This window comes from Brassica napus, chromosome C4 (assembly GCF_020379485.1).
Source record: "Brassica napus cultivar Da-Ae chromosome C4, Da-Ae, whole genome shotgun sequence".
In the NCBI taxonomy this organism is placed as follows: domain Eukaryota; kingdom Viridiplantae; phylum Streptophyta; class Magnoliopsida; order Brassicales; family Brassicaceae; genus Brassica; species Brassica napus.
Window position 1 is genome coordinate 10,159,851 of NC_063447.1, and position 115,553 is coordinate 10,275,403.

At 35.7% G+C, this 115,553-nt stretch overlaps 19 protein-coding genes and 2 non-coding genes across 33 annotated transcripts; 13 read left to right on the forward strand and 8 right to left on the reverse strand.

The window, feature by feature from the left end:
• Positions 1-7,408: 7,408 nt before the first annotated feature.
• On the forward strand, positions 7,409-11,404 carry LOC125586405 (potassium transporter 11). 2 transcript variants are annotated; one of them, XM_048756507.1, is made up of 9 exons: positions 7,409-7,664; positions 7,903-8,265; positions 8,347-8,572; positions 8,648-8,893; positions 9,129-9,179; positions 9,269-9,529; positions 9,612-9,779; positions 9,865-10,642; positions 10,805-11,404. In XM_048756507.1, exons 2-9 carry the CDS (start codon positions 8,113-8,115, stop codon positions 11,286-11,288), a joined length of 2,367 nt encoding a protein of 788 aa, XP_048612464.1. In that variant the 5' UTR covers positions 7,409-7,664; positions 7,903-8,112; the 3' UTR covers positions 11,289-11,404. The 2 variants fall into 2 exon arrangements, with proteins under 2 accessions (XP_048612464.1, XP_048612462.1); XM_048756505.1 differs by having other exon boundaries at positions 7,491-7,792.
• A 1,260-nt stretch (positions 11,405-12,664) lies between these two features.
• On the forward strand, positions 12,665-15,809 carry LOC125574958 (bifunctional purine biosynthesis protein PurH-like). 3 transcript variants are annotated; one of them, XM_048753655.1, is made up of 12 exons: positions 12,665-12,873; positions 12,975-13,083; positions 13,180-13,255; positions 13,329-13,425; positions 13,581-13,683; positions 13,770-13,903; positions 13,994-14,171; positions 14,286-14,443; positions 14,520-14,729; positions 14,802-15,149; positions 15,224-15,350; positions 15,448-15,809. In XM_048753655.1, the coding sequence occupies exons 1-12, from the start codon at positions 12,754-12,756 to the stop codon at positions 15,597-15,599; spliced, it is 1,812 nt and encodes a 603-aa protein (XP_048609612.1). In that variant the 5' UTR covers positions 12,665-12,753; the 3' UTR covers positions 15,600-15,809. The 3 variants fall into 3 exon arrangements, with proteins under 3 accessions (XP_048609612.1, XP_013738468.2, XP_022566483.2); XM_013883014.3 differs by having other exon boundaries at positions 12,666-12,873; positions 12,981-13,083; XM_022710762.2 differs by having other exon boundaries at positions 12,671-12,873; positions 12,984-13,083.
• Positions 15,810-15,815: 6 nt separating this feature from the next.
• Positions 15,816-17,727, forward strand: LOC106389721 (urease accessory protein D). The gene is made up of 8 exons (XM_013830056.3): positions 15,816-16,003; positions 16,117-16,182; positions 16,263-16,337; positions 16,437-16,481; positions 16,609-16,842; positions 16,934-17,016; positions 17,126-17,294; positions 17,470-17,727. The coding sequence occupies exons 1-8, from the start codon at positions 15,905-15,907 to the stop codon at positions 17,581-17,583; spliced, it is 885 nt and encodes a 294-aa protein (XP_013685510.1). The 5' UTR covers positions 15,816-15,904; the 3' UTR covers positions 17,584-17,727.
• An 8,108-nt stretch (positions 17,728-25,835) lies between these two features.
• LOC125585559 (pentatricopeptide repeat-containing protein At2g35030, mitochondrial-like) lies at positions 25,836-28,019 on the forward strand. Its single transcript, XM_048754853.1, has one exon. The coding sequence runs from the start codon at positions 26,012-26,014 to the stop codon at positions 27,893-27,895; it is 1,884 nt and encodes a 627-aa protein (XP_048610810.1). The 5' UTR covers positions 25,836-26,011; the 3' UTR covers positions 27,896-28,019.
• A 1,519-nt stretch (positions 28,020-29,538) lies between these two features.
• Positions 29,539-34,746, reverse strand: LOC125585423 (UDP-N-acetylglucosamine diphosphorylase 2-like). Of its 5 annotated transcripts, none has more exons than XM_048754448.1 (16): positions 34,489-34,746; positions 34,335-34,389; positions 34,073-34,224; positions 33,399-33,438; positions 33,134-33,226; positions 32,934-33,046; positions 32,767-32,841; positions 32,623-32,662; positions 32,446-32,528; positions 32,276-32,353; positions 32,011-32,154; positions 31,758-31,825; positions 31,557-31,671; positions 31,317-31,473; positions 31,153-31,233; positions 29,539-30,186 (listed from the first exon to the last, which is right to left on the reverse strand). In XM_048754448.1, the coding sequence occupies exons 1-16, from the start codon at positions 34,678-34,680 to the stop codon at positions 30,128-30,130; spliced, it is 1,545 nt and encodes a 514-aa protein (XP_048610405.1). In that variant the 5' UTR covers positions 34,681-34,746; the 3' UTR covers positions 29,539-30,127. The 5 variants fall into 5 exon arrangements, with proteins under 5 accessions (XP_048610405.1, XP_048610406.1, XP_048610404.1 ...); XM_048754449.1 differs by having other exon boundaries at positions 29,539-30,183; positions 32,934-33,049; XM_048754447.1 differs by having other exon boundaries at positions 32,934-33,049.
• Positions 34,747-36,940: 2,194 nt separating this feature from the next.
• Positions 36,941-38,700, forward strand: LOC125585102 (E3 ubiquitin-protein ligase ATL9-like). The gene has a single exon (XM_048753531.1). It carries the CDS (start codon positions 37,281-37,283, stop codon positions 38,385-38,387), a length of 1,107 nt encoding a protein of 368 aa, XP_048609488.1. The 5' UTR covers positions 36,941-37,280; the 3' UTR covers positions 38,388-38,700.
• Positions 38,701-41,727: 3,027 nt separating this feature from the next.
• On the forward strand, positions 41,728-43,158 carry LOC125585103 (RING-H2 finger protein ATL38-like). Its single transcript, XM_048753532.1, has one exon. The coding sequence runs from the start codon at positions 42,047-42,049 to the stop codon at positions 42,986-42,988; it is 942 nt and encodes a 313-aa protein (XP_048609489.1). The 5' UTR covers positions 41,728-42,046; the 3' UTR covers positions 42,989-43,158.
• On the reverse strand, positions 43,097-43,180 carry TRNAL-CAA. The gene has a single exon. It is a non-coding gene; the product is annotated as a tRNA-Leu (tRNA).
• Positions 43,181-43,717: 537 nt separating this feature from the next.
• LOC106386068 (phosphatidylinositol N-acetylglucosaminyltransferase subunit C) lies at positions 43,718-45,071 on the reverse strand. The gene has a single exon (XM_013825961.3). It carries the CDS (start codon positions 44,734-44,736, stop codon positions 43,813-43,815), a length of 924 nt encoding a protein of 307 aa, XP_013681415.1. The 5' UTR covers positions 44,737-45,071; the 3' UTR covers positions 43,718-43,812.
• Positions 45,072-45,278: 207 nt separating this feature from the next.
• On the reverse strand, positions 45,279-47,837 carry LOC125585105 (translation initiation factor eIF-2B subunit epsilon-like). Its single transcript, XM_048753534.1, has one exon. It carries the CDS (start codon positions 47,685-47,687, stop codon positions 45,510-45,512), a length of 2,178 nt encoding a protein of 725 aa, XP_048609491.1. The 5' UTR covers positions 47,688-47,837; the 3' UTR covers positions 45,279-45,509.
• Positions 47,838-47,944: 107 nt separating this feature from the next.
• On the forward strand, positions 47,945-48,018 carry TRNAT-AGU. The gene has a single exon. It is a non-coding gene; the product is annotated as a tRNA-Thr (tRNA).
• A 1,001-nt stretch (positions 48,019-49,019) lies between these two features.
• Positions 49,020-52,015, forward strand: LOC125585104 (receptor-like protein EIX1). Its single transcript, XM_048753533.1, has one exon. The coding sequence runs from the start codon at positions 49,181-49,183 to the stop codon at positions 51,905-51,907; it is 2,727 nt and encodes a 908-aa protein (XP_048609490.1). The 5' UTR covers positions 49,020-49,180; the 3' UTR covers positions 51,908-52,015.
• Positions 52,016-56,312: 4,297 nt separating this feature from the next.
• Positions 56,313-56,812, reverse strand: LOC111210402 (CLAVATA3/ESR (CLE)-related protein 42). Its single transcript, XM_022710769.2, has one exon. It carries the CDS (start codon positions 56,652-56,654, stop codon positions 56,388-56,390), a length of 267 nt encoding a protein of 88 aa, XP_022566490.1. The 5' UTR covers positions 56,655-56,812; the 3' UTR covers positions 56,313-56,387.
• Positions 56,813-67,012: 10,200 nt separating this feature from the next.
• LOC106389730 lies at positions 67,013-70,502 on the forward strand. Its single transcript, XM_048753535.1, has 6 exons — positions 67,013-68,397; positions 68,528-68,646; positions 68,714-69,286; positions 69,384-69,672; positions 69,767-69,957; positions 70,109-70,502. The coding sequence occupies exons 1-6, from the start codon at positions 67,660-67,662 to the stop codon at positions 70,230-70,232; spliced, it is 2,034 nt and encodes a 677-aa protein (XP_048609492.1). The 5' UTR covers positions 67,013-67,659; the 3' UTR covers positions 70,233-70,502.
• Positions 70,503-70,699: 197 nt separating this feature from the next.
• LOC125585106 lies at positions 70,700-71,911 on the reverse strand. The gene has a single exon (XM_048753536.1). The coding sequence runs from the start codon at positions 71,598-71,600 to the stop codon at positions 70,713-70,715; it is 888 nt and encodes a 295-aa protein (XP_048609493.1). The 5' UTR covers positions 71,601-71,911; the 3' UTR covers positions 70,700-70,712.
• Positions 71,912-72,700: 789 nt separating this feature from the next.
• LOC106441207 (transcription factor GTE1) lies at positions 72,701-75,057 on the forward strand. 3 transcript variants are annotated; one of them, XM_013883028.3, is made up of 10 exons: positions 72,800-72,895; positions 73,036-73,097; positions 73,194-73,325; positions 73,395-73,601; positions 73,696-73,773; positions 73,858-74,073; positions 74,144-74,242; positions 74,326-74,384; positions 74,471-74,621; positions 74,709-75,057. In XM_013883028.3, exons 2-10 carry the CDS (start codon positions 73,095-73,097, stop codon positions 74,901-74,903), a joined length of 1,140 nt encoding a protein of 379 aa, XP_013738482.1. In that variant the 5' UTR covers positions 72,800-72,895; positions 73,036-73,094; the 3' UTR covers positions 74,904-75,057. The 3 variants fall into 3 exon arrangements, with proteins under 3 accessions (XP_013738479.2, XP_013738482.1, XP_048609494.1); XM_048753537.1 differs by having other exon boundaries at positions 72,822-72,895; positions 73,021-73,097; XM_013883025.3 differs by lacking the exon at positions 73,036-73,097 and having other exon boundaries at positions 72,701-72,895.
• Positions 75,058-87,448: 12,391 nt separating this feature from the next.
• LOC106441209 (CTP synthase 1) lies at positions 87,449-91,230 on the forward strand. Of its 3 annotated transcripts, none has more exons than XM_022700416.2 (20): positions 87,449-87,564; positions 87,701-87,832; positions 87,917-87,996; positions 88,089-88,175; positions 88,253-88,303; positions 88,392-88,509; positions 88,583-88,639; positions 88,733-88,797; positions 88,879-88,962; positions 89,047-89,097; positions 89,188-89,250; positions 89,335-89,451; positions 89,532-89,594; positions 89,719-89,823; positions 89,894-89,932; positions 90,014-90,327; positions 90,405-90,453; positions 90,522-90,602; positions 90,690-90,783; positions 90,874-91,230. In XM_022700416.2, the coding sequence occupies exons 2-20, from the start codon at positions 87,715-87,717 to the stop codon at positions 91,101-91,103; spliced, it is 1,866 nt and encodes a 621-aa protein (XP_022556137.1). In that variant the 5' UTR covers positions 87,449-87,564; positions 87,701-87,714; the 3' UTR covers positions 91,104-91,230. The 3 variants fall into 3 exon arrangements, with proteins under 3 accessions (XP_022556137.1, XP_013738483.1, XP_022556138.1); XM_013883029.3 differs by having other exon boundaries at positions 89,719-89,808; XM_022700417.2 differs by having other exon boundaries at positions 89,341-89,451.
• Positions 91,231-91,684: 454 nt separating this feature from the next.
• On the reverse strand, positions 91,685-92,574 carry LOC106442906 (follicular dendritic cell secreted peptide). The gene has a single exon (XM_013884529.3). It carries the CDS (start codon positions 92,188-92,190, stop codon positions 91,879-91,881), a length of 312 nt encoding a protein of 103 aa, XP_013739983.1. The 5' UTR covers positions 92,191-92,574; the 3' UTR covers positions 91,685-91,878.
• A 1,477-nt stretch (positions 92,575-94,051) lies between these two features.
• Positions 94,052-95,488, reverse strand: BNACNNG22560D (protein PHOTOSYSTEM I ASSEMBLY 2, chloroplastic). Of its 2 annotated transcripts, XM_048753539.1 has the most exons (6): positions 95,342-95,488; positions 95,151-95,251; positions 94,742-94,907; positions 94,524-94,616; positions 94,276-94,410; positions 94,052-94,170 (listed from the first exon to the last, which is right to left on the reverse strand). In XM_048753539.1, exons 1-5 carry the CDS (start codon positions 95,412-95,414, stop codon positions 94,280-94,282), a joined length of 564 nt encoding a protein of 187 aa, XP_048609496.1. In that variant the 5' UTR covers positions 95,415-95,488; the 3' UTR covers positions 94,052-94,170; positions 94,276-94,279. The 2 variants fall into 2 exon arrangements, with proteins under 2 accessions (XP_048609496.1, XP_048609495.1); XM_048753538.1 differs by having other exon boundaries at positions 94,052-94,410.
• A 2,504-nt stretch (positions 95,489-97,992) lies between these two features.
• Positions 97,993-100,970, forward strand: LOC111210404 (putative UDP-arabinose 4-epimerase 2). The gene is made up of 9 exons (XM_022710779.2): positions 97,993-98,303; positions 98,496-98,590; positions 98,767-98,891; positions 98,987-99,100; positions 99,183-99,290; positions 99,578-99,669; positions 99,756-100,122; positions 100,201-100,345; positions 100,431-100,970. The coding sequence occupies exons 2-9, from the start codon at positions 98,530-98,532 to the stop codon at positions 100,688-100,690; spliced, it is 1,272 nt and encodes a 423-aa protein (XP_022566500.1). The 5' UTR covers positions 97,993-98,303; positions 98,496-98,529; the 3' UTR covers positions 100,691-100,970.
• Positions 100,971-102,760: 1,790 nt separating this feature from the next.
• LOC111210403 lies at positions 102,761-103,666 on the forward strand. Its single transcript, XM_048755448.1, has 2 exons — positions 102,761-103,497; positions 103,612-103,666. The coding sequence occupies exons 1-2, from the start codon at positions 102,761-102,763 to the stop codon at positions 103,664-103,666; spliced, it is 792 nt and encodes a 263-aa protein (XP_048611405.1).
• The last annotated feature ends 11,887 nt before the right edge of the window (positions 103,667-115,553 follow it).

Consider the following 115,553-nt stretch of genomic DNA (forward strand, 5'->3'; position numbering starts at 1 on the left):
ATATGAGTATGGTAGACAGCGGACGACCAGTAACTATGGAATATGTGTGAAAGGGGAAACAGATTTCTACGGGATCTTGACGGAGATTATTGAAGTCGAATTCCCAGGGATATTGAAGCTGAAATGCGTCCTCTTCAAATGTGAATGGTTCGATCCCGTCGTCAACAGAGGTGTTCGGTTTAAAAAATTCGGTGTAGTTGCTGTCAACGGTGGACGATGGTACAACAAATTCGAGCATTTCATCTTAGCTTCACAAGCAGACCAAGTTAGCTTCCTTCCATACCCTCAGATGAGAGATTCGGGTATAAATTGGTTAGCCGTGATCAAAGTTACACCTCGAGGACGAATCATCAGTGGAGAAGAACTACCTTTGCAAGAAGAACATATAAATGAAGTCGAGGAACCTGAACAAGAAATTGATGACAACCTTCTCATTGATCCGCATAATCACGAGTACGAATATCTTACCGACGATGCCACAGAGGAAGCTGTTGAATACGAGTTTAATGAAAATGATGATGTTTCTAGTGATGACGAGAATGCAGATGTATCAGATTGATGTATTTGATTTTGTGTAAGGTAATGTGGGAGTTTGTTTTATAAATAAGATATTATGATAATAAGTTAAGGAATGAGGTTTGGAATGGAAAGAATAGATTGAGGTGAAAGAATATATTGAGTTTAAAGGGTAGATGGGTTTGGGGTTTGGAATATATGAAGTAGAAGATAAGGAAGATGGGGTTTGGGGTTTCGGATTTTAGGGATTTAAACATAACACTTGTTAATTCCTCGTAAATAAACGTGGAAATTACGACGAAATATAAAAATAAAGAACGCGGGGCTCGTTAATTCCACGTAAGAAGAAATCGTCGTAAAGCACTCGTAAGCCAACGAGGAAATAACGACGAAAAAAAAAGATAGCGGGGCTCGTTAATTCCACGTAAGCGCAAATCGTCGTAAATACCTCGTAACCAAAAAAAAAAGGTGGTCTTGCTAATTCCTCGTAGAATAAAAACTAGAAAAAAAAGAAGAGAAGAGAAGAAAGGTACTGGAATCACATGTGGTGATACTTACGTAAGTCTAGCCCACATGTGTTCCAATATCTTTCTTCTCTTCTTTTTTTTTCAAATCTTTCTAATTTGAAAAGCATTTTGCTCAGTTGTGTGATTTGTGAGTTTGTGCATGATTTGTGAGTTTGTGTGTGGTTTGAGAAGGAAAGTTGCGGGTATTTATAGAAAAGCGGGGCTCGCTAATTCCTCGTAAAATGTTGACTCGTAAATTCTACGTAAGCTTAATCGTCGTAAAAAACTCGTAAACCTAAACGCGGGCCTTTGTAATTCTTCGCTACTTCCTCGTACAATAAAACACGGGCCTTTGTAATTCTTCGTAAAGCTAAACACGGGCCTTTGTAATTCCTCGTAACTTTACGAGGAAATAACGAGGATAAGTAATCTTATATATACTCCCGAGCGCTCACTCTTTCTTTCCTCTCTACTTCCTCTCTACTTCCTTTCTATTTCGTAGTAATGGTAAGTCTCTCTAATTCCTCTCTAATTTGATTAGTTTAGGATAGATTAGGTGGTTAGTATAGGGAATTTAGATAGGTTTACGGGTTTTATGTTAATTAGTGTTGATTAGGTGGATAATTGAGGGAATTATACTGTTGATGTTAATTTTAAAAATTAATTTTTTTTCCAGACGATTCGAAAGAACGGACTTACTCCCCATTACAGACAGATGTTCTGTGAGCCTGATAGTCGTTTAGACCCGTTGTCTTCTTCAGCTCCCGGTTCTTTTTCAGCTCCCGGTTCTTCGGGTCCGGAGACTGTCCCCGAGACTCAGCCTTCTCAGAGAGTCTCTCGGTCGCCTTCTTCTAGTGCACCATCGGTTCCTCCTGTGCCTCCTCTGATGGCTCCTCCGACGATGCCTCCTCCGACGATGCCTCCTCCTGTGCCTCCTCCGATGCCCGCCGATGTTCATCCCGATTTGATGGTGCCTCCGAGTGCTCCTTACTCGCAGTACACTGTCGAGGACATTCTCCGTCTGCCAGGCAGAGAAGGTTTACCAGTCATCGACCCCAACCGACCGGACGGAACTTTGTGTTCTGTTACATTATTTTTTTTATAATTCGTTTAAAATTCTTTTATAACATTAAAAATAATTTATATTTTAAATTTGTTTTTTTTCCAGGTTTAGGGTTGACGGATGTCCTGCATCAGACATAACCGACACGATGAAAGGTTACTTCTCGATGCCACATCCGAACTGGAGTAAGACGCCTCACTACGTCAGAAAGACGTGGTTCAAATTTTACGCTGTAAGTTTATATTAATTAATTATATATACTTTAATTTTTTCATGATTTATATATATTTCTTTTAAAAAAACTAATTATTTATTTAATTTTTTCCACAGCAAAAATATTATTGGGCCTTGGGGGTCACTGAGAGGGTGAAGAAAGCGTTTAACGCGAAAGCGAAAGTTCTCTTGTTGGACATGGTCTCCAACTGGAAGGGTGACTGGATCGTGAAGGGGTATGAGCGTGGCAAACCCGCTGAGCTCACCACGGATGTGTGGGATGACCTCATCCGTTATTGGCGTCTTCCTGATTCCATTAGAATTGCCCAGTCTTGCTCTAACTCCCGTAACACGGTCGATGAGCACGGAAACCGGCCGATGCTTCACACTACGGGCCAAAAACCCCACGCCGGTGTCCGTATGGAAATGGTAATTAAATATTTTATTAAATAAAATTTTTAATATATATATTTTAATTCTAACTTTCTTAAATGTTTTTTAGGTCAAAGAGACGGGACATCTCCCGTCTCTTATGGAACTTTACGAGAGGACCCACAAGAACAAGGCGGGCGTATTTGTAGATGGCAAGTCCGAGCAAATCTACAACGACGTGGTTGCTCGGGTTGAAGACCGCCAGACCCATCCGACCTAGCAATCTACCGACGGATTACCCGTCACCTTATCCACACTTGAAGTGGATAAGATTTACGAGGAGGTAAATTTTCTAAAATGTTAATTTTTTTATTATTCATTAAATTTAACTTTAAATTTTTACTAACAATATTTATTTTTTGTTTTTAAGGTTGTCCCTAAAAAAAGGGGACGGACGTTGGGGATTGGTTCCGTCAACGATGTTCCGAGAGCGACATCGTCTTATGGTCAGCGACGGGATGATGAAGTCACTCAGCTGCGTAACGAGTTGGCCTCGACAAAAGCTTGTATGGGTGGAATCGAGGGCTTCTTGGACGTTATTGCGGCCACAAATCTGGAATGGGAGTCCATGTTGAGGAACATGCGACAACAACATCCCATTCCAGACGAGTCATCCGACACACACAACGAGGCAGATGGTGCGAGGAGGAGTGAGGAATTCTACCAGGCGATGAACGACCCTTAGTTCTTTTTTTCTGGTTGTTGTATTATAAATTCAAAACTTATTTATATATAAAATATTTTCGTATTGATTTTTATTTTAAATTATAATTTTATTAATAAATTAAATAATTTTAATTATTTTTTTAATTATACTTTTAATTTCTGTAAAATAAAAAAACCGAAGTAAATTCGTAGCTAAATTACGACTTATTTACGTGGAAAGTTTACGAGGAAATGACGAGGAAGGTTAAACGAGTATTTTACGAGAAAATACTTTCGAGGTATTTACGTGAATTTTACGAGGAAATACTTTCGAAATATTTACGTGTAATTTATGAGGAACTCCTTTCGAGGTATTTACGAGGAAATATAACGACCTCCTTACGTGGAATGTTTACGTGGTCTTTACGACGAAATGATATACTTCGTATTTACGACGAAATGTTTTCCTCGCTAAGTTACAACGAATTGGCGAGGAAATATGCGTTACGACGAACGAGTATCGACGAAACGTGTTTCCTCGTTAATTCTTCGTAAAGCTTCTTTTACGACGAACTAACGTGGAATACCGCCGTCGTTAAGCTCATGCTTTCTTGTAGTGTTATTTTCATATGTAATGTCGTTGATAGACTTTCGTTCATGATTTGATTAATGTGGATTCATTATAGATTATGATAATGCAGACGCCAGGCCATTATGTTACTTTGGAATCCAAGTGTGTAAGCTGGATACTCACATGTGTGCATGCAACATAGTGGAATATATACGTGTGAGGTGATAGATGTATAACTAACTATAAACAAAATATTAAAACTCCCGGATCTGAAAAATGTACTCAAATATAATAATTGGCAGAAAGAAAGAAAATACATCACTATTCACTAGTGATGATTCTAAGGTTAACTACAATGATCTTTTATTGTTTATAACTTTCCATCGTGATTCTCTTTCGTTAAATTAATGTAACGCTTTTTTCAGAGAATATTATATAATGTGTAGTATTGTGGTAAGCATATCCAAATTTATTCGATTTTTCAGTGATATTATAAAGTATTTGTTATGGTAGGTATTATGTAAGGTGTTTGATTTTGATTCAATGTACTTCAGTTCTTTTCATTGTTTAATTATGATTCAATGTACTTCAGTTATTTTCATTGTTTTATTATAAACCATTATCGTGGTGAAGTTAGCAGATCTAGTTGTTATTCGATATCATTTTTCTACTGCAAGTGCCAAGATATCAAAATTAGGGTGTGTGATATATAATACATAGGACTTATTAACTAAATTACGGTTGCTAAAAATGGCAAGTGCGATGAGATCAGATAACGTTAACGTTCCCGAAATGGACAAATTACTCTCACTTACCAGGTCAATGTTTTTCATGGGTAAGACGTCCACAAAGCTCAAACCAATTGTTTTGAAAACAATAGGATAATTCAAAACAAATTTCAACCTTCAGTGTTTTCAAATTTTCAACATAAATGCGCCACAAAATAATATTTACATGGACTGGAAAAGAAATTGAAAAAAAAAACAATGAGTTATCAGAGTTTTTAGAAAGAAAAAATCGAGATTTGTCCAAAAAAAAATCGAGCTAAACGTGAGTCATGTGTGCTAAACTAGGGTCGCCGGAGGTCACAAAGGCGTGGGGATTTTGTGTTACCAGATGCTGAGTTTGGTCTGAACAAGCTTTATCTATTAGACTAGGTAATAATCATCGTCTTGCGCGGAATGTGAGTTATTAGTTTCGTTATTTTTTAATAAAGAGACATTAATCTGTTTAATCTGGATATCATTTCGGTTTTAGGTTGTTTTTTGGTTTTTAATCTCCTAAAATATAACTATCATTTTAAATAAATATTTATTTGGTTTGTTCGGTTAAAATGTTTGATGTTTTGAGTTTTTTTTTCCTGTGATAATAAAAAATTACTATTATTTGTTTGTTTTCATGTTATAAATCTTAGATAGTCGTGATGTCGAACCAATGGTTTCATATTATAGTTTCTAAACGAATAATAGTTAAAAAAGAAAAAAAAATTATTAAGACAAATCATTTTACTGCAATTTGGTCGATAGTGAAAAAATCATTAAGAAAAAAAATATTTTAACTTCCAAAAAAAATTAGATATTTCAGTTGTAGTAAATACTTAGTTATAAGGTGCTCACGTAAATATGCACATGTATGTGTATGTAAAAGTATATAAAGATGGTTGATAAATATATAAAGATATTGTTAATTAATATTAAATGACATTTTTTCAGAATAATAAATGAAAAATAAAATTCTTAAAATGAAATTATTTAAAAACAAATATATTGTAAAATTTATATAAACTATAATATATAACTTATATATAATTCTTTAAGTATATGTATATATATATGCATATAACGGATCAAATTGGATATCCGTTCTTATCAATATTGATATTTGTGATTTGCTTTTTTTTTTAATGGATATTGCATTCTAGTATTTGATTTGCTTCGTAGAGTAACAGATATCCGGATTTTTCGGTTCGAATCAAAACGGATAACGAACCAAATCAAAATTTATGAATAATTTGTCCAGCTCTATTCGTAAACAGTAAAAATAACGTAACGAAGAACCATGCATGTGAGTTTTATATTAAAAAACGTAAAGTACATAGTGTGAACATATTTATGTAGAGTTTGACTGAAAAGCTATCTACATGTGACATATGTCTATTTTAGTGTGAACGCATTTATTACAATGTTTGTACACGTGACATGTGTCCAGTTTAGTGTGAGCACATTTATTACAATGCTTCTCATTTAATTTACTCTCTCTGTTTCTAAATAGATGATGTTTTAGGGAGTTTTTGATGTTTCAAAAAGATGATGTTTTCATATATCAATGCATTTTTTAACTTTATCAAAAACTGTGTGATCAATGATATTTTGCAATATCTTTTGTGATTGGTTGAATAACTTTTAATTTATATTTAATGATATTTTTAAGATAAAAAATAAATTTCTTAATAGCTGTGCACGATCCTAAAACTTAACGTATTTTGAAACAGAGGAAGTATAAGGGATGGTAACTCTTATCAGTTCCCTCTTTCCAGATATAGTATATAATTAACATATGAGAAACAGTACCGCATGCAAACCAAGTAATGAAATAACGAAGAATGCCGAGAGAATCATAGAGACATTGGCTGTTAAGAAAACCTCCTTGTTAAAAAGCATGTGAAGCAAGTCACCTTTTTCAAGGGTTTTTAAAAGTAACTAATGAGGGTTTAAAATTTTAGTTTAATTGTTCTAGAAAAAAATCTTCTCAATATTATTTTATGGCTGGTCCAACTAATTTTCTTTTGTTGATAATATGCAATTATATTGGAATGTAAATCAGAGATATACAGTCAGCAGCTTGGTCTTAAACATGAGATGTTGATTGACGACACAAAAGAAATAAATAAAGAATGCCTCTTTCTTACTGCAATTTAATATGAAAATCCTTTTAAAAAAAATGAAGAAAAATTGCAAACATGTCGGGTAACTAGATCGAGATGTGCTAAAAGGAAAATCAGAACGGATCCAATATTTGATTATTGAGTAGTACCTTGATTGAATTGTCCTTTTAAATTATTTAATTACACGATAAAAATTGATTCTCTGACGGACTAATCAAGAATCACGTTTGACAAAAGGAAATAATCTTCGTCCTATTTAGCGTAGATAAAAGTTCTATGACCGTTACATTAGAATATACTTTATATATTATTTATCAACTGTTCCTGAAAACATTATTAATTTCATGATTAGAAAATTTTAATTTTGATCTTAAAATAATTAATAAATAAACAATTAATTATCTATAAAACAAACGAATATCTGGTTTAGCACTGTTTTTTTAAAAGTAATGTACTTTTCCCTTAATACATGATGAAGAGTCCTTTTTGTACGTGTGTGCGTGCGTAAAGAACTGTACTTTTCAATCTGAGTACACAGAATACAACTAATTAAATAGTTGTTCGATAATTCCAATACATTTAAATAAATGGACTATGATTATTTACGCTAAATATTTTTATTTAATTCTCTCCATGTTCATTTCTGTCAGAGATCATAATCATATATGTATACCCTCTCTCTCTCTCTCTCTCTAGAAACATAACTTCGCCTTCTTTTAGTCTCTATTGTGCGGAGAAAGAGAGAGAAGGCAAAGTCTTCTCTCATTTCTGAGTGAAAGCTGAGACCTTTCTTCTGGTAACTTCAATGGTCCTGAATCAAACACCCTCCATGCCGTGAGAATCTATTTCTTTTGAAAAGACAACTTCTTCTTCTTCTTCTGTTGTCTCCGTTGAGTTTATCCTCCACATAATATAATACTTTAGCTAATCTCTGTTTTAAAAAAGGAAGAAAAGTTTTAATTGTGAGTGGTTCCTGTTTGAAAAATTGATTTTCGAATATTCTTTGTTTGATACCTTTTTTTTTTGATTGTTACATCTTCCTGATCTTATTTGTCTCTTTGTCAATTTACAGGATCTTCTCCTTTAACTGTTCACTCCCATCTCTTTTTCTCAATCTGGCAAGAAGTAGCAGCTCTTACGACATTCCCACTTTAAGCACTTTCCTGTCTTCTTGAAAAATCTGTTTGTATTTGTGAAAAGTTTCACACTTTTATTGTTTTGCTTGTAAAGATCTGAGCTTTTTGGAAAGGATTTTACTGGGGTTTTTTTATGAGTTAAAAAAATGGCCGCAAGAGTAGAATCAGCAACAATGGGTGGTGGTGGTGAGATTGATGAAGAGAGTGATGAGAGAGGTAGCATGTGGGATTTAGACCAGAAGCTTGATCAATCTATGGATGAAGAAGCTGGTCGGCTTAGGAACATGTACAAAGAAAAGGTTTATTTACTAATTTTTATCTTTTATTATTATTACAGCAAACTCCAAATCTTGTCTCTAAATTCAATTTGGTTGTTGCAGAAATTCTCAGCTCTTCTGCTTCTGCAGCTTTCGTTTCAGAGCCTTGGTGTTGTCTATGGAGATTTAGGGACTTCTCCTCTCTATGTTTTCTACAATACATTCCCTCATGGGATCAAAGATCCTGAAGACATCATTGGAGCTTTATCCCTCATTATCTATTCGCTCACACTCATCCCTCTTCTCAAATACGTGTTTGTTGTATGTAAAGCAAATGATAATGGTCAAGGTAAATACCAAATCACAAATCTTTATGCATTTTCACTTTGCTAGTTACTGACTTAGTTGTTTTTTTAATTGAAAGGTGGAACCTTTGCTCTCTATTCATTACTATGTAGACACGCCAAGGTGAAAACGATAAGGAACCAGCACCGTACTGATGAAGAGCTTACTACTTACAGCAGGTCTACCTTTCATGAGCATTCCTTTGCTGCCAAAACCAAAAGGTGGTTAGAAGAAAGGACATCTAGGAAAACAGCTCTTCTTGTTTTGGTTCTTGTTGGTACTTGTATGGTCATTGGCGATGGTATCCTTACTCCAGCCATTTCTGGTATGCCTTTTCACTTTCCCTTTTTAAGTAAGTTGTGTTCTCGAGCCTCAAGGCCGGTCCTGTGCATAGCCAAGTGAAACATTTTGAAGAAAATTACATATATATATATAAGCTCCCAAATTTGTAAAAAAAAAGTTTATTAGAATTTTTGCTAAATCACCTACAGCCCTCAAAATCTCGGGACCGGCTCGGCTTGAAAAACGATTATTGATAATAACATTACACTCTTTTGCAGTTCTGTCAGCTGCAGGTGGGCTAAGAGTAAACCTTCCTCATATAAGCAATGGTATTACCACTTAATACATTCAACTCCATTGGAAACATTTGATGTCTCATTAGTAATCATAAGTTTGTTGGTTATTGTTACTACTACAGGTGTTGTTGTTCTTGTTGCTGTTGTGATACTAGTCAGCTTGTTTAGTGTACAGCATTACGGAACAGACCGTGTTGGTTGGCTTTTCGCTCCCATTGTCTTCCTCTGGTTTCTCTCCATCGCAAGTATCGGTATGTACAACATCTGGAAACACGATACCACCGTCTTGAAAGCTTTCTCTCCTGTTTATATCTACCGGTATTTCAAAAGAGGAGGTATAGATCGCTGGACATCTCTTGGAGGCATCATGCTTAGTATAACAGGTAATAAAAAAAAAGAAGAAGCTGCTGACTCTGCTCTTGAATCTTCAACTATTCTAAATCTTGATTTTCTTGAAAATGGCAGGGATTGAAGCACTCTTTGCTGACCTATCTCACTTTCCTGTTTCCGCTGTCCAAATCGCTTTCACTGCCATTGTGTTTCCTTGCCTTCTTTTGGCTTATAGTGGACAAGCTGCCTACATTAGAAACCACCCTCATCACGTGGCTGATGCGTTTTACCGTTCCATTCCAGGTTTCTTGTTTGATAAGTTACCTACTTTTTGTTTGTTAGAAGGAAGGTTGGAGTTAAAGTTAACTTTTTTTTGTATTCTTTGTAGGAAGTGTGTATTGGCCAATGTTCATTATTGCAACTGCTGCAGCCATTGTTGCAAGCCAGGCCACGATCTCAGCCACATTCTCTTTGATCAAGCAAGCTCTAGCACACGGTTGTTTCCCTAGGGTTAAAGTAGTACACACTTCTAGGAAGTTTCTTGGTCAGATCTACGTTCCGGACATCAACTGGATCTTGATGATTCTCTGCATTGCTGTAACCGCTGGATTCAAGAACCAGAGTCAGATAGGTAACGCTTATGGAACTGCGGTTGTGATCGTCATGCTTGTCACAACGCTGCTTATGACGCTGATCATGATCCTCGTGTGGCGTTGCCACTGGGTTCTTGTTCTTGTGTTCACCGTCCTCTCGCTTGTGGTTGAATGCACTTACTTCTCGGCTATGCTTTTCAAAGTGGACCAAGGAGGTTGGGTGCCGCTGGTTATCGCTGCAGCGTTTCTCCTCATCATGTCGGTGTGGCATTACGGAACTTTGAAGAGGTACGAGTTTGAGATGCATAGTAGAGTCTCAATGGCTTGGATTCTTGGACTTGGGCCTAGCCTTGGGCTTGTTCGTGTTCCTGGTGTTGGGCTTGTCTACACTGAGCTAGCTAGTGGAGTCCCTCACATCTTCTCTCACTTCATCACAAACCTACCGGCTATACACTCTGTTGTGGTGTTTGTATGCGTCAAGAACCTTCCGGTTTACACTGTTCCCGAGGAAGAACGGTTCCTTGTTAAAAGGATTGGTCCTAAAAACTTCCACATGTTCCGTTGCGTTGCAAGGTAACACATGAAAGTTTAACATCGATAGTTAAAGAATTAATAAAATAATATATAAAAGGTTAGGACCGATCCATTTATCACTATTAGTTTTAGGTTTGAAGTTGTGTAAACTGTTTTGTCCTTAGCCATATCATTCTTAACCTTGAAGCCATTTGTTAACAGGTATGGATACGGAGACTTGCACAAGAAAGACGACGACTTTGAGAAACGTCTCTTCGAGAGCCTCTTCTTGTTCATACGACTTGAGTCCATGATGGAAGGAGGCTGTTCTGATTCAGATGACTACAGCATATGTGGAAGCCAGAATCATTTCAAAGAAAAGAACGAGAATGTTGCAACCTTTGATACGTTTGACTCCATAGAGTCCATAACGCCGGTGAAACGGGTGAGCCACACGGTGACGGCGTCGAGCCAGATGAGCGGCGGAGTGGATGAGCTGGAGTTTATTAATAGGTGTAGAGATGCGGGAGTGGTGCATATAATGGGGAACACGGTGGTTAGAGCGAGGAGGCAGGCGAGGTTCTACAAGAAGATAGCTATTGATTATTTGTATGCGTTTTTGAGGAAGATTTGTAGAGAACATAGTGTTATCTTCAATGTTCCTCAGGAGAGCCTTCTGAATGTTGGTCAGATCTTCTATGTATAAGAGAATGAGATATGTATATGCACTAATGCACGGATGATATTGCATGTGTTGTATGTATATCCCTTTTCGAATGTAATGTTGTCTATCATGTTGTATATGGATAGTACGTAAGATTATACAACTGCTCAAAAAGAAAAAGATGGCTCTTACTACAGAAGAGTCCAAGTCCTTTGTACACACAAAAAGAAGATGAAAAACAGCAGCGAATGAGACTGAGAAAGAAAGAAAGAGCAGAAAAGTGTTTGGGGGGTCCTTCGTTTGACGATTAATGAGTTGGTTGGAGGAGAAGACAGCTAGTCCTTAATCTCTCTCTCTTTTCTTTCTAATTTTCTCCTCAGAAAATATCTGCCAAATAGTATCTGTAGTTCGTTATAAATTTTTACGCTAATCTAGTTTTAATCCTATTTTGCCCAAAAAAAAAAACTATTTTGATTTATTCATAGTAAAGGCCAGTCATCTCCATAGATAACTACTAGTTAATTTGCCACTTCAAATCCAGTAAAATTTAATTTTTTTAGAGCATGATTAACCCGGAGTTCTTAGAATGAGTTCTTAGCAGAAGTTAAGAAACTATTTCTTAACTTCTGATAAGAACTCCACTCTAAGAACTTCAAATTAATCATGGTCTTATTACTAACTGGTGTAACAGTGACACATTAGAATTTTGGTTTCTACTTAACTATAAGGGCATGATTAACCCCGGTATATATATATATATATATATATATATATATATATATTTTACATTTTACGTTGACGATTCTTATATATTTTATTTAATAGAAGGTTCTTAATTTTTCTTAGTTAAAATCTAAAAAAAGTTAAGAACCGTCTCTTAACAGAAGGTAAAAAAACGTGAGTTAAGAGAATGGTCTGAGCTTCTTTTAAAATATTCCGGGGGAGATTACAGGCGTTATCTAACTGTCAACATCCTTAATAATAATTAAATAAATAATTACTTATAATATTATGTTATTAAATAGAAAAAAAGATAAAAATAGCACTAAATCAAGTTTTTGTTATCAAACTAGCACTCAAGGTCAAAAGTCACAAAAATAGCACTTAATGTTTTATCAAAAGTCACAAACTTAGGGTTTAGAGTTAAAGGGTGAGGTTTAGGATTTAGGATTTAGGGTTTAGGGTTTAGGGTTTAGGGTTTAGAGTTTAGGGTTTAGGGTTTAGAGTTGAGAATGAGGTTTTGGGGATAAGATTTCAAATTTTGAAAAATAAAAAAATTAAATTTTTCAAAGGATAAACTTAGAAAAGTGTTATTTTGGTCATTTTAGTTTTTGAGTGCTGTTTTTGTGATATAAACTTAAAAATGTGCTATTTGGAGATTTGTCCTATTAAATATTTCCCTATTAATTCTTATTTTTAATTTGTTTTTCCAATTAGCCGCAAAATCGCAAAAACCCTAAGAACATTACCCACACTACTCCTCACAACTGTTGCGGAACAGATAGATATGCTCAGCTCCGCCGCCACCGCTACCGCTACCGCCACCTCCGTGAGTGCTCGCTCTGGCGATATCCTCTGCGGCTATTTGCGTAGGAAAACCGTCGCGCCTTTTCGCTTTGCTCAGACTGTAAGCTCTCCTCTCCTCTCCTATGTTCGAACGTGCTCTTCTTCTTCTCCTCATGTCTTTGTTTCACGTTCTGCTAAATACTTAAATTAATTTTTTTTTAGAAGCAGCAGGTATACTGTAAGTCTCTGCGTCCGAGTTTCGTTGCGGTCCGAGCCATGTCAGAGTCTCAGACAGCTCTAAAGAATAAGCCACAGTCCTCGACCTCCTCTGGTTTGTTTTTTTTTTTGTTAACCTGCAATTTCATATCCAGAGATTGATTTCAATTATATTCTGTTTACAATAAGGTTTTTTTAATGTATACAACAGGAAAGAAGCAAGCTTTGATATCTTTATCTGACAAGAAGGATTTAGCTACTCTTGGCAACGGTCTTCAAGAGTTGGGGTATGTCTTATTTCATAAATTTTTAGTTATGTTTATGGACTTAAAAATGATTCCTTTTTTTTTTCATCTCTAGATACACTATTGTTTCTACTGGAGGAACTGCATCTACCTTGGAGAATGCTGGAGTCTCTGTCACCAAAGTTGAGACGCTTACTCATTTCCCTGAAATGGCAAGTTTCAATCTTTAAGCTCGCATCTCTTTTGTTATCGTTTCTTATTCTTCAATAGGATTCACCTTTCAATTAAAAAAAAATGATTAAGCAGTTTAGTTTGGTATATTAAACTTAGCTCTCGTTTTTTTTTTTTTTTTGTTTCTTCTCGAAAGCTTGATGGCCGTGTGAAGACTTTGCACCCAAACATTCACGGTGGTATCCTCGCTAGAAGAGATGTGGAGCATCACATGGAAGCTCTTAACGAGCATGGCATTGGTGAGTTCTTACATTTGATTTAAGCTGTCTATAGTGTCTCCTTCCTTTATGCTAAATTGCATCATTTTTGATGTATTCTATTACAGGTACGTTTGATGTGGTGGTTGTCAATTTGTATCCGTTCTACAACAAAGTTACTGCTCCAGGTGGGATCAGTTTTGAGGATGGGATTGAGAACATCGACATTGGTGGTCCTGCTATGATTAGAGCTGCTGCTAAGGTAGCACATACATATATATATATATATATATATATACTATGCATATGAAATTTATTACGTGTATTTATTTCTTTCTATGTTATTGGACAGAACCACAAGGATGTCCTCATTGTTGTCGATTCAGAGGATTATCAAGCTGTTTTGGAGTATCTCAAAGGAGGGCAGAACGACCAACAATTCCGCAGAAAACTTGCGTGGAAGGCCTTTCAGCACGTTGCTGCGTATGATTCCGCCGTCTCAGAATGGCTATGGAAGCAGACCGAAGGACGTAAGTACATATTTTTTTATGTGATCCTCTCCTTACACTAGTTATTTCAATTAGACTATGCCTCAACATGAATATACTAAAAAATCAATTTTCTTGTCTTGCAACCTTTCTCAGAAGAGAAGTTCCCTCCCAGCTTTACAGTTCCGCTTTCACTTAAAAGCTCCCTCCGTTACGGTGAAAACCCTCATCAAAAGGCGGCGTTTTATGTTGATAAGAGCCTTGCTGAAGTCAACGCTGGTGGTATTGCCACAGCCATTCAGCACCATGGCAAGGTAAATCTTTTACCCATATCATAGTTGTAAAAAGTTTCTTGATGCTGACGGTCATAATTTTGTATAATGTGAGCAGGAAATGTCATACAACAACTACCTTGATGCTGACGCTGCGTGGAACTGTGTGTCAGAATTCGAAAACCCGACATGTGTGGTCGTGAAGCACACAAACCCTTGTGGTGTAGCCTCTCGCGATGATATCCTCGAGGCTTACCGTCTAGCTGTGAAAGCTGACCCAGTTAGCGCCTTTGGTGGTATTGTAGCCTTCAATGTCGAAGTGGACGAGGTAAATTTAACTAGTACTGTGCAGTAAGTGTATTCAATTTTGTCTAATAATCTGTTGTTAATCTGTCTGTAGGTTCTTGCTAGAGAGCTCCGAGAGTTCAGGAGCCCAACGGATGGAGAAACTAGAATGTTCTATGAAATCGTGGTTGCTCCAAAGTACACTGCTAAAGGTCTTGAAGTACTCAAAGGGAAGTCGAAAACTCTGAGGATCCTCGAGGCTAAAAAGAATGATCAAGGGAAGCTGTCTCTTAGACAAGTTGGTGGAGGATGGTTAGCTCAAGACTCGGATGACATAACTCCAGAAGACATCAGTTTTAAAGCCGTCTCGGATAAGACTCCCACTGAAAGCGAGCTTGCGGATGCCAAATTTGCTTGGCTTTGCGTTAAGCATGTCAAGAGCAACGCCATTGTGATAGCAAAGGTTTGTCTCTTTTTCTCTTTCTTATATGTCTTTGCTAGTTCATGATTCTGATTCTTGGGTTGTTTATGGTGAAGAACAACTGTATGCTGGGGATGGGAAGCGGACAGCCAAACCGAGTAGAGAGTTTGAGATTAGCTTTTAAGAAAGCTGGTGAGGAAGCCAAAGGAGCTGCCTTGGCCAGTGACGCCTTCTTCCCATTCGGTATATTTATTCTCCTGGACCATTCTTCTGTTTGTAATAGCGTAATGCTTCTATGAAGAGAGAGTTTTAATACTTGTTGTTGTTGTGTGAATGGCAGCTTGGAAAGATGCGGTAGAAGAGGCGTGCGAGAAAGGAATAGGAGCGATAGCAGAGCCTGGAGGTAGTATTAGAGACCAAGACGCCATTGATTGCTGCAACAAGTATGGTGTCTCTCTTCTCTTCACCAACGTTAGACATTTCCGCCATTGATGATGAATCCCAAGAGATTTTGAAAGACATGCTTGTTCCAAAGAAGTTTGTTTCTGGCTCTAGGCAAGAACACCCCACCAAACAAAAGCAAGAGTTGAGAAATGTTGTAACTTTAATATGAAAGAGTTTGACTTTATGTGTGATTAGCACCTGAGAGTTGTTTCTTCGAATAAAGTTGACATTTTTAATAAAAGATCATATTTTTCTCAACACCCAGAAGAAACACGATGAGATGTGTATATTTTAAATCAACTTAAACTAAAACGAGAGAGTCAACGACAGTGGTGATAGGAAAGAGAAGAGAGATGGCGACGGGGAAAGTGGTGGTGGAGAAGATTAGAGGGAGATCTACGGCTACGAGTTGCTTCTCTAAGTATCCTCTCAAGTTCATACTTCCCACCAAGGTTCTCTATCTATAACTGAAGCATCTATTCAGAGTTTCAATAGTTCAAAGCATCTATTCAGAGTTTCAATAGTTTAAAAAAAAAAAAAAAAAAACCCGACATCGAACTTTCAGGTAGCTCCTGTCGGAACTGACGTTGTCTGGATTTACAGCATCACCTATGGCGGCGGCATTGTCTCTGTACTTCCCTCTCTCTCTCTCTCACTTCCTTTTGTCTCTCAGTAAATTTGTCAATTAATTGAACAAGTTCTTGTTCATAGGGAGATTCGATTTCATGTGAGTTCACCATTGGTGATGGCTGCACTGCAGTGCTTACAACCCAGTCTTCTACTAAGGTTAAACCAACACATTCTGTCTCTTTCTTTCGATTGGTGACATTAACTTCATCCTACTTGGTTTGATTCTCTGGTTTGGATCTTGTAATTTCATTACAGGTATACAAGGCAATAGGATCAAAGTGCTCTGAACAGACTTTAGAAGTAATGTTTCTTTCGCATCTACAAATCATTTGAGTTATGTTGTGTCAGATAGAGAAACAGTTTGCTATTGCAATAGAATAAGACCCTTTTATTTGCTTCCTGTTTATCATATTGTTGTGTGCAGTAGGCGAGAATAGGGAGTGAGTCTCTTTTGGTTGTGATTCCAGATCCAGTGACTTGCTTCTCCACTGCTCGGTACTATCAGAAACAAAACTTCAGATTGGTTTCAGACTCTAACCTTGTCCTTGTGGATTGGATCACAAGCGGGCGTCACGCTAATGGTGAAAAATGGGACTTCGAGTTTTATAAAAGCATCAACAATGTCTACCTGGAAGATGATAAACCTTTATTCCTTGACACAGTAAATTACTAATCTCATTCACACTATCTGATAAGAACATTCATGACCAAGATTATTAGACCTTACTGTGGTAATGGTTTGTTTACTCCAGGTGCTGCTAGAGAAGAGGAACATACAAAGCATAGCGGAGCGGATGCAAGACTATCACGCCATAGCAATGGTCATACTCTTCGGGTTGGTTTCTCTCTGTCTTCTTGTAGTAGTTCTAGAGAAGGCACTAGAGCACATCTTTATAGTGAGAATTTGGTTTATTTGCTAAATCTGTTTGGCAAATGGGATCAAGGCCAAAGCTGAGGGAACTCCAGAAGCAAGTTCAAGAAAACGTGAAGAATATGATGGCGGAACAGTTGCAGATCTCTTATGGTTCTCGGAGACACAATCCTGATTCAAGGGCACGTAATGGCTTCATGAAACCAGAGTTCATAGCTTCCTGCAGCACTTTTGGCCCTGAGGTTAGTAGTAATCATGCTTTCTTTCTCAGTTTCCAAATCCTTCAATCTTGTTTCTCCTATCCATCAAGAAACCATATAGGATTAGACAATATTGACCGGTAGGATTAGAGACAACGCATGAATGGCTATTGCGGCTAGGCTTTAGTGATTGAAACATGGTGTGAATATATTGCAGGGAAAAGGAGTTGTGATTCGAATTGCTTCGGATTCCACAGAGCCAGTCTATAACTTCTTGAGGCAACAACTGGGTGGTTTGGAACCACTTCTTGGTCAATCTCCTTATGCTTGAGTCTTTTTTCATTTTCATTTTTCTTTCTCTTTACTCTACCAAAAGCATCAACAAGTCCATCCAACATCATATTGTTGTTTAGGTGAAAACAATAAGAACTCATTCAAAATTAATCTATCTATTAATAAGAGCAATTTCAATTAATGTTAGAAAGGTTGCGTTGATTTATCGTAAAAGTTGCATTTGTTGAAAAAAACTTAAATTATGTTGTGTTGTGTTGTTTTGTTGAAAGTTGCATTGGTTGAAAAAAAAAACTCAAAAGTTGTGTTGTTTTATATTAAAAGTTGCATTGGTTGAAAAGAAGTTAAATTATATTTGCGTCTTTCCAACATCATTTCTAAAACTATTAATAATAGCAAATACCAATTAATGTTGAAAGTTGTGTTGTTTCATCCTAAAAATTTGTATTCGTTGTTTCATCCTAAAAGTTGCATTTGTTAAAAGTTAAATTATATTTGTGTTTTTTTCAACATCAAATTAAATTATATCCTAAAAGTTGTATTTGTTGAAAAGAAGTTAAATAATATTTGTATCAATAAAAATTATTGTTATCCTAATTGTTAAAAAAATTATCAAAATATCTAAAAGTGTATATTTTCTCCAAATAAATGTCAAAGGTTGTAATTTTTCATCTTAAAATGACACTTTAAAAAAAATTCCAATTAATATTGAAAGATTGTGTTGTTTAATCGTAAAAATTATATTTGTTGAAAAGAACTTAAATTATAAATATGCCTTAAAGGTTGTGTTGTTTTATCTTAAAAGTTGCATTGGTTGAAAAGAAGTTAAATTACATTTATGACTTTTCAACATCATCTCTAAAACTATTAATAATAGCAATACCAATTAATGTCAAAAGTTTGGTTGTTTCATCATAAAGATTGTATTTGTTGTTTCATCATAAAAGTTGCATTTGTTGAAAAGAAGTTAGATAATATTTGATTTTTTCAACATCAAATTAAATTATATCCAAAAAGTTGCATTTGTTGAAAAGAAGTTAAATTATATTTGCATCAATAAAAACTATTGTTATCCTAATTGTTAAAAAAATTATCAAAATGTCTAAAAGTGTATATTTTCTCCAAATAAATGTCAAAGGTTGTAATTTTTCATCTTAAAATAACATTTTTTAAAAATGTTGTCTTTCCATCTTATATAAAATGTGGCATAATTTTTTTACAAATGAATTCCCGTGAGATACCGCACGGGTACCTTACCTAGTAATTATCCATAATAAAGTATAAAAAACATCCAAACAACTTTGATAAAAAAAAATTAGATAAATAAAACGAAACAAAAAGTAAAATAAAAGCAAACCAAAAGAAAAAAATAGTACTTTTATAAGAAAAAAATATGGATTTGAAGGCTATGAAAGTTTCACTTATTAATTGATTATCAAAATTAGATTATGACAACGATTTATTATCTAGAAACCATTTTAGATTACAACAAAAAACTCCTAATTTTTAGATTTTCTACAAAAAATCACTATTTTGCATTTTGAAGAAGATAATCAAGTATGGACCTTTACTGAAGAGAATAACATGTCTTATTTACTATGTGGTGATTAGAAAGATGAGTTTTGATATGCAGACAAAACCGATTGAACTACAAATTAAGAAATCTAGATAGTGATAGCTCTTGACGACAATGCAATTCCGTTTCATATACTCAGGGAAGCTATTATTGACTTCAGTAATAGTAACGTCACTGGTAAAGGTGGATTTGCAGTTGTGTATAGGGAGGGGCACATTGTCTGATAGAACATAGATTGCAATCAAGAGAATGGAGTAAAACTGATGATTTGATTGGTATCAATACCTTCAAATGTGAAGTCATTGTGCTAACTAAGGTCCATCATCGCAATCTAGTGGTTCTCCTAGGGTATTGTATCGAAGGAGAAGAGAGATTACTGTTTATCAGTCTATGCAACATGGATTGGATCTCATACAGTGGACTAGGCAGCTTACGATTTCCCTTGATGTGGCTAGAGGGCTCGAGTATCTACAGACCTAATCTCGTCGGAACAGAAGTTACGTACACCAAGATTTAAAACCTTCAAATATTCTTCTGGGATATGACTTGCGAGCAAGGGTGTCCGATTTCGGTTTAGTCCGGTCAGCAGTTGAAGGAAAAGATTCATTCATCAGCTTAAGCTTATGACTTTGGTTTATGCCATCAAAATTCAAATCCGATAAACAAGTAAAGGTTTTCTATGAAACGGCTAATCTCATGCATCGATTGCGTGAAAATGAAAACATTCGATTTACCTTTTACAAAATAAAAAATTTTGGTGTTCTTATATCCAATCTTTCTATTTTAGATATTTTTGGTGGATAATATTCCCTGTACATGGGTCAATAACTATATATAAATTTATATTTTTTGGCTTAATAAGTACTATATAGAGAATTAGTAGTAACTCATGAAAGGAATCATTAATTAGTATTCTATGATCTTTTTGAGACATATTTATCCAACCTCAACAATATATTTTAAAATATTGGAACATTTTTGATGACCTAAAAATGAAAACACTTATATACGAAAAAATTGAGATTGCTAAAGAGATTGGAAGAGGAAGTCAACTTACACATAAAAGCCACGGCGAGACTAATTTCTAAATGGTAGCTTTACAATTTTCTTTGATTCATGTCCTTTTCTCTCTAATTTCATTTACATTTATCTTAAGCTTGGTCCATATTCTTTGTTTTCTCTTACTTTGTTCTAAAAATTCCTCATTTTGAAATCTCTACACCCTCATTTAGTGTAAGGTAAGGCAAGCCATATATATATGGTAAATCCAATTCATTAACAAAACATTGATTTACTTTGCTCATACCTATTCATTAGGACCATTTGCATCTTTTTGGTCACAACCTATTTGCATTTTTTTGGTCACGTTTACGACACTTTCACACCCTTTCAGTTATGATTCATTTGCATTCTTTCGGTCACAAGCCGTTCGTAGCTTTTCGGTCACGACCTGTTTGCACATTATCGGTCATGACATATTCACACCTTTTGGATCATAACATGTTCGTACCTCTCAGATCACATCATGTTCGTATCTCTTATATTACGACACATTCATACCCTCTTAGATCAAAACAAATTTATTCTTCTTCATTGATGACATCATATTAATATTTATAATTGTTAATCAATGTTAATATGAAAATTTCCATCTCTTAAGTTTTTAATATGAAAAGTTGTATTTATTAGCATTGAGATGAAAACTTATGTCTTTTTGTTTTTACTTTGCTCATATCTATTCATTAATACTTCATAAATATTTGCAATTTTCTATATCTAAAAGTCAGTGTATTAATATGAAAATTTGAATCTCTTAATTTTTATACATGAAAGTTGCATCTCTTAAAATTGTTTTACATGAAATTGTACTTATTAGTTTTTTAGATTAAAAGTTGTATATTTCACTTTTATTTTAATTATATCTTATAATTATTTTACATAAACATTTACAATCATTTTATATCTAAAAATCAGTGTATTAGTATAAATATTGAATCTCTTTTATATGAAAAGTTAGATTTATTAATTTTTAAGATGAAATATTGCATATATTGCTAATGAAAAGACACAACTTTTAAAACTAATACATTTTTTAAAAAAAGAATGAAAACATGCAACTTTTGACATTATAATGAAAAGATACAAAACTATAGAAAAACACAAGAGTTTATAATTTGACAACTTTTCAAAACTCGTTTCAGTTTTTAATGAAAAGACACAACTTTTCAACATTAATTAGGTTGCTAAGTTTTTGAGATGAAAAGTTGTGTCTTTCACTTTTCTTTTGCTCATATCTACTTATTATTCCTTTTCATAATATTTACAATTCTTTTATATCTAAAAATCAGTGTATTAATATGAACTAGGTTAACACCCGCACCTTGCGCATGATGATCATTATATATAAAAATTATTTTATATATTATATGTTTCTAACATATTATGAAATAATAAATATATATTGAATAATTAAAAAGTCAGTAACTATTACTTATATAATTAAATTGGAGCGAACATGTAAATAAATTTTATTAATCCAAAAATAATTTTTTATTTGATATGGTATATAATTAAATTTAAATAATAGTAACATATATATAGTAGATTTTAATATTAATATTTATTAAATGATGATTTTTGCTCATATGTTTTTTTTATCATTTGTATTTGTTATAGCAAAAAAATTATATTACGGATAACAAAATTTTCATTGTATGACTAATAGGTTAGATAATTTATAATATTTTTAAAAATTAAGTTGTCAATTTTCTTTCAAATTTCTTATCAAAAAAAATTGTTCAAATTAAATTTCAAAATTAAGATATTTATGTGTTTTTTATACGGCATATAATTTAATTTAGAATGACATATATATATATATATCTTTTATTTTTAATACTTATTAAATGAGACTTTCAACTTATATGATTTTTTAATCATTTGTATCATGTCATAACAAAAATTTTAAACCATGGATCTCAAAATTTGAATGTGAGACTTTTAATAGTTTTAGTAATTTATTCTCGTTTTTAAAAATTCAAAATATAACATATAAAGAAAAATTTTAATTTTTTATTATATGGTTACTATGGTTATTTAATTTATTTTAATAGTTTAAAATTAGACAAATATAATATAAGATTATATTTATTTTTATCAAATCTTTATTATTCAAAATCATTTATTGCCATATATACTTTAGGCACATTAGGAAATTCCGTAATTTTATTTAAGGAAATAATGAAGCACATTAATAATGTATTTATGGTTAGTTTAATAAAAAAATATTATACATTTAGATGAACCAATCTATTTCTCTAAGGATTCTAAGAATTATTCTAGTGATGACACGTGGCTACGAAAAGTGTTGTAATGCTTCTCAAATAATATATAGGGGATACTCATCTATGAACAAAAATTCCTGTTATCATAATTTCTAAATCAGAATCTCAAATCTACTATAGTTCTCTAAAAAACGATAAATTTCCAAAATAGCAGTTTAAAAAAAAAAAATTAAAAATACAACTTATTGATAATTATTTATGAAAGAATACTCATATTTGAACAAAAAATATTGTTTTCCTAATTTCTAAATCAGAATCTCAAATCTACAATAGTTCTCTAAAAATGATAACTTTCCAAAGTAGCAAATTTAAAATTTAATATAAAATTGATCAACAGTTCTAAAAGAATACTCATATATCAACAAAAATTATTGTTATCCTAATTTCAAAATCGTAATCCTAAATCTACAAATAGTTCTCTTAAAAATGACAACTTTCCAAAGTAACAGTTATAAGATATTTAATTAAAATATACAACATAATGATCAAAAATTCTAAAATAATTTTCATCCATCAAAAAAATTATTGTTATCCTAATTTCTAAATCAGAATCTCAAATCTACAAATAGTTCTCTAAAAATGATAAGTTTCCAAAAATAGCCGTTCAAAAAAATATATTTAAAAATTCAACATATTGATCAAAAATCTTAAAATAATACTCATATATCAACAAACCTTCTTGTTATCCTAATTTCTAAATGAAAATCTCGAATCTACGATAGTTATCTAAAAATGATAACTTTCCAAAAATAGTAGTTTAAAAAAATAATAATTAAAAAATACAACTTATTGATCAAAAATTCTTGTTATCTTAATTTCTAAATCAGAATCCCAAATCTACAAACAGTTCTCTAAAAATGGTAGATTTCCAAAATTACCAGCTTAAATTTTTTTTTTAAAGACAACTTATTGATCAGAAATTCTAAAAGAATACTCTTTTTATCAACAAAAATTCTTGTTATCCAAATTTATAAATAAGAAACTCAAATCTATAATACTTCTCTATAAAAATGATAACTTTCGAAAATAACTGTTTTAAAAAAAAATTATTTTAAAAATACAACCTATTGATCAACATTCTAAGGTAATACTCAATTATCAACAAAAAATCTTGTTATCATAGTTTTTAAATCAAAATCTCAAATCTACAATTGTTTTCTACAAAATGATAATTATCCCAAAATAGCATATTTTAAAAAAATTAACTAAAAATACGATTTATTGATCAAAAATTCTAAAAGAATACTCATCTATCAACAAAATCTTTTGTTATCCTAATTTTTAAATTAGAATAAGAACTCTACAATAGTTCTCTCAAAATATGATAAATTTCCCAAATTAGTAGTTTTTAAAAATTTAAATAAAAAATACAACTTATTGATCAAAAATTATTAAAAATACTCATCTATCAACAAAAATATTGTTATCCTAATTTCAAAATCAGAATCTCAAATCTACAAATAGTTCTCTAAAAATGATAACATTCCAAAATAGATGTTTTAAAAGATTTAATTAAATAATACAACCTATTGATCAAAAATACTAAATAATACCATCCTATCAACACAAATTATTGTTATACTAAGTTCTAAATTAGAATCTCAATCACTTTCACGGATTCCGTCGAATCCAAACATCTTTCTCCTTCAATCACTTTTTTGCAAATATGAATCATTTATTTTTGTGGGTTTCTCCGGCAATGGAAAATCACCAATTTGCATGGATCTTATGGTATATATGGAAAGGAAGAAACAATAAGGTTTTCAGCAACATATTGTTCACAGTTGGTGAAAATGGTTTCTGAACCCGAAGAATGACCTGTTTTTGCAAGTTATCTGGAAGATATCAAGATCCTGAAAAGAAGTTTCCACAGCTCAGAGCTCATCCATATACTAAGGACGCATAATTCAAGGGTGGATAGTCTAGCACGCAGTACAAGAAAGCAACCTTAGTTTGTTGTCCATAAAAAAAAATCTCAAATCTACAGTAGTTCTCTCAAAATATGTTAACCTATTGATCAAAAAATCTAATAGAATACCCATCTATCAACAAATATTATTGTTATCCTAATTTCTAAATTAAAATCTCAAATCAATAAATAGTTCTCTTAAAATGATAACTTTCCAAAAATACTCATACATAAAAAAAATTATTATTATCCTAATTTTTAAATCAGAATCTCAAATCTACAATAGTTTTCTAAAAAATGATAACTTTCTAAAAATAGCCATTTAAAAATACAACCCATTGACCAAAAATTTAAAAGAATACTTTTATATCAACAAATATTCTTGTTATCCTACTTTCTAAATCACAACCCCAAATTTACAATTATAAAAATGATAACTTTCCAAAAATAGCAGTTTTGAAAAATTTATTTAAATAATACAACCTATTGATCAAAAATTATACAAGAATACTTATCTATCAAGAAAAATTAGTACTATCCAGATTTCTAATTCAGAATCTCAAATCTACCAATAGTTCGCTAAAAATGATAAATTTCCAAACATAGTAGTTTTTATAAAAATTAATTAAGAAATACAACTTATTGATCATAACTTATGAAAGAATACTCATCTATCAACAAAAATTATTGTTATCCTAATTTCTAAATCAAAATCTCAAATCTACAATAGTTCTCTAAAAATTATAACTTTCCAAAACTAGCCGTTTTAAAAATATTACTAAAAAACAACATATTGATCAAAAACTCTAAAAAAATACTCATATATCAACAAAAATTCTTGTTATCTTAATTTCTATATCAGAATCTCAATTCTACCAATAGTTCGCTAAAAATGACTACTTTCCAAAAATAGCAGTTTTTATAAAAATTAATTAAAAAATACAACCTATTGATCATAACTTATGAAAGAATATTCGTCTATCAACAAAAATTCTTGTTATCCTAATTTCTAAATCAAAATCTCAAATCTGCAATAGTTCTCTACAAAAATTATAACTTTCCAAAACTAGTCGTTTAAAAAATATTATTAAAAAACAACATATTAATCAAACACTCTGAAAGAATACTCATATATCAACAAAAATTCTTGTTATCCTAATTTGTATATCAGGATCCCAAAACTACAATAATTCTTTATAAAAAATAACTTCCAAAAATAGCCGTTTTAAAAAAAAAATATTTTTAAAAAGTTGTTCGTTTGTCCATTTGTAATTAAAATTAAGTATTTTATCTAGTTATTACGAGTAAGATAAATAGACCAATTTGTATTCAAAAATAAAATTTGTATTAGAAGTAAAATTAAACATAACTTTGTTTTAAATTAAAAAAAAATAGAATATTTTTATAAAACATAGTTTTAAGTTTATGAAACATAGTTTTTTTTTTTTTTTTTTTTTTTTTTTTTTTGCAACTGATGGAACATAGTTTTAAGAATATGTATCAAGAGAATTGCCCGCCTAGGATGAGTCGTTTCTAGTATCTGTGTCAAAGAGCTCCCTCTTGGCCTCATCACTTTTCATTCTCTTCTATCTAACAAAAAGAACAGTAGGCAGCTCATTTTTTTCCAATCTTCTAGCTGATGCAGTCTCGCGCATGGTCGCGGCTAAATAGTTACTACAGAAGAGCAACACTGCCCATATCAGACCATGTTAGTTCCAACCAACTATCAAATCCGCTACGTTCGATTTCCTCTTCCAGCTATACCAAATCGAACGTAACACGACCCGAATGGCTGATCTCGACTCTATGCAAAGAAGGTAGAATCACAGAAGCACGCAAGCTGTTCGACGAATTACCCGAGAGAGATGTGATCACATGGACGGATGTGATCAACGGGTATATCAAGTCAGGGAACATGAGAGAAGCTAGAGAGCTCTTCGACAGGGGCGATTCCAGGAAAAACGTGGTGACGTGGACCGCCATGGTTCGTGGGTACTTGCAATCCAAGCAATTCTCTGCAGCTGAGATGCTTTTCCAGGCGATGCCGGAGAGAAATATAGTATCTTGGAACACTATGATTGATGGGTACGCCCAAAGCGGGAGAATTGACAAGGCCCTGGAACTGTTCGATGAAATGCCTGAGAGAAACATTGTTTCTTGGAACACGATGATTAAAGGGCTTGTGATGCGTGGGAGGATGGAAGAGGCTATGAGTTTGTTCGAGAGGATGCCTGTAAGGGATGTCAAGTCATGGACTGCTGTTGTGGATGGATTAGCGAAGAACGGTAAGGTGGATGAAGCGAGACGGGTTTTTGATTGTATGCCTGAGAGAAACATCGTTTCGTGGAACGCGATGATCACTGGTTACGCACATAACAATAGGATAGAGGAAGCTGACCAACTCTTTCAAGTGATGCCGGAGAGAGACTTTGCGTCTTGGAATACGATGATCACAGGGTTTATACGGAATGGCGAAGTAAACAGGGCGTGTTCTTTGTTTGAACGGATGCCTGAAAAGAATGTTATATCCTGGACCACAATGATTACAGGATACGTTCAGGTTAAAGAAAACGAAGATGCGTTGAAAGTTTTCTCAAACATGTTGAGGGATGGTTGTGTTAAGCCTAACGTGGGAACTTACGTGAGCGTTCTAAGTGCATGTAGTGACATGGCTGGTCTTGTGGAAGGACGGCAGATTCACCAGTTGATATCTAAGTCTGTCCACCAGAAGAACGAGATCGTGACTTCAGCGCTTATTAACATGTACTCAAAATGCGGTGAGCTGGTAGCTGCGAGGAAGATTTACGATTCTGGGATGGTAAGCCAGAGGGATTTGATATCATGGAACAGTATGATTGCTGTTTACGCACACCACGGGCGTGGGAAAGAAGCGATTGAAATGTATGATCAGATGCGGAAGCACGGGTTCAAACCAAGTGAGGTGACCTATCTTAACTTGCTATCTGCTTGTAGCCATGCCGGTTTGGTGGATAAAGGAATGGAGTTCTTTGAGGAGCTCGTGAGAGACGAGTCACTTTCTGTGCGAGAAGATCACTATACGTGTCTAGTGGATCTCTTTGGTCGGGCTGGTAGATTGAAAGATGTGTTTAAGTTCATCAACAGTGTCGACGCTAAGCCATCAGGTTCCGTCTATGGAGCGCTCTTGTCGGCTTGTAATGTTCACGGTGAAGTGAGTATTGCTTCCGAGGTGGTGAAGAAGGTTCTGGAAACAGGGGCGGATGATGCTGGGACGTATGTAATGATGTCTAATATATATAAACGGAGTGGGAAAAGGGAGGAAGCTGCAGAGATGAGGATGAGGATGAAGGAGAGAGGGTTGAAGAAACCGCCTGGTTGTAGTTGGGTTAAGGTCGGGTTTCGGTGGCATGCTTTTGTAGTTGGACACTTGTCTCATCCTCAGTTTGAAGCTCTTGATTGGGTAGTAACAGGTCTTAGCAACAAAATGAGGAAGAGCAAGAACATGACTCCAGATGTTGAAGAAGATGAGTTCTTATCTATTTGAGTTACGCCTGGTCTTATAAATTTATCATTATTATTTTTGTCTGATTCCATCTTTTACCATTTTATACTGAATAATACAGTTATTCATTCTTCTCTGTTATATAAAAAATGATGTTTCCGAGAAAATTGTTTTTTTAAAGCAAAAAAATGATAACTATGTCGCTTTAGTCTAATCTCATATACTTTATGTCTCGTTAGTTTAATTATTTTCAAAAGGGCAATAATGCCCTTAAAATTGTAATTTTTAAATATAATAAATAATGGGTTCGATCAAGCGGGATCGATCGATCCGAAATTATAAGGTCGAACGGATCGATCGATCATTATGCAGAACAAAAGAAACTCGGAGCATATACTGACTGACCTGGTCCATTTCACTCGATCGCCAAAGGACGATTTCATACAGGTCGACCGATCTCGAATTATAGACCGATTGATCTCGTGCCCAGGTAAGTATTCCAAATCGATTTCCTGGTTTTCTTCGGTTATATCTGGTTTGATTCCCACATGATTTGAACCAACCAAACACGATTTCAACTCTTTAAATTCGATTTCTTTGGGACGAAACCCATAATTTTTCATCTCCTTCACGAACAAAGAGGGAGAAAATCAAAGTCTCAAGTTCATAAACCCTAACTCACTCAATTTCACACTGATTTGGTAGAAATAATGTGAAATTTTTGTGAACATTTTGTGAACAATCAATAGAATATAGAAGACGGCGTGAGAAAAAAGTTACCACGTTTTTTCCGTTTTTTTTTTAATTAAAAAAATCGATTTTTTCAAAATATGAAAGTGAGTATTCTCAAATATTTTGTTTCCATATTTTTAGGAACTGATTTCTTATCCGTAGAATACAGCTAATCTGTAGAGGTTTTTAGAATTATAGTAATGTGTAGATTTTGATTTCTACATGTTTTAGATTTACAGTAAATCTGTAGAAGTCGGTTTCTACGTGTTTTAGATTTATATTAAGACTTATTCTTGGGTTCACCCCCTAGGGTGAACCTGTAGGTTCATCAACCAATATGATTGTGTTATTTCATATTCGATATCTTTTAAAAAAGGAAACAAAATATTGTCAAATTATATTATTTTTTAAAAATTAAAAGGTAAAAATAAATAAATAAAAAATAGTAGTAATTACAAAAGAAAATATTTTTAACGTCATCAGCAAAACATTAAACCTTAAATCCTAATCCCTAAACCCTAAATCCTAAACCCTAAACCCATGGGTAAATCCTAAACTCTAGGATAAATCTTAAACTCTAGGATAAATCTTAAACTCTAAATCAAAATCACTAAACACTAAAACACTCAAGGGTTTAGGGTTTAGGATTTAGGGTTTAGAGTTTTAGGGTTTGTTTTTATTTAGAGTTTAGGATTTATCCAAGCGTTTAGGGTTTAACCAAGGGTTTAGAGTTTACCCAAGGGTTTAGGGTTTCCCTAAGAGTTTAGGTTTACCCAAGGGTTTAAGATTTAAGGTTTAAGGATTAGGATTTAGGGTTTAGTGTTTTGCCGACGACGTTAAAAAGATTTTTTTAATTTTTTTTTCTGTAACTGCTATTTGTTTTTTTACTTTTAATTTTTACCAATATGGATCATTTATTTTGGAGAGTGTCCCCCGAAATGGAGGATCATTACTTTGCTTGGATTCTCTGGTATATATGGAAAGGTAGAAACAATAAAGTTTTTAGCAATTTGGATATGGATCCCATAGATACTCTCAAATTGGCAGAAACGGAATCGTTACTTTGGGCGGAAGCACAAAACTCTCAGACTCAGAGTACGGACCGCACCCAAGTTCCAGTACCTTTGGCAATACCGAGTATACCAGGTAGATGGTGTTTTACGGACGGATCTTGGAAAACAGAGGATAAATATTCAGGGCAAGGATGGTACAGTACCCTGGAAGGTTACGATGGACTAATGGGAGCAAGAATACGAGAGCGAGTCAGTCGCCACTACACACAGAGATAGAGGCTCTCATATGGGCAATGGAATGCATGAGGAATCTTCGACAGTCTTGTGTTACTTTTGCAACGGATTGTGCTCAATTGGTGAAGATGGTTTCAGAACCAGAAGAGTGGCCAGCCTTTGCAAGTTATTTGGAAGACATAAAGTTCTTGAAGAGAAGTTTCAACAGCTCAGAGATCATTCATATACCACGGACACATAACTCAAAGGCGGATAGTCTAGCACGCAGTGCAAGGAAACAACCGTCGTTTGTCGTTCATATGGATGCAGAGTTACCGGGATGGTTCGCAGAGTCTATATGAATCTGTTTTGCTGCTGACAAAAAAAAAAAAAAAAATTAAAAACATAATATAATTTGAAAATATTTTGTTTCCTTTTTTAAAAGATATCGATTTGAAATAATAAAATTCTATTGGCCGGTGAATATAGAGGTTCACCCTAGGGGGTGAAGCCAAGAATAACTCTTTTATTAATGCGTAGATTTTGATTTCTAAAGATTTTAGATCGGTAGGTTAAGCGCGGAATGTGTATTCTAAATATTTTTAGAATACTCTTATTTACGTAGATTATGTATTCTAAACATTGTAGATTCAATGAAAAAAAAATGGATTTCGTTTTCTACTTTGTAGAATGTTATTTCTACTTTATTTAGAACATAATCTGAAAATTATGATTTAAATATTTTTAGAATTGAAAAAAATATCACTAAATTCATATAGGTATTTTATCAATAGTTACTATTTTCTAATTTTTTTTGTTTGTAAAACTATTTATTAAATTTATTTTCAAAAATATTAAATGGTATTATAGGCAAAAATGAGACAAAATATATATTAGTCTAAAAGTACATAATTATCATTATTTTGCTCTAAAAAAAAAACAATTTTCCCAAAATGTTTTTGAGTGTTTCCCGAAAAATTTGGGACTTGGTGTTGAGTTACTCATCACAAATTTTTGAAGACGTTCAACTTCAAGATGTCTGATAACACGAAACTAGTTAGTAAGCAAACTCGAGCTATCGACCGGTTAAAACTGACCGAGTGAACACTAATCCTAAATTGAATGTATGGAGTCTCAGTCAAAAAGGCTAACCAATGCTAGTGTTATAATAAAATAGGAGTATAACAAATTCCGCAGAAACTACCATCTCCTGGCCAGTTACAACAGTTCATACATGGACCAAACTCAACAAGAAAAAGAAAAAAGAGAAACAAACAAACAAAAAGTAAAGAAGATGGCCAAATTTTAAGGAAGAGAAAGAAGATTAGAGGGAGATCTCACATGGTGCGTGAAACGTTCTTCCGCGGCAAATCGCTTCCAGGTTTTCTCCAGCGTACGAGCACAGTGGTGACACTTCCACACCTATTTAAGCCATGATCATTAATTAATACCAGCTGCTTTATAGTGATGAAAAATAAGCGTTGGATAGATGATAGATTTTTTACCAGTCGCATATAAAGGTACGGAGTGTGTTAGAAATCCACCAGCTGCTATGACCCAACGTGTGTGCAGCCGTAGAACCAGCAGTTTCGCGCTTTCTGGCGTGTCGAAGCTCGACCCGTTTGCATTCTTTACAGGCGCAAATTCTTCCTCCCTCAACACCTATAAAGACGAGAATTAATCTTTCACAATTGAACGTATTTATCGGTTTGATGGTTTTCATTAAGAATAACAGAACACAATACCTCGAAGAGTGCAGTTGAAGGAGCATAGGGAAAGCAATCAAATATGAACTGTTCTAGTTTCACTCCCTCTATAGAACCATTTATAGACGGTATCTTCTTCTCTGCCACATGGTAACTGCAAGAGTTTTTGATATCAGATATTATGAATATGTCAAATGTTTTCATACTGCAGGATTGAATTAGAGTGAAAGCATCTCTCACATGCTGTCTTTTTCCAGCCCGTTTGCAACTTGGTTAAGGAAATCCAGAGTGAACATGTGTAAGCACACCTGAAACATACTTGCATCAGGAGAGTAAACACATGCCACTTCCATAACAACACTCACTGTCCTTCCTTGCAGATTTTTAACATAACCAATGCATAAGTTGCATAAAATGGAGCAATCACTAGCAATTATGTCTTAAAATTAACTTATAAGAACTTCAAAACAATGTATAAGAGAGAGGAGTTTACGTTACTCCAGCAAAATTTAAGACGTCCTGTTTGTTGATTAGTTTCAGAAGCCATGGACTCATCAAGCTCTGTGTACTCAACCACGGTCAGAGGCCCGTCTTTTCCCCTCCTTACAAATACTCCAACCTTTTCTTGTGGATATGCCTGTTCTCATACAACAAACTTCTCGATTAAGACTTGACTTTGATTTGTCTTCCGATAAACTAGATGCAAGAAGGTGAAAATTTAATGTAGGATATTGAACATTAGAAAGGTATATGAATACCTTACGGACTACTTTTGCAGCAGAAGCTGCACCTTTGTCGATGAAGTATCCTAGAAAAGTAGGGTCAGCTACTCGAACCTGTTTCCCAAGATTGCCGTTTATTACTCAAATAGCCGAGAAGAATTGACAAAGTACTCCGAATAAAGACTAGAAATCACTGAAAGAGCTACCAGAACATTGTCAACACCATAGCAATCCACATACTTTATCCCCCTGGAAGCCATATCTTCTAATAACCCTGAATATTTTAGAGCTGGACAAACATATATAATGTTTCGGATCAGAATCGGAAAATGTTGAAAATACTATTTCCGATAACTAGAGCAGGAGGACTAGAGGATACTTACCTGCATAAACTCCCCCGTTCCCATCTGGAGCCTTGGCTAGCTAGTCACAAAGAATTGAAATTCATAAGACCAGTGTTTTAAGAATAGAAAGTAACTGACTATAAACACCAATAGCCGGCGTGTAAGTAGCTTGTTTACACATACACTGAAAGGTGTCTCCATGATAAACTTTCCATCCTTTGTAATGCAAGGTAGGGTTCCTTGTTGGAAAAATGTGACCTGCAGAGAGTGGGATCGATATTAGTGTCCTCACAAAAAGAGGAAACAGTAGACATGAACGAAAACGATACGACTAAGAAGAACCCTCTTACTTGATCTGGCTCAAGGCCAAAATACTTGTGACTCTCGAAGAATTTTTGTGTTGGTTCGTGAGTAAATGGACTGGTCATTATATACCACTGTATTGCAACTGGGCGAGTTGGACCTGCTGCAGGCAACATGTCATGTGAAACAAGGTTCAGAAATGGTATAGTTGTGCGGATAAATAGTATGGTGGAGTTATGAACTTTACCCTCACTCATTGCCTGAGCAGCAAGCCTTTGGACACATAAGATCCTCTCAGCTTGAATCTGGAAAAGTGACTTCCCAGATGGCAGTCCGATATCTAAGATGATAAAACTACTATGATAAGGTAATAACAGAAACCAGAAACAGTAAAACAAGTCATGTTATATAATATCGCTCAAACAGGAGAAGCTGAACTTGCAAAGCCAATTTTCAACAGTATATAGAAGATGGACAGCAAAACACAGAACTAAAAAATGAGAAATACTCACTATAACACCCTTTGGGATCTGAACTTCCAAGTCTTGTTCCCTGCAATTATTATTTTTATAACTAGATCATTTCATGAGAACGTTATTCACATGGACGTACTGACAAACACTACATTGAAAACAAGCAACTAATATCTACTCAAACGTAGCTTTTACCCCCTACATCTCGTTCAACTGGTCAACTCACAATATGGATGACAGACACTCCCATACGGATATTCCGAAGGTACATTAAATGTTAAAGCAAATGGGAAAAGAAGATTACAGGATCGTATAAAGTATCCTTGAGGTCACGTGATAACCATTCTTTTTCGTTATTAGGTGCTTAGATATCTAGAAGAAGGCACCGACGGGTAAGCTTTTTTTTTTAAAGCACTCGTGATTACTTTCAAATAAAGCCTTTATGGCCTCAACCCACAATTATAAAAAAAAAAACATGTCAGACCCCAGCTTAAGCAATTATTGAGTAGGTAGCAAGCATCATTCCAACATCATTTCAGCCATAATGCGACCCATTCCAACCATAATCCGAATATCATTAAAATCTACTCAACCAATCTTTAGTGATTAGTACTTACTTAGAACTAATCCAAGACAAATCAGATCAATGTTTTATTTCTAAAGCAACATAAGACTCAAGAAAATAATAAGATGCAAGTAATGATTAAAGTAACCTGTCCACCAGATAAAAGCACCACACCCAATTTGCCTTCATAGATAGCCTTCAACCCCATCTTCCACCATTTTTCTTTGTCTTCCTTTCTTCTTTCCTCCACCGTCGACACACAACTCTCCGGCGGCGCCTCGATCGCCGCCGCTGGCAACCCTAACGAGGTCAAAAACAGAGCTCAAATTCAAATCTCCATATAATGCGTGTGAAAGAGGCTGAAACAATTTGATTAAATTAAGATAAAAACAGAAGTTGATAAGTAAAACCTTGAGAGTTAAGTGAGCATCTGATGATCCGATCTATTCTTGGAAGATCCAAATTCTACAAGGACGGAAACGGATCACGCTTAAAACAATCCAACCAAAATGCGAAATCGAGCCAAATGTTCATTCACACCAAGCAATATATAATCCGATTCACCTCGATTTCAGTGACGAGGAGGTGACGCTCTTTCGGTGAGAGCTCTTCCCAGAGAGCGAAAACATCTTCCTGTCCGTAGTCCTTGAGCCTCTCCACTAGCTCCTGATGAGGTGACGCCATCGGCGGAGGAGGTGTCAGCGTCGTCGTCACGTCCGCGGTTTTAATCTCTGTCTCCGTCGTTGGCTCCTCCATCGTCGTCGTCTATCGAACGTAAATCTCAAGTCTAGAGGATTTTATAGTACCGAAGAGAAGAGAGACGATGAATCAAAAATTAATCAACGTGTTAATAGTATTTGTAAATGACCATAATACCCTCCTTCAGTCCGTCGACATGATCTCCTTCAAAGTCAAAGTCCTCCGACAATTTGTTGGCCTAACCCTCCATTTGGCTCCGCAGGTTCCGGCCCATTAGAATTAACTTGCATATATCCTTTTGATAAATATCAAGCTTCATGTATTTGTCCAAATTTGATGAATTTTTAACGCATATTTTTTGAGATCCTCATTTCAATTCCAGTGGTATTTACTCACGCATTTGGAGAAGGCCACATGGGAGGTTCAGCTAAACCATATCAGCTCCAACAAGTCAGCTAACTCTGATTTAATATCACTGGGCAGATTGTGAAACAAGGAAGAAACAGATGCTTGTTGGCACTTGTTTTATCGAACTGGGATTGTCTTAAACTTAACTGCCTGCTTGCAAGTTACAACTATTTCAACATTTGTGTTCACTGTAGCTATTCCATGAGATTCTTCAGCTTCCTGACATTTGTGCCCACAATCTCAGCCTTTTTTTGAAGAACTGCAGTATTGGCTGCACCATAAATGTTCATGAGATTGGTATCCGAATGCTTGTATATTTAAACATGAAAACATTTTTTTTAAGAAAAATATCAAAACATTTGTTCCTACTAATATTGTAGGTTATGTTTTGAAAGGAAGGTTAATGAAGCGCTCACCACAGATGTGATACCCAACTTGCTGACAGTCTTTGGAAGTCCACCCAACAGATATGCAATGGATAATGTCTATTGTTCCTTGTGTTATGGGCTTCAATAAAATTCGGCTCAGCATGGTTACGTTGCTTATAGTGACTCTTGAAAGTAGTGAGTTGAATCTTGTGTATTGCTCCTAAAGCCTCTATGTTTCATTAATGTTTCTATATAGTCCGGATAACACCCGAATTTTAATTAAAAATTGACAGATTAAATAAGTTATTAAAAAAAAATCTAAGTCAACGATGATGATGGCGATTTACATAGACTGATCAGATTTGAAATGGTATATTGTTCTTCTTTTCTATAAGTTTCAACAGCTATAAAAGATAGTTATGGTTGTCACGTCGTACCTCATACTAAATTGACTATTTTCTTTTTGTTGGAACCGAAAATTATTAGATTCCCTACGGCCTACTACCATCATATGTCTGAAATCTATATACCAAAATTACTAGAGACACCTGAAATTTTTGACTGAATTGTAACCCGTTTCTTAGCAAGCTATGTTGGTGATTCCCACGTTCTAAAGGGAGGATTCTACCAAAATTAAACATCATCATCTCGAATCGAGTTACAATCCAATTCAAGACCAGTTCACTGAAAATAGATAAATTAAAATTAGTTAACTAAACATAGGAGATAACATGTTTAATATTGCATGTTGATTTGTTTAACCTTATTTTCATGTCATGAATATAATATAGATATTAGATAGAAGACTCGCCCGTCTGGATCCATGTATTTAAAAAGTTGTTAAATTGAAAAAGTAACTTTCTTCTAAGATATTATATTGTAATTTTATAAGATTTTCTAATTCTTTTTTAGAATATGCGGTCACCAGTAATAATTGTGTAATGAAGTTGATGTTCTTTCCTAGCTATAAAAATACAAAAAATGGATGGATACACTAGGCTTTTCCAAAGTCAAAGTTGTGAACAGATCAAATCAAATAGAATTCCCTTTTAAAAATTTACTCCAAGTGGTATAATCCACTTGGGGGTGAGCATTTTATCCATTAAATTTGATTCGTTTTATTATTCGTTTCGATTCGATCCAAAAATTCCAGATATCCGTAAACTTTTGAAGTAAAGCAAATACTAAAAATCAATATCCGTTAAAATCGAAGCAAATCACAAATATTAAAATTTTGAGAAGCGGATATCCGATCCGATCCGGCAATATATAAATACATGTATATCTTGATTATATTTAAAGTTTTTAATGTATAAAATTATATAATTATTATTCTAACGTATGATTTAATAAATTCTATTCACATTATTACTTATATAAAAGTATTACATAAAAGGAAGATAAAACATTCTGACAATTATAATTTTTTCTTAAGTTTTGTGTTATTATAATTGTTAACTAAGTTCAAAAAATTTACAAAAGATGTAGATTCACTACTTCTTTTAATTTTTATCATATATATCATGCAAAAGAATATTTTACAAAACAAATTTGTATCAACATTTTAAAATTATTTGTATTAATCAAAACATATTCGTAAATATCCGCAAATATCTATTTATTTTCCGGATATCAATTTTTCGAACATCCGTATTTTTCCGAAACAAAACAAATCGAAAAATTAGATATCTATAACATACGAAGCAAATCATAAATACTTTTAAAAACCTGGATATCCTGTCCATGCCAGGCCTATAATCCACAGTGACGTAGCCACTCTTTACACTCTTCCGTGGATTTCACAACCAGACGTTGACTCTTCCACCATATAATCTTCACACCAAAAACATTTCTCCTCCACTTGCATACGATGATAATTATATGGCGATCATTTACAACCGTTGGATCCCACGGAGCGCTTCATTACTTCTCGTCTTTCTCTTGCTCCACTCCGTACCGTATGGATCAGGTCAGCCCACACCGCCTGTTCCCCAAACGAGAGCCAGCGACCCGGTTGTTATAGTGATAACGGTCTTGTTCTTCGTTATCTTCAGCATGGTCTTCGGCTCCATCTTCTGCCGCCGAAGCTCCGTGTACTCGAGGCCTTCGGTTTTTGGACTCACCGACGCAGATGCTGCAGTCGGCGTTGTCAGGATCAGGAGGTCGGCGGCGCGTGGACTCGAACCGGAGGTGATAGAGTCGTTCCCGACGTTTATCTACTCGGACGTGAAGGCGGTGAGGATCGGAAAAGGCGGTGTCGAGTGTGCGGTTTGTCTCTGCGAGTTTGAGGATGAGGAAACGCTACGTTTGATGCCGCCTTGTTGCCACGTGTTCCACGCTGATTGCGTAGACGTCTGGCTCTCGGAACGTTCCACGTGTCCTCTCTGTAGAGCTGATCTTGTCCAGAAACAGGGTGACGGTGGGAGCGACTTGAGTTCGGATCCGGGTACGGTTTCGTCGGGTTCGGATCCTGAGAGAGGGGGTTTGGAAGCTTCCGACAGGCATTTGCTGGACGGCGTGACGTGGACCAATAGTAACAACATAACGCCTCGGTCAAAGTCAACGGGTTTAGCCAGCTGGAGTATAACCGGTCTTTTGTTCCCGAGGTCTCACTCGACCGGACATTCGCTGGTTCAACCGGTTGGAGATCTCGACCGGTTTACACTGAGGTTACCGGATGATGTACATAGGCAGCTGATGAAGACGAGGACGATAAGAAACGTGACGTTACCTCAGGCGAGGAGTTCACGGAGCGGTTACAGAAGCGGTAGTGTCGGGAGCGGGACAGGCGGCGTGTTCTCGTACGGTCGGAAGAATCATAATCACAACCGACGGCTGCATTCTCTTTCTTTCTCCTTCTCCTTCCGGAGTGGTTCCGTACGGTCTACTTTCGGTGGAGATACGGTGGCTCCGCCGAAGAATTTTCCGGCGGCTAATGAATCTGGTGAACGGTCTTTCGAACGGCTCCGACCTGATGAGCGGGTGTAAATAAGATTCTTGAATGTTCTGCCTTTTTATTGCTTCTTACCATGACCAAAAAACATGACAAATATATTTTTTGTTGAAAAAGTTTCCTTTGATAATCATCATGTTTCTTCTTTTTTTTTTTTTCTCTTTTTTGTAACTGGCATTCATAATAATCATCAGGTTTCTAAAACAAAAACATTGTATGTGTGTGAGATTGTTAATATTTGAAGTGTATGTATTATACAATGAGCGAGAGCTTTCCTCAAGCTTAGTTCACCAATACATAATGAAAAAAGCATTTCAAGAAATATGATGAGATATTCAGTTCGTTTCATTACAAACATGTTGAAGTTCAGATAACTGCAACCAGAACCAAGCCAAAGTAACTACGATTCTATGGCAAGAGCTTCTATTTTCTAGCTATAGCCTATATGATGATCACATTGTGACCTGATACCAATTTGAATTTTCAAAGGTTCTTTTTTGGAAAGTTAACACTAACTTTCTTGTTTACCATTTATAACATTTACTAGGTAGTAATACGCCATGTGCGCTGAATGAAATAATTTATTGGATTATTTATTGTACGTTATACTAACATATTTGTTGTCTATCTTTTTATGGGAGTGAACATTCATATATCTGTTTGAATTCAGTTAATAAATTCGGATTTTTTATTTTTAGAGTTAGAAATTTAAATCGTATTCACATATTTACAAATTTTGGTTTGAATTTGGTTCGAATCATTGGTTTGATTCGGATTCGAGTTCGGATTCGAGTTCAGTACCCATTTTAATGATGTATTTAAAAAAATCAAGTATACTTAAATCCTCAAAATCCAAAAATAAAATAATATAAAACATAAAAAAATTAATAATGTAAGACAAACAATTTAAACTTACATAATAATAAGTTCAATTTATATATTTGGATGGAGAATAAATATTTTCAGTATTTTAAGCATTTTATGTTATTTTTATACACTATGTTGATAATTTTTAGATATTTTCATATTTTTAAATATCTAATAGATATCAAAATTTTAAATAATTACCATATTTAAGTATATAATTGTGATTTAGATATTTTTGGTATTCCAAGCATTTTAGTTTGGATCAGATTTGGGTTTGATTATCTGAATATTAAACTTTTAGATCCATATGAGTAATTAATCAGTTTTATTTTGTGTTTAGTATTACTTTCAAATCTAGTTCGGTTTGGTTCTTCGAATCCATATATATATTTTTTTTTTTGATAACCCTGGTATCCGAAGACCTCGTAAGGCTCCGACTATCAACCAAAGACCGTCCACCGGAGCTAAGCCGGGGAGCCCGCCGAGGTCTCCAGGAGGGCTGGTGATCACCCCATTTAAATCCCACCAGTGGCCAGCGTAATTGGAAGTGTCCGTATTGGGCCCGAAGGCCCTCAAGAGCAACATCCGCCAGCGGGACTCGAACCCATGACTTCCCAGGTCGAGGATCGCCACTGGACCACTAACGCGTGGTTGAATCCATATATTTTATCCAAACTTACTTTCTTCTACGAATATAAAGCAAAATAAAATAAATGTAAAAAAAATATTATAGGCTTATTTAAAAAATATAATTATTGGACCATAATTTAAGAATACTAATAAAAATGTATGGACGTCGTGTCAATATTATTGGGCATGTTTCAAAATTGACGTAGTCTATAACCAATATTGTTTATTTTCTTATAAAACTTTTTTGGTACATATAATAAAAACACGATAAAATCAAGTGAAAAATGATATAATTGCGTGGAAAATAATGTGATCTCTTCACTAAACATTTTAATTATATTTTTCAATTGATTCACGAATTTTCTTTTATTTTAAAACTTTTTTGATTTCTTATTATTTTTAACAATATGATTATGTTTCTAATTCTTTGTCTGATATGAAAACTTCGTAAAAAAATAATATTTGGCTAAACTACAAATTTGACTTTGTGTGTGGTGTTTTTCACCTCAGTTTCCTTAATTTATAACCAATCATAATTATTTATTTCCTTCGTGTGCATAAACCTCAACCATGGCTAAGTTCGGTAAGATACGAAACTTTCAATCTATAAAACATTTCCATTACAGCATTTTAATTGATGCAAATTGTAATGATTTTTTAATTTCTTTCTTTGAAAATGATATTATTCATTAGTTGTGCGAATAGAATTTCAGTTCACTAATACAAAGGTTAAAAATGCAGGAACTAAAAATGACATGATTTTGAAAAAATTAGTGCGAACGCATTAAATTATATGCGGTAGAGTTAAAAAAAGTTAGTATGTGAACGCATTAATTGTTAAATGACTGTGAAACCGACACGTAAGCATACTCAAATTGAAATCCATGTGAAGCTGCCACGTGGCAAATATAGTGTGAACACATAAATGATAAATGCTTTTCTTTTAATATATATAGGGGATGTCAAATTTCGAAATGTATTTTGGGAAAATTATAGTACAATATTTATTCAGGAATTGATGATTAAGAAAAAAGAGTAAAACATATATTGGCTAGTATTCAATACGAAGAAATATGTGTAACTCAATATAACCCACAATATAACTCAATATAAACTTATAAATCCAAATTCTTATACCAATATCAAAAGTTTAAATGAAAATAAAACAAAATTATCAAAATTTTAATCTATTTCAGCACAAAAATATTATACTTAATTTAAGAGAAGTAAACACAATCTAATACTCCTTCCGTTCCTTAAAGATACATATTCTAGAGAAAAAAATTATTTTTAAAAGATTTATTTTTTACATTTTCAATGCATGTTTTATTAAGTAATTGCAAACTTCAAAAATCTTAATTGCACTAATTGATTTTTTATTGACTTAAAATTGTGGAAAGAATATAAACACAAAAAATTATGTAAAATTAATGTGTTTTATTGAAATGTGTGAAAAAACTAGAATATGGATTTTTTAGGAACAAATAGAGTATATCTAACTGATGACCAAATCGACATGATATTATATATTTAAATTACAAATATAATTAAAATAACATAATATTATTTAAAATAAATTATACATATAGATTACAAAATAAAGTTAATTATTAATAATTTTTATTATATGACTATTTTGTAATATATCGTGCATGATTACGAAAAGATCATGTTTACGAATACGTTACTATGTTATCCATATCAATCATTACCGTATGTAATAAGTGTCACGTGTCACTAGAGGAGTGGTTGATACCTAATTAAATTAAATTTACCCCAGGAAATTTCATGTTTGAGAAAATTCAATTTTTTTTCTTGAATCTTTATTGACAGTTGGCATTTCCTAAGATATTCAATGGTTTGAGGAATTACTCGAAGATTTATACAGAAACCAACAAATTGGTCAAACAGATACTATATAAACTGTAAGAAGATTTTGCATTCTTTTACAACACAGTAGGTAATAAATATCTCATTAGTCATCATTATACATCAATTTAAGAAGATTTTGTATTCTTTTACAATTTGGTTTATGCCAAACTAATTTTGTTTTTGCATATCAACTTATTCACTATATGCAATGTTTGATATAAAAATCGAGTAGCCACAAGTTTTGAGCCCTCGTAATTTTGTTTATCTATAAATCTAGAAAAAGAAAATAAAAAATGAATTGTTAAACTATCTCGAAGCAGTAGATATGCCGGCGGACGATATGCCACAGCCAGGATTCGAGACAAATGAAAGCGACCTAGCCATCATGGTGGTAACGGCTCTAACCTTCTCCATCTTCATCGTGGGTTTGGCTTCGGTTTGCTATCGCTGGACCGCTCGCAGGTTTTACACGGACGAGCAATCCGTAAACCTGTCTACACACCCCGAACATGAACTCCGGACCGTGAGGAGGGGTACGACGAGGCGTGGGATCGACGCAGCGATCGTGGAATCGTTTCAGACGTTTCTATACTCTGAGGTGAAGGAGCAGAGGATTGGTAAAGGCGGGGTCGAGTGTGTGGTGTGTCTTTGTGAGTTCCAAGACGATGATAGGCTGAGTTTGATGCCTAATTGTTGTCACGTGTATCATGCTGATTGCGTAAGTGTCTGGCTCTCTGATCACTCCACGTGTCCGCTCTGCCGTGTGGATCTTGTCTTCCAACAGGGTCAGGGAAGCGACCCGGATCCTGAACTAGGAGTTGTAGATACTACAGAAGCGCGTTTGTCTGAAAGTATGATGTGGACTAATAGAAGCAGACCACTTCGGTCTAGGTCGATGAGATTGCCCCATTGCCGAGTCTCTGATATATCATTATCGAGATCTCATTCGACCGGACATTGTGTGGCTGAACCGGTGGAGAATTTGGACCGGTTTACACTCCGGTTACCAGATGGTGTACGGAGGAGACTGATAAAGAAGACGCTGGTGAGAAGCTCGTGTGGTTTGTACAGAAGCAGAAGTGTCGGAAGCAGAAGCAAGAGGAGTGTGTTCTCAGAACAATGGTGTAACTATAAGAACCATCGGCGGATACATTCGATGACTCTCTCCTTCACTGATCATCTTCGTGTATGGTTGGCAGGAGATGTGGTGGCTCCGCCGAACAGTGAGCAGTCATCTAGAGAACTCCGACCAGATGATCTAGTGTAAGAATGCCAACTTTTAAGTGTGTTTTTGTTGCAACATTTTGTTTGCTGCCATTTGTATTTGAACATGACAATTTTAGAGAAAAAAAGGAAAACAAATGGAAATATTAAATGTCAGAAGTGGGATTTGAACCCACGCCCTCTTTCGAAGACCAGAACTTGAGTCTGGCGCCTTAGACCACTCGGCCATCCTGACATTTGTGAGTGTTGATGATGATATGTTAATTGTAATGTACGTTCTTAACCTTCAACTGATGCAAAATGTCAAGCGCATACAATTCTCATGAAAACTAATCAATCTATCAGTATGGGAACTGTAGAATAGTGTAACAACATCTTATGATCTATCTTTGGTGTGTGGAACATGCTGAGTGAAGGAGAGGGTTTAAACTTGTGTTAAGTGCCGACTCGAAACACCTAAGAGTGTATATGTAAATGGCTGAGATATAAAAAGCCATATCCTCCTGGTCGTTTTTTAAACTGAGATTTGATATGAGACTGTAACATTATCAGCTAGTCAAGAGAGAAATAAAGAGAAAACTCAATTGTCAAGATCAGAGCTCAAGTTCTTGAGCGGTTCTAGTGGATTGCGACCAGACCCAGTGAGAATAGTACTCCCTCACATTTGAGGAAGTCCGAGTAAACAAGCTTTCGTGTCTAGTTGTTTTATTTTCGTACTTTGTTCTTCAATCAATTTGCAAATCTGACTAGATTCAATCTAAAGAATCTTAACAGGAACAAACCAAGGCACCAAGTCTATTAAATATCACTCATACAAACTACAAAAGAATAATATCAAAACAATGTTTAGCTACTAAAAAAAATTAATCAATCAGTAATGTCGAAACAAAGCTTAGCCTCATCCCAAGGACCATTAATCTCAAACTTATACTCCTGCATCCTTATCAACCAATAAGGGCACACAACATTAACAACAACCACAAGCACAAGAAACAGAACAAAGAAGAGCCTATGCAGCGCATAAACAGAGTAGAGCGTCAAACCCATCAACGCAAACGAGAAGCCCAAATGCAACCCAAACGAGAACTTCTTGATGCAGTAAGCAACAAGAGGAGCAAACAGAAACACTTGGAGCGAGAAGAGCATCACAGCGAACACATGTCCCCTCGAAGGAAGCCTCGAAGCAACAAACACCGACGCAACAACCGAAGCGTTAACCGATATACAGCTCGTCAAACTCGGACTCTTCAACGCTCCGGGGGCTCTGATCGTGGACCCGGAGTAATCGTGCAAGAAGAGATGGAGCAAGAGGAGGGACACAGTCACGGCCCAGATCGAATCAGAGCTTATCGATCTCGTCAGCGTCTGGTAGACGGGAGCTAACACGTAGAGTCCTGTAGTGAAGAACGTGATGTTGATTACGTAGCGCAGGAGGAGGCGCAGAGAGAGCATTTTCTCTTCGGTTAGGAGGAGGACCAAGAAGCCTAGCGCTAGGAGGGAGAGATCGAGGAGGAGGAGGGAGCTTTCGTCGAGAGATGATTGGAGAGTGTGGAACCAGACGAGGACGACGAGGGCGACGATGCAGAGGTATTGGGAGATTGAGACTGAGTCTTTCATCACTTTGAGTAAGTCGCGGCGGACGACGTTGGCGTTCATTACCATTTCCTCGAGGAAGGTTTCGTCGGTGTAGTTGTCGTCGTATCCGATCTGCATCCCTCCGTAGGCTACTTTGCGCCATTTGGGTCTGGGAGGAGGAGGAGGAGGAGAGTTTCCGGCGAGGTAATTGTCCATTTGGGGGATTCTCCAGTGAGCGTGTGTCGAAGAAGCGATTAATGGAGAGGAAGAAAAGAAGATCTTGCGAATTTGTGTCGCGTTTTGTAATAAGAGAAAGTATAGGGGAGTTATTTGAAATAAAGCTTTAACATCTGTTCGTGTTCTGTCTTAGCTTAGACTAATTCAGATTCTTATGCATTTGTGGGTCCAAACACAACGGGCCTTTACAAGCTAAACCCATTAGGTAGGCTTTATTTTCAGATAATACTGTTTAAAGGTTATGTGAATTTCAGTCTGGTAACCGTAAAAGGTACCTAGACAACTACTACCTTCCTAAGGTCTTGTTGTTCTAATAGGAGATACTCATAAAAGTTGAGATGTTTCATTGATTATATGCTTTTTGTGTGGATTCTGATACTTGGGTTGGTATGTCAATAGCATTAAGTACAGCTTAGAGTATAAATACAAGTAAGCTTTGGGTGTTTTCCCTGTTACATTAGTATACAGAAAAGGTGTTACTAACTGAGAATTATCGGTTAACTCATGTTGCTTCGATCAAGTTTTAAGAATAAGCATTGATTATTTTAGTCGAGAAAAGATAGCTAAACATGAGATCTAGTCAAAATACATGTCAAGCAGATCTGTAAACTCGATGGCTGAGACAGTATCTCACTAAACAGAAGAAACATATAAAATAAGGTTGTTGATTAAAGCAGAGCATCTCTCAAAACTCAAAACGCAAGTGATCAATCAAAATATGAGGCTTTCAAACGGAATAATCAATTATCGGTTCAGTCTTCTTCTTCATCATCGTCTTCATCTTCCTCCTCAGATGCTTCCTTCAGCCACTGTATGAACGTCTCACACTGCTGCAGGTAAACTTTGTCAGCTTCGTCAGCGCCCGCTTTCTCTTCAGCCCATCTCATTATCGCATCTTCCTGCACCACATCTTTCTCATACAGAACATGCAGAATCTGAGCAAACAAAGGGCCCAACTCCTTGGCAGTTTCCTGACACATCTCTTCAAACTTCATTATCACTTCTATTTGTTCATCGGTTTGCTTTACATAGAACCCAAGAAGTCCCTTCCACTTCGCAATGATACTCGAGGCGGTTTTGTATAGCTCACTAGCAGAGCTATGTGGAGTATCAACAGCCAGTTTCATCATAGAGTAGAATATTGCTCCAGCACAATCCGCTGATTCCATGTTGTATGACAACCTGAGTGAGTTAATCTCCAAAACTCCAAGTTCCACTTTGATACCCTCCTCAACGGCCCTTAAGAAGGTACCTTCAACTTCTTTCTCAAAGTAACCATAGTCATCACACGGATCATTCACATCAGTGTTGATACTATCAGCATCAGATTTCAACTCTCCAGAAGTCGGGACAACACTTTCGTCCTCCATGTCATCATAATCATCCATGGCCTGAGTGATCTCAGCGAGTTTATCCTCAGGGATTGGTGCAACAGAATGCTTCCACTCCTCATCGTGAGCCCCTTCACATACTTCCCATATGTAACCTGCTCCATCAGGACCAAGCTCAGATCCTTTGGACTCCATTTCCAAACTTAAACCAGACAAACGATCTGCAGTCCCGCTGCTACTGTCAGCATATTCCAGCTCCTCATCGCTGTCTTCCTTCATCGGCTGTTGAAGCAACGAAACCTTTGAATACGCAGGTACAACAAAGTCCCTCCCAACCACAACCTTGAAAGACAGAACAACACCAGGTTCCAAAACCGCCCCTGCTCTGATTCTCACCCCATCACAGACAATAGCGTTCCTTATCTCACACCCATCTTCAATCGTAACATTGTTCCAAATGTAAGACCCTTCAATCACCACGTTCGACCCAATAGAACATCCATTCCCAATAACCGAGTTCAAGATCCTATCCCCATTCCCAATCTTTGTCCCATAACCAACAACAGTGGAAGCCCCAACAACAGCAGAACGTGACTGAACCACATCACAAGCCCTGTATATCCCTTGTCTCCCAAGCTTTACAGGACGGTTCCCACCAAAATTGATATCCGGCACATAAGGATACGTCCACCTCTGGATTATATCCTTACTAACAGTATCATAGCTTCTAAAATTATCAACCCTAGCAGCATAACTCGAGCCAATCTCATGAGTGAAGATCTTATACCCCATAATATCATCAACAAGCACACCTTTCACAAAATGACGCCGCAAATGCTGGTAATCAAAGTTATCCTCAAAGAGACTAAGCACCTCAGGAGAACATATATCAATGTAGCAATCCTGCATATCGTTATACAGCAAAACAGATGGATTACTCTCCATCAACGACTTATCCAAGCAAACACTCCCTCTCGCGTGATCAACCTTATCCTCCTCGTAATGAAGAAGCTGCTTCGTTAACGGATCAACGGCGATGAAGAGCTGATCAGTCCCTAGCCTCGACTGATGCGTGATCAAGGAAGGTTTCGACTTCTTGATAACCATCGTCATGATGGCTTTCTCGTCTCTCTTCTTCCTCTCCCTATGTTCTTGAATCAAATCCGCGAGCGGCATGTTGCTCACGGTGTCCCCGCTGACGAGGACGAAGTCGCCTTGGATCTGAGACGTCTCCGTCTGCTGCTCGTAGATGTAACGCAAGGCGTCTCCGGCGCTGATCGATTTGTGAGATTCGATCGTCCTCACTACCAAGTTCGGGTGCGTGCGCCACTCGGAGGTTTCGAGGTAATCGATGATTTGCGTCGAGTGAGCGCAGCAGAAGACGAAAACCTCCTCGATTCCGGCGGATTCGAGCCAGGCCAAGGTGTAATCGATCATCGGGACGTTTACGAGGGGTAAGAGTACCTTGGGGCGTTCTAGGGTTACGGGACGGAACTTGGTGGTGAAGCTGTCGGCGAGGAGGATGGCTTGGAGACGTTGACGGCTCTGCTCCTCGGAGTCGTCGGAAACTCTAGCGCCGCCTTTCTTCTGAGCACCCATCTCTTGAATCCGATATCGCCTCTCTCACTGTTCGATTCGATTGGAGATTCTCGCGATGATTCGATGAAAACCTAAAACCCTCCCCGAGTCTAGTGATAAAAACTGAAGCTCGAATAGAGAGATGAGGGTTAAATGGGCTCTTTTTGAGAAATGTCAAGGTCCTATTTGCAAATTTATCATTTTATGTATTTTCACGGCTAAAGTATTTTAAGAAATAGTAATCAACCTTATACGGTCTAATGATTCCACAACCAAATGCTTTCATAGCTCAGTTGGTTAGAGCACCCGTTTAGTAAGCGGGAGGTCTTGAGTTCAACTCTCAATGAAAGCATATATGTTTATTTTTTGGATTTTTTTTGCATTGCATACAACTTTCCCGAAACTATATTAACGCTTCAAAGTTTTGATTATTGACAAAAAGGAGGACCGAGATTCAACAGTCTTTATTACAGACAGCTAGAGTTCTTCATTACAGAGATTCCGTTAATGTTTTTGGCTATTGAGTGGTACGTGCTGAGACATAATAGACACTGGGGATGATTGGTTGGGGCTGTAGATGCTCTGGACAGCCAAAATTTAGTCTACAGCTATATATATGTCAACCAATCGAGCTTTGCTTTCCTTAAAAAACTCACAGCAAAAAAATCTCTGTAAAATTAAAATATGGCTGTAGAGAGCTTTATTTCTAGAACAAAAAATTAGTGCTTTAGAAATTTACAACAAGGAAAGCTACAGCAAATATATCTACAGATTAAATTCTACAGCAAAAAATATAAAGTTACGGCACTTACCAATCATCCCCCTATGTTCCAATCCACGCTGGACTGGATTATAGTTTTGATAGAAAAGGATAATTACAGGTTCATGAATAATGCGTAAATGGATGTCATAAGTAGAAGATGGTACTTGAAGAATATATAAGCAGCTAAATGACATGCGTGCAATGGCGGTTGAAACCACAATTGTGAAAACCCATCCGCTTCTTCTGTCTGCACAAGCCGGTGTCAATGTAATTAACGAGTAACATATCATCGCGAGGGTAACACTTGGATGCCTTTAAAAGTCCATAGAGAGACACCCAAAAATGTTACAAATATTTTTATGGGCTTAAGAAGCCCATTTGGGGGAATTGCTTCGGTTAAGCATGAGTATAGTAGACAAGATCCCAAAAAATATCTAAAAGCTCTAGTATGAATCCACAAGAGTGGTCGTCCCACAAAACACCACCACGAGCCATGTAATGATCAAATATCTAATTGCACTAAGCTCGATGCACGCCAGCCATTTTTCACGTGTCCATATTCATATTTAAATAATACTACATTACAATATAAACCGCGTTCGTATCTGATACAGATATAGGCGTAGAAAAATACGCACATGAATCGGTTTGTGTATTATACAAAATGCTGGTCTAATACGTCTGCGGTTCAACGTCTATATAAACGTTTTGACAAAAGAAACCAAACAAACAAACAAAACATAGCTCAAGTATGGACCTCAAACTCAAGCCAAGCTTCTTCTTCTCCTCTTTTATTCTCATCTTTCTTCTCAATAGTTTTGATTCCGGATCAGCATCTACTCCCAAATGCATATCCACCGAGAGACAAGCTCTTCTCACCTTCAAACAATCACTTACCGATCTTTCCGGTCGGCTCTCTTCTTGGTCCGGACAAGACTGCTGCAACTGGACTGGTGTTCTCTGCGACGCCCGGACCGGCCACGTCGTCAATATTGATCTCAGAAACCCGAGTCAAGCAGTGAACTCCGATGAGTATAAAAGAGGTTGCTTGCGGGGTAAGATCCATCAGTCTCTGACCCGTCTCAAGTTCTTGAGCTACCTTGACTTGAGTTCAAACGACTTCAACGGCCTGGTGATCCCTGAGTTCATCGGACACATCGTTACTCTGAGGTATTTGAATCTTTCTTCCTCATCGTTTTCCGGTGAAGTTCCTGCGAGTCTTGGGAGCTTGTCGAAGCTGGAGTTTCTTGACCTGTACGCTGAGTCGTTTAGTGACTCTGGTCCGTTTGCTTTGCGCGCAAGCGACCTCAAGTGGCTGCCTTCTTCACTGACTTACCTCAACATGGGGTATGTGAATCTAAGCGGCGCCGGTGAAACCTGGTTACAGGACTTCATTAGACTCACGAAGCTGAAGGAGTTGCATTTGTTCAACTGTGAGATCAAGAACTTACCTCTCTCCTTGCCTTCATCTGCGAATCTGAAACTCCTTGAAGTTCTTGACTTGTCTGAAAACTCTCTGAGCTCGCCCATACCCAACTGGCTCTTTGATCTCACCAGCCTCAGAAAGCTGTTCCTCAGATGGGATTTTCTCCAGGGATCAATACCTTCCGGATTCAAGAACCTCAAGCTTCTAGAGACACTAGATCTGTCTAATAATCTGGGACTCACGGGAGAAGTTCCATCGGTTCTTGGAGAGCTTCCTCAACTGAAGTATCTAGACCTCTCTGCAAACGAACTCAACGGTCAAGTCAACGGCTTTCTAGACGCCTCTTCCAAAACCAAATACAACAGCTTGGTCTTTCTCGATCTCAGCTCCAACAAGATAGCTGGGACATTGCCTGAGTCTCTCGGAGCGTTGAGGAATCTACAGATTCTTGATCTTTCATCCAACTCCTTCACGGGTTCGATCCCTTCTTCGATAGGAAACATGTTGTCACTCAAGAAACTTGATCTTTCTTTCAACGCCATGAACGGGAACATCCCGGAAACCTTGGGGAAGCTTGCGGAGCTTGTGGATCTAGACTTGATGGCCAACACATGGGAAGGTGTTCTCCTGAAGTCTCATTTCGCCAATCTCAGAAGCCTGAAAAGCCTCCGTCTAACAACTGAACCAAACAGATCTCTCGTCTTTAAGGTGCCGTCCACATGGGTTCCTCCTTTCAGACTGGAGCTGATCAACATCGAGAACTGCCAGATCGGCCCTAAGTTCCCAATGTGGCTTCAAGTACAAACCAAACTCAACTCTGTCACACTCAGGAACACTGGTATTGCAGACACAATACCACACAGCTGGTTCTCCGGTATAGCTTCCAATGTAACGTACCTGATTCTAGCAGACAACAGAATCAAAGGCACATTACCTCAAAACCTTGCGTTCCCTAATTTAAACACCATCGACTTAAGCTCCAACAGCTTCCAAGGCCCTTTCCCTCTCTGGAAAACAAAAGCAACAGAGCTTCGTCTTTACGAGAACAACTTCTCAGGTCCTCTTCCACTCAACATTAACGTCTTGATGCCGAGAATGGAAAAGCTATACCTCTTTCACAACAGCTTCACCGGATCAATCCCGTCGTCTCTATGCGAAGTCTCCGGACTCCAGATCCTCTCACTAAGAAACAACCGTTTCTCCGGTAGCTTCCCGAACTGCTGGCACCGTTCCTTCATGCTTTACGGAATCGACGTCTCTGAGAACAGCTTATCAGGCGAGATACCAGCCTCTCTCGGCGCGTTACCTTCTCTCAGCGTCTTGCTTCTGAACCAGAACGCATTGCGAGGTGAAATCCCAGACACGCTTCAGAACTGCTCTGGTCTTACAAACATTGATCTCGGAGGAAACAAGCTGACTGGTAAAGTGCCGTCGTGGCTGAGTAAGCTGTCTTCTCTCTTCATGCTTCGCCTCCAAAGTAACTCCTTAGACGGTCAAATCCCAGATGGTCTCTGCAGGGCTCCCAATCTACACATTCTTGATCTCTCGGGAAACAAAGTCTCAGGCCCGGTTCCAAAATGCATCAGCAACCTCACAGCCATTGCTCGCGGAACAACAAACTTCGAGGTGTTTCAGAACCTTGTCTTCGTCGTCACAAGAGCTCGTAAATACCAAGAGACTGTCAACAGCATAAATCTTTCTGGAAACAACTTGAGCGGAGAGATCCCAGCGGAGATCTTGGACCTCTCTTACCTCCGGATCTTGAATTTATCAAGAAACTCCATGGCGGGAAGGATTCCCGGGGGGATTTCGAAACTTGGTCGGTTGGAGACGCTTGATCTATCGAGGAACAGGTTGTCTGGTGCCATTCCTGAGAGCTTGGCAGCGATATCTTCTCTGCAGAAGCTGAATCTATCGTACAATAAGCTGGAAGGGAGGATACCGATGCTTCTGAAGTTTGAAGATCCGTCCGTTTACATTGGAAATGAGTTACTCTGTGGGAAACCACTTCCTAAAAAATGTCCGCAAGACGTTAATAGGAGAATGTTGTAGTAACAACATACGGTAGTGGTACTAAGAAGTGGCTTACGAAGATAATGTACCTGATGATTCCCAAATAATAATAAAATTATCAGCTCTAAGCTGATCAAGTTGTATCCACTTACAGGAACTTGGCCACTGAAGACAAATCAATCGGATAAACAATGACATTTTCAGAATTTTTTTTGTAGATTTGCCAACTTGGTCTAGAGCATGAAAAGTGAAGATCTTGAAGAAATCTGAAGACTTACTTTCCATTAAGTCCCAGTGGGAAGCCAGCAAGCACAGCAGAGGAGCCAAACGCTATGAGAGAGAGTCTACCCCCAACTGGCTCCGAGATCCTGGTCCAATGTCCCTAAGGTTGAAGCAAAAACTCACACTAGTTAATTACTCCCTACAATTAGATAGACAAGGGCAGAAGAAGTGAAGAACACACAATATAAAGAAACCAACTTACCTACCCTATGTAAAGATGGAAATAACACAATCATCAATCAATACGTTTCTCACATATGTGACAGTGACCATTCGCTTGAAAATAGTATACAGGATCAGACAAGTAACGGCATATCAACCCATATTCAAAAGAGTTAAAGAAGTTCAAACCAATAACATTAAACTCGAGGTGGAAAAGGAATCAATCACAGCAAGAAGAACCACTTACACGCTGCTCAGCAAATACTCTGAGCTAGATGATCCCAAAATTTTCTCACCGTAAGCACTCAATCCACACCATGGATGTGTACAACAGAGCTACTAGCTCCAAGGCCCAACGTTAATATTGTAAAAAAGAGAGGATTTTTCTCCTATTTCTAAGGCCGTAAAGCTCTCTTTAATCCAAAGTTTATGTTTTTGAAATTGTTCTTCCACATAACGTTCGTAAGTCTAGGATCGTTATTCACCAATCGACAATCATAATTCACTTCCGTCTCCATCTAGGAGAATCGAAATCAATTAAAGGTCAATCCATGGCAGAAGGAAGATTCAATCCCAACGCAAAGAAGAAAAAAAAATGGTACCTTGGAGAGAGAGAGAGAGAGGCTCGAATGGGAATCACCCAAAGTAACGACGAGAGTCGGATTTGAACGAGAAACCCATTTCTCTTGTGCTTTTACTAAATTCCAATTCTACCCCCTTACGGTAGGAAATTGAGAAATATTTCAAAGTAGACCTCCATATTTTACTTGTTGACAAAGTAGACCTCCACATTTTAGTTGTTGACAAACTCACATTCATAATTTTATTATGCAAATATGTTATTGACTTATTCCAATTAAGAAAGCTTTTCTTCTCTTTTGACATTGATCGCAGCATGAGATAGCTTTTGCTATTATTCTTACCTTTTCTTCTCTCTCGTCTGAAGAGATAATAAAGGTGCCTTGTTCATATTTTTAAAATTTTAATTTCTGCAATATATAATCAGCTAATTATTTGATTCTCCTTTTTTTCCTTTAACTTCGTTCACTGTTTGATCACAAAATATTTCACACGTATCAAGCTAAACTAAAATGTTGAAAACTAGGAAACCTATTGAAACTAAGAAGTGTTGGTGCTATATGAGTCGGTTGATTAAGTATAATATAATCAACCGGGTGTTAGAGCATCTCCAACCCCTAGCTATTTTCACCTCTATATGCTATAATAGAGGTAAAAGTGTTCTATCTCATCTCTATTTCCACCTCTAAAATAGAGATTGCTATTTTTTTCTTCTATTTATAGAGGAAAAAATAGCATTCCTCTATTAGAGAGTCATACTTTTTTATTTTCAAAATAGTCCTTTAACTTTCAAATTTTTATAGTTTATAGCTAAAATAATTATATTTATAGAGAAATACAGTTTTTGTATGAGTATAATAACATTTTTTATTTACATAATAGACTTTTAACAAAAATTTAGTTTTAAAAAATTCATAAGTTTATGAAAATATTTTAAAAGTTAAAAATAAATAGGGTTAGTTATCAACTTTTATAAACAAAATGTATCTTTTGTAAAATTAAAATAGAATCTTTTGAGAATATTCTTTTATAGAGGCAAAAATAAAAAAATACATTGGAGAAATGCTCTATTTTAGAGGTAAAAATAAGGGAATACATTGGATATGGTCTTACAAACCATAGCCCATACGATATTCTTTTCCGAGGCAATAATTTATACTAACGTTTTAACTATTTTAACAAACTGATTTAAGAAGTTTTGGCACCATCGCTTTTACTTTTTTACTTATTGGAACTTGAGAAAATTAAGGTCAATGTAAGTTTTTAGTATCATTTTGAAATAGCTTCAAAAGCTGAGACTTGGGGCTTTGTTTTATAAGTACGGGGGAAGCTTTTTGTAAAGCTACACTATTTACTGGTAAGTTTTTTTTGTCTTGTCCATGTTTTGCAAATAGTGCCTCACCAAAATAGTTATGAATTATATCAAGAACTCCGCGGTTCTTTTTTCTTAACATGACCCATTCAAATTAAATCAAGTTTGGCCGTCACTATGGATTTGGGGAGAATCCGATAGTACCAACTGGTTATGTCTTATATGAGATGATAAAGAATTTTGGACTTGTCCTCTCTTAACAAGAGAATCAGGACATATATTAAAGTGCAAGGAATATATACAGGTTATAAATCTAAAAAATCACTCGACTGTGTGAATTCCCTCCAAATCTGCTTTGAACTTGTGTCAATCTACGGATTCTTTAGTCATTTTGAATAAATATTCGCACAATCTATTTCAGAAACGGCTGAATAATTGTTTTTTTTCTCAGGTACGACGTAGCCAAAACATAGACTCTCCATTTTAACATGTAATGATGATATTTTTTCCTGGCATCCTTTACAACCAAACATATTTCCGTCCATGTTAGAAATATATAAACCGATAAGGGAAAGTAAGAAAATGATGGTTCAACGCAGCTTTGGATGCCAGGTCTGTCTTCTCCTCCTTTACACGCAAAAACTATACCGTTTTTAGATTTCATTTTTATTTCATTTTGCCACTTTCATCTTTTTCTTTTCCAGTTTTATTTTGCCTTTTTAGCATGCAGTACATAGTTTTGAAGAATATAATGACAAACTCATGTGCAGTAACTACTGTTTCGTGGTGTGTAAGAATAATCCAGACTGTATTACAATAAAGAAAAAATCAATTATCAAACCAAATAGAGATAAGTTTAATTTCCTCAGCAAGTTTTTAGCAAACTAGAGTAATAATACCGAACGAAAGACCAATGAACTCTGTTTAAATTTGACGAACTTTTAAACTAGTTTTAAACCAAAGAACAAGTGCATTGGTTTTGTTCATCATTACCTATAATCTGCAATATGATTATAACCCAAACAAAAGTATACTTTTCAGTACTACTCATCATCACTTAGCTTTCGTTGACACACAACCAATGCAGGTTCGCGAATGCATGTGCCTCTGAACTCACCAAGTATTATATTTATAATTATACAAATCAACATTTTATATGGTTGGTTTGTGATTATTAATTAATGCGACATGCATGACCCAAAGACTTTTATACATATTGCGTTATATTTTCTAAATTAATAATTGAACCGGCTGGGAACTAAGTCAATAAGTGTCTGAATCCACCCACGTTAGCTCTTCTATATCTCAAGATTCTTGTCTTTTGTTTCATTTTGCTCTGGTTTGGCTCAATGGCCTTGTTCGAGAATCGAAACAAATAGATTAGCGTCTTCGGTGTTCCACGATTTACTTTTCGAATATATAATGAATCTTTCAAGGGGAAACGTACACACACACATATACGTGACAGTGCGATTGTCATTCTGTGCATGGGAGATTGAAAATTCATTAGGAATGAAGAAAATAAAAGGGGAAGCATAAAGCATACTGAATTTGGAAAACGGTCCAAACCCTTTATAAGCACGTCTGTCTATATATGTTTATGCGTGTGTGTGTACATATTTGTTTCTACCCCTTCTTATAACCCGGGGGATCCCCAGGCATGTGGACGTAATTTCGTTTTTTCAATTAAAAGGATGTAAAAACTTCACGTAAAGTTTTAATATTCTGTCAAATAATCTCGTTTTATTACTGGTGCTGTGTTTTACACACTTTAGGGTCTCACTATAATTCTACGAGCTGAGAGACAAATTCTTTTAGAGATTTTTTCTCGCAAATTCATCTAGAGATCACTCGCTTAAATTAGTTCAACTAATACCCTGTCATGGATTGTTTAGACACACGTTTGAAATCAAACTTTAATTTGGACATACTGAAATTACAGTAACATAATATCTATGTGATATATCTACATGTCTATTCTTTCTATATTCATGTAACTCCCCCAAAAACAATTTTTATCTGCAAAGTTGGAAGTTTCAAAGTTTCAAAGTTTCAAACTTTGAATTAAAAGTCAGGTAACATTCGATGAGTTTTGTACGTGCGACCTCATAAGCAAAGAGATACACTAGAATACTAGGCAAAATATTCATACAACAAGCTCTGTAATAAACATATTACACATTTCTACCTATTGGAGATGGGATTTGGACCACTTGGGACCCCGTGTTCATTGTCATTGAGCATCTTCCCCTTCCGCCATGTGGTCATGGGCCGCCGAACTCTAAACTTCTCTTTTCTTGTCCCTTCTGGCGAAGTCACCGCCACATCACTGACGTGTTGATCAGTGGAGCCGATCCGATGAGTTTGATCAGTGGTTCTTTGATGGCTTTGAAGGACTAGAGAAAGGAAGAAGAAGAGAAGAAGTGGAATGATGATGTGAGGAGATCTCATCACATGTTATACCAAATATAAGATTGTATGTGTATTCAATAATACAAGAAAACAACAACACACAGAAAAAAGTTTATTTCCCGTGAGACATTTTGAACTGAGGAGCTCTTGGAAGATCAAGAAATGAGTTTTAATATTTAACAAAACTTTAGACCAAAAAAAATATTTAACAAAACAAAAACTAGAGCTCGTAGAGAGAGATGTGTGAGATTGTGTATGTAGATTTTCTTTTCTTTTGGTGTAATAATGCGTGGAAAGTAAGCGAGGAAATAAAAAGAAAAAGCAAAGATGGTACGCCTTTTTATTTACGTTGTCTGTAGTCTGAATGTGAACTTTGAGGATTGATGGAGACTGAAAAATCAAAAAGGGTACAGCATATTTAAATATGGTGTCCGTTTTTATATTAAACACTCAATATTAAATTCATCGTCTTCTTTTTTGGTTAAACGATATTATAAACTTCTTGAAAATATTAATTATAATTTACATTACTGAGAGAGCTTACTATTTATAGGTGAACAGATATCTATCGACTTTGACCATCTGATTTGGAGGTTCCGAGACAAACACAAGCCGACGATCATTTTTTTGTTTTCTCATCTCATCCGGGATTCTAATCAACTAACAAGAAAATTCAAACAAAAGAAAAGGAAAAGGGGCGAAGAAAAAGGAGAACGAGAACAAATTATTTACGGAAAATTAGCCACAAAAGACAAAGACTCTCTTCCAAATTCCATGACAAGATTTATCAGTGTCATGTTCCTATTTGGACACTTTTATATCACTTGTCAAAAGATTTGTTTGATCTTCCCGAGTATACTCTCCTAAATTAGGTAAAAAATCAGTTTCACGATAAAAGGAAGACTCATCTTTTTCATATTAATTGTCGTTTTAGAAAAAAAATTTCGTTACAAAATAAGTATCGTTTTCGATTTTCAATGCAAAATTTATTAATTTTATGCAAAATTTATTTTTCTATTGGTTGAAATATGGTTAGGTGTATAGGTAATAATATTTTTTTATAGGAAATGTACAAAATTAATTGTTTTCTTAATCCCTGTGCCAAAACCTAAAACGACACTTATAATAAAACAGAAGGAGTATATAGTAATACTATATTCAGGCCCGACTATATTAAACTAAATATTTATTCTGTTCACTAATACAATTGTATTTTGTTCCCATGGAATCCCGTATCCCAACTTACCACATTAATGTTTAATGGGTCAATTATGGTACAGTTAGTAGACTAGCGTGGACCTATATAAATCAGATGGAAGTGGAATGTATTGGATTACAAAGTTGTCTCAAAAGTCTCTCAGCTCTCCATGCAAAGAGAGAAGAATTTCTATGGACAATGTCCTAATTACAAGATTTACATATCACTACGATACAAGTAGAGATAGATTTCTCAGACTTGGTGAACATAATTACAAATCCTCAACGTTTGATTTTGAGTTAGTCTCATTTCACCTTTTACGAGATAGTTTTTTGGGATTCTGCATCTCATATATTTTTGCAGATCCAAGAATATGCATGAATATGCATGTATTCTCTTGCCAAAGAAGCAAAAAGTTGTGGTGTTCTCTTTTCTCATATATATCAGATTTGGTTGAAGCTATTTTTTTTTCAGAACAATTCAACCTCAACTAGACAACTACCACTTGATTTTATGAATTGGATGTCAAAAAAATTCAAACTGAATTTATTGAATCTATTTTTAATCTTTTTTTTTAAAAAAAAGGTTGCGCTGTCGTGTGGCTAATAAATAAGAGATCTTTGGCATTTCAAGGTGAATGAAAGTAGTGTGTGATGTGTCGGTAGCCCTATGCATTCACTTAAGTAAACCTTGACGAGAGCATTGGCATCTCGGCTGATGGTGGTTAGGGTGTTGGTGCATGAAACTTCTCTGATATATCTTGTAGGCTGCCGTCACATTTTAATATTTAGTCAGTAATTCAGATAAAATATTTCACATCATCACACACTAAAGAGAGGATGATAAATAACATTAACTCCACTTGTTGGTATACGTTGGTCGTTGGGACGCATGTTTGGAATGGCCTCTAAAGAATAGTACTATTTGGTAACAATTGCACAGTGTCCAGTGTCCACTAAAACTTATGTGTAACTTTTCGCCAATCGATTAATTCGTTTCAGGATATAGTGATTCCCTATTATCACTGGTCCAACGGCATTTCTTGATCTATGTACATCCACAGGTACATCTTTTCATATACTACTAATTAAATTGTTAGTCTAACAGATCACTGTTGAATATTTGTATTTTCACATGACGGTCATAACTACGATAAATTTGAAATTGATCTATGCGGTGCAAACCTATCAATTTCTTTTATTTTATTGAGATGGCCTTCGTGTCAGATGTTAAGTAAATGTATTTTTACCCTCTTTAATGTGCATGTTAAAATGAGGAGTTTTGCAAATATAACTCAAAAATTGAAGTCAAACACAAAACTAATTCATGTTTTTTTGAAACTTTTACTTGTCTCTTTCATCCCTAAAGTTCAGATTATTCACGAATATGCCATCATTTTTTTTTCTTTTCGAAAATGCATATTTTACTATATCATTCTCATATTCCTCAAGTATTCACAATATTGTCATTGCCATACACCAACCACCATGGACAACCAATTTGAAACTCTTAATGCACCTAAAAATCGATTTACAATCTTTCTTTCTCAATTCTTATGAACTAAAAACAACTTCTCTTTCACTTTTTCTCCGTATTCATCCAAAAAAAACCAAAATTTTGATTCTAAATTTTTTATGGTTCATAGAGCCATTGAAGCTAACGATTCTTGGTGGGTCACTTTTGTTTGAGATTCTGGGTGCTTAGAGAAGACTTATGTGTGCTAAACAAGTTATCTCACTGGTTGAAACTATGAAATTGAGATTTTTTCCAAATATGTTCATCCAGACGACTTACAGGTAAGTCTTCTGGCTGTAGACGACTTACCTGGAAGTCGTCTGGTCAATGCAGAGATTAGTTTTGTAATTGACTTTTAATTTATTTTTTCTAGACGACTTACAGGTTAGTCGTCCACCTTTGTTTGATAAAAAAAATCGAGACTCTAAGGAAAACAGGTTAGTATTGCATTTGACCGGAATGTGTCAGAAATTTGATTTTTCCTGGACGACTTACAAGTTAGTTGTTTAGTAGAAAAATAAAAAAATAATATCTTTTTTTTCTAGACGACTTACATGTAAGTCGTCTCAGGTTAGTTTTGCAATTGAAATATTAAACAAAAGAGTTTTTTTTTCTAGAAGACTCACATGGATGTCGTCTGTCCGACGACTTAAAAGTAAGTCGTCCAAGATTTTATTCTGAGATTCTGGTCAAATCTTGCTTATCTTGGACGACTTACAGGTTAGTCGTCTAGGAAAAAAAAACTCGAGACGACTAACGTGTAAGTCGTCTAGAAAAATAAATTTGTTTAATAATTCAATTGCAAAACTAATCTGAGACGACTTACAAGTTAGTCGTCTAGAAAAAACAAAATATTATTTTTTTAATTTTCTACTGGACGACTAACTTGTAAGTTGTCCAGGAAAAGTTAAATTTCTGACACATTCTGGTCAAATGCAAAACTAACCCGTTCTCGCGAGACGGCTTACATGTAAGTCGTCTCGATGTAAGTCGTCTCGATTTTTTTTATCAAACAAAGGTGGACGACTAACCTGTAAGTCGTCTAGGTTAAAAATCAATTGCAAAACTAACCTAAATGGATGACCTCTGTGGAAGTCATATGCGTCAATGTTTAGTAAACTTTCATTTTCTCTAAACCTATAAAGACTTTTTAATATTTTTTTGTTAACTCATGTGTATTAGTCAATATTAGGGCTACTGAATGAAATTTATAACTTAATTGATGATATTTATGAGGTTACCAACATTCACGTTATTTAAAGTTTCTAACTGATCCGAGAACACTTACGTGGAAGTCTTATAAGCTAGTTTTTAAGTCTTCTACGCTAGTTTTTGAATAACTTGTATATTTAAGAGTGATAAGTAACTTCAAGATATGTAAAACTAGCCATGGGCATTCGGATATTCGGTTTGGGTTCGGGTAAAATCCGGGTAACCGAAATGAAGCAAAAAACCGAAATGAAACTAAGAACCGAAATGAAACAAAATAAGTCTGAAATGAAAGAAGACACGCATGCATCTGTTTTAACGTTTAAAGACAAGCAAAAAATCAATCACAAACCATAATTCAAAGTTTAAATCATTCAAACGATAACACCAAATAGTAAATAAGATAAACCAACATTCAAGGCTTCAAGCAAAGGACAAAAATTCAAACTGGAACACCAAATAGTAAATGAGATAAAACAACATTCAAGCTTTAGCAAGCTTGAGACTCAGGTTGTCGAGATTGTTGGCACACATACTTCAAACCTTAAGCTCCATGGTTGTTAAAATCAGGTTCAAATTCTACACCACAACAGAAAACATAAAACTCACAAGTTAAACATTTAAAAAAAATGCAGATATCAAAATTAGTGAAGAATTGAGTTGTTTACCTCTCATAAGATCATCCTGATCCTTCACAACTGCAAGGATTTGTTCAATTGTGAACACACCTTTTTCATTCATATGGATTTCACACTTCAACCACTGTTCAGTACACAACAACACTTCAATAATGTGTCAAACAGCTTTTAGATGGATCTAACACTCTCCCACTAGTGCTGAAAGCTGATTCTGAAGTGACAGAAGACACTTGAACTGCAAGAATATCCTTAGCAACTAAAGACAAAATAGGGTACTTGGGACTGTTTCTCTTCCACCATGAAAGGACATCATAATCAGAACCTTTCATCAGTTCCGGGATCTCCACATCCTCCTTTAAATACAACTCTAACTCACTTGATGCATCTTGGGTTCATGTCTGTTGTACAAGCTCTTCATAAAGATTATCCATTCTCTCATAACCGACACCATTTCCAAGCACCCTCTCCTCAAAAACTGTATCTCTAAGCTGATCTTGGGACGATGCTCCTTGTGACTCTGAAGAAAATGAAATTCCTTGTTTATCCTTCTTCTCATTTCTACTATATTCATCATACAGACGATTCAAGATATCCGTTACAGACTCAGACAATAGCACATACTCAATGCTCTATTTCCCATAAAACTTCTCAAAACATAAGTGAGCAAAGTTCATCTTCTTCCTTGGATCAAAAACGCTTGCAACAATTAGAAGCTTATTCATTACACGGTCTTTTAATTTCGGATTATCATTTGCTTCTGAGAAAGGATTCTAATACTTCTGCAATTTCCCCATCATATCCAATGCTTTGAACCGTAATTCTTCATCAGGACCAGGAATATTCCTAGTAATAGTGACTATCTCATTGTAGATCTTATGGGCAGTAATGGATGAAGAAGCTAAAAGAACTAATGTGGAATTGTAAAATATGATAAGAAATTGCACCAACCTCTCAGCTTCTTCCCAGTCTCGAGTAGATGGTGGTCTAATCCGCTTTTGCCTATCAACAATTTCCATGAAGTAGTCATTGTAAGGTTTATCTTCAGCCTCCATCTTCTCAAATGCCAATCTGAACTTCAATGCTTGGTCAAGCATAAGATAGGTTGAATTCCACCTGGTACTCACATCTAATGGTAAGCTTCCCCTTGTAATCTTTCCTGTGTCCACACGAAACTCAAAAGACTGTTGTCCGTTGCCTGAAGACCTTACATACTGAATACCATTTCTGATTGCTGTCAAACTATCATCAACCTCCATCATACCTTCTTTCACAATCAGATTCAGTATGTGCGTTGAACACCTAATATGTAGAAAGTCACCTTTGAGAAACAATGCTCCATCGCCATTTTGCAAAATGAATCCTTTTTTGAACCTCCTCATAGCCGAAGTGTTTGCTGTTGCATTGTCCACTGTTATAGAAAAGACCTTCTTTATATTCCACTCAGATAAGCAATCTAGAAGCACTTTAGAGATCGTGCTTCCTTTATGATCTGATACATTCTTGAAACTAATGATCATCTTCTTTAGCTTCCAATTGACATCAATAAAATGGGCAGTTATTACCATGTAGCTGGCTTTTGTGTATGGAGCAACCCATATATCTGTAGTGAGGGACAATCTGTGCTTGTTCTCTCCAAAAAATTTCTTCATTGATGCTTTCCTTTCAACATACATCTTCACTACTTTCCTTGTACATGTTCGGCGAGACTGAGGATTGTCAAGCTTCATCTTATTGCAGAAATGTCTCCAGCCTAGACATTCGCTGAAAGCTAACGGCAACTCAGCTAATACGATCATCTCGTTTGTAGCTTCATGGAACACTGCTTCAGACACTTCCCTTCTTGATCTTGATTTAACTCTGTCTGACTTTGCTGCTCATTGAACGCTTTTGCAGCTTTAAAGGCAGCGTGTGACTTGCATACTTCCGAGTGTTTCAACAGGTTAGAAGTTCCAGACGATGTTGGACAAGACATCTCCTTCCCACAATATCGACAATTACATTTGTCGTAGTCATTTTCTTGTCTTTTGGAATGTTCCCAAACACGAGATCTTGTCTTCTTCCTTTCCCCTCGACTAGAACCAACAACTCCTTTGCCTTTTCTTTTGCCTTTATTCTCAGGACTTTGTTGTGTTTCAACATCTTCTTCTGTCTCTTGTCCACTATCTTCACCCATTGCCTCTCGATGAGAGTCATTAGACGCTATTTGTATCAACGAGTTACAAGTGAAATAAATTAGCTATCAAAAACAAATAGCAAATTAGAGAAACAAGGAATCAAAAACAGAGAATCAAATCAGAGAAACAGAGAATCAAAAACAGAACAAGAACAAGAGTAGAATTTTAGAGAGACATACCTCAGATTTGTTTCTAGATGACGCTGATGGTGGATAACCTAAACGGTTAGAGGATTCCAGATTTGTCTTTGGATTGAACGGCCAAAATCAATAATATCGGAGAGAATCGAGAAATTTGGGGAAGTGGAAGAGGCTAAGGTAAGTATGGTTTAATGATTTGTATTCGGGTATTCGGGTAACCCAATCGGTTCCGGGTAAAAACCGAAACCGAACCGATATCCATGGGTAAATGATGCAATATCCGATGGGTATATATGGCATGACCGAAACCAAACCGAACCGGTTCATTTCGGATCGGTTCCGGTTTGGGTTTTCGGATCCGGTTTTTATGCCCAGGGCTAACTGTAAAACTCATATTTTCAAAATATGTTTTCTCCCTTAGTTTTACTAAATTTGACTAAGTTTTTCAACACAAACTTGTAAAAAATGTGATATGCTTTGACTAGTTACTATTGTTTGTTTCCATCTCTTAAGTATTATTGTTATAGACACGAATGATGATTATTGTTATGAGTTGGAAGAAGGGTTAAAATGCTTCTTAAAATATTGTATCAATATGAGGCTACCAACATTCTTGTTTATTAAGATGAGAAGAAGGCCATTAGAGTTTATTATTGCATATGGGAGATCCAAAGATAAGAAAAAGGCTATTGAAGCATATTATTTCATTGATTTGTAAATGTGTAAACACATTGTTAGCACATATATTACATCTTGGGAAACATTATTACTGATTTTACAAAAAATTCACAACTAAAAGAGTAGACATGCAAATCACAAAACAGACCACTAACAAAACTATTATTGATCATTCCTCTACAAAGACAAGCTTAGACTCCACTTGATATGAAAAAAAACTTCGTCAGAAGACTTCCTGGAAGTCGTCTAGCGCATTATATTTTAGCAACGAACAGGTAAGTCGTCCCTGAAGTCTTCCAGATCTGAAAAACCTGCATATCAAATCCAGATCTGAAAAACCTGCATATCAAAAAACGTTCAAATGGCTTAAAAACAGAGAATATGAGAGGAATATTAGATAAATCTACGTTTATAGAACACACAAAAATACATACCTAAAATTAATAGATCTACCTTTAAATGAGTGGAAGATGAGAACCATCTAATTAAAAACCTGCAAAAAAAAATAAATTAGTGAGAAAGACATGAGACAAAACTGAAAAATTCATATAAAGTTTGGTGTTTTCAAGTCAAAGAGATTAGAGTAGGTTTGTAGAGTTTTAGTTTGGGAAAAAAGTAAGAACTTTATACAACAGAAAATTATCAAATGAAGAAAAATCAGACATAAAAACTTACCAAAACGCTCAGATCTGTTATGAAAGGGAGAGACATGGGAGAAGACTCCGTCAGACGGCTTCCAGGAAATCTTTGATTTTAGACGAGTAACAGGTAAGTCGTACAAGACGTCTTCCAGATTTGAAAAACCTGCATATCCAAATTCAGATCTGAAAAACATGCATATCCAAAAACGTTCAAATGGCTTAAAAACAGAGAAAATGAGTGAAAAATTAGATAAATCTATTTTTATAGAACACACAAAAATACATATCTAAAATTGTTAGATCTACCTTTAAATGAGTGGAAGATGAGAATCATGTGATGAAAAACCTGCAAAAACAAGATAAATTAGTGAGAAAGACATGAGACAAAAACAATAAATTGATATAAAGCTTAGTGTTTATAAGTTCAAAGAGATTAGAGAGAGGTTGAAGAGTTTTAGAATAATGAACATTACATTTTTGTTGCAGCCATTTGAGAGAATGAGAGAAAATGTGTAAATTTTTCTTTATATAGGGAGACAAAAAATCCAATTAGGTTAAATATTTTTGATTCAGACGACTTCCTAAACGACTTACTTGTAAGTCACCCAGAAGACTTTAATATTTTTAGCGGGAATCTAAAATATTTTTAGCGGAAAACTAAAATATTTTTAGCGGGAAACTAAAATAGAAGACTTCCTAGTCGTCTGGTTTAAATTATTTAAGCAGAAAAATAATTTTTAAAACATTTAGGCGGGAATATTTGGACGACTTACATGTAAGTCGTCTGGTTTAAATTATTCACCTGACGACTTACAAGTTAGTCGTCTAGACCCTAAACATAACCCCTAAACTTAATTAACTAACTAAACACTTCATAAAATCAAATTAAACTTCAAAAGTGTTTAGTATACACAAAAATAAACACTTATAAGTCAAAATTAAATTAAAAAAAAAATCAAGCTTTCCAAAATCTAACCCTAAGAATACATACAATACTACAACATATGTTGTCAAACCATAAAACCAAAGAATATCATGATTAACTACTTTCACTCATCTATGCCGAAAACTATTCAATTTTATTATATCTTAATTTACATTACTTAAAACTGTTTATAGTTACATAATTTTAATTTTTCATTTGTTGAAATATTTTTTAAAAAATTTAAAAATTATTTTTAAGATCAACTACACCAGACGACTTACTTGTAGGTCGTCTAGACGACTTCCAGCATCTCATACGACTTATTAGGGCTATATTCGTAAAAATGGCTTAAGGTAATTTCACAAAGCTTCTAGGTTAGTTTTGCATTTGATTCAAGTTTGGGTATACTTTTGCAATCAAAGTCAAATTTTTTACAATCAAAGTCAAATTTTGAGCCATATTTGGCAAATCCCCCTTAAAATGATCCACAATTTTTTTTTACCCTCCTGATAAATTCATCCATGTCTGTTGCTCATTTCTTCATCGACACTAATTCAGTCATTCGGCCAGTTCATGATATTTATCCATTCTCTTGAAAGCATTTTAGAGCTCACTGAAGAACATTGTTCCTTGCTTTCACCATAAATAACTCACCAAACGACATATTAGATTGATACCTAACTCACCAGGCGACATATTTAATTATTCTACTTGTTTGGCCCAGCTCACAATGAACTATTTCAAATGAACTATTTTCATATTTTATGTTTTCTGACTCTTCCGACTATGATTCCCAGAACGTCCTCGGATACCACACTAAAATTCATGATCCCCTAACCATACTCTGGAAAGTTCATGTTGCTCACTAGCATTGAGCCCACCTTCTAGAAGAACATCACGGATCTCCCATTTATCCTACAATAGTTTAAGAACACGATTGTGTACCCAAACCTATACTATCCATTGTCTTGTAAGAACAATTAATATTCAATTTTTGGTTAGTTAGTTGGTTTGGTTTGACTCATCTCCCGCCTTTCGTGTGACTAATTAAAGAGGAAACCATGAAAAGATTGTTGATCTCAACCATATTTTACGACAAATTGAATTCTTAGTTCGAACGAAGTACGAACGCATATAGGACCGAGGAAAGGAAAACTTAATACTATAGAATATGAATTTATATCTTTCTGTTGCCGTCTCATTTAGACTCTGCTTTGGTAATTTAATTATATGTCGATGAATAATAGTTTTATGTCACAATAGATCATTTTTGATTTAGCAAACACTATACATTATTTTTGGCGCAAAAAAATCTCTGAAGCTTGATCTAGAAAGTTATGCAGGTTTTTAAAAACAGTTTAATGAAAATAAATCAAGAGTTGATCCAAATGGTCCCCATATGCCAACGGCTCCTTTGGACCCTCCACGCCTTCATAAATTCCAACGCTAATAAACTTTCAAAAGATACATTTTTTATTATCCCAAGTGAACGCTTTCTGCATTCCCAACGCCTTTAGAAGCTTCCTCGAGACACTCAACTTAACTACTTGTCTTCATCTCGAATCTGTCTTTCCTTAACTTTTACACTCTGTTTTGTATTCTTTCCTTTTTCTCCGACACGTTTCCAAGTTTAGAGGATAAACACAAAACAGTTCAATGACTGACTCGCAGTTCTGTTCTTTTTACTGGTCATTCTAAAAATAGATAAAACAAACACACAGTTGCACTGAAATTCTGTTTCTTCATCGTTACCTTTGTCTTAACACCACTCGTTACTCTGGTTTTAGCTGAAACAGAGAGAGAGAAAATTAGTACCTTCAGTTAGTTACAAAAAAACCAACTTTTCTTCCTTCTTTCTTCTTCTTTCCCCTTTTGGAGAGAGACAAACATTTCACAAGATCGAGATCCGATCAAAGATGAGTCTTTATGTTGTTTGTCTTCGTCTTCTTGATCGTTAACGCAATGGCGTCTCCTCAGTTTGAGATCGCCTCTTTGCGATCTAACTTCGGATGTATCATCCTCAGAGATCGCAACCAAAGGCAGAACAACCACGACGCCGTTTTCAAAAAGAATCCGAAAAAGAAGAACAAAAGCCGTCTTGGGTCGCCGGAGAAACCACGTACCGGCAAAGGAAACAACTTTTCCGACAGCACGAAGAGAAACGACAAACGTGGAGGAGCTTCTTCTCTTGTGCAGATATGGGAGGCGAGGCTGAACCGATCCAGCGCCGGAAACTCATCGCCGGTCCATGGCCAAGCGACAGAGAGCGTTCAAGAAGAAACCAACCTTTCGGCTCCACCCATCGACGGAGAGTCTGAATCCGAGAACGAGTCTAAGAATAATGATCCGACGGTGGAGATTGAATCCGGTGCTCTCGGTACGGTTCCTGATCCCGGAGAGAGCAAATGGGGCCGGGTCGCTGAGATTATCCGGAAACTGAAGCTAACCGCCGGCGATAACGTCGGTGCCGCCGACGTGCTGAACGTTAAAACGCCGAAGCAGGAGAAAAGTAGTTTTCCGGTGGTTACTTGTTCGCCGCGGCTCCGAGGACGGCAAGCTTTCTCCGATTTGCTTATGCGTTTGGAACGCGACCGTCATCGCGAATTGGAGTCGCTTGCTGGACGCAACGCAGTTTCTAAATTTACTCAACGCGGTCGCCTCCAGGTTACCTGCATTTTTGAGAAACCACCCTAAATTTCCACATGTTTTATAAATATAGCTCATAACTTTCTTAAGTTACAAAATAAACCCAGTCTCAGAGTTTAAACTCTCTCGCTTTTCCTTGTTAACACAGTCAATGTTGAGGTTAAGGACTCTCAAACGCGGCCTACTGATTCAAGACCGTCATCTTTCTAGCGCAAAAACACCTGATCTGAGTCGCTTTGAATTTGGTTCTACAGTTGTTAACCTAAGGTGAGATCAAGAACCTTTCTATTCTCTTTTTACAAGTTCAGCTCTCAATCTTTACATCGTTAAATAGGGAAAGATTCGGGGCAAACGCCACTTCTGAAGCACAACGGAAGAAGAGACAAGAAACTACCTTAGAAACAGAGAAAAGTACCGAGAGCATGAAGCCAAAAGACACTACTATTCTTCTAGAAACGTCTTCCACAGAGCGGTTATGCCCTCGAAACCACAAGATAGAGGAAGCAAACTCACGCAACAAAGAAACCGAAGCAAAGATGAGTTACCGTCAGCTGCAAGAAACCACGGTACAAGAAGCTTTGAAAAGAAAAACTGATAACACAAGCCCCCACACCATCGTAACTCTTCAAGAACCGCGTACACTGGAGAAGGAAGTGGCGAACATTGTGGAAAGCCGTACATATGGAACTCATGAAACACCGTTCCTTGAGTCACAAGAAACGTCGTTTGTATGGGAATATCAAGAAGAGTATGAGGATGAACAATCTTATTACGGAGAAATGAGCAGCGACTGGTTTACTGAAATATCTCGGCCTCGGACTTACTGGGAAGATCTGAGGAAATCGCGCTACTTGGAAGTGATGAACACTCGATCTGACAAAGACGATATATGCAGACTCCTTGAGAGGTAAAACAAAATGAAAATAATTCATATTTCTTTATTTTTTATTTTTTTTGTGACATCATATTTCTTAATTCAAAACATCTTTTTATTGACCATACAGAAGAACAGTTTCTGATTTCCTCCAGAGCGAATTGCGAGAGAAGATCGATAAGCTCATGATGTCCCGTGTTCAGACACATCCGGTTCAGAGAATCGAGGAAGCTGGTAAAGAGGAACAAGAATGTGACATAGGCCAAGGAGAAGATGAAGACGACGAAGAAGTCAGAGATGACTTGAGCCACACGTCATCGCAGTTATTTGCCCCATCACCGGCAGGATCATGGAGTTCTCAGGACATAGGAGTTTCTTCCACACCTGACTTATCACCTCTGCACACTCCTCAGTCTACTGTGTGTCTTCTTCACTCATTGACATGTCCAAAAAAAAAAACAGCAATTAATTTTGATGAGATCTGACATTTTTTATGTCACCAAAATGTTTCAGGAGATGGAGATTATAAGCGAATTGAGAACACAGATTCTACAGCTCCAGCTAGACATGTCGGAGCTACGTGACTCTGTCAAAACGTGTTTGGACGTAAACGCTACCCTTCAAAAGTCAGTTCACCGCGAAAATCCCCTGAAACGCAAATGCTTCGTTTGTAACGAATCGCAAGTTGAAACACTTCTATACAGGTAACCAAGTCACCTATCTTTTGGTTATTTAAAAAAACATTTCACTTTTGTCTTTTTCAGGGTTTTTTTTATAAAAAAAAATTTGGTACTAGTTTTTTTTTTTAATTTTGTTTACACGTTCCTACAAATTTGTTGCGGTTAATTTATGTAGGTGCGGACACATGTGCACATGCCTAAGATGCGCAAACGAACTACAATGTAATGGCGGGAAATGCCCTATTTGTCGTGCTAAGATTCTAGACGTTGTTCGCGTCTTCCTCGATTCAAGCACCTAAACAACTCATGAAACCAACGGTTCAAAACGCTAACAATACTTCACCTTAACCTTACACACGTTTGTTTGTTGTATAACCCACCCTTTTTTTTCTTCATTTGTTTGCTTTTACGTTTGACTGGAGGGCGTTTGCATTTTGGATCTGCCTCAGAGATTCATATCAACTCTTTTCTTGACGGTGAAATTTTCTTCTTCTTGTAAAGACACATACCTTTTTACTTTCCTTCCATCAAGTTTGTACGATGTTGAAAGGTTTAGTATTTACCGTTTATATTATACGTTTTATTAATTATGTACCAATATAAAAACAATGATGGGAAAATTAGTACCAAAAAGAAAGCTTAATATTCGGATCAAAGGTGATACATGTGGAGGATCAATATCGTAATCCTTCATCATTGTTATATACATGCCGGTTACTTGTAGATACGAACATATATTATAGTAAGTCTTATTATAGTGCTATGTTTTCTTAAGTTCTTCACGCGTTCTGTGCTGCTAAGAACGTGTTGAAGTCATCTCTAGCTTTAAGCAAGCGTGGGGTGATACACGACCGCGGTGAAGTCGGGCATGAAACCGAGGTCGTGGTTGAAAACCTGACACGGCGATGCGGTGATGTCTCAGCCGAACAACCCCTTTGTTGCCTTTCCGACCGAGAAGTCTTTAGAACACTTCTCAAAGGTAAACTTTCTCTTTCCTTGTCGAAGAAGAAACCCAAACTCGTTGGTTCTTGGACCTCTCCGCCGCTTCCACGGCCACATTTGATCATCTCCACGGGTAGATCGAAGTACAACCGGTTGTTTTCTCGGGCCAGAGCAGTTGTTGTTGAAGCCCACGAGCCACATTCAAACTTCTCAAACGAGGCATTTAAGGAAACTGTGGAGTGTGAAAACGATGACGCTTTGGTCATCTTCTTCTTTTTTACAGACGAATCGTCGTTGCTTTTCGGTGACCTCACATGTTTTTGCTTGCCAAATCCACGGAGGGAGAGACAGAAGGCGTTGCACTTGAACTCTTCTTCTTCTTCGTGGATGAAGTTTTTCATGGGACACCTAGCTTTTCCAAAAGAAAACATGGATTCTTGGTGGCCAAGCTTCTTCCGTGGCTTCATCATCGGCTCGGGAAGAACAGGAAGCGGCACGGCGTTGTCTCTTGGCGGAGACATGGCCAAAGGTAAAACCATCCTGAAGCTTTCATCTTTAAGAGATGGGCGGGAGAGAACCGGTGAAACTGTCAGCGGATTCTTCACTAAGAAATTGAAAGTAGGGTTAGGGTTTTCTCCGGAGAAAACGCCGAGACGCTGCCACTCGTCATTGCTCCATTTGTTGGTTAGACCATCTTCTAACACAATCAACGATGGAGGAGACATAATAAACTTAGTAATCTAAGGTAATATACTAACAAAGGTGAAGGAAAAGTAAGAGGTGAGATGCTTAGGGTTGGATTAGAAACGTAGAATTCATAGGATATATATATAAAACGGGGAAGAAGTGGAAAGCACGTCTATGGCGGCGTGGAGAAGTGGTGACTAACATGTAGGGGTGTTAGTACATAGGCGGTGTGAAGGAGGTGAATGATAATATTTGAATATAGAAAAAAAATCAAGATGATGCATGATAATATATGAATATACTCAATGTGTTCACATTTTGACCATTGGCTTTTCTGACCAGTGTATGTGAATGATGAGGTACATGATGAGGTCATGAGGATAATCAAATGAATTCTGAGTAGGGCAAAATTTAAAAGTTTCTGTGACAAAAGAGAATTCAATAAATAAAATAATCAAAATAACTTTTTTTTATTTTGAATATTTTAATTTTAATTTTTTTATTTTTTAAAACTTGAAACTTTATCCTCAAAACTCCACATCTTAACTCTAAAACATAAATCTAGATTAGTTAACCCTATGATATAAATGTTCAAAAAAAGGTATAAATGTATTTTTATTTTTTCATAAAACTTATTTTGGTCATTTTTATCACTGAGTACTATTTTTGTGACAAAAACTTAAAAAGCTATCTTAGGAAATTTCTCTTCGGAATATTGCCAAAAAATATTAGAAAATGATTTGAAAATTAAATAATAAAAGGATGAGTATAAATAATCAAATGATTTTGAATCTTGACAAAAAAATATTAGAAACTGATTTTGGAAATAAATACAATTTTTTTTTTTATTGTTGTCAAATTAAAAAATGCTATGGATTTTTTCTTTTTCGAAAGCCATTTACCATTCAAGATTTTCTCCGTTTTCATAGCTTTTACCTATTCTTGAAAAAATACTATATGGGTTCCTAAGAATCGACCAAAACCATATTTTTTATTTGTTTAACAAGGAAACTAGACATATTAATACATGCCATACACGTTTAACATTTGCGTGATCAGTTTTTATTTTTTTTTTGTTTTTTTTCAAAAAAAAAAAATACAATATTAAATTTTGGAATGTTATAGAAAATAAAAAAAACAGGTAAAATCATTAATGGGCCGAACAAAGAAGCCCAGATTCGAAGAGCCTTTTTTGTTCCAAACCCTAAACCGGGAAAAGAGCGAAGAAGGGTTAGCTGACCTTCTCTGCTTCGTCCTTCCTTCCTGCGTCTCCTGGTCCGTGGAAAAGCTCGCGAGTCAGTACCACGCGTCTCCAATGTCCGTAAACGTCAAGGTACATACTCTTACTTCCTTATACAGCTACAGACTCTCTCTCTCTCTCTCTGTCTTGGAATTCAATACCATACTCTGTTAAAGGATTGAATTTTTATTTACCTTTGGTTCCGCTTGGTAATCAAGCTGTCTTCTTTTCAGTAATCACCTTAAGGGTAATCATAAAGTCTCCACCTTTACTCAATTTAAGCACTTAGAAAATGGTATAGCGACTCAATTTTCAGTTAAAATGATTGTGAAGAGATGCAATTTAAGCTTGTTCTTTGAAGGTTGTGTGATTACTTTATGTTATTGTTTAGGAGGAACCTGTGCTTGCCCCTAACTGCGATGTCGTCGAGAACTCAGAGCTCGAAGTTCTCAACGGAGATGAGGAGAGTAAGCTTGAGGATTATGGGACTTGTGTAGATGTTATAACCGAGAGAGTCAATCAGGTGACAATTGCTTTCACTTTGCATCGTCATTACTTTCAAGTCTCTTACATCTCTACATTGGAAGTGCAGCTTGAGCAAAATGTAGTGGAGGTTGAACAGTTTTACTCCACCAAAGACGGAGCAGGTCAAACGAACACTTCCAAGAGTAACTCCGGCGGTAAAAAAGTTGCTATGTCTCAACCCTCCAAGTGTAGCTCCGCTGGGAAAGAGAAAACAAGAGGCAAACATGTTTCCAGCCCTGAACTTATGCGTCAGTTTGCAACCATTATTCGTCAGGTAAGCACGGAAAATGATAGATAATACATTTTTCAGATAAAGATGAAAGTACTTTGAAGCTTCAAACTTGCATTTGAACCTTTCGTCTTCTTAGATTGCTCAACAAAAATGGGCGTGGCCGTTTTTGGAACCTGTTGATGTTGAAGGGCTAGGACTCGATGATTATCACAAGGTTAAGATTCAAACCTTCCTTGGAACTTCGTGTAATGAGTGTTTTTTTTTTGTTTTTTGATAAAATCTTTCTTTAAATTTTCAGGTTATAGAGAAGCCAATGGATTTGGGAACTATTAGAACCAAAATGGAGGGTTCGGAGTATAGCAATGTCCGGGAGATATATGCTGATGTCAGGCTAGTTTTCAAGAACGCGATGAGATATAACGAAGAGAAGCATGATGTCTATGTGATGGCTGAATCTCTCTTGGAGAAGTTTGAGGAGAAATGGCTTACCATTATGCCTAAACTCGTCGAAGAGGTACATTTTCTAATTATTCTTGTCTTTGTAATGTGAGTGACTGTGTTAAACTGGTTTTGGTATGAAACAGGAAAAGAAACAAGCAGAGGAAGAGGCTCAGGATCGTGCTAGTAAGCAGCTTGCTGTGGAGGCTGCTCAAGCAGAGAAGGCTAGAGATTTAAGCAACGAAGTAGGCTAATACAAGACCCTATCGTTTATAAAAGTTGTTTCTCTGTTTCAGGGCATTGATGAGTCTTTTGCTTGTATCTTTAGCTGTATGAGATTGATCAGGAGCTTGAGAAACTCAGGGAGATAGTGGTTCAGAAATGCAGGTTTTAACCAATCTCTTCTGTTAATCATTTTACTCTTAATGAATGTTCTTGCTTCTTATTTTCGTTTTGATTTTTGAAATGAACAGAAAGCTCTCCACTCAAGAGAAGAAGGGACTTTCTGCAGCTTTAGGTCGACTCTCTCCTGAGGATCTGTCCAAGGCGCTGAAAATGGTTTCAGAGGGCAACCCGCATTTCCCTGCTGGAGCACCAGAAGTGGAGCTTGACATTGATCTTCAGGTAAACTCCAAAACATTCATTGATTCAGTTTCTTTGTTGCGGTTTTGCATGGTTATAACGGTTTTTTGTTCTTTGTTCTGTGAACAGAGTGATGTAACTTTGTGGAGGCTGAAGGTGTTTGTGCAAGAAGCACTGAAAGCAGCTAACAAAAGCTCTGGAGGAGGAACAAACGCACAAAACAACAATAATGGTGGAGAGATGAACAAGACCGCTGCGAAAAGAAGGAGAGAGATCACTGAAGCTATTAAAGCTAATAAAGTTAAAAAAGCCAAGAAGGCTTGAATCTCTTCTTTTTTTTTTTTTTTTTTTTTTCTCTCTCTCTCTCTCTCTCTCCCTCTCTCTCTCTAATCTATGTGTGTTAAGTTAATCCCGCAAGGAACACTGGAACAGACGAAACTGGTGAACATCAATCTGAATTAGAGACTTCCTATTTCCATTGCGCATTGGGGTTTCAAAAAATCCATAGCATTTTTAACAAGATTAAAAAAAACGGAAAGTTAAATAACATCTCTATTACAATCTCATGAACATTATATAGTTTTCTTCCTTTTTCATTCTTGATTCCCAAGGTAACAAGTACATTGGCTAAGGCGTTTTGAATTTGATCTTACATAGATTCAGATTATGTTTTATGTGCATTGTGTTTATTGACAATAAATCATTATCACATATGGAGACTGAAAGAAACCCACTTTCCAGCACTTATGGAGGAGGAGAATAAGGGACGTCAAGTTTGGTGGTTTCAGACCAAGTCCAAGTGCCTTTCTGATTTTAGTTTTGTCAATTAATCATTCTCTCCCACCACCACCTTAACAGGTGTCGGTCGAGGAAAACCCACTTCCTACACATTGTCGACAAATTGAAAGTCATATATCACATCATATATGCTTACATATGCTATTATGTGGATGACACATTTAACTGACGTACTAAAATCAGAAAGCACATATCATGTGCTTCACATACAGTGTTAGGATTATGATTACTTTTAAAGTTCTACTCAAGTTTAATCTAACTCACAATAAGAATACGATTCTAATTTGTTGGAATTGAACTCACTGTGATGTTATATAGTATATCGTTAAGATCCGCGCCTTGCGTAGAATGAACATTATATATATAAATTATTTTATATATTATATATTTTACATACTATAAAATAATAAATATATATTTAATAATTAAAAATTCTGTAACTATTACATATATAATTAAATTGGTGCGAACATATAAATAATTTTTATTAATCCAAACAATTTTTTTTTTATTTGATAGGATATATAATTAAATTTAAATGATATTAACATATATAGTATATTTTTAATATATATATATATATATATATATTTTTTAAATTAATTTATCAATATCTGTTCAAAGCTTTTATCAAAAAAATTGTTCAAAGTAAATTTTGAAATTAAATTTTTGTATTTTATATGGTATAGATTTTAATCTAAAACGATATATATATATATATATATATATATATTTCAAAATCTACTTTGAACAATTTTTTTGTAATAATTAATTAAATTAGAATTTTACTTATATGATTTTGTAATAATTTGTATCTTGTCATAACAAAAATTTTCAATCCATGGATCAAAAAATTTGAATGTAAGACTTTTAACGGTTTTAGTAATTTATAGTTGTTTTTAAAAATTCAAAATATAACATATACAGAAAAATTCAAAATTTTATTATATAGTTAATGTGGTTCTTTGATTTATTTTAATAGTTTAAAATTAAACAAATATGATAGAAGATATATTAATTTATATCAAATATTTATTATTCAAAATCATTAATTGTCATATATATATTTTAGCCACTTTAGGCAATTCTATAACTTTTATTTAAGAAATAATAAATAACCTTAATAATGAATTTATGGTTAGTTTAATAAGAAGTTTATTATATAATTATATAGACCAACCTATTTTTCTAATGATTCTAAAGAATCATCTTAGTGATGACACATCTTAGTGATGACACATGATTACAAAAATAAGTTTAATGTTTCTAAATTAATATGTAGGGAATATACTGATATAACATAGACACTACAACTATTTGACACAGGATTAGAGACACTGATCTCTCAAATCATTTACCAAATCGATTTTCCAAAACTATTCAAACATCTCCGTTAAAACTTGCAACAAGAAAAATATTTATAGGCACAAAATTAAATGTAAAACTACAACCAATTATTTTTTTGATTAATTTGGGTATGGCAGGCCTATGTAACAATCCCAAATGGGGCATAAGTAAAAAATTTCATATCTGTTTTGTAACCTTGTTTCAACTTTGTTTCACGCTTGCACGTGGATCGAAATTGAAATGTGTTGGCATCCTAAACCTTAAAAGCTCATATCCGTTTTGTGACTTAGTTTCACACATCAGGTGAATCAAAATTGAAACGTGCATCCCAAACAGAACCGTGCCAACGTTTTTGCAGACATAAGCAATAACAAAACAAACCTCTACAACTATGGTGTACATATGTGATCGAAGAGGAAAAAAAATAAATAATTAAACTATTAATTATAAATTTATTTTAAGTTTTTCTTGTAACAATTTATTTTAAGTTTATGTTACAAAAAAATTAAAATTTTAATATTACCTTTATAAATATAAAATTTATTTTTAGTTCATTGCAAGTCCATATTTTTCCTTATCCTAAATACCACATAACTTTGAACGTCTACAGGTTCTTACAAATCAATTATATGAGATTAGTAACTGATGCCCTTAATCTTCTCAAAAAAATTAGATGCCGTAGGCGAATGCTTCCTTTTTCCTTACTGAGTCACGGGCCTGGTCCCAAACCTTGAAAGCCCCGGACACTACAAGCAATATTCCGTGGCTATTTAAGTAGTATATATAGCCACAATATATTTTGTAGCTTGGATGTGTGGTGTGGATATCGATATTCAAACTTGATTATCTTTTCTTTTCACGATTTAACTACGATACTATTTATGGTTTGATTTCATGATTTGTTTATGGTTCATTTTCTTCGAAATACTACAAATTTAAGTATAGTTTATATAATAGTCACTTTTAGTTTTAAATTATTTTGTAGCTGCAAAACCATAGCCCTTTACAGTTTTGTGGTAGTGACTTTACACAATTATTTATGTTTTATGTTGTTCCAAACATTTATGAGACTCTAATTTCGTCGTATTACTTATATCCTCTAGACAACACATGACATAAATACTAATGGTGTGAAAGACAAGTAGATAACCATAACAGTATGAAGAGAGAGGTCTACAATTTAATGGTAGAAAATATTAATTGGAGTAATCTTGGTTTGTTTTCAATCCTTTGACAAAAAGAAGAGAAAAGATAGTACTCAATCTAATTGATGCACAAAGGAAAAATAAAATCTCAGAAGAAACCTTTTGCGCGTGCCAACCGTAGTAAAAGTGTAAAACACATCAAATATTCTCTCACCCTACAAAAGATTCTCATGTGGCGAAGCAAATAAATCATTCATCAACACGACATTAACACGGCTTTGTTAGACATTATTAGTGAATAATTTATGAAGGAATCGGCCACGTATTACATTAACTAACTAAAATGAAATTAATCATGTTTCTATAATCATGTGGATATCTTCTGACAGCTGACAAAAATATGTATTTCTTATGACAGTTACCACGTGAGCCCATATGTCTTTTGCAGATTTCAGCCTATTAAAACACTAACTTTTTGTTATATCCCCTGTATATTATTTGAGAAGCATTACAACTTTTTTTTGTAGCCACATGTCATCACTAGAATGATTCTTAGAATCATTAGAGAAATATGTTGGTCCATCTAATTATATAATAAGCTTTTTATTAAACTAACAATAAATTCATCATTAATGTACTTTATTATTTCCTTAAATAAAATTTACGGAATTGCCTAATGTGGCTAAAATATATATGGCAATTAATGATTTTGAATAATAGAAATTTGATAAAAAATAGTGTATCTTCTATCATATTTGTTTAATTTTAAGCTATTAAATAAATTAAACAACCACAATAACCATATAATAAAAATTTAGATTTTTATGTATATGTTATATTTTGAATTTTTACAAACGGCCATAAATTACTAAAACTGTTAAAAGTCTCACATTCAAATTTTATGATCCATGGTTTAAAATTTTTGTTATAACAAAATACAAATGATTACAAAAATTATATAAGTAAAAAGTCTAATTTAATTAATTAATAAGATTAATATATATATCGTTTTAAATTAAACTATAAACCATATAAAATACAATATTTTAGTTTCAAAATTTACTTTGAACAATTTTTTTGATAAAAGTTTTGAACGATCATTGACAACGTATTTTTTTTTAAATTATAAATTACTAAAACTATTAATCCCACAATGAAAATTTTGTTATCAGTAATTTAAATTTTTTTTTATAAAAGATACAAATGATCAAAAAACTATATGAGTAGAAATCATCATTTAATAGACATTAATATTAAAAATATACTAAAATATATTATCTATGTTAGTATCATTTAAATTTAATAACATATCCTATCAAATAAAAAAAAATTTAGATTAATACAATTGATTTATATGTTCGCACCAATTTAATTATATTTTTAATAGTTACTGACTTTTAATTATTTAATATATATTTATTATTTTATAATATGTAAAAATATTTAATACATATAATAATTTATATATATAATGTTGATCTCGCGCAAGGCGCGGATCTTAACCTAGTAGTTTATTATATGATGATGAAGATGATATGCTAGAAGAGATGTCGTTATTGAGATTAATTTGACTCTTCTTCATAATGTAGGCAGGTGATAAAATACATAAACAAGAAGATTTGTCCACAGAGAGTTGTGGTGAGTCATAAGTAGGACCAAGAGCCGTACGAGAAAAAGCTTATAACAGTCGAGTGTCAGTTGGTCAGCAGAAGGATGGGACCCACAACTTCCTCAACGTAAAACAGTTGAAAAGGACAATGTACCACGTGTCCAACTGCCAATAACTGACACCAACCTCCACCATATCCAATAAAGTACATCTCTTAATCTCTGCCTGTGCGCATTTTATATACCTTTTCATATTCGTTAGTTCTTAATCTCTTTGTAAATGCACAATCCGCCATGTTAAATGCTGTGGATTAGTGGATATAGTGAGACGCAGACTCATATCAATATCATTGGTATAATTTTCACTCTACCAGTTGAAACTAAAAAGATCTATTGAATTAAAATGTTGTTGGTGTTTTTTTTCCCATAACGTTCGTTACTATGAAATAAAAATACTAATATTGAGAAACATGTTTATTTTTCAGTAACAACTATAATAATATCACACTGAATTATAGACAAATGTTTGAAATAAAGTGTTTTGCCAAGAATGAGTTTGTACTTTATAGTAAAAGATATGTAGATTAGAAGAGTTGACCAAGACCTACCATAAGATATTCATTATTCAGATCTCCGCCTGAAGACCACATTTCTTTTTGGAATCAAGACCACAGTTTTAGTTATAAAATAAAACATGGTTATACTTCTTACATATTTTGAGTTTAATCAGCCATACTTTAACAGCGACAATAATAACCAATCCATACGGAGCGACGTCACGTACTACCATTGGATGAAATGGACATGGATTTTTCACACATTAAAATAGATAGATTGGTGTTCAAAAAAGTACTAGATCAAAGTTTTATTATAGAAAAAGAAAACACTAAAAGTAAGTATATATAAACGTAAACACATCCGCAGTATATTAATCTCGGAGTACAACATATTTTTGTAGCCACGTGTCATCACGAGGATGATTCTTAAAATTCTTAGAAAAATATGTTGGTCCATATAAACATATACTATGTTTTTTTATAAGACTAACTATCAAATTAATTAATAGTGTACAAAATAATATTTTTTATTTCCTTAAATTTTTTTTTTAATTTTCTTAAATAAAAGCTACGGAATTACCTAATATGGTTAACATATATATGACAATTAATGATTATGAATAATACATATTTGATAACAATTTTTGTATCCTCTCTTTTTTTTTTTAATTTTAAATTATATTAAAAAAATTAAACAATCACATTAAGCATATAATAAAAAAATTAGATTTCTTCTTATATGCTATATTTTGAATTATCAAAAATGATTATAAATTACTAAAAATGGTAAAAATCTCACATTAAAAATTTTATGATCAATGGTTTAACTTTTTTTTTTCAAGAAAAATACAAATGATCATATATCGTAGGGGTGGGCGTTCGGATACACGTTCGGGTTCGTATCGGATATTTAGGATTTTCGGATATTTCAGTATAAAGGTATAGAACCCATTCGGGTTTCTACACTTCGGATCGGGTTCAAGTATTTTTTGTCTGGGTTCAGATATTTTGGGGCGGGTTCGAATATTTAAATTTTGAAGAAAAAATAATAAATTATTCATTGTTTAAATTTTTTGTATTTAAATATATTTTTAACTTAACTGGTTTTCTAATTTTTAAAAGATTAAACTATTAATAGGTTTGGAGATAAAACTTTATAGAAAGACACTAATTTAGTTGTTGATTTGAAATTTTAGATGCAACTTTTGTTAATGCAAGAAACAAGAGCTTGATATGTATTTTAAGTGAGTAGCAAATTATTTTGTCCATAATTATGTATATTATGTAATTTTGAGAAATGTGCATCATTCATATAAATATTTTGAATAAAATGAGAGAAGTACACTAAAAAAAATATAAGATTAAGTATACTTATGTTTGGTTATCTTCAGATATCCATTCAGGTTCGGATATTACCTGTTCGGGTTCAGATATTATCCGTTTGGATTCTGATATCCAATCTCTCCGAATTCAATAACCGTTCGGGTATTTTGCTAATTCGGTTTGGATTTTTGGATCGGATTCAGATACGGGTTCAGCTGTCGGATAAAATTTCCAGCCCTAATAAATCAAATGAATATGAAGTCTCATTAATATATATTCATATTATATATACATATATATTTTTATATATTGAAATAAATTATATAATATATAAAAAATATAAAAATATGTTAATTTCAAAATTTGCAGTGAAAAATAATTTAGATCTTGATATTTCAATTTAAAATTTGTATTGAAAAATCTCAAATTAAAAGTTTTGTGATTAACAATTTAAATTTTTGTTACAGAAAATATATAAATGTTAAAAAATCATATGAGTAGGAAGTGTCAATAATAAATATTTATATTAAAATATAGTATATATCTATGTCAATATCAATAAAATTTAATTTATACCTTATAAAGTAAATAAAATGATTTTTTATTTATTTATTTACTAAAACCGTGATTGTAAATTAACAAAAGATATTTGTGTTGATTTACTCTAATGTATATACTTTTATGTATACAAATTATTATTTTAAATATGTAGTTTCTGATAACTTATTCGATCCTGAAAATCATAGAAACACACTTCTTTAAATCGAAGTGATTTTTAATATTGGAAGCACTATATATATTATTTCATTCAGATTAAATAATTTAGTCTTGGTTTTTATTTCTAAAAATCTTTTAATGAAATATCATGACAAGATTTCAATCCCCTTCTTTTGAGTTTGTTCGAAGAATGAGAGATTTGATCATTCATCTAATATTGTTTCTCCCTAATACCCTATCTACCTATTATAATTATAAGAATGAGAGATTTGAACTATTTATTATAAATTTTCTGGTTTATCATTTAATAAATCAAACAATTCTTAGTTTATACATATTTTACATATACTAGAATGGTAAAGTAATTTATATATTTTTATATGTATACTCTTCAGTAACTAAACCTCAAAAGCGTAGGCTAATAAAATAAGTAATTTGTTTTGTTGTTCTAAAATTAGATGATTTTTAGACCGAACTGGTGAATATATACTAGACAGACATTTATATTGAGTCTGCACTTATATTTTATAACAACTTGATATATTAGATTCAGACACTAACCTGTTAATATAGTTTTCCAGTGATTTTTTTCAAAATTTTGATTCTTAGAAATGTATCTGGAGTTCAACAAATTTTTTCAGATGTCCATCTTTTTAAATTGACACATATGTTATTCACCGAGTTCATAAAAAGTTAAAAAAAGAAACTAAACCATATCAATGAAACAAAGACAATATTATAGAGGTAGAAAATGAAATCACTTATGGATAGTCAATAGTAAATAAACTGAGAGCAGAAAACTTAATCTTTTCGTCATCATACAATCGATGTTGCCTATTTGGTCTTGGTGATTTGTGTCAGCCGCAAAACTTAATTTTCTTTTGTGCATATGAAATCTTAAAAATACTTAAAATGAGATGTAATATATTAACTCTTCAACAACGATGATACATTTAAGAGACCAACATTTATATTTAACATTTTATAATCGATAAAAATTGTAGTGTTGTAAAATGTTAAAACCATTTAATGAACAAACATTATTATAAAAACTCACTCCGCGCATGCGCGCGGGATCATCGTCTTTATAGTAGTATGGTAACATCTCATAACAAACAAGTATTTCAGAATAAAATCTCTTATCGTATGAAACAAAATATGTTATCAAACTTCTCAATTAAATAATATATATAAAAACTTCTTAGTTTACAAACATCAAATTAACGTGTGTGTCCATTTTTTTGTCGACAGTGTTCTTTTAAAAGGGCATTGATTAAAGCCCGTAGGACAAGCTGAGCCACAAAACAAAAGAACATGCAACATAACCGTTGAACTGTGGTTGACGCGTGGAGTAATGTATCATGTAGGGTAACATTGTTGGGTGACCTTCGAACTCGATAAGAAAGTCACATTCCATACTCCTGCGTTGCATGTGGGTTGCATTGTCACATTCCATACTTCTAAAATCATAATAATTAACAAAATGTAAATCTTAGAGAAAGCTGAAGATGTATATTATGTATCAGTTCGTGAAGTACATGCGTGTGTTATGAAGATGGGCTTGGTTGAAGTTCGTATGTTATGATGTTTGTGGGCTTGTTAAGTTTGGAGAAGAAGCAATATGTTTATTGGAAGATTTACATTAAGTGTAATGGATATTACTTGAAGAGAAAAAGGTAAGAGAGTTATTCCTTGGGAGAAAAAGGAAAGTTGCTTAAGTTGCTTTTGAAGAACTTGGAGAGCAAGTTCTGGTTATGTATACATGGAGGACGTGCCTCTATGATGAGAGTTGTCTCTGAAAAAAAAGAAAAAAAGTCGAGAGATCATTGTTTGGTGCTTGTGTGATCAAGTCTTTGGTGTCACTGCTCTGTGCTAGGTGCTGACGTAGTTGGTGAAGTACTTCCGAGGAGTTGGAAGATTGAAGTCTAGATTCAGGGGGAGTTTAGCTCGGGATCGGGAAGATTCTGATAAACAAAAGTCTAGGCTCTAGGGTGAGTTTTAGCTTAGGATTGGAGTAATCCTAAAGGATTCTTGTAATAAAAAAGATTGGTGTAAGACTTTCTTGTTCTAGTGAATTCGAAAAGAGAAAAACTTGTGTCTTGTTTATTTCTGCATTTTACTATGGCCTCACTGCACTTACAATTGGTATCAGAGCGGGTCACCTAAGTTACTGGTGAGATCATAAGGGTGATGACAGAAACTGGTTCAGGAAGAAGGACAAGAGTTTCAAGTAGATCTTGAGGATTGATGGAGAGAGGTAAGTTGCCTTTCAAGAAGCGTTTCTTATGGAATGGACGAAACAAATCTTTTATGAGGTTCATGGTTGATGATAACATGAAGGAGAAAGAAAGAAGAGGAAGATTTTGTGATTCTCCAAAGGTTCTACAGTGCCATGAATGCAAAGGTTTTGGGCATGTAGCTGATGAGTGTGCAAATCTGCAGAAGCGGAAGAAGAAGACAGTCACCAAGAGTGATTCTAAAAGTGAATCTGATTATGGTGAGGAGCTAAAGAGTATTGTGGCGTTCACAACCTTTATGTCTGGTTCTAAGACGAAATCTGCAGTGGGATCTGTTTCAGCGTCTGTGTCAGGGTCTTCATGTGGAGGTGATGATGATGCTGGAAGTGATGATGAAGGTGGAACCTTTGATCTTGCTGGGAATTATGAAAAGCTGTATGAGCATTGGCTCAAGCTGGTTGAGACGAATTCAGATTTGGCTAAGGAGAAAGCCAAACTAGAAGCTCAAGTTGCTGAAGCTCTTAAGTATGCTTCAGAGAAAGAAGAAGAAGCACGACAGGCTGGTGCTCAACTTGCAGAGACTCATAAGAATTTGAGGATGCTGAATAATGGGACGAATCAGCTAGATCATCTTCTCAGTATTGGGCAAAGTGATAGATGTGGCCTTGGATATCAAGGAGATTGTTTGAAAGCTGAAGGTGTTTTTGTATCAGCAGGAAAAACTAAGGATGTAGCTACGTCTGCTACAAAGCCAGAAGTTTAGATGTCTGCAGGGAATGCTGCAAATGGAAAGACTGCAGTGAAGCCTGCAACTGATGTGAAGAATGTGACAGCTACGCATACTGCTATGACGACTACTCCAGAGAGAGTTTCTGGATTGAAGAGTGGATCTCAACAAAGGTTTCGGCCTATTTGTCATCACTGTGGTGTTGTTGGACACATTAGGCCAAGGTGTTTCAAGTTATTGAGGGAGAGGAATCAGATGGAGCAAGCTTATGGTATGAGGTATCATGGACCTATATGTTATTCTTGTGGAATTCAAGGGCATATGCGGCGTGATTGTGTCAAGTCTGTTCAAGGAGCTAATTATGGAGGATTTGGGCTCAGGAATACGTGGTATAGGAGATTTGATCACTATGGAGATGGTGGAATGGGATTTCCTCCTTACTTTGGAGGATATGGATCTTCATGTTAGTTTTTGACCATGATGTGACTCATAGGGGGAGATTGAAGACGTGGTTTTCTATCCAGAGGTGATGAGTTTACATGCATAGCCAAAAAGGGGGAGATTGAAGATGTATATTCTGTATCAGTTCGTGAAGTACTACAGGAGGTAGTACATGAGTGTGTCATGAAGATGGGCTTGGTTGAAGTTCGTATGTTGTGATGTCCGTGGGCTTGTTAAGCTTGGAGAAGAAGCAATATGTTTATTGGAAGATTTACATTAAGTGTAATGGATATTACTTGAAGAGAAAAAGGCAAGAGAGTTATTCCTTGGGAGAAAAAGGAAAGTTGCTTAAGTTGCTTTTGGAAGAACTTGGAGAGCAAGTTCTGGTTATGTATACATGGAGGACGTGCCTCTATGATGAGAGTTGTCTCTGAAAAAAAAAGAAAAAAAGTCGAGAGATCATTGTTTGGTGCTTGTGTGATCAAGCCTTTGGTGTCACTGCTCTGTGCTAGGTGCTGACGTAGTGGTGAAGTACTTCCGAGGAGTTGGAAGATTGAAATCTAGATTCAGGGGGAGTTTAGCTCGGGATCGGAAAGATTCTGATAAACAAAAGTCTAGGCTCTAGGGTGAGTTTTAGCTTAGGATTGGGGTAATCCTAAAGGATTCTTGTAATAGAAAAGATTGGTGTAAGACTTTCTTGTTCTAATGAATTCGAAAAAAAAAACTTGTGTCTTGTTTATTTCTGCATTTTACTCTGACTTCGGTGCATTTGCAAAAGTTTCGTCGTGCAACCATCGTTCCAACTTCTTATTTATCGTTGTGGGAGTTTAAATGTAAACAACTTTTTTTATTAACCTAAAATATCCTTTTTTTTATTACCTAAAATATCATGAGCTTATGGAAATGACTACATTAATTTTTTTTAAAAAGAGATGCAATCCACATATAAACTTTTTCGAATATTTAAATGAGGTTCAAGACATGATTGCATATTCACCTAATCACAGAGATTTAGATAGTGAAGTTTATTCGAAATTGAATTACTTTAACTTTTCAAAGTTTGACGACCACTAAACCATCAATGCTAGCAAAAACTATCTTAGACCATCTTTAATAGAACACTATTTTCTATTATATATTTTATTATAAGTAAAATAACTTTTTATTGAGTTAGATCTTCTCCAATAGTTTAATTCTATATAAAGTTACTTTATTATAGAGTAAGAGATATCTTATCTTTTTATTCTATTTTTAGAGTAAACTGATTACAACCCTCTATATTTTATTCTACTCTATTATAGAGTTAAACCATTGGAGCAAATCCAACTTCATAATATAATTAATCTATTTTAAAATAAAATATAAATAAAAAAAATAGTGTCCCATTGAAGTTTATCTATTATACCAAAAATGTAAAGTCCAGCACAACTAAATTTTACATTTTTTGAAAAATGGCATTTGCTTTTAGAATCCAACAACAGTAAATAAGAATTTTGAACAATGGTTTTGGACTTTACATCTACGTTTAATAATTATAATTTTTAGATTAATATATTTGATTAGTCTTTCTTTTGAACTTTCCTTTTTGTTTGGACTTTTCTTTATGTCTCTAGTTTTGGTATTTAAATTTTAAGATCACGAAAAGATTAAATGTTCAATAAAAAGATATGCGTGTTTAATGGCAAAACTGCTAAGCTAAACACATGCAATGTTAACAATTTTCCTCATATCCACCATCATTATATGCTTTAGATTTTTAATAAATGCCTACCATTAAGAAAAGATACATATGGCTGTTCAACATAAAATATAATATAATGTTAAGGACAAATAACAATATACAATCTGGCTTATAACAATTTAATCTTTAGAGTCTTTTATTGTTAAATGTAAAGGTATATATTTTAAAAAAAATTAAAAATTAAATCTAAGTTAATTAGGTAGCCAAGGGAAATTGCCACTGCTTCATCTTCCCCTATAAATTGCTTTCATTTTCCTTCTCCCTCATAACCAAGTACATGTTTGGTTTTGAGATAACATCATAGAATCTGTTGGGCTCTAAAATATTTTTTTTCTTTACTTTTGGTAAGATAAAACTCAAAGCTTCAAGGATTCTCTGTTTCAAAGCTTCTGGCTTTTCTCTTTAGCCGTCTGTGTCACACACACTGTTTCCTCTTGTCTCTCTCGTCCTGGTACCCACCCGCTCTGTCTGTGTTTTCAGGAAAAAGGAAGAAGATGAAGTACGTGCTTGTAACAGGAGGTGTTGTGAGTGGGTTAGGAAAAGGAATCACAGCGAGTAGTATTGGTGTTCTTCTTCAATCATGTGGTCTTCGTGTTACTTGTATCAAAATAGGTGATCTTTCTTTCATTGTGTTCAATATATATAGTGATATTTCCTTACGGAGCACTCAATCTTTTTTCTCATACTCATCTCTAGATCCATATCTGAACTATGATGCTGGAACCATATCCCCTTATGAACATGGCGAAGTGTTTGTCTTGGAGGATGGTAGTGAGGTAAATATTAAGAAACCAACTTGCTTGTCTTCTTCAACCTTTTCGGATTTAAAGACTTTAAAAGACCTTTGTTTGATGGGTTTGGACAAAAGGTGGATCTTGATCTTGGAAACTACGAGAGGTTTCTAGGTTGTACATTAACTCGAGATAACAATATCACTCTTGGAAAGATTCAGCAGGTTAATTACAGAATGTTCTGTTTCTGTTATTTATGATCTATCTGCAACAACTCACAAAACATCTATTGTTGTCACAGCAAGTAATGGATAGAGAGAGGAGAGGAGATTACTTAGGAACTACTGTTCAGGTAAATAATATAAAGTTCTAAACAATTATTTTATTTTATTTTTTTTCCATAAGCTAGAGTTTTAAGTTTTGGTTGGTAATGAAACTAGATTGTTCCTCACGTCACTGATGCAATAAAAGAATGGGTGGAGAGAGTTGCCATGATTCCTGTAGATGGAAAGGAAGGTCCTCCTGATGTTTGCATCATCGAATTAGGTGGAACTATAGGTAACTAAACCCAAAAGAACAACATCGACAATCCAATTTCATGTTTCTAAACAGAGAACCTTTGTGTTTGTAGGAGATAATGAGTCCAGGCCTTTCACTGATGCACTTAGCCAGTTATCATACAGTGTAGGTAAGTAAAATTTCCTTCTCTAACATTACTGGTGACATTTTAAAATATCTATCTAGTAGAAGTTTCTCCGATGTTATTTGTTGGTACATTCAGGACCTGAGAATTTCTGTCTGATCCATGTCACCCTCGTGCCGGTGCTCAGTGTTGTTGGTGAACAGGTATGTAATAAATATATATATCTAGAGAAATGAAGTATGTTCTATATAAATATATGTCGTTATTTTGATCTTTTACTTCAGAAAACAAAACCTACACAGCACAGCGTTAGAGATCTACGAGGATTGGGCTTGACACCTAATATCATAGCTTGTCGAAGCACAAAGGTTTACTTGTTCATCTTGGTGCTGCTCTTTGTTCTATTATACATAACTAAAACTCTTATAATTCTCTTTTTTTTTCTCCGGTAGGTACTTGAAGAGAATGTAAAAGCAAAGCTATCTCGATTTTGCTATGTTCCGGTATGATGGGTTCCCTCTTGTTGTCTTGTTTACTTAAAATCTCAGGACTTATTGTTTTTCTAATCAGCTTCCAATACTTGTTATTTTCAGATGCAGAATATCTTATCTCTCCATGATGTTCACAACATTTGGCACATTCCCTTGTTGCTCAAGGTATCATTATTCAACAACCAGGTTATCTTGTAAGTTATTAAGAAAGTCATCGAAGGGAACACTTCTGTTTGTCCCTTGAAACAGAAACAGAAGGCTCATGAACCAATCTCAAAAGTCCTGAAGCTTGCTGGAATGGCTAAAGAACCTTCTTTAGAAAAATGGGCTTCAATGGTGGAAATTTGTGACAACTTACATGTACAGGTGGGTCTCAACTCCCCAAATAAATCACACAGTATATAGCCTCATGTCTCTTTCTTATACCACCAAGTCAACTCTTACAGGTGAGAATAGCTGTGGTGGGGAAATATACAGACCTCTCAGATGCATATCTATCAGTCTTGAAGGTAAAACTTATACATAGTCATCACTTTCTCCCATGGCACATTATTCTCTTAATTGGTATATATGGTTTAATCTTTAAGTGAGTTATTTACCTGAACCTCATTGCTTTTTGCTTAAATTTTTTAGGCCCTCATGCATGCTTCTGTGGCTTTTGGCAAAAAGCTTGTAGTTGATTTGGTTCCATCTCCTGATCTTGAGAAAACCACAAAGAAAGAGGTACACACATATCTGGTTAGTTTCATTCATGCTTCTGCTTTGTTCTTGAAAACTGTAAAGCATAATCTGTGTTTCTTTCGGACAGAACTCATGCGCATACAAGGCTGCGTGGATGTTACTGAAGGTTTGTTTAACGTTTTTTTTTTAAAATGTTAGTAGTTTAATACACTTCTGTGAAGCCTCAAGAGTTGTGTTTGTTCTTCAGGGTGCAGATGGAGTTCTTATCCCTGGAGGGTATGGTAATAGAGGATTGGAAGGGAAGATTCTTGCAGCAAAATACGCCAGAGAAAACAATATCCCTTTCGTAGGTATCTGTCTTGGGATGCAAGTCGCTGTCATCGAGTTTGCACGCTCAGTTCTCTCCTTACCTGATGCCAATAGCACAGAGTTTAAACCTGAAACCAATCATCCATGCATCGTTTTCATGCCTGAGGGCTCCACGACTCACATGGGAGGAACAATGAGATTAGGCTCAAGAAGAGCTTACTTCCATGTCAAGGACAGCATATCTGCAAGACTGTAAGAAACCATCACCGATCCAGAATCACTCAGTGAATGCTTGAATATTATTTATGTTAACTCTATGGTTATTGTAGATATGGGAACAAAGAGTTTGTTGATGAGAGGCATCGCCATAGATACGAGGTAGTAATGACATTTGAATACGCATTTAGGTTTCTTGATGCACAAGAAACTAACTTCTTTTCATGCAGGTGAATCCTGATATGGCTGTATGCCTCGAGAAAGCAGGTCTCTCGTTCGCTGCAAAAGATGAAACTGGCAAGCGCATAGAGGTTGGTTTTCTCTGACCGTTTAAACTAATTTAAACTCGATCGGTGTTGTTATATGAATCTTTCTTTTTTTGTTGGGTGATATAACAGATTGTTGAAGTACCAAGCCACCCTTTTTTCATTGGTGCTCAATTCCATCCAGAATTCAAATCAAGACCCGGGAAAGTATCTCCTTTGTTCTTAGGTCAGAGTTCTTGTTATGATATATATAGCAAAAGCTCTAAACATTTTTATCTTTCAGCAACTTTGAATCAGATACAATTCTTGTTTCCAGGACTAATAGCAGCAGCATGTGGTGAGCTAGATGCAGTCCTGACTCCAGTCTCCATTCAACAAGACAACAACCAACATGTGGTACTTGGCAATGAAACAAGGGTTGATCCAATAAATGGTTTTTGTAATGGAACCAACAAGACCTCTCAGAAAAGTGTAAGACAAAACAGTGACCTCTATCTCCATCAGATTTCAATGAGCAGCCGACGTAAACTAAACCCGAATCCTTAATTTTGATTCTGAGTGATATAAGTAAATGTAAAGTGCTATGCATAATAAACTAAACAAACCTTGTAAAATAATTTTGACACTATTCTATAACTTAACATTTTTAATACTAAGGATACAAATTGTAAAACTGTGAAGTGTAAGATCCATCACTTACATTCCTATGTTAAAATAGTTGGTTAAATAAAAAACAGATCAAAACACTCATATAAGTTTCATGATCTTTGACTTTGAGGATAGAGAAGCAAGAATTGGTGAAAAGTAGGAGAGAAACTATTTTCAAATATCATAGTTTGGATCAAACATATCAACTAGAACTACTTTGAAATTATGAAAGGAACGCATTCAACTTGAACCATTCAAAAATACAATTAATGTGTACAATCATTTTATTTTATTTTGAATTCATGTATACATTCATTTTTACTTATAAGATTTTCACACATTTTATTTTATTTTAAATTAATGTGTACATTCATTTTTACTTATTGTTTTCACATCACTAGCACTCGTAAACTTCATGGACATGAGAGTAGGAAAGAGTCAAAGAGATCGAGGGAAAATTTTCCGTTGCTAGGAACTCAAGTCGAATTATTTATTTATTATATAGATCAACATTGTGTTACACTAACATCTTTATTAAACTTTCATAACACACTAATATTTTATATCATCGAGTACACATGATTATGATCCATAGTACCATGTGTACGCTACACGTACATAGTTTATTCCAACGGGATAATTATCATAATAGCGGCAGCGTTAACCTATAGAATCACTCAGGTGGCGGCGTGAGCAATGGCAGGGGAGGAAAGTTAACGCCAGGGAAACTGGGAAGTGGACCAAGTGGTGCCGGAGGTGATGACTGTGACGGTAACGGAAACGGAAAACGGGGAACGTTTCCGGGGAACGGAGGAAAAAGTGACGGTAACGGAGGAACGCCTGTGAAGGGTAACCCCGGTGGGAAGAGGTATTTCATTTCATCGGTAGGCTTCTGATCATTGAGATGGCGAGCTTCGGCTATTTCCGGCGTGAGGTGGAAAATCAGAACTAGTGTTAGGGCTAAAGTGGTTACTGAAGAAGTCATTCGTCTACGAGTGTTTTTTCTCTTGTATGGGTTCTATCTGTTGCAATAGCAGATGTTTAGTATGAGTATATATATATATAGGACTTTTTCACACAATTTAACGTACTTTTAATTTATTTTAAAATCGATCAGTATGTTTTACCAACCATGTACCTGCATATTGTAAATTGCAGTAATTTTATTGACAAAATTAAACCACACACATAAATACAATTAATTGGTGCCAAATATGTGTACCATTCAAAACTAGGTTGACTGATTTAACAACTACAGTGCATGTGTATCGCATGTTGGCTGTTGCATACTTTCCAATAAGAAAGTCATTTAACATGATAATTGGTTGAAGAAAAAGAGAAAGATGAAAATTGACTAATTAAATCTGATAAATATAGAGGCATGCGCATGAACATGTGTCCCCATGCAGGTTGGTTAGAGCTCATTGAATTCGTCTAATTATATCAAAACCGACTGTATGCTTAACATACTTACATATTACTCTTTGGCATTTACATTTCACTATCTTATTTATTGCTTTTTTGTCATCAGAAATCCTTTTGTAAACAATTTCTTATGGCTATTTTTTTAGTTTCTTACAATTTTAAACATGGCCAGTATTGTTGTGTGATACTAGTAAATGTGTGTCAAGTGTAATGAGGATTAAAGAGAACAAGTGTGATTGTATAAGCCAAAAGGCTAGCTTCTTAAGTGTGAGTCGATGAGAGACATGAATACAAGGTCTATAAGGCATAAACAAGTGTTTGTAAATTTTCATGACTATGCATATGTCCTGAACTGTTTTACTTGAGTTGTTGATTGAATATATAACTTTATATATAGAGTTTTTTTTGTTTTCCAAAAAGAAATTTCAAAACTTCAAATTTAGAGTTTTAAACAGTAAAACTTCATATTTGGAGTCCCACTACTCAAAACTCCAAATTTGAAGTTTCATCTTTTTATTTGCATTTTGGTCTTTATAATTAATTACACATCATATTTATGATTCTTAAGTATTTTCACATTTATCGTTTTAATCTTTAAAATTTCTGTATGTCATAAATATTTTAAATTTATTTTTATAAATTCAAATTTTACACATAAAATTAAATAAAATTTTAAATTACGATTTATAATATTTAAAACTAGAACTAGACAACAAGAATATTACAAAAGAAACTTAATATTTTTTTAAAAAAGATGCATGGATATATATTACACAAATTTAAATATTACAACAACACTAATAATCTAGTAAATTTTATTTGAAACCTCTAAAATATTGTCCAAAAATTGTGGAACCGAAGATGGAACATTACGGAAATAATTTAAATGTTACAACAACACTAATAATCTAGTAAATTTTATTCGAAACCTCTAAAATATTGTCCAAAAATTGTGGAACCGAAGATGGAACATTACGGAAATAATTTTATGGAATAATGTGGTATTTTGCTTGTAGTTTATTTAATTATGTATTTCTATTTATAATTTTATATTTTAGTATAAGATTTTATTAATTAATATTACTGTAATATTTTTACATATGTGCTAGTTATTTATAAAAGTTTTATGGATTTATATTAATTATGATAAATATAAGAACCATTGTGTAAATTACAAATAATTTTGAAGTTTTGATTTTGGAGATGAACACTTTGAAACTTCAAATATAGAGTTGCAGACTCTAAAATAAAATCTTTTTGTAGATGCTCTAAGATGCATGAAGGCCAATGAAGATTGATTTGGTTTTGGGATTATGATTTTAGTTAACCCCATTTTTTTTTCCACAAGAATCTATCATGGTTTTTGGTTTGAAACTAATTTCTACCGCTGAGGTGTTAGGTTATGAGTTTACATAGGTTTATTGAAGAAAACTTATATGTTTATAAGAATGTACAACCATCATTACAAAACATCATCTTGAATTACATCCTTCTATAATCATGTATGGCCTGTGCTTAAAATTAGATTTGCAAAAACAATCTGCGAGAGTTACAAGAGATAGAAGGATCAGGGAGAGAAGCGTGTCAAGCTTTAAACTAGTAAAGGAACCAATACTCTACATTTGGAGATGTAAAGGACCTAAACCTGCTCATGAATTGGGGAGAAGCCGACCATTGTACATCTTGTCGAGTAGCTCACGAGCACCAGGCCTTCTAAGAAGACCTTTGTTGTTTGGTAAACCTGTGCCCAAACAAACCGGACAAACAAGCTTGCCTCGGCCTGTTTGCAAATAGTAGCCACAAAATTAATCAGGTAAGTCCATCTTTCACGCTTTTACCAAACCAAACCAAACCAGAGCTACACTAAAGAAGTATTGGGAAAGAGAGACAAACCGTAGCAGTTTGGACATTCTGTAAACTCATAAACATCTTTGGCACGTTTTCGGTTGAGAGCTTTCCATTTTCCTGTACCCCCACACATATCACCTAAACAAACATAGCAAGATGTCATCTTACACGAAACAGAGTAATCATATATAGCATATAAAACTTCATGTTTGTTTTAGAAACTAAAGCATAATAACAACAAAAAGGGAAGAAGTGTAACTTACAAAGAACAGCACCAATGCCCTGACAGTTACGGCAAACTCCAGGTTTCTTGTCCAAAGCGGCTGCGGTTTGTACAGAGACAAATGTGTAAGCATTGGTAATCAAAGCTGGAGATAAGCAAACACATGTCGTCATCCACTGTCTCCGTGACATCGATTTTTCATCCCCCTGCAGTCAAGAACACAAAGCTATCTAAAAACTCTGAGAATTTACTTAGCAAATCCAAATGTTAGCATAACTATCAGATTCTCAGCTACAACTTAGACGAATTTTAAGAATCAGTATAAATTAAAACAGATAACCAAAAAAAAAAGCTTGTAACTTTTGAAGCATTCAGTTACCACAAGAACAGAGTACACAACAAGAATAATATTGCAGGAAGAAGGGTAGTAGCTTATCGATTTATTAAACCTGGGTTTTGTTGGTAGTATCCGAGGAAGAATCCAAGTCGAAGCTCTGATTCTCCGGACATGATTTGGCCCCAATACGAACACGATTCCGGTTTGGTGCGACTATAATGAAACACGAGTGTCAGAAAAATTGGGATACGAAAGAGGACAATGTCAGAAATTGAAAAAAAAAGAAAAGAGAGAGGTTGTTACAGATCAATGGAGAGGAAGGTGTATGAAGAAGACGCGAGGGGAGTGCAAAGAGATGATGAGATGATGCTTCCATTTTCGCTATATGCGGTCATGAATTTAACTGGCGGACCAGACACCCTTAACTATCTTATGTGAATGAGAGAGATATTTTCATGGATTTTATTTGAAATATATGGGTCCAGCGGGGGATTACGTGATTTCTTCAAAAACAAAAGCCCAATTAAAAAACAAGCCCAAACATAGGAACGTCATGTGAAACCAAAACTCTTTTTTTTTTCCGATACGCCCTATCGGCTATTCCATCGGCCCCAAGAAGGACGCACTTAGTGCTACAGAATAGATTAATCTGAAAACGTACCATACTACCTGATCCGAATTTGAGTACGTTCTGACTATTGCTAGGAGATTAACCGATCGTCTGTTACGATCCACCATGTAAACTACTTGGACCGAATCTCAAATTCAAAGTAACTAAATAATGATAATTTAGTTCTTAGAGAAAAACAAATTCATGACTGATGCGAATATGCACCAAACCACAAAAGATTACCAGTAGATACCACCACTTAAAACTACAATTAACGCTTACAAACCTATTACCGGAGTATGTTGCACAACATACTATTCAAAGGAGGGTAATAAGACGGCTGTCAACATAGCAAGGAGACTTTTCATTCATGAATAATGTTCTTAGGTTATACTGTAATGCCATTACGGTTAAAATCTGTAGTGGTCCTGGTGGAGGTTGATAAACTTTCGTATGGATGATTAAGAGGTTAATGAAAATTGATGTTGAGCTAAAAAAAAGGCTACTGTCATGAGAGCAAGACTCAAAACAATTGTTCATGTCATTATGAACTAAGCGGGGCTAATGTTTTTACAAGAAATCCCTAGCCAACCTTCCTGTAAAAGATTTTTTTTTTTATTACCAAATGTATTCATATTCATACTAGATAAAAATAAAAAAAGAAACTCTAACAATTTTTTTGTTCTCAACGCCCCTAAATTTCCAGGAATTAGTCACTTCAACAGTCTTCAATGGTTATACGGGTATCCAAAGTACATACGAAATCAGTGCCGTTTCAAATTATTTATGGGCCATGTTCAAAAAAATTTAATAGTATATTTAACGATATAGTTGAGTAGCTTTAAAAGTTTTTAGTTCTATTTATATATAATTGACGTCTTTTTAAATACAAACTCTAAATTTAATATTATATCTAAAAATTAAAAAAATTAAACCATAATTTATATTTTTATTTTGAAAAAAATATTTCTTTATATTTTTAGATTCAGACCCTGTTTGACCGCCCCACTTTCTCATGCTATTAGACAACTCTGTAGGTGATCAATCGTTAAACCAGTTACATACCAAAAAAAAAATCCATATCATAAGGTGGCAATCAAAGTGAACGTTATAGTTATGATAGAAATCAGCAGGGGCCAACAATTTGAGCTGCCATAAGCGAATTAAAAATAAAATGCCTACACTTAGTTATAAATTTTATCGTAGTTAGGTCATATATTAACAAATAAAAGCTAAATTACTAAAAAACTAGTTTTTTTTTCTAAATATTGTAATAAACTATTAAATTTAAAACTTTTAACCAGCTCTAAAAAAATAAATAAAACAAGTAGAACATTAATATTTTATGTGATATACATTAACAAGTATAAAATAAGCCGAATCAAACAATTTTTATATAACACAACAGATCTTTATTTATTTTACTGTATTTTGATAATTAAAAATGATTATATACTATTTTGGTTGCTTAAGTATGAAAACCATAAGTTTATAATGTATTGTTCTCTTCATCATTCTAATTATCATAAATTTTTCAACCTTTAAGCATTTCTTATATATTTTTGTTAATTGAGCTTAAATCTATGAAACCATAAAAATATGCCCTTAATTGTTTCTAGAAAATTTGATGTCATAAGCCAATGTTTCAAAATTTAACATTGAGGCACGGCTCTGGAAATCAGATATGCTAAAACAAAAGTTATGACCGAGAAGAAGTCAATATATACATAACGAAAGATGTAAACTCTCCATGTTATTGTTCTAAGAGCATCTCCAACAATGACACCAAATTTGGTATTTTGGTGTCAAATTTTTTTTGTCATCTCCAACAATGACACCAAACTTTACACCAAAAGTAATATTATATATATTATTTGATGCTTTCAATTTCAATTTTTTTTTATATTTTTATTATTTGTAATTGATAAATAATTATTTTATCACATTTAGATTATTATTTATATTTTTATTATTTGTAAGTGATAAATGATAATATTTATTTAATAATTTATTTTGAAAATAAAAAATAAAAATATAATTTAATTTTTAAATTATGTAAAAAGAAATTTAAAATACAAATAATACAATATATTTATGTTTAATTACAAATTTGATAGTAATTGAACTATATTATTAAATGAAACATAATAAAATATGTATATTCACATTACACCAAATTTGGTGGGATGGTGTCAGTTTTAATATCTTGGTGGAGATGAAATTACACCAAAACACCAGATTTGGTGAGATGGCCTAATTAAAAAATAGATTGATTACATTTGTTTTCAAAAATGTTGTACTGTAGCATAATAAAAAGTTGGGTCAACTGGTGGTAAAGTGTTGGCCATAGAGTGAAAACCACGTAGAAACTTTTCACCGACAAATCAGCACCGTGTTTGTCGGTTCTCACAGCTGCCGGAGCTTCCGTGTTCCAATCACCGCGTCTCTTATTATATCTGTTGCAACCTCATTCGCTCCTCCCTGTTCTCTTCTCTCAAAATAAAGTAACCAATTTTGAATTAAATTATTAGATCTCTTGTCATGTGTTCCCTTGGCTCGCTTTCACCGTAAAGGCGCCATTACTACTAACAGCACCTCACCTTTCTAAAGAGAACCCACAAAAAAAAATCAAGGCTTTATCTCTCTCTCTATCAAGTACGTTCGTCTGTCTTTCTCTCTTGTGTGTCTGATTGGTTTTGGAGTTGTGAATAACCCTTTCACGCTTGCTTGCTTGCTTGTTTTCCGTTTCTGCTTCTGTTTCATTAGGAAGTCTCTTTGTGTCGGTGTGATTATACGCATATGTCGTTTTTATATATTATTATCATTTTTAATGACCGACATTTGCAGCTGAACTAAAAACCTTCTGCTTTCGGAATCAAAAATGCTGAATCTTGGTAGAGCAAGAATCCAAGGCAGGCAAAACAGATCCATGTCTTTTGAAGGTGAGAGATGGACACACAGTACTAATGCTTTCATTCTTTTGAATCTTTTTTTAGCTTATCTTTCTCATCATTGGTTGATAAGTTGAATGAGAGGTTGCTAGCTCCAGAATCTTTTCTTGTGTTTCTTAATTTTTGGATTCAAAAGTTCACACATCTTGGTGGTTTATGGAGTGTAGGATCAGATTACGCAGACCAGAAGAAGAACAATGATCACACGGGGAAGATTGTTTTGGTTATTTCCCTAACAGCAATGTGCATTTTAGTGCTCAAGCAATCTCCAACTTTCGATACCCCAAGTGTGGTATAATTACTTCTCATAATGTTCTTGATACAATCTCTCATTTTCTTACTAGTAAATGTTCTTGAGTGGGTTGTATGTTTTTCTCCATCTTTCAGTTCTCTCAACATGAGCCTGGAGTTACCCACGTTCTAGTCACTGGTGGTGCAGGATACATCGGATCACACGCAGCTTTACGGCTTCTCAAAGACTCATACCGTGTAACCATCGTGGTATATATTATATATATACCTTCATCGCCTTTACTTAAACCTATGCTCTTGTGCTCAGTGTTTCATCATTCTTCATTGGCAGGACAATCTATCACGTGGCAACCTCGGTGCAGTCAAGATACTGCAGCAGCTGTTTCCTGAACCTGGAAGGCTTCAGTTCATTTACGCTGATCTTGGAGATGCACATGCTGTATCCTTGATTCTAATTCTAGATATAAGCCCCTGAAAATTAATACTCTCTCCGTTTTTATTACTTGACGTTTTAAAGATTTTTTTTGTTCCAAATTAGATGAAGTTTTCAATTTCTAGTGTTAATAATTTTTGATGTTTATGTGTAGAAAATGTGAAAAAAATAAATGGTTTTTCTGTAGAAAATGAGAAAAAATAAATATTTTTTTTAATCTATGCTAAAACATCATCTAATAAAGAACGGAAGGAGTAGCAATTTTTTGTTTTCTTAACAAGAAATTTTTTCAGGTTAACAAAATATTCTCAGAGAATGCATTTGACGCTGTGATGCACTTCGCAGCTGTTGCTTATGTTGGAGAAAGCACACAGTTTCCTCTCAAGTTAGTATCATCAAAAGAGATTTTACGTTTTAATGTCTAAATGTTTGAGAAGCATTTATAGTAGCTGGTGTTATGTTCATTTGCAGGTATTACCACAACATCACTTCAAACACATTAGTGGTTTTAGAGACCATGGCTGCTCATGGTGTGAAGACTTTGATATATTCGAGCACATGTGCTACTTATGGAGAGCCTGAGAAGATGCCAATAACAGAGGAAACTCCTCAGGTTCCTATCAATCCATATGGAAAGGCTAAGAAAATGGCAGAAGATATCATCTTGGACTTCTCCAAAAACTCCAATATGGCTGTCATGATCCTTAGATATTTTAATGTGATTGGTTCTGATCCTGAGGGAAGACTTGGTGAAGCTCCAAGACCAGAACTCAGAGAGCATGGAAGGATCTCTGGTGCTTGCTTTGATGCTGCACGTGGCATCATTCCCGGTCTACAGGTAATAATCACTCTCTTTGCTTTGTGTCATCAGATTCATTACATAGATGTTTACTTGTTTTTTTTTTTTTGTCGCTAGATTAAAGGAACAGACTACAAGACGCTTGATGGGACTTGTGTACGTGACTACATAGATGTCACAGACCTTGTTGATGCTCATGTCAAAGCTCTTGAAAAGGCGAAACCTAACAGAGTTGGAATCTTCAATGTTGGTACAGGGAAAGGTATGCAAGTGGACTCTCAGTCTCAGCAAAGATTATATGAAAATAAAGTGATGCTAATTTTTTGAGAATGTGGTTGTGTGAGCAGGTAGCTCGGTGAAGGAGTTTGTGGAAGCGTGCAAGAAGGCGACAGGGGTTGATATAAAGGTCGATTACTTGGAGAGACGAGCAGGAGACTACGCAGAGGTTTACAGCGATCCAAGAAAGATTAGAGAGGAGCTTAATTGGACAGCTAAGCACACAAATCTTAAAGAGAGTTTGGAGACTGCATGGAGATGGCAAAAGCTTCACCGCAATGGCTATGAATCTTCTTCTTTTTCTTCTTCCTCCTTGTTCTCTGCTTACTGACCTTTCTCTGTATTGGTCTGTGGTGATTGCTCTTCTAGGACTCCTTTCACTGGTAGATGATAGCTAGAGATTAGAGTCTTGGTTCTAGATGGTAGTGGAGGGAGTACAAGATGATGTGTTCTTACTTATTAGTAGTATTATAGTATTTGTATCCATATAGAGATTTGTATTGTGGAATAATGGTTTTAGGTTAATACTAGGAGCAGCAACTCATGCAACGTTTGCACATGTTTGTAATGATTACCTCTCAAATATATTATTGTCGTTGAGGTTGATCGAATGTTTAGTTGCCTTGTTCAGTGCGTTTCAGCTTCATCATAGTTACTCATTTGCATACATCAAACTGCTTTGCTATTCAAGATCAAGGAATAATACGGTGTAATAAAATTCTAACCCCATAAGTTATAAATTTTATACATAACAACCACATTTTCTTAAATTTCACAATCGATATCTTTGATTTGGGCCTCACGGGAAAAATAACAAATTGTTATGAACAATGTGGATTGCTAGGAACCAAGAAGGCCAAACCGTGGCCCATAGAGAGAGAGAGAGTCGGCGGCCCAAGAGGAGAGAGAGTCGGCCGCCCCATGTCTTTGGATGTTTCCATTTATCTTTCCATGTTTATCTTTAAGATGTTTTCCTTTTCTCTTTAGGATAATGATTTGTATACTTTTCTTTTCTCTATCCCTTTGTATCCCCTATATAAGGGAACACTTTGATTCAGAAATAAAACACATAGAACACACGATTTCATCTCTTGTTCACAACACGTTATCAGCACGATAGCCTCTGAACCCTGAGACCAAAACCGAAACCCAAAAGTCTAAGCCGGCGATCCAAAACTCAAACCCTAACCCTAACCTTGCTCTTAAGTTCATCAAGAACTCAGGAGATCAATCTCAGCTTCTCAAATCACGTTCCAGACCGAGAAGAACCGCCATCCAGCTCGCGATCGAACCCGAACACCGCGACTGTCCCGAGACGATCCGATACCCGATCAGCTCGCAGCCGAGACGCCTCCAGCCGCGATAGACTCCATCCGCGACCCGATAGGAGGCAGCAAGCGTCCGATCATCTCAGCTCGAAGTCTCAACCATTCTCTGGTGGTCCGGTCCTAGACCCCCTACGAAACTAAGGTATAAACACAATCTGAGAACCTAGAACAATAAGAACCCTAATTCCATCATTATGGAAACAATGTCTTGATGAAACCTTAAAAGAAACCATGAGATTAAAATCGACAAATCTTAGAACTAAAAAAAACATGAATCGATTCCAATTAGAACCTGGTTGAATGTTGATTGATTAAATCTGAAATTGACAAACCCTAATCAAGGAATCGAAAACCCTAAACCCTAAGCATGTAGCCGATTTTAAGATTGATCTTGATTGCTTGATTTCTGATTTGATTTGAGGTTTAGGATTGTTTAGATTGCTTGAATCGATCTGTCTGAACATGAATATACTTAAGGCCTTGAAACCTTAAACATAAGTTGATAGAATAAAAGGATCGAAAACCCTAGGAATGCTTAAATCGTTTTACATAAATCCGAATATGGTATTGCATTCACAACTGATTAGAACAGATCGGCCAGCATATAGAAAACACTTGATCTCGAATCTGATTGCATTAAAACTCATATGGCCATGTGGCATTAATCTCCCTGGTACATGTAGAATTGAATTTTAGGATTGATCGCACCATGGTAAATTTAGAATTGCATAACCGAACCCATTGATTGTTCATATAGCCGTGCGGCTTGATTGATAGCACCATGGTCGATTAGTTTTGTTTGAATACCATAAATGCATAAGACGTGTTGTGGCCGAGCTTGCTTATATCCTGCGGCCACGTGATCCCATTGAGAACCTAATGTCTTGTATGATAATGTGGATCAGATGTCGAAAATAGCAAACAGGGACTACGCAGCCCTTAATCTCTCCGGAGACAATTACTTGCAGTGGGCGCTAGACACAAGGATTAGTCTAAAGTCCAAGGGACTCGGTGAAACCATCACTGAGGATAGTAATGAGAATGAAAAGAATAGATACAGAGCCATATGTTATATGCGCCATCATCTCATAGAAGGTCTTAAGGATCAGTACATGACGATTGAGAATCCATTGGATCTTTGGAATGCTTTAAAGCACAGATATGATCACCAAAAGATGGTGTTGCTTCCAAAGGCAAGGCACGATTGGATGCATCTCAGATTCATGGACTTTAAGTCCGTGGACGAGTATAATTCAGCCTTGTTCAAAATCGTTTCTATACTAAGGCTGTGTGGTGAAGAAGTGTCCGATGTGATGATGCTTGAAAAGACCTATACGACTTTCAAACAATCGAATTCTGTGTTGCAACAGCAATATAGAACAAAAGGTTTTGCCACATATACTGATCTGATCTCATGTCTTCTCCTGGCCGAGGCAAATAATGAGCTTCTCATGAAGAACAGTGGAGCTAGACCGGCCGGAACAGCACCATTACCCGAAGCCCATGATGTTGAAAAGAAAGATCCCAAAGAAACCTACTACGCCCATGACAACAGGAAACCATACGGTCAAGGCCGTGGTGGGTACATGGGGCGTAGGCGTGACAATCACAACGGTCGAGAAAACTACTCAGCCGGCCGAAGAGGAAACCACAATAACCGTGGTCGTGGTTCCAATTACGGTCGGGGCCGAGGGAGTTATGGCCGTGGACGAGGTGGCATATCCAAACCATCCCACACGTCCAAGTCTTTATGTCACAGATGCAGGATGGACAATCATTGGGCCAAGAACTGCAGAACTCCAAAACACTTGTGCGAACTCTATCAAGAGAGTATCAAGAACAAGAACCCGGAGGCAAACATGATCCAAGAGAACGATCATGACGACAAAGGATATGGATATGATGCTGATGATGAATCTGACAGGGACAACAAAGATGACCAAATGGATTTTGAGACATCCGACTGTCTAAAGGATTAGTCTTTCGAATCACATTGTCTTATTGCTTTATGTTTTGTTTTTGATTTGGTGTTTTTATTTTATGAAATGACATTTATAATAATGAAAGTTTTAAAGATCCTACAAAGTCTCTAAAGTCTAGTAAATTTTATTTATAGAAATGAATGATGAGATGAGTATACTTGTGGTGGATAGTGGCACAAGTCATACGACCCTTAGAGACAAAAGGTACTTCATGAATCTCACATTACAAAGTGCAAAGGTACAAACCATTGCAGGTGAGGCCAGCCTGATTGAAGGTCACGGCCAGGCCTATGTGATGATGCCCAAGGGCACTCACCTAGGGATCAAAACCGCCTTGTATTCCCCAAGCTCTAGAAGAAGCTTATTGAGTTTCAAGGACATAAGGTTGAACGGTTTCCACCTTGAAACATGGGAAGAAGGAAATAAAGAATTCCTTAACATAACTTTGATCACCAAAGGCAATAAAAAGATCCTAGAGACCATGCCTGCAATGTCTACTGGTCTTTACTATGCACGGATCAGTATGGTCGAGGCAAATGCCTCAGAGCTATTCACTTTATGGCATAACCGGCTTGGCCATCCCGGAACAGGAATGATGCGAAAACTGATGTTGAATTCATCAGGGCACACGTTTAAAGGAGTGATCCCACGAAATCTCACATGTGCAGCATGTGCACAAGGGAAACTCATAACTAGGCCATCACCAGCCAAGGTTAATAAAGAAACCTTGAACTTTCTGGAAAGGATCCAAGGGGACATATGCGGACCAATACACCCACCTTGTGGGACGTTTAGATACTTCATGGTTCTCATTGATGCATCGACCAGATGGTCGCATGTATGTCTGTTGTCCACTCGGAACCTAGCCTTTGCACGGCTGCTTGCTCAGATGATAAGGCTGAGAGCACATTTTCCAGACTTTCCACTTAAGACTATACGTCTAGACAATGCTGGTGAGTTCACGTCCCAGGCGTTTAATGAATACTGTATGTCCATGGGGGTAAAAGTTGAACACTCCGTGGCACATGTCCATACACAAAACGGCTTGGCCGAATCCTTCATTAAACGTATCCAGCTGATAGCCCGTTCATTGTTAATGAAGTCTAAACTTCCGGTATCAGCATGGGGACATGCGGTTTTACATGCAACGGAACTGATTCGCATCAGGCCATCTAGTGAGCATAGATATTCGCCATCCCAATTACTTACGGGTCATGAGCCAGACGTGTCCCACATCAAAAACGTTTGGATGTGCCGTCTACGTTCCAATTTCTCCACCACAGAGAACTAAGATGGGACCGCAGAGGAGGATGGGAATATACGTAGGATATGAATCTCCAAGTATTATAAAGTATCTTGAGCCAACAACCGGTGATTTGTTTAAGGCCAGATACGAAGACTCACAGTTTGATGAGTCCACATATCCGTCCTTAGGGGGAGATAACAGCCGGTTAATAACAAAAGAATTAGAATGGTTTAGACCATCAACATCTTGGCAAGATCCTCGGACTAAAGATTGTGATTTAGAAGTCCAAAAGATAATACATCTTCAAGAGCTAGCTAATAGACTGCCAGATACATTTGCCGACCCAAATAGAGTGACAATATCACATATCCCGGCTTGTAATGCACCTGTAAGATTAGACGTCCAAGATGGACAGTGTCAAGTGGCTACAGAGTCTAAGCAACGTTTAAAACGTGGCAGACCAATTGGTTCCAAAGACAAACAGCCTCGGAAATCCAAGAAAGGTGCTGGATCCGAGAGCATCAAGGAAACCGTCCAGGACATAGATGGACCGGTCGAGCCGACCATGACAGTCGAGCCAAGTGTACCGGCCACACCCGATGACCCGGTCGTCCCTCCAAGTGAGGTCCGGGACGCTGGACTTCACGGGACACCAGAGCCGGACAACCAAGAGACCTCTATAGACCATGTAATGTCTGGAAAACAATGGAACAGAAAAGATATCAACGTTGATGATTTATTTGCATACAAAGTAGCACTTGAGATCATGGATAAAGATGAGGATCTAGAACCCACGTCCATACAAGAATGCATGCTAAGATCATATTGGATCAAATGGAAACAAGCTATAAACGTGAAGTTAGAATCATTGAGAAAGAGAGGCGTTTTTGGCCCTATAATCTTGACACCCAGAGATGTCAAACCAGTGGGATACAAATGGGTCTTTGTAAGGAAGAGAAACGAGAAAGGAGAAGTAGTGAGATACAAAGCACGGCTTGTAGCACAAGGATTCTCGCAAAGACCTGGAATAGACTATGAGGAAACTTATTCCCCTGTGGTGGATGCGACTACATTGAGATATCTAATCAGTCTGGCCGTGAAAGAAAACATCGATTTGCGCCTAATGGATGTAGTGACCGCATATCTGTACGGACCACTGGACAATGAGATACATATGAGAGTTCCAGAAGGCATTGAGCTCAAAGATAAGAAAGGTTCTCGAGAACAACATTGCATTAAGCTAAACAAAGCTCTATACGGTTTAAAGCAGTCAGGTCGGATGTGGTATAACCGGCTATCCGAGTACCTAACCAAAGAAGGTTATAAGAACGATCCAATAAGTCCATGTATATTCATAAAGAAATTCGACAGCAAGGGCTTTGTTATAATGTCTGTCTATGTGGACGACCTGAACATAATAGGAACCTCTGGAGAGATTTCCCAAACCGTCGAGTGTCTAAAGAAAGAATTTGAAATGAAAGACTTAGGGAAAACTAAGTTCTGTTTGGGATTACAGTTTGAGTATAAAGCAAATGGCATCCTTGTGCATCAGGAAACTTATACAGAGAAAATACTCAAGCAATTCAATATGAACCAGGCACACCCTTTGCCGTGTCCTATGGTCGTAAGGTCCTTAGACCTTGAGAAGGATCCATTCGGACCAAAGAAACCGGACGAGGAAACACTCGGATCGGAAGTGCCCTACTTAAGTGCCATTGGGGCCTTAATGTACTTAGCTAGTCATACTAGACCGGACATAAGTTTTGCCGTAAGCTTACTATCCAGATTTGGATCATGTCCGACTTTAAGGCATTGGAACGGAGTGAAACATCTGTTCAGATATCTGCAAGGAACAAAAGATCTTGGTTTGTTCTACACCAATCGGCCAGGAGAGAACTTGGTCGGATATGCAGATGCTGGGTACTTATCTGACCCACACCAGGCTAGATCTCAAACAGGATATGTGTTTACACATAGTGGAGCCGCAATATGCTGGCGTTCAACAAAGCAATCCTTAGTTGCTACATCATCCAATCACGCCGAGATCATAGCCATGTATGAGGCAAGCCGTGAGCTTGTTTGGTTGAGGAACATGACCGGCCATATCTTAAAAGAGAGTGGTCTGTCCGCGGGACAAGAGAAGGAGGAGCCAATGATCATCTACGAGGACAATGCGGCGTGCATTGCTCAGCTCAAGGAAGGATACATCAAAGGAGACAGGACCAAGCACATCCTGCCCAAGTTCTTTTTCACCCACGACTTGCAGAAGGCAAAGGAGGTTCAAGTAGTCCAAGTCCGATCCAGCGATAACTCAGCCGATCTTTTCACCAAGTCTCTGGCAACCTCAACGTTCAGAAAGCTGGTTCATCAGATAGGGATGCGCCGCCTGAAGGATCTGCAGTGATGCCTTTATCAGGGGGAGTGTCATGCGTTGTACTCTTTTTCCTGTCTACGGTTTCCATTTTTTCCCACCTTGGGTTTTTGATTTTCCTAGAGAGGTTTTAACGAGGCAACATCGTGCATGATACGAGCCCATATGGTTCTAGCATCCAAGGGGGAGTGTTATGAACAATGTGGATTGCTAGGAACCAAGAAGGCCAAACCGTGGCCCATAGAGAGAGAGAGAGTCGGCGGCCCAAGAGGAGAGAGAGTCGGCCGCCCCATGTCTTTGGATGTTTCCATTTATCTTTCCATGTTTATCTTTAAGATGTTTTCCTTTTCTCTTTAGGATAATGATTTGTATACTTTCCTTTTCTCTATCCCTTTGTATCCCCTATATAAGGGAACACTTTGATTCAGAAATAAAACACATAGAACACACGATTTCATCTCTTGTTCGCAACGCAAATCATTTTTTTTACAATGGGCCTATATTTTAGTGATATGATCTTTGGACTGTCTCTGTCTCGAACTAGAAACTTGAACATTTTTAAGCATATATAATAATCACTACTTGAAATCATATCCTACATGATTGAATTAGTGTAGTACTATAGCCGGTTGAACGAACTATGCCTAAATAAAATTTAAATTTACACTCATTTATAATATATAACAAATTTGCGTAACTCAGATATATATATATATATATATAAGAGGGTCATGACTATTGTTTTTTCTGTGAACTTGGGGAGCACTTAAAGGGCATGGTCGATTTTACGTAAAGTCCCTCATGTGCGAACACGTCCACGCGCTACACTGCCCAATAAGACAAATCAATTTTATAAGTACCACAAAAATATGTATACGTAAACAGGGGCGGAAATCGGTGAGGAATGGGTGGGGGCAGCTGCCCCCATAATTTCCGATACAAAGACGCTTAGATGTAAAATATTAAATCAACTAAACAAATGTTTCCGATATAAAGGGGATGATGATTGGTAAGGGCTATAAATTTATATTTTTTGTTGTAGAATTTAATTTGTAGATTTTTTTAGCTTTCTAAAGTACTAATTTTTTATTCTAGATATAAAGCTCTCTATAACCATTTCTAATTTTCTAGAGATTTTTTTTTATGTAAGTTTTTTTAAAGAAAGAAAAGTTTGATTTGTTGACATATATGATTTTGAACTAAATTTTGGTTTTCTGAATAATCTACGGTCACACCAATCACCCAGACGCATGTTTCAACCAAATTCTATGTTTATCTTTCTTCGTCAATAATTTACATAATTTAGTATTATTTTGTTTTCATTATTAGTTACTATTATTAAAAATTAAAAATTATTGAATCCTTTCAACATGCGTCACCGTAGAACGAGGGAGGCATGACTTAATTTTTTTTTAATTGCACCGTCTAGTCTTTTTTTTTTGTTCAACCACCGTCTAGTCTATTTACTGAAACAAACAATACATGAGTCCCTATCGTTACATAATAAACTGAATATGCTTGCCACTAGAGAAGAGGGCCTGCTTCATATGGGTAGTGATTGTTGTTCTATATAATTGGATTCATATATAGCGAAAGCAACGGGTCCGGAAATCAGAAAACTGCATATACATATAAGGTACTTATTTTGACATGCTTCATATAAAAAATAAAATTTACCTGATTAAAGAAAATAAACTTAAAGAGGCAACTATTTACTCCCCCAATAAAACGAAATTAACATTTCCTTTCTTTAAAAAAAACCGATAAACTAAGGAATTGCCTAGAATTGGAATGTGAATAAATTGGTCGGCTTCATGACAAACACTTCGATCCACGTTTGTGCTCATCACTAATATTGTCTATCCCGTCCTATTCCTAGTTTTCGTATTAAATATCGATTCAGTTCGCATTTATTAAACATTTCAATACACTTGTAATGCTAATTTGTTACCCGCTGACATCTCACTACAAAAAAACATCAAGGATTTTGAGGGAAAAAATCGTCGGAATTTCGTCGGAATATCGTTATTCCGACGAAATTCCGACGAAACACGTCGTCGAAAATAATTCCTCGGAATTTCTTTTTTCCTCTGAAATCCCTCGGAATTTTCCGACGGAATTCCGAGGAAATAAATTTCCGAGGAAATTCCGAGGATCCCTTGTTTGTCGGAAAAGTCCTCGGAATATACCGAGGTAGAACTTCGTCGGGATAATTCCTCGGAAGTTCATCGATCGATGCGTGTTTGGACATATATACATCGATCGATAGGAGTATACCGACGGACTTTTTCCTCGGTTTATTCCGAGGAACTGTTCCCTCGGTATATTCCGAGGGATCCGTTCCTCGGAATTTTCCGAGGGAGTTGTCCCTCGGAAAATTCCGAGGGAAATGTCCCTCGCTATATTTTAAAAAAAAAAACGGATCGATCGATGCGTTTTTGTTCAAAAACGCATCGATCGATCTAGTGAAAAATATAATTAATTTCCTCGGAATGTAAAAAATATTAATTTTTTTGAAAAAATAAAATTTCTGAAATTTAAATTCGAAAATATGAAATTAAAAGTAAAATTGAAATCATACTAATTAATATTCAAAGTTTCACAAATAAAAATAAAACATTCCGAGATTGGGGAAAAAAAAAACTACGGGTCTGGCACGTCCGGGAACACCTCGTTCGGGTACATCCTCTGCATCATCTCCATCATTTGCTGGTTCAGCCTCCTCTGTGCCTCATAGCCCGCCTGTTGAGCCGCCATCTGGGTCTCCAACAAAGATATTCGATCATCTTTGTCCTTCAACTGAGCCGTAAGTACTTCTGGATCAACAAAGGGCGGTGGTGCAGAAGAAGGAGGAACCGACCGGGTGCGACGACCCAAACCGAACAAACGTCCCTTCTTCTTTGGAACCGACTGAATAGAAAAAAGCCAAATTTAGAAATTTAAACCAAGAAATAAATGAATTGAACTTTAAAAAAAAAAGAACTTACGGATTCAACGATTTCGTTGATTCGAAACCGGGACAAGTTGGTCGAAGCCGTCGAAGCGTCATCCTCGGTTTGAAGCTGAGACACTTCGTCTACCACCTGAGTTTGGACCAGGTCGACCACGTCCCTCACAAGACCGTCATCAATCTGGCCGGTCTTCTTGTTGGTATACGCCCTCCTCATTAGGGCGAGATCATCGACCGGCTCGCCATCATTTTCTTCCGCCTTGAAAAAAAACATAAAATTAAAGAAACATTAGAAATTAGAAGAAATGCACAATAAATTTAAATTCTGAAACTCAAATAATTGAAGAAAAAGCGGTTGAACTTACCATGCGATCTCCGAGAGTGGCAATAGATTGAGCACCCAAGTTATGCTTGTAGATGCCCTTCCCTTTACGGTCGCTCCTGCGGTTGGTGGAGTTGGTGGAAGAAGTTTCTTTCGTCTCCTCCTTATCCCAATGCGCACACAACTCCTTCCAGACCGTGTCGTTCATCGACTTTGGGACCTTTTAATTAAAAAAAAAAGAAAAAGTTTAATAAATTAAAAAATAGTTTAATAAATTAAAAAATTGTTTAATAAATTAAATCGAACCTTATTGATTTCCCACTTCTTCTTCCACTCGTGGATCTGCTTCCCATAGTTGTCCATTACTTTATGGACGAAGTGGTGATAGATAAAGAGCGTCTCATCGGAATTCCAGTTGAACTCTTGCTGAAAAAAAAACACAATTAGTAGAAAATTTATATTAAAGATTAAAAATATAAGTAAAAAATTAGAATACTTACCGCAAACTGACGAAACCACAGAACCTGCTTGTCGGTTGGGAAGTGAGTGAAAGTCGGATGTCCACTGTCGAGGGCCGAGTACATCATACGGTTGATCCATGCGCTGATCCCGTTCCCGGATCGGTTGAACCTTATTAAAAGAACAAACGGTTAATAATGAATCCAAATTTAAAGAAAAAAAAATGTTTAATTACCATGTTTGACCCCGTCCATGTGGATACGGAGTGAGATACGGAAGATGGTCACGACCGGGCTGTTGAACCAACTCCGCAACCCTCATCACTCTCGGAGGACCCGGAGGAACAGGAGCGGATGCAGCAGCGGGAGCGAGAGGAGCATGAGCGGGTGCAGCAGAGGGAGATGTATGGTTGGAGCTGTGGGGCGAAGGGGAATCCTGAAAATGGCTGGAATCCCGAGACTGGCTCCCCGTACCACCACGACCACGACGCTGTCGAGGCCGGGTGTGATCATCATGAGACCTGTAAATTAAAAAAATATATTTAATAAATACAGAAATATATAAATTAATTTTTTTTATTAAAAAAAAATCCCAAATAATTTAATCACAGAAAAAGATTTATATATATTAAAATTTTTTAATAAATATATAAAAATAGTTCTAATTAACAAAAAATAGTTTTAATAAATAAAAATAGTTTAATAATTAAAATGTTTTGTAAAATCCAAAAAATCGAATTTATATAGAGATTTTTTTTTGTAAAATCCAAAAAATCGAATTTATATAGAAAAATCGCTTTGTAAAATACAAAAATCGATTTTATATACAAAAATCGATTTTATAAATACAAAAAATAAAAAAATTATAAAAAAATTCTAAATCAATTCAACAAAACAAATTATTCAACCAAATCACAATTCTAAACCTATTATACAACCAAATCACAATCCTAACCAATCACCCTAACAAAAATCTATCAAAACTACACAAAAACCTAACAAATAGAACCTAAGAGAGTGGGATAGGGTCCTTACATGATTTGTGTAAGAGAAGAGGGAGATCGCCGGAGATATCGTCGGATTTCAGGGGGAAATCGCCGGAGAGAAAGAGAGGAGTCGCGCAGAGGAAGAAGAGAGAAATGGGGAAGAAGAAGGGGCTCGTGGTTATAAAACCTAGGGTCCGACGGACATTATCCGTCGGAATTCCGTCGGAATTCTAATTTCAATTTTCGCGAAATATTTGCCCGGTAAAATGAAAATATTCCGAGGAAATTCCGACAGATAGTAAAATATCCGTCGGAATTTCCTCGGAATATTCCGAGGAAATACCGAGGAACTAGTGTTTGGGGTTTCAAAACATCAATTTTTTTGCCGTATTTCATTTCTTATACAATTGTAATGCATACCATTGAGGATTCTTTGTATACATGAGCATAAACCATGAAATAACAAATTTCAAAACTAATTGAAAGTATTCCCTTTACCGTTCGTTAAAAGGTATAAGTGTTTCTCTTATGTTGCGAGATTTCGTTCATACAATCGGAAAAGTGTTAATTATACGGTAAGGAACAAATTTTTGACTTCATAATGAACGTAAGACACTTAATAAGGGTTATATAGGTGTTATTCAAACGGCAAAACGTTGTTTTCGGTTTAAAAACCCTATTTCCTCGGAATTTCCTCGGATTATTCCGAGGGAACTCCGACGAAACCCTCTTCTTCCTCGAAATTTCCTCGGAATATTCCGAGGAAATTCCGACGAACTAGTGTTTGGGGTTTCAAAACGTAATTTTTTTAAAAAAAACGCATCGATCGATGCGTTTTTGAACAAAAACAAATCGATCGATTACTAAGATGGCCCGGGCCGTAAGATTGTGATCGATCGATGAGAGTATCCCATCGATCTATCGACAATCTGAATTGTTCCTCGGAATTTCCTCGGAAAATCTTGTATGTTTTTTTAAAAATGCATCGATCGATGCGTTATAGAACAAAAACGCATCGATCGATTACTAGGATGGACCGGGCCGTAAGATTGTGATCGATCGATGAGATTAACCCATCGATCTATCGACAATCTGAATTGTTCCTCGGAATTTCATCGGAAAATCTTGTATGTTTTTTTAAAAATGCATCGATCGATGCGTTATAGAACAAAAACGCATCGATCGATTACTAGGATGGACGGGGCCGTAAGATTGTGATCGATCGATGAGAGTAACCCATCGATCTATCGACAATCTGAATTGTTCCTCGGATTTCCTCGGAAAATCTTGTATGTTTTTTTTAAAATGCATCGATCGATGCGTTATAGAACAAAAACGCATCGATCGATTACTAGGATGGACCGGGCCGTAAGATTGTGATCGATCGATGAGAGTATCCCATCGATCGATCGACAATCTGAATTGTTCCTCGGAATTTCCTCGGAAAATCTTGTATGTTTTTTTAAAAACGCATCGATCGATGCGTTATAGAACAAAAACGCATCGATCGATTACCAAGATGGCCCGGGCCGTAAGAATGTGATCGATCGATGCGTTATAGAAACAAAACGCATCGATCGATGCGTGTTCGGAAAACAGAATTATAAGGCAAAACCCGACCTTTTTTGGATCTAAACCTTAGAACTCTCATCCCCTCCGATTTCCCCTATAATTCGCCCCCCCCCCTTTCTCTCTCTATAATCATCCGATTTGAACAATTTTGGGCTCTATTCCACTTGATTTTTCGAGCTCTACCTGATTCCTACACTCGTCTTCACCCTAAGACAGGTATACTCCGCGAATCTCCACATTCTGAAATCGTGTTCTTGAGCAATTTTTTGGGTTTTGTGAATTTCTTATTTCCGTGTTGATTCCTTGATCAAATATGCATGAAACAGATGTTTAAACATGGAATAGAACACAATTGTCTGTGATCAACGAGTTTGGAACATGATTTGAGATGATTTAGGGATAGAGAATTTTTTTCAATTTCGTTTTTTTTTATCACAACTCGATTTCGCTTTTCATTTTCATGTTCAGCTTTGCCTTCTTAATTGATTATAACCATGTTGAGAGCAATGATTCTATTTTGTAGAGAATGAAGCGCACGAAAACATCAGCAAAGAAAAACACACAAGAAGCGGGTTCGTCACAGCTGGAGAAGCAAAGGCCAAAGAAGTGGGATAAGTCTGATACCACCCACTACAACAACATGAAGAAGGTAGCCGTTCCGGCTACACAACTAGCATGTCCTGAGACGATGACAATATTGGGAATCAAAGCAGACATTGAAGGACTGTTCCAGAACATGGGTCTAGGCCAACTATGCAACCTCAAGGAACCCACTTATCCGGAGTTGGTACGCCAGTTCATAGCATCCGCATACGTCACCCGTCCCGATGATAGCCATCAGGAAGGTTTTCTGGCATTCGTAGTGCAGAAAGTATACTATGAGGTATCTTTCACAGACCTCTGCGGACTATTTGGATTGAGTGCGGGGGAGAGGACATATGGTCTTTATTGGACTTCAGAGCTGTTGAACTTCTGGGAAACGATTGGCACAGGGGTTTATAGATCTTCTCAGGCAAAGGAGTCACTTATCCGGAGCCCAGTACTGAGATATGCGACACGCCTCATTGGCTCATTGCTATACGGGACAACCACAGCCGCATCAGTCACGCAATGGGAGTTGTGCCTCCTGTACCAAGGTGTGAGGCATTTGCTACCGGCATTTGGAAACTCTACATTCCCACCTGCTACTGCCTTCAACATGGGAGCGGTGCTGGCCGCAAACTTAGCAGGATACAAGGGGAAAGTAACCAAATCCAAGAGCAATGCATGTGGATTTGGTGCAGTGATTACTCGGATCCTTAGACATGTGGGTGTAGACTGTGAGAACCACCAGGTAGCACTGGACAGATCGAACAACATTGCTTGGAACTACCTGGATGTCATTTCTCTAGTAAGTAAGGAGTTCATAGCTGGTCCCCACTCGAGGATCGATCGGGATGGTCCTTACGTCTACGTATTCCAGGACCGAGCGAAGAAAACACTCTACTGCCACCTGCCTCAGATCGGCCTGACTGCTCTACTTTCAGAGGCTGCAGTTGAGTTCCTACCCCCTGCTACCGCACTAGTAGACAAGCCATCCTTCTTCACGCCAAAATATCAGACCAAAGGCAAGGGCGTGGTTGATGAAGAAGGACAAGATGAGGCTGCACAAGCCATTCCAGATGATTCACAACCCCATCAGCTACTCCCATCAGACTCCAGCCAGTACAAGCTGCAAGAGCTTCCACCGAACGCCACTTCGCGCCAGCAACAACATTGGAGAGATCAGAGCATAAAGACAAACAACGACATGCTACACAAGATCTGGGCTGCCATTTCACGTATCAGGCCGTGTCGTTGCCAAAAGGATGATGTAGTTCATCGGGACAACTCTCCATCCAGCTCTGGTTCGGGTTCGAGTGGTACACACAGGGTAAGAAAGAGGTCCAAGAGACCCAACGATGCAGGAACATCTGGAGCAGGAGACGAGGAGTAGGAGC

Coding starts and splice junctions, on each gene's coding strand:
- LOC125585103 (XM_048753532.1), top strand. CDS start 42,047: ATGCCGGCGGACGATATGCCACAGCCAGGATTCGAGACAAATGAAAGC.
- LOC111210404 (XM_022710779.2), top strand. CDS start 98,530: ATGCTGAATCTTGGTAGAGCAAGAATCCAAGGCAGGCAAAACAGATCC. Junction 99,670..99,755: donor AGCACACAGTTTCCTCTCAA/GTTAGTATCATC, acceptor GTTCATTTGCAG/GTATTACCACAACATCACTT. Junction 100,123..100,200: donor GCATCATTCCCGGTCTACAG/GTAATAATCACT, acceptor TTTTGTCGCTAG/ATTAAAGGAACAGACTACAA.
- BNACNNG22560D (XM_048753539.1), bottom strand. CDS start 95,414: ATGGAAGCATCATCTCATCATCTCTTTGCACTCCCCTCGCGTCTTCTT. Junction 95,252..95,341: donor ACCTTCCTCTCCATTGATCT/GTAACAACCTCT, acceptor GTTTCATTATAG/TCGCACCAAACCGGAATCGT. Junction 94,908..95,150: donor ATACTACCAACAAAACCCAG/GTTTAATAAATC, acceptor TCTTGACTGCAG/GGGGATGAAAAATCGATGTC.
- LOC106441207 (XM_013883025.3), top strand. CDS start 72,716: ATGGGCCGAACAAAGAAGCCCAGATTCGAAGAGCCTTTTTTGTTCCAA. Junction 73,326..73,394: donor TAACCGAGAGAGTCAATCAG/GTGACAATTGCT, acceptor TTGGAAGTGCAG/CTTGAGCAAAATGTAGTGGA. Junction 73,602..73,695: donor TTGCAACCATTATTCGTCAG/GTAAGCACGGAA, acceptor TCGTCTTCTTAG/ATTGCTCAACAAAAATGGGC.
- LOC106441209 (XM_022700416.2), top strand. CDS start 87,715: ATGAAGTACGTGCTTGTAACAGGAGGTGTTGTGAGTGGGTTAGGAAAA. Junction 88,640..88,732: donor CCAGTTATCATACAGTGTAG/GTAAGTAAAATT, acceptor TGGTACATTCAG/GACCTGAGAATTTCTGTCTG. Junction 89,933..90,013: donor CTGCGTGGATGTTACTGAAG/GTTTGTTTAACG, acceptor TTTGTTCTTCAG/GGTGCAGATGGAGTTCTTAT.
- LOC106386068 (XM_013825961.3), bottom strand. CDS start 44,736: ATGGACAATTACCTCGCCGGAAACTCTCCTCCTCCTCCTCCTCCCAGA.
- LOC106389721 (XM_013830056.3), top strand. CDS start 15,905: ATGGCGACGGGGAAAGTGGTGGTGGAGAAGATTAGAGGGAGATCTACG. Junction 16,004..16,116: donor AGTTCATACTTCCCACCAAG/GTTCTCTATCTA, acceptor TCGAACTTTCAG/GTAGCTCCTGTCGGAACTGA. Junction 16,183..16,262: donor ATGGCGGCGGCATTGTCTCT/GTACTTCCCTCT, acceptor TCTTGTTCATAG/GGAGATTCGATTTCATGTGA.
- LOC106442906 (XM_013884529.3), bottom strand. CDS start 92,190: ATGACTTCTTCAGTAACCACTTTAGCCCTAACACTAGTTCTGATTTTC.
- LOC125585102 (XM_048753531.1), top strand. CDS start 37,281: ATGGCGATCATTTACAACCGTTGGATCCCACGGAGCGCTTCATTACTT.
- LOC125585104 (XM_048753533.1), top strand. CDS start 49,181: ATGGACCTCAAACTCAAGCCAAGCTTCTTCTTCTCCTCTTTTATTCTC.
- LOC125586405 (XM_048756507.1), top strand. CDS start 8,113: ATGGCCGCAAGAGTAGAATCAGCAACAATGGGTGGTGGTGGTGAGATT. Junction 8,894..9,128: donor CCTTACTCCAGCCATTTCTG/GTATGCCTTTTC, acceptor ACTCTTTTGCAG/TTCTGTCAGCTGCAGGTGGG. Junction 10,643..10,804: donor ATGTTCCGTTGCGTTGCAAG/GTAACACATGAA, acceptor ATTTGTTAACAG/GTATGGATACGGAGACTTGC.
- LOC125585106 (XM_048753536.1), bottom strand. CDS start 71,600: ATGTCTCCTCCATCGTTGATTGTGTTAGAAGATGGTCTAACCAACAAA.
- LOC106389730 (XM_048753535.1), top strand. CDS start 67,660: ATGTTGTTTGTCTTCGTCTTCTTGATCGTTAACGCAATGGCGTCTCCT. Junction 68,647..68,713: donor TCTACAGTTGTTAACCTAAG/GTGAGATCAAGA, acceptor ATCGTTAAATAG/GGAAAGATTCGGGGCAAACG. Junction 69,958..70,108: donor GTTGAAACACTTCTATACAG/GTAACCAAGTCA, acceptor TAATTTATGTAG/GTGCGGACACATGTGCACAT.
- LOC111210402 (XM_022710769.2), bottom strand. CDS start 56,654: ATGAGATCTCCTCACATCATCATTCCACTTCTTCTCTTCTTCTTCCTT.
- LOC125585423 (XM_048754447.1), bottom strand. CDS start 34,680: ATGGAGGAGCCAACGACGGAGACAGAGATTAAAACCGCGGACGTGACG. Junction 33,050..33,133: donor TGCTCAGGCAATGAGTGAGG/GTAAAGTTCATA, acceptor TGTTGCCTGCAG/CAGGTCCAACTCGCCCAGTT. Junction 32,529..32,622: donor GAACGGGGGAGTTTATGCAG/GTAAGTATCCTC, acceptor ATGTTTGTCCAG/CTCTAAAATATTCAGGGTTA.
- LOC111210403 (XM_048755448.1), top strand. CDS start 102,761: ATGCGCCATCATCTCATAGAAGGTCTTAAGGATCAGTACATGACGATT. Junction 103,498..103,611: donor TGCAGAACTCCAAAACACTT/GTGCGAACTCTA, acceptor TGAATCTGACAG/GGACAACAAAGATGACCAAA.
- LOC125585105 (XM_048753534.1), bottom strand. CDS start 47,687: ATGGGTGCTCAGAAGAAAGGCGGCGCTAGAGTTTCCGACGACTCCGAG.
- LOC125585559 (XM_048754853.1), top strand. CDS start 26,012: ATGCAGTCTCGCGCATGGTCGCGGCTAAATAGTTACTACAGAAGAGCA.
- LOC125574958 (XM_048753655.1), top strand. CDS start 12,754: ATGCTCAGCTCCGCCGCCACCGCTACCGCTACCGCCACCTCCGTGAGT. Junction 12,874..12,974: donor CTTTTCGCTTTGCTCAGACT/GTAAGCTCTCCT, acceptor ATTTTTTTTTAG/AAGCAGCAGGTATACTGTAA. Junction 13,084..13,179: donor ACAGTCCTCGACCTCCTCTG/GTTTGTTTTTTT, acceptor TGTATACAACAG/GAAAGAAGCAAGCTTTGATA.